This window comes from Malaclemys terrapin, chromosome 2 (assembly GCF_027887155.1).
Source record: "Malaclemys terrapin pileata isolate rMalTer1 chromosome 2, rMalTer1.hap1, whole genome shotgun sequence".
Taxonomy (NCBI): Eukaryota; Metazoa; Chordata; order Testudines; family Emydidae; genus Malaclemys; species Malaclemys terrapin.
Genome location: NC_071506.1, coordinates 128,065,709 through 128,186,886, shown reverse-complemented (window position 1 = coordinate 128,186,886; position 121,178 = coordinate 128,065,709). Strand labels below are relative to the sequence as shown.

The window sequence follows — 121,178 nt, the reverse complement described above, 5'->3', positions numbered from 1 at the left end:
CCATTGCTGGCTTTGAACAAATTTCCTTTCCTTCTGCTGAGGACCATTGGCACGTGGTGCGACACAGCACATTAGTGACTGGGGGTGAGCAGCTCTGCTTCCCTCCCGTCTCTGCTAAGGACCCCACCGCTTTGATCCTCCCTCTCACTTGGCTGCTGCTTGTGGAAAGCCAGGGATTCCTTCACATGGTCTCCCTTCTTCCCAGCCAAGAGAGAAAATCATGGCTTTTCAGTGATATTCATGCTCCCGCAGAGACGGTTCCAAAAGCCCCATTTATGCCTGTCTGGCTCTTCTCAGTTTTCTTGCTGTTTCAGTCCAGCAGGGGTGGCTGTTTCCCCTCTAGTCACTGACCCCTGGCCAGCCCTTTTAGCTCCTACCCTGCCACATGGGCTCTTCATTCACCCTGCACACGGTTGCTAGATAGTAGGAAAAACGCTCAGGCTGGTCCTGCTGACTGGCTGTGAGGATGCTTGGCTGGAAGGTCTCATACCTTCCAGCTTGCGCAAGGATGCTGCAGCAGATTCTTGCTTCCACATAACCTGCTCAGCCAGCCAAGAGTCAAAGTAGTGTTTCCATTTCTGGGAGGTCCCAGGGATGTGTATTGCAAGCCCTGACAGCTTAGCTGACAGGGTGGGCAAATGCTGGATCATTAGCAAAGAAATCCTTTCTCCCAAGTGTTCATCAGGCATTGGAGTAAAACAGGAGTTAACAAAAACAAAACAGAGTCTTAAATGGTGTAATTGTCTAGGGATTTATACATTTCCTGCCTGGAAATCCATCCTGTCATGATTGGACTCTTGTGATGTCATCATCTCACTAATTCTCTAGGCACCACAGACTTTTCCAGGCTAGACACGACCTAACTTTCTAATGTAACAAAACATGCAGCCTTCCTCCTTCAGAGGGGCAAAGCCTTTTCTGGCATTATTTATTTGTCAGAAAGTAGAACACAAGCCTCTTTTTTCCCTTTTGCAGGGCATGGGGTAGCTGTGGGCCACCCCGGCACTAAGCCCTCAGAGGAGAGGAACTAGGCTGAACAGCCAGGATGGGGTTAGGAATCTGAGGTGCAAGATATTCAGGCATGTGTGTGATGTGACCATGAAGTTAAGTGCTGGGCCCAGAACCTCCTGGTTCTGCCAGTACCGGCTTCTCCCTCGGCTCATGCCCAAACTGAGTTTATGCAGCCTGATGGGATCCCGTTATTGGACAGACACAAGAAAAAATAATGTCCACATTTTGGGTACATGACCCACCGAGAGAGAGAAGGAAACTAACTAAATAGAGCCCCAGAAATTATAAGATTTCGTTCTGCAGCAATGGCAAATGAAGCTGTTCAGAAAGCCAAGCCAGTGTGTGCTTTGGCTCCAAGATATCTTTTCCAGCCTGTGAACTCTGGTGCCAAACACCTTCTGGCCTGCTCTTATTTTCAGAGATCCTGCTCTTTTCAGGGTTATCCTTCTCTAGGGGCATCCCTCATGTTATCAGTTCTCGTTTGGTTCGTCTTTGCTTTTCAGTGCAGGGGGAGAGAGGGGGAGAATAGGAACCAGAATTGACAGCAAGCGGGGCCCTGCAAGTCTGTCCTGTGAATCCAAGCTGCAGGCAGGGAAGCCAGGCTGGCTTCTAAAGGAACTGAAACAAATTTACTGACCTCTGCTTTGAAGGGCAAAGGTACCCCATTATAGTCCAATCTCTATTGTTACTCAGCTTTCTGACCCACTTTTCTAAGCTCTTGGTGGGGGTAGGGCAGGGGCATATTATAGTTTTGCACCAATAGGTGGAAAGAGAGAATACTGCAGGATGAGGACATGGTAAAATGCCTCTTCTGGATTTCATCCCCAAATCCCAGAGCCAGATTCTGATCTCAGGCTTTTTCTTGGCTAGGAAGCGTGGTCAAGTTCCGCTCCTGCCTAGGCTAGAACATGCTCAGCTAACATCAAGCTCGGGCGTTCTCCCAGAGCTACACTAAGAAAAGGGTCAAGTTTAGTCAGGGCTTAGCTAGCACTGTTAGCTAAGCCTGACCTAACCGTGACGCCTTAATCCTCGTCACGACAAAGCCTCGGTGTAGAGAGCTACCTGGCTTTACATCAGTGCAACCAAGACCAGAAGAAGCTGGCCCCAGAATGTTTAAACACGGCCTCATCTCAATGCTGGGCCAGAGACAGGGCGATGCTGGAATGACAGATGTCCATGCAGAGAGCCCCTGATGCTCTGGAAAGCAAACGCTGCACAGCTTGTCTTTGGTTTCCTAGTTTATACTGTACACACACACATGCCCACACCTTGCGTTTTGCTCCGAAGGCGAAGCATGTATTTTGTCAGTCAAACTCTAAGCCACCCCTGCTATTTGCCGCTTTCTGTATGCTGCTGTTTCCCACAGTGAGCCATCAGTCCTGGAAGCTGGTTGCAGCTGGAGTGGCTGTCTGGTGATAACAGGGTTGTCTAGGCATGGGCTGTGACTTTAAGAAGCCTATTGTGGGTCTTGCATTGGGGGCCAGTCCCATCAGAGGCACAGTGATGCCCAGCACTCTGAGCCCTTCCCTTGGGAACGTGAGACTCCCATTTCTCTGACACACAAAGGCGCTGGGAAGCTGCCACTGGGCAACAACCTGCTGAGACAGTGATTACCAGAGAATTTTTGCAGCAGCTGTATTAGTCTCCCTCCGTCCCCCATCTCTTTCCCTCCCGGCTAGCTGGGTAGTGGTGTGGAGAAAGCAAAAGCTGTCCGGGAGAAGATGGGACAGGCGGAGGCAGGAAGAATCTACTCGAGTTTGGTCTGTAAGGAAGGAGCTGGTTTGAGCAGGGAGGCGGAGGGGTGTGGGGGAATGCCAGTGACTGACACGCCAGGCCCGGGAGGAGAGGCGTCTCAGACAAGTGGCTGGTCCAGGGAGTTGATAATGGAATTCTCCTTCTTGGCCATGGGTTACAATGCAGCCAAGTTCACTGACCAGAGGTAGTTACCATCCACTGCCTGTTCAGCCCTCTTGGCTGAAATGAGCTGGGTCGGTCTCAGTCCTGTTCCTTGACATCCCCCTTCACACTTCGCAGTGGCTGGCAGGCTCTGCCGAGGATGCAGCCTGGGCCAAGCCATGAGCCTGAGCTCCCCTCTCACCCCTTGCAGCAGACACAGCGTTCACCGGGGAAGCTGCCACTCGTACCTGTCCCATATCTGTTCTGTCCTCCAGCCAGGCAGCCAGTCGGGCCCTTCAGCGTTCCTGAATTCAAACAACAATGCAAGGAGGTGAGTGGCTCTGTATGTCCATGAGCCCTTTGGGGTTAGTTTGCTTGTGTCACTAGCTACAGAGACACATGCAATTGCCTATCATGCATGTGGGGGCCTCATCTTTCAGGCAAGATGACTCTCCCTCCCTCCACATACAACTCCACTATGGCAGCCCTTCTGCTGCTCAGCTGCATCCCCAGCAACAGGGCTCCTCCACTAGGCCACTAGGCATTATTTGCAATGATTCGCTGCGCGTTTGTTAGCCAGTGAAGTTCGCTCTAAATCAGCCCCATTGGTTTGCCTCAAGCCTCCATCCCCTCCTGGATGGGCAGTGGGGATAGTTATGGCTAGCTGCTCCTTTGCAGTGCGAGCCCTGCTTTGGCAGCTCTGTATAAAGCCGTGACTTGCCTGTGCTAATGGCCCTAGCCCGCGTGTTCTGGCTGCTGGGCGGGATGGGGAGGGGATGGATTTTATTGATGTTCTTGCTACAAGGTTGTGCATGATTAACTCACTCTCTTAGCGACTTCATCATCATTCCCAGTGTGTTCATTAGTTATTAGTATGTAGATGGCCGTGTCAGAGCAGCTTCCAGCTGGGATCAACTCATGCAGACTCCTTGGCACTCACCGGAGAGATACTGCATACGGCCCATGAGGGCTTCAGCTCTCATCTGCTCCAGGGGAGCATGCAGGGGGCATGCACCGTGCATCCGCTTGTATGGTACCAGGCTGCTAGCGCTGCTTCAGCTCGCCCGCACCCATGAGTGCACTGCATCTAGCCAGAGAGAACTGGGTTCGTGACACTGTGCTGGCCCTGCCTGCTCACAGCCATGCAAGCAGCAGGCAGAGCAGAGGGAGGGGACAATAGGCTGGTGTCACCAACGTAAATACAGGCTAGTCTCATCTTACACCGGGGTTACGTTCCGCTGTCAGCGCGTAAAGCGAAAATCGCATATAGTCAAAATTACATTGAGTGTAATGGCGGGCGGAATCGCCCGCACTACAGTTACAGTATTTAAATTGTTATTTTTCTCTTTTTTTGTTTTTTTTTGTTTTGTTTTTGCCGACCACACAAAGCTGAATTCGCGCATATTAAATGCGCATAAGATGAGACTCGCCTGTATCACCATCTTGACTAATAGCCATTGATGGACCTATCCTACAGGACCTTATCTAATTCTCTTTTGATCCAACTTATATGTTTGGCCTTTCCAACATCCCCTGGCAACAGGTTCCACAGGTTGACTGTGTTGTGTGAAAAAATACTTCCTTTCATTTGTTTTAAGGCTGCTGCCTGTTAATTTCATTGGGTGTCCCCTGGTTCTTGTGTTATGTGAAGAGGTTAATAACACTTCCCTATTCACTTTCTCCACACCAGTCATGATTTTATAGTCCACTATCGTATCCCCCATTAGTCGTCTCTTTTCCAAGCTGAACAGTCCAAGTCTTTTAAATCTCTCACATATGGAAGCTGTTCCATACCGCGAATCATGTTTGTCATCCTTCTCTGTATCTTTTCCAATTCTAATACATCTTTGTTGAGATGGGGTGACGACACCTGCATGCAGTATTCCAGGGGTGGGTGTACCATATCTTTATATAGTGGCATTGTGATATTTACGGTCTTGTTATCCATCCCTTTCCTAATACTTCCTCACATTCCAATACCATATTCTGGCCACATTCTGATACCCTCCCTCTTACTGAGTAGTACCTTATTCCACAAACAGTCCCAGTTGGGCCACTGGGAATAAGGTGCTGCCCCATCTGAGTAATGGTAGGGACCAGACTCGGGCCCTTTGCCTGCAGTGCCAGTATTGGGGGATGTTAGAGATCTAGCATGTTTTAAAGGTGAGTGATGTTTTACATGGGTCACTATAAGCCCCAGGGGGATGGATAAACACCCTAGCAGATAGGGGGAGTTGCACAGATATCAACTTACCAAGCAGCCCTGCCCATACTGTCCCTCAAGCTGTCCCTTTCTAGCCCTTCACATTTTATATCCCTAGTGCCTTGGCACTTGAGCTCCACCCCATGCAACAGAGATGTCTGTCTCTTCCTAGCCATCTTTCCTTGGCACTCTCCATCCTTCCCTCGTGGTAGTGCATGGGTGTGTTACAAGGGAGTGATCGCCTAGACTATTATAGCTGTGAGTATCCACACCGGAGTTTCTGCAGGTTTTTCTAGAGCTTTGGTAATGTAGGAAAATGTGTTTCATCCATCACCCATCCTTGTTCCTTGCTGGATCAGCATTTTTATAATTGATTAGCATTCTGACAGAAAGGAATTGATTTAGCGAGGCCCACACAAGGTTGGGATTTATAGCTCTTTGTATTAATAAAGCATCACATTCCTAGCAGGCTTTTGTTTCTGTTACGAATTCATAATGACATGATGAAAGAGGGACTGGGGTTTACAGCAGCTTAAAATAAACTCAGAATGAGGGCTCTGTAGCCAAGAAGTTCTGAGAAAAAGAACTGGGAAAGACATACAGAATGAGGAACAGGGGAAAATACAAGAGAATTTGCTTAGCATTCTACAGCAAACCTATGGAACATTCAGTGGAACAGTCCCTTCCCAGCCAAGGAAAGGAGCAGACATCACCGAGCCAAATGTAGCCCATGCACCAGCCAAAAGCCGTGTCTACCTTCTCGTTAGTTGCTATTCATTGCTCCTCTCTGGGGCCCCGACCCAGCAGAGCACTTCGGCATGTGCAAGGGCAGATCCAGTGATTTCAATGGGATTGTACATGTGCTCGAAGTTAAGCACTTGATTCTGTACCGTGCTGGATGGGAGCCTGAGGGATTGTCATAGGATGAGGCTCAGCCCTGCAGACTGGGTGATCTGTGCCAAACAAGTCTTTGTCCTCACGAGCCTGCCATCTACGGACAGGAGTTAGAACAATACATTCCTCAGCCAGCACTGCAACACCACAAACAGGACCCTGCCCTCAGAGGTTGGTGGGGTGCAGAGGGGAGTGGAACTCAACCAATCTTGTTTCCAGTCAAATATCCCTAGGAGAGATGGGCCTGACCTGTAACCGCCTCTCAAATGCGGGGGAATCATAGAATGTCAAGGTTGGAAGGGACCTCAGGAGGTCATCTAGTCTAACCCCCTGCTCAAAGCAGGACCAATCCCCAGACAGATTTTTGCCCCAGATTCCGTAAATGGCCCCCTCAAGGATTGAACTGACAACTCTGGGTTTAGCAGGCCAATGCTCAAACCACTGAGCTATCCCTCCCCCCGTTGGGATCCCAAAGGCCACCCAATGGGTGGGAGGCTGAACAGCAACAGAAGGGCTTGAAACTAAAAAGGAAACGTTCCCCAGAGTCTCTCAGGTGGGGTCGGTGGCTCTTCAATCGCCAAGGTTCTGCGCTGTTCGGCCACCATGTCCCAGGCAGCGAGAGGGCTGGTTCTCATCCCTTAGCATTAAATGAGCTGGGAAAAGACCAGGGAAGGAGCGTTCTGGGCTGTCGGCTCCCTCAGAGGAGGATGAGCCGCAAGCATCATGGGCAGGCAGGTGTTTGGCTGCCCCCTTTGGCTCAGACAGGCTGGAGCATCTTTCAAAATGCCAGAGAGGTACGTTCCAAACTGTTCCCCCCCTGCTTGTCACGGTGTCACGTTCCCTGCTCTGCAGGGTCCGTGAATTCCTGACTATCAGGCTCCTTGGCCGTGCTGTCACCGCCTGGCATCCAAACCTCCTTCGATTGACAGCAATGGTCTCGCTCCTCATGCTGAGATGAGCTCTGCCAGACGAGCAGACCCCATCAGCTGGCAGCACTGCCAAAGAGCATGATCCTGCTGAAATATGAGTTCTGGGGAAACTTCCTCTGCATAACAATTGGTTTCTTGAAATGCTGCTGGCCCCTCTGGGGAGAGTTCTCTCTGCCAGATAGTCCTCCGAAATCTTTGTCCTGCCCTGGCTGTGTTCTCCCCTCAACACTGTCCTGGGGGAGGTTTCCATGGAAACTGGGAGCCTTTGTTACTTATTTCCCCACCTGATTTCATTACCTTCCTCAGAATGACACAGCGGGTAGCCCTGGATACAAATGAAGTCATGGTCTGTCCCCGGGTTTAAGCCCATCCCATAGAAAGACTGGGAGCTAATCTATGCCATTTGGACTAGACTGAAGATTTTGGGGCTTGGGTTACAGACAGAAGAAGCTGTACCAAGTCAGTATAGGTCATTTGTCATCACCGAGTGCCCTGGGAATCTCAGATATCATTGCTGGCAAACACTGGACTGTGATTAGTGGTCACTGTACCTGTGTCTGGAGAGCAAGGGGTTAATTATTTTTGCTCATGGGATAATTTTGCTGTTGCAATCAGTGAGATTGATTTTAATATGCAGGTAGCTCACTGGACCCTATAGGATGTAGCAGGACATGCTAATACAACTCGTCACTGGTGCCTAAGGGGTTGATTCCTAGCTTTTGGTTGAGCCACTTGATACAGGGTCCTAGAGAGGCAATAGAAATGATAGGTACTTGGCACATGGCCATTTTGACACTTACCACTGCACTGATCTGTTCTGGTTATTGGGTATGACTTAGATATGCCCCTCCCGCTCCCACTGCTGACTCCAAAAACACTTAAAAAGAAAGGAGACCAAAAAACCCAAACGAATCTAAACCAAGGCAGGAATGACACTTGGATGAGAAGTCTCTGCACAATGGATTTTGAGTTCTCCCATAACTCATCGGTGGCTCTTTGTGCTTTCGAATGGAAGAGAATGCACCAAGATGATGATGCTTATTGCTCTTTCTATCATCTCACTCCCTCCTCGTCTCTTTCATATAATGCTGCATTTCCTCAGAATCCCAGAGTCCGAGCTCTTCATTGCTTGTTTGTACAGCGCCCTGCACAATGGGGCACTGACCCTGACCAGGTCCCTACGTGCTACCATCACACAGATACTAGATGATTATAATCAGCTCATTTTTGGCCCATCGATTACAGCATCTAACAAACAACTACGAAACTTCCCTGCAGACCAGAGTTAATAGCCCACCCTTAGTCAGACTGGGGATCATTATTATGACAGCACGTAACGGGCCTCCACTGAGATCGGGTCCCATTGTGCTGGGTGCTGCTCAGCGAGAGACGCTATGTGCCCAAAAGAGGGGAAATGACACGTAGGTCACCCAGCACAGCAGCGCTGGGAATAGGATCTAGGTTTCTGGAGTGCCAGTCTTGTGTCCTAGCCACTGGGCCACCCTGCCTCTCTCTCCATCAGCCTATCGTGTTTTGAATTTCTCAGTGGCTGGCGGTTTGCCCTAAGTTTGGTGATCATGTCTCAGCCTGTGAATGGTGCATGTTTGGTCAGCTGTTCGCTCGCCCTGGCTCCGAGTCACAGGCAAGTTACATGCACTGCGTTCCGGTTATTTTAGCCGAACAGAAATCCTTCAAACAACTGCAAGCGCCATATGGGTTAGAAAGACGGGAAGTTTGTATTGTCTTAGCTAAGCTATTTCTGCTACAAAGTCATAAGGACTGGAGCCGGTCAAGACTAGATTTATCCGTAGTAGAGAAAGCAAAGTCCCTCTGTAAGGACATTGCAAGATAACCAGTTCTTGGATATTCTAGCTCACTGACTAAGTCCTGCTTGGAGAGGAGCCAGGGAAATAGTGCCCAATGACTCCAAAGATCGCCTTAAGGGCTGAGCAACCAAAGCTCTCTGTGGCTTCGCTTGGAGTCATAAGGGCTCAGCACCTCTGAAAAACAGCCCCTAAAAAGAGCTTAGTCCCTAATCAGGGCCAGATTCACAGGACAGCTCAGCTCATCGGACACTGAAAATGTAGCTATCAGTGTCACAATGGGAGCTACCAGGTGCTGACACACACTTGTGAAGACCTGGTGGCCCCAGTTCCGAGTGCTGAATTCTGCAGAGACTGGCCCCGAGCTCTTTTGGAAACGTGGCTGTAAATGTTTGCTCCTGAGCTGTAGGTCCAGGAGCCCCATCTTCCCCACCATTAAGGATTCAGACACTGGGCTGGCTTCTAACAGCAGCCTGGCCCTTCCCAAGAGCTCTGACAGACAACAGACATTTCTAGCTACAGGCTGGCATAAAGACTAGCCTTGGTTAACCCCTTTTCACTCTTTTCCCAAGCAGTTTTGATGGCTGCTGCTTGGTGTTTGTAACTGGGGCTTACCCAATCACAGGCTGGTCCATACCAGCAGCAATCACCTTTGTTACCTCACTAGAAAAGGCAACAGAAGCCAAAGGGAAAGGCCTCTGTCTCCTGATCACCCCATAAGGCACCATGCATGTGTGTTGGCAGTGATAAGGAAGTTCATTATTTTCTCTAAAGCTGATCTGCGCCTATCATAGGGACATTGGGAAAGCACTTTGTTATCTACCGCATGGTAGTCTCCCATCCCTTTGTGCAGGAACACAGCATAAAGTAGGCCTCAGTTACTAAGGACAGGGGAGAAAATAAGCTGTAAAACTCACAAAAGTGTAGCAGGAGTAACAATAAAAGATGTGGTGAAAGACAACAAGCAGAGAGGGAAGAAATTAACGAAATCTGTTGTACACAAGCAGCGTGTGAACAAAGTACGGTATGTAGAGAGACCGGTTCTGAAAAGAACTTATCAATCACAGAGCGTGTGACATGACATAGAATGGAAGACGCAGGCATCAGTATACAGTTAATTATGACTATTAAGTAACCAACATTCATATGCTTTGGATCTGTGGTATAACCCTCTATCCACCCCCCTACATTTGAGCCTGATCAACTCACGAGTGATTGTTTGTCAATAAAATAGAACCTGAGTCCTCGGGATCCCTGACACACAGCGATTTATTATCTCCAGCCTCTCTGAGTCTGAGGAAACTGCAATCAAGAAAAAAAACACGAAAGTCCTTTTGTGCCACCAGCCCATGCTTTCACAGCGATGCTCACCGCCCTGCCCAGGGAGTGGTAGCCTGGCGCTCTGCTGGGACAGACCCAGAGGGGACAGAAAAAGAACACGAATCATCAAAACCATTGTGTCCCTAGAGCACTGGCCAATGTATTCCCACGAAGGGTTTTGCCACCCCCATGGTAACTCATCTGCCTTACTATAGATACCCCTGCCAAGATCAGGGGCACAGTGCGCTAGGAGCTGTATTCATTCCTTATATCCATACTGAAAATCAAGATCAAGCGAGCTTTCGCCCTTCTGCTCAACGGGAGGTTTCTGTCCTCCCTGAGCTCGCCTCAGGACACCTGTGTTACGGTTTGACAGGTGTACCACCCCAGTATCCACCTGACACTGTTCCCAGAGCAGGTCACGCCCAGTACATGCCGAATGCTTGGAGCCAGAAGTGAGAGCCCCTCGAGGCTCACCCCCCTGTCTCACCGGGTAAGTGAAAACACACATGTATAGAACAGCCCTAAGCCGCAGAGCTGAGTCTAAGGCCTGGTCTACACTACGGGTTTAGGTCGACTTTAGCAGCGTTAAACCAAATTAAGCCTGGACACGTCCACACAACGAGGCCCTTTCTTTCGACTTAAAGGGCCCTTTAAACCGGTTTCTTTACACCACCTCCGACGAGGGGATTAGCGATAAAACCGGCCTTTGCGGATCGGAATTGGGGTAGTGTGGATGGAATTCGATGTTATTGGCCTCCGGGAGCTATCCCACAGTGCTTCATTGTGACCGCTCTGGACAGCGCTCTCAACTCAGATGCACTGACCAGGTAGACAGGAAAAGACCCGCGAAGGTTTGAATTTCATTTCTTGTTTGCCCAGCGTGGAGAGCACAGGTGACCACGCAGAGCTCATCAGCACAGGTAACCGTCATGGAGTCCTCCCAGGATCGCAAAAGAGCTCCAGCATGGACCGAACGGGAGGTACGGGATCTGCTCGCCATATGGGGAGATGAAGCAGTGATAGCTGAACTCCGTAGCAGTAAAAGAAATGGAAAAGTATTAGAAAAGATCTCCAAGGCCATGAAGGACCGAGGTCATAACAGGGACACACAGCAGTGCCGCGTGAAAATTAAGGAGCTACGGCAAGCCTACCACAAAGCCAGAGAAGCAAACGGAAGGTCCGGGGCAGAGCCGCAAACTTGCCACTACTACGCGGAGCTGCATGCGATCCTAGGCGGTGCAGCCACCACTACCCCAACCGTGTGCTATGACTCTCTCACTGGAGAAACACACAGGGAAGACGGTTCGGGGAACGAGGAAGATGACGATGGAGGTACTGTAGGTAGCTCACAGCAGCAAGGAAGCGGAGAAACCGGTTTCCCCAACAGCCAGGATATGTTTGTGACCCTGGACCTGGAACCAGTAACCCCCGAACTCACCCAAGACCCTCAGGGCACACAGGAGACCTCTGGTGAGTGTAACTTTGTAAATATTTGTAAACATTACAAAAAAAAAAGCAAGCAAGTCTGTTAACGTGTATGGGGATGGAGCGGAAATCCTCCAGGGACATCTCCAGAAAGCTCTCCTGGTTGAAATGGGGTGATTTTATTAAGGGGGACATTCAGAGGCGCCCGTTCCTGCTCTTCTGACCAGAAATGTTCCCCGCTGTTAACCACGCGGTGGGGGGAGGGGTGAAGTGATCATCCCAGAGAATCGTGTGTGTGTGTGGGGGGGGGGGGTGGTTTACTTGTGTTTGTGCCGCATGTTAACCGGGAAACCGCAGCCCCCTCCTTTTACATTGAAACCCCATTTTAAATGGACAACCCAATTCATCCTTGATATGGGAAATGCGCTGCTGTTTGCAACCTTTCCCGCATGTTAAGAAGGTTAAAAAAGCCAAAACACTGTGGCCTACGATGGCTGCCTGCAAGCCGAAATATGCGACCTTGTAATGAAAGAGTGTACCCATTGTTCCCTAAAATGTGTCTTTTTTAACCACCTCTCCCTTCTCCTCCGCCAGCTGCAAATGTTTCTCCTTCGCAGAGGCTCGTGAACATTAGAAAGAGAAAACGTAAGACGAGGGACGAGATGTTCACGGAGCTGCAGATGTCCGCCCAGGCTGATAGAGCACAGCAGAATGCGTGGAGGCAGTCAATGTCGGAGATGAGAAAAGCCCAATATGAACGAGAGGAGAGGTGGCGGGCTGAATCGCGGGAAGAACAGAGCAAGTGGCGGGCTGAAGACGATAGGTGGCGTCAGCTTGCAGACAGACGGCAAGAGGCAATGCTCCGTCTGCTGGAGCATCAAACTGATATGCTCGAGCGTATGGTTGAGTTGCAGGAAAGGCAGCAGGAGCAGAGACCGCCGCTACAGCCCCTGTGTAACCAACAGCCCTCCTCCCCAAGTTCCATAGCCTCCTCACCAAGACGCCCAAGAACACGGTGGGGGGGCCTCCGTCCACCCAGTCACTCCACCCCAGATGATCGCCCAAGCATCAGAAGGCTGGCCTTCAATAAGAGTTAAAGTTTTAAAATGCAGTGTGTCCTTTTCCATCCCTCCTCCCCCACCCATCCCAGGCTACCTTGGCAATTATCCCCCTACCTCTGTAAGGAACTAATAAAGAATGCATGAATGTGAAAAAACAATGACTTTATTGCCTCTGCAAGCGGGAGGGGAGGGGAGGGTGGGGTGGGGTGGTTGGTTTACAGGGAAGTAGAGTGAACCGGGTCGGGGGGGTGGGGGGTTGGAGGGTTCATCAAGGAGAAACAAACAGAAGTTTCACACAGTAGCCTGGCCAGTCACAAAACTCGTTTTCAAAGCTTCTCTGATGCGCACTGCGCCCTGCTGTGCTCCTCTAACCGCCCTGGTGCCTGGCTGCACGTAATCAGCGGCCAGGCGAGTTGCCTCAACCTCCCACCCCGCCATAAAGGTCTCCCCCTTACTCTCACAGATATTGTGGAGCGCACAGCAAGCAGCAATAACAATGGGGATATTCTTTTCGCTGAGGTCTGAGCGAGTCAGTAAGCTGCGCCAGCGCGCTTTTAAACGTCCAAATGCACATTCCACCACCATTCGGCACTTGCTCAGCCTGTAGTTGAACAGGTCCTGATTCCTGTCCAGGCTGCCTGTGTACGGCTTCATGAGCCATGGCATTAAGGGGTAGGCTGGGTCCCCAAGGATCACGATAGGCATTTCAACATCCCCAATGGTCACTTTCTGGTCCGGGAAGAAAGTCCCTTCCTCCAGCTTTCGAAACAGAGCAGAGTTCCTGAAGACGCGAGCATCATGTACCTTTCCTGGCCATCCCACGTTGATGTTGGTGAAACGTCCCTTGTGATCCACCAGGGCTTGCAGCAGCATTGAAAAGTACCCCTTGCGGTTTACGTAGTCGGTGGCTTGGTGCTCCGGTGACAAGATAGGGATATGGGTTCCGTCTATGGCCCCGCCACAGTTTGGGAATCCCATTTCAGCAAAACCATCCACTATTGACTGCACGTTGCCCAGAGTCACTACCCTTGCTATCACCAGGTCTTTCATTGCCCTGGCAAATTGGATCACAGCAGCCTCCACCGTAGATTTGCCCACTCCAAATTGATTCCCGACTGACCGGTAGCTGTCTGGCGTTGCAAGCTTCCACAGGGCTATCGCCACTCGCTTCTCAACTGTGAGGGCTGCTCTCATCTTGGTATCCTGGCGTTTCAGGGCAGGGGAAAGCAAGTCACAAAGTTCCATGAAAGTGGCCTTACGCATGCGAAAGTTTCGCAGCCACTGGGAATCGTCCCATACCTGCAGCACGATGCGATCCCACCAGTCTGTGCTTGTTTCCCGGGCCCAGAATCGGCGTTCCACGGCATCAACCTGCCCCAGTGACACCATGATTTCCACATTGCTGGGGCCTGTGCCTTGTGAGAGGTCTATGTCCATGTCAATTTCCTCATCACTCTCGTCACCGCGCTGCAATCGCCTCCTCGCCTGGTCCGGGTTTCGCCTTGGCATGTTCTGGCTCTGCATATACTCCAGGACAATGCGCGTGGTGTTCATAGTGCTCATAATTGCCGCGGTGATCTGAGCGGGCTCCATGATCCCAGTGCTAGCTATGGCGCCTGGTCAGAAAAAAGGCGCGAAAGTAGTATCTGATGGACCAGGAGAAGGAGGGCGGGAGGGAGGGAGGGCCGAGTGACAACATGGCGTACAGGTACAGGAACAGGGAGAAACACAAACAACTGTCACACAGAATGGTCCCCCCAAAGATTAAATTGGAAACCCTGGGCTTAGCAGGCCGTTGATTTCACGGAGGAAGGGGAAGCAAATGAACACAGAACAAATCTATTTTTTACATCTTAAGGTGGCAGCCGACGGTGCAGCATGAGTGACAGCCATACCAGTATGACGACGATGGGTACCAATCATAATATACCATCATCTGCCAAAAGGCAAGGGGCTGCTGCTGTGTAGCAATGCAGCCCCACGTCTGCCAGCCCCACGTCCGCCAGCACCCAGCATCGCCCTCGGCCTCTTCTGGGTGCTTAGCAGACAATATTGGGCAATTGGCAGAAAATAGTATATTACGACTGGTAACCGTCATCATCAAAACAGTAGCATGTCTGCCCAGGTGGCCATGATTGACAGCCATACCAGTATGACGACGACGGGTACCAGTCATAATATACCATCGCCTGCAAGGGGCTGGTGCAATGCAGCCCTACGGCTGCCAGCCCCACGGCTATCACTCATGCTACACCGTCTACCGCCAAAAGGCAGTTAGCAGCTGCTGCTGTGTAGCAATGCAGTCCCACGTCTGCCGGCACCCAGAGGACATATGGTGACGGTGAGCTCAGCTGAGCTGAGCGGGCTCCATGCTTGCCGTGGTATGTTGTCTGCACAGGTAACCCAGGTAAAAAGGCGCGAATCTATTGTCTGCCGTTGCTGTGACGAGGGGGGAGGGGCCTGACGACATGTACCCAGAACCGCCCGCGACACTGTTTTGCATCATCCGGGCATTGGGATCTCAACCCAGAATTCAAAGAAAAGGCACGAACCGCTTCTCGGCTCTCTGAGCTGTGGCGCAAACGTAGTATCTGACGGACTAGGGGAAGGAGGGAGGGGGGCCGAGTGACGACATGGCGTACAGGCACAGGGAATTAAAATAAAGAACGGTGGCTGTGCATCAGGGAGAGACACAAACAACTGTCACAGACTGGTCCCCCCTAAAGATTAAACTGAAAACCCTGGGTTTAGCAGGCCGTTGATTTGACGGAGGGAGGGGGAAGCAAATGAATACAGAGCAAATCTATTTTTTTACATCTTAAGACGACGGTGCAGCGTGACTGATAGCCCTCGGCATCTTTCTGGGTGCTTGGCAGCAAATACGGGGCGGTGTATGACGATGGTCTTCAGGCCTATTGCACAATCGGCTGCTCAGGGAAGACTCTGCTAACGTACGATGACCCGACTTGTAATAGGATGGCTAACAGTCGTAATACACCATTTACTGCCAAAAGGCAAGCCCCACGGCTGCCAGCACCCAGATCGCCGATGAAGGCTACCAGTCTACTGCACCGTCTACCGCCAAAAGGCAGTTAGCAGCTGCTGCTGTGTAGCAATGCAGTCCCACGTCTGCCGGCACCCAGAGGACATATGGTGACGGTGAGCTCAGCTGAGCTGAGCGGGCTCCATGTTGTCTGCACAGGTAACCCAGGTAACCCAGGTAAAAAGGCGCGAATCTATTGTCTGCCGTTGCTGTGACGGGGGAGGGAGGGGCCTGACGACATGTACCCAGAACCGCCCGCGACACTGTTTTGCATCATCCGGGCATTGGGATCTCAACCCAGAATTCCAAGGGGCGGCAGAGACTGCGGGAACTGTGGGATAGCTGTGGGATAGCTACCCATAGTGCAATGCTCCGGAAGTCGACGCTAGCCTCGTACTGTGGACGCGGTCCGCCGACTAGAGCACCTAGAGCATTTTATTGTGTGGACACACACAATCGGCTGTATACAACCGATTTCAATAAAACCGGCTTCTATAAATTCGAACTAATTTCGTAGTGTAGACATACCCTAAGGAAACCAGGGTGGGAGGGGACCAGGCACAGAGAGGGGGAGTGACTTGCCCTAGGTCAGACAGCAGATGAGTGGCAAACTGGGAATCGAATCTGTCCCCCAGTTCCCAGGCCAGTGCCCTATGCACTAGACCATCCTGGGCTCCCCGCCAGTCTGCATTAGCACCTGACTAATGGGGCTCCCCATAGTCTGGTGCTCGTATGAACAGTCAGGAGTTACCTCCTGGCCTTCTGCCTGCTGCTCCATTCACCTGCCCTGGTGCACGAGTTTCCTTGCCACACAGCAGACAGAAAAGCCAGAGACGGCATTAATGCTGTGAGGCCAGGAGGGCTGGCAAACCCAGGTAATCCCCCCAGCAAAGCTGCCGGGCTGGGGGAGAGGCAGCTCTGCCTCTCGCTGTAGGGGAGCGCAGCCCCAGATGATGCAGTGCTAGGAGCACCTGGCCCACGGTGACCCTGTCCCCTCCTTGGATCTTGTCCAGCTCACTCCTCTTTGCACCTTGCCCTTGGACACAGCTGCCATCACTCATTAGCCCGAGCACAGCCTGGGCCTGCCTCCAGCCTCTGCCAACAAACTCCAGGGTCCATTGCAATGCAGTGTTAAGCCACAGGGCAACCTCCAGAAGCACGGCCAGAGGCTTGCTGCCAGGCAGCACTTCTGGAGCCTCGAGGATGGGCTCTGCTGAAGAGTCTAGGAGCTCCGGTGCTCCCTGTGGTCTGCCTTGCCAGCAGGATCCCAGGGAGTGGGCATGAGTTCCTGCAGCACGACCTTCCCTTCCTGACATAGAGGGAGAGTTGTGAGGCTCTGTGAGTGTGTCTAGGCCCCACTCAGCAACAGAGACTCTCAGCCGGCAGTCAAATAGAGCCCCCCCCCCCCCGGCCTCACACAGGCTCTGGCACCTCACCGCTCAAGGGAGCTGGAGAGCAGCTAAAGAAGGGGCAAAATGGGAGGGGGCACCCCTATGGCTTTGCAAAAGATAACAGCGGGGGGGGGGAACCTGAGAAGAGAAGCAGTGGTAGGTGTGGGAGACAGCCTCACCTAATGGTCAGAGCACAGGCCTGTGAGTCAGGGGCTCAGTCAGCCCTGGATGTTCTGTATAACCTCGGTGCCCGTCTGCCCGTGTTCCCCACCTGCGACGAGGGGAAATGACACTGTCGCACGTCTGGAAAGTGCCCTGAGATCCTCTGGTGACAAGGAGCTGTGAAATGTCAGGAGTGCTGCAATTCTCTCCCCAGCTGGTGTAAACCGGCATCTCTCAATTAACTTAGCTGGCACAGCTCCACTGTTCGAAGGTCAGTGGCACCTCCCTACTCTCCGTGCCAGGGCACATGGCATCCACAATCACCTTCCTTTATCATGTGACCAGCTAATGTTTGGCTAATTAAAATGCTTTAAGAGCACAGCTTTGGGGGAACAGAGCACCCAGTGGGCATTAGAAATACCAACACTAACTGGATTCTGATCAGTTATTCAAGTACCTTTAAGACATTGTTAGTGGAGCTCCTGGGGCAGCGTTGGTATGAATGAGTGCATTGCTGAAGAAGCTGGCATTCCCGGGCCTGGAGCAGCAACTGCACATGGTATGCAGAGTGTCTGCCATTGGGTAGAACCCTGGCCAGAGCTCAAATGCACCCTGGGGCTCCTAAACGCACACTGCCAACCACCTGCTCCTCAATGCTCTTGGCTTCTGCTGAGGTGGTGTGAAGCATTTCCTAAAGCTTTCAGTCCTTGGCATCCTCTATTGATTCTCTCCCACGTTGGCGCCAGGAGCCTTGGGCTGTGATTGGTCCACAGCTACAATTCAGACTGAGGTCCAAACGCATCCCCAAAGGGGCAGAGATGGTTTGTTAAAATAGCATTGCTGAGAACTGGCTATCGCCAGAGTTTGGTGTCCTGCGCAACATCACGCAGGGGCCCCTGCCTGGGACAATAAACTCCAAATTGCAGCTCTACTTCCATTGCAAAGCCTCTGATAACCTGGGGGCCTACAGACCAGGCCAGCACCATCCGATTCCTGCTTGCTGGCCTGTGCAACATGCACAGGGAGTCTCACGCCACTTCCTAATGGATGGTCACTCTGGGACGTGGACTCCCATTGCTATATGGTTGGCAGCCTGAGTACAGAGGCTAAGGACTGCATGGACCATGGAGACTGAAGTCCCCTCTCCCATCCCAGAGAGCAAAGTCAGCACTTGGACTCAGACCCCATGTGAGCAGCATGGGCCTGCTTGACATCATTTAATTTTCCAGGGCTCGATTTGCTTTTGTGTGATATGTTCTCACCTGTGCAAGCTTCATGCCAGCATGTGTGATGGGGCAGCCCAACTGCGGAGTACCCAGGGGAGGGTCAGGCTCCGTTCTGATCTGCCTGGGAAGCAGCTGGGCTTTGGCAGGAGCTGGAATTACCTGCAGCTGTCATGTTTCATAGCTGATGTTTTGTCTGGATGAAATTGAGCTGATAGTTTGCATCTGATGGAGTCCGGTGCTTGAGCTGTCAATCTGAGTGATGTACAGTGGGAGAGCCTCCTGAATAACACTCGCAGTCCCTGCGCTGCCAAGCTCCTGCTTCGAAAGGGCTTGATTGTTCTTTGCATGTGGTGGAGAATCAGGGAGTCCCACAGCCTGGTCACCCAGGCCAGAGTTCTTGCAGCAGCTGGGCTGGATCCATCGGCACTGCTGTCACAAACACAGCGGCACAGCTCCAAAAAGTCACGTTGCCCTTCACTGTGCATGCGCTGAGACAAAGACCTGCACACACAGGCACTCGTACATCCAGGGGCACACGTGCATTGCCCATGTGTGCAGTGCACACACACACACACAGACATGCTAACGTGCATTGTACAGACACACTGACACAGTAACGTGCATTGTACAGACACATTGACATGGTAATGTGCATTGTACACAGACACACTGGCACACTGACACGCTAACGTGCATTATACACAGATACATTGACATGGTAACATGCATTATACACAGACACACCGACATACTAACGTGCATTGTACACAGGCACTTTTTGCCCATGTTATAATCTGTAGCACAGCCAGTTGGAGAAGGTGAAGTGCGCGATGAAGGGGCTTTCACCTCTAAGCAGGAAGCTAAGCTCTCCCCTTTCATTATGCGCTAGCCTGGGGTCAGTTTCACCTTGGAGGCGTGTCGGCAAAGCCTCCCCCGTCCAGGGCAGGCAGCTCTCCGCTCCTGTGGGCTGACTGCCATCCATTAGCCGCAGCCTCACTCCAGCCCAGCTTCCTGCATTATCTGTATCAGCAGCCCTCTGGCTCTCCGGGCCGATTGATTTCCTCTGAGGAAGTAATTTATGGCTGGAACGCTGCCCTGGCTCAGCCTCTGTGATCTCGCTCCGGCCCCGAGTGCAGGGACCTTGGAGCGTTTTCCACGGCGTCATCAGGACTGCTGCGAGGCAGAGGTGATGACCCAAGGCTGGGGGTTGTCATGGGGGCTCTGCAGGCGGAGGCGAGAGCCTGCAGAGTCACACACACGTTTCACTGACTTAGAAAAACACACACACGAGTTGTGGTCACAACTCCGCTGTTGGCCATGTGGCAGCTCGGCCCTTAGAACCCTCAGAGAATTCTTAGGCCCTTTAGTGTGGTGCAGATGTTTATCTGCACACACGTGGCATTTACCATCCATTAACACTTAGCATGCAGCAGTGCCCTGATGGGAGAGCTGTCCTGGCCCAAGCTGCATCTGAGGTGTCCCCTCTGACATGGGATGCAGCTTCCCATCCCACACTTACTGCAATTCCTGGACACTGGAGGTAGATTCTCCTAGTCAGACCTGGCTGCCAGATTACCTGGTTTCACCCCCTTCAGCCTGGTGTGTGGGAAGCAACCCCACACCGACCTTGTATGAATATGCCTGGCCCCTCCACCTTGCAGGAGATACCCGTCCTGCAGTTGCTGCATATGGCTGAGGGGATGGGCAGGGGACACAGGGAGGTTGGCACACCTGCCCCACCCCCCCACAGACTGAGCAAAGTGTTTGGCCAGGTAGAAGCAAACACAGGCTGTTTTGAAGGGCTCTTCCACACTGGAATGAGCCAACGACAAGCACAGCAATCTTTGATCATCAGGCGGTGGCTTGTTTGTAGCCAGGCCTGCGGGGCTCAGTCAGTTAGGGAGAAATGCACGTGGGAGCGCAGCTTGTCATTTCCCCCAGGCAATGCAGGGGGTCACAAACACAGGCTGGAAGGAAGGGGCTGAAATACGCAAAGAACACTCTGTGCACAGGCCCAGCAGGAACAGGCCCATCCCGCACTGCCAGGGACGGGTACGTTGGGTGCACACAGAATGCCAGACCCGTGCACTTGTCTCTGTGCGTGCTCGTGAGCTGAGGGGCTGGGAGGCTGTGTTGGGTGGCTACTCCTGTCCCTCTCATGAGTACCAGGACTGCCCCCTCTTGGTTACTAAGCCAAACAGCAGCTTTTATGAGAAGCACATGCACAGACCTGGCCTAGATTCATAGATTCATAGATTATAGGACTGGAAGGGACCTCGAGAGGTCATCGAGTCCAGTCCCCTGCCCGCATGGCAGGACCAAATACTGTCTAGATCATCCCTGATAGACATTTATCTAACCTACTCTTAAATATCTCCAGAGACGGAGATTCCACAACCTCCCTAGGCAGTTTATTCCAGTGTTTAACCACCCTGACAGTTAGGAACTTTTTCCTAATGTCCAACCTAGACCTCCCTTGCTGCAGTTTAAACCCATTGTTTCTGGTTCTATCCTTAGAGACTAAGGTGAACAAGTTTTCTCCCTCCTCCTTATGACACCCTTTTAGATACCTGAAAAATCAGGAGTGCCAGTACAGGGCCTTTGGGAGGTCACAATTATCAAACAATTTCTGGTGAATTACATGCTCCCATGCTCCCACATCAGCAGGTCATTCCCTCTACCTCCCTGCTCTGCCTCCAGAACAGCTGCTAGGAGCAAGCTCTATATTTGTTTGGGTTACTGCAAACCCTAGAGTTAACTAAACAAACTGGAGTGTGGGTGGCCGGGGCTGCAATGGAGATGGATTGCCTTCTGGGCCCAGCTCCCTCGCTCTGATCTAGTTAGGCTACCCTAGCTCAGATGGCTGGGATGGGAAGCTTAAGTGACTTAGCCGGCTTTAACAGCATCACACAAACGGCAGAGTGACAAGACTTCAGCTCTCTATTGGGCCAAGGGGGCGCACAGGGATGGAAAGGCCCAAGGGATGAATAGCTCGGGCTTTGCTCCTGTCTCGCCAGTTAAATTGTTCTCCTAGAATTAGATTCTGGATCCTGAGTGTCAAGGTAAAATTACAAGCAAGATTTCCTCACGTAATTGGCAGCGAGACAATGTGCAATTCAGAGCTGAGTAAACCAGCAAGACCCTGGGCCAGGGCCAAGAGATTGTCTGGGCCCAGTGCGGACAGAGGGCTTTAAAAGGAGAGAGAGAGAAAATCTGAGATTGAAAGAAAGAAACCAGAACGTACTGTCCTGGGCAGAGTAACCCCTCTCCCCCCACTGAAAAGCACGTCCTGCCATCCGCTCGGATAATCCACCCAGACAGCGACTCCAATTCACTGTTGCAGTCATTTTTCAAAGCAATTATGTCCGACTCCTAAATTCAATTGCAATGACAAAGGCAGGTTAGGCACACTGGCTTCCCGTTCGCAATGCTGAGGGGAGCGGTATGGGCTGCAGCTACCTCACCTGAAACTCAGGGAGAAGCAGGGCTTAAATATCCCAGTACCAAAGTGAGGGCACTGTCAGCCATCAGCCAGTCCTTGGGCACTCATTGTAAGTTCTTGCCCTGCGAAGAGCTGCAGGAGCATGTACCCCGGGCAGCTGGCTCACTGGGGTGCTGCACCCCCATGCCAAAGACATTTAAAACTAGGCAGGACAAAGCCCTGGGGAACAAACTGTAGGGTTAGTCCTGGCCTGGGGCCATGGCTTAGCTGGGGCACAATCGGGTCCTTGCAGCTGAGTCCCAGTTCCTGCTGACTCCATCCTCTGTCCCAGTGCCCAGCATTTCAGCAGGGAGAGCCCATTGCTCAGGACGGAGGCTGCCATTGAGCGGAACGGGGTGCTGAGGCCTGCCGGGAGGTTTCGGAAGGGCTGTCTGCAGGGCCAGCTCTGGCTTTTTGGCCGCCCCAAGCAAAAAAAAACAAACAAAAAAACAGGGAGGCTAGAACGGCAAAGCAAAAAATAAAAAAAATAAAAAAACCTGCGGCGCGGCCGGAGCGCGGGTGCAGGGGGACCGGCTGGGGGGAGGGAGCGGGCGGGAGAGAGAGAGAGAGAGAGAAGGGGGCGGCCAGGGCTACAGCAGGGGCGCTGCCACACGGCCCCTCCTGCTGCGCCGCCTCCGGCTGCCTGCCGCAAGGACTCCGCTCCGGGCGGTGGGGAGGGAAGGAAGAGGACTGCCCTGCAGGGCGCTCTGGTTCTCCGCGCCGCTGCCCCCTACAGGGTGGCCAGAGCGGAACAAGAACAAAAAAAGTGGCCATGCCGCCCTAGGATTGGGCAAAATGCCGCCTCCAACAATCTGCCGCCCCAAGCACCAACTTGCTCAGCTGGTGCCTGGAGCCGGGCCGGGCTGTCTGCAGCCATTAAGTGGTGCGTTCCTGACCTGCACCGTCTGCGTCTCTGAGCACAGTCTGCATAGGCAAGTCCGCTGTGCCAGGAAGATGACTCACTGAGCATGGCAGGACTCTGAGCTCTGACTAACGGTCACCTCCAAAGGGCCCCAGGAGGTAAGTCCTGCTGGCAAGAAAGTGTAACACACAACAGGTTAATTCCACACCTCCCTCGCTCCTTGCCCATCGCCTGGCACTGGGAAGGGGATGGGCCAGGGGTCCTGGGCCTCTCCTAATTCTCTGCTCTTCCATGCCCAATCTAGAGCTAAGTGACCCAGCCAGAGACTGCCTGGGTCCAGTGTGACTGCAGTATTTGCCACACACCATCGCAGTGTAGGGCTCAGATTTGTCATGGAGGGGCTCAGAGGGGCAAGGTGAAGGCCAAGAGAAGCCATCCTGTGACAGGTAGTGTGTGTGCTCTGAGGATGATGTCCGGGGTGCCAAGTGCTCCCAGACCTCTGGTTTTGAGAAATACAGAGGCCGTGGAGGTTAGGTTGCTGCTTGCAGAAACAGGCTCCATTACACGCAGCCTGGGGCTATACTGACACATGTTTAAAGTCTGTGTAAACACAAGCAGCGCTGAGACACTGGCTCCCTGAGAAGACTCTGGTCCCACGTTCACCTGCAGGAGGCTGAGTATTTCCCCTCCGTTCTCTGGAGCAGAGAGCTGCACTCTTGAGGGGCCTCATCCCCTCTCTCCAACAGGGGCTCCGTGGTGCCGCCGGAGCTGCTGGGGTTTGGAACAGGGACTCTTGCCCCTGGAGGGTAAGGCTGAGCTGCCCAAGATTTGGGTTCAGCTCCCTGGGTGACCTCTGCCTCAGGTCCCAGGCCCTACCCGCCAGGGGAGTGGGCAGGTAGGAGGGCTCAGCTAAGATAAAAGCTTGTCACTAAATAAACCCACCAGCCCAAATGTGGGGCGCAGGGAGGGCTCTCGCTGCTCCTGTCCCCTGGCTCAGGTCACTGCACGCAGCTCCCCTGCCCGGGTCCGGCCCCACTGAGCCCAGGGAACCGACTGTTTGCCTGTGGGCATGTGGAAAGCAGGCGGCACGCAGGCTGGGCCCAGCTTCTCACTCATGAAGCGTCTTACCAGTGGCACCTGGAGGTCAGACAGGAGCAGGGTCAGGGATGGGGCGACGGGATGTGGAAGTGCTGCCCATTGATCTTCAGCGACAGACCGGTCAGCTGGGGTCAGGGCTGCTGCCTCCTCCTCCTCCACTTTGGAAGGGAAAATGCAACTGAAGCAGGCCAGCTGCTGTGCTAGACGAGCCGGGGCAGGCAGGCAGGCAGCAGCAGAGCCCCTGCAGCCAGGGCCCGGACGGCAGGGAGCTGCTCTGCAAGCGGGAGTGGACTGCAGCCCTCCCGAGGACGTTGGGCTGGGGGCGGGGGGGAGAGCAAAGAACTTGGACTCGGGGTTCCATTTCCAGTTCTGGCCCCGATTCCACACAGGCTCTAGGGCCAGTCACTTGAAGAGCCTGTGCTTCAGCTTTGCCCTCGCTGCAGTGGCTGGAAGAGTTCATATGTGCCCTGTAGGGGTGTCGTGAGGCTTTATGGCCCTAAAGTGATTGGAGAGCCCGGGGTGAAGGGCCCTGCACAAGGGCAAAGCCTTTTTAATGGAAAAGCTCATCAGCCCCTCGGTGATAACAGCAGGGCTGGTAAGAGTGAGCCACAGCCAGCTGGTTTATCCAGCTGAGGACTGCCAGCACAGGTGGGTTCCCCGAACAGGCTCTCCTGCCCCCCGGGGGAATTAGCTGCAGGGGAGACCCCATTTACACTGTTAGCCTCCAGAGTCCTGGGACTTCATGACAACAGGCACCTGAGTTCTGTTTCCCCATACTCCACTTGTGCCATGGCTTACAAGAAACTAGCCAGCGAGCAATGGGTTGGTCGAGCAGCAGCTAGGTAGAGCTGGTTTTGTCAAAGTAGAATGCATGTAAAAACTGCACTGGGTTGGTTGCATCCATTTCCCCCCAATCTTCACACATCTCTTCTTATTCACAACACAGAGCGGACAAGGGATTTTTAACAGTGAGGGTAATTAGCCAATGCGACAATTTACCAACAGAGTGCAGTAGATTTTCCATCATTTGTCGTCTTTCAATCGAGATTGGATGTCTTTCAACAAATCCCTCTGTAGCTCAACCACCAGATATGGGCTAGATGAGGGGTAGGCAACCTATGGCATGTGTGCCAAAGGCGGCACGTGAGCTGATTTTCAGTGGCACTCACACTGCCCGGGTCCTGGCCACCAGTCCGGGGGGCTCTGCATTTTAATTTAATTTTAAATGAAGCTTCTTAAACATTTTAAAAACCTTATTTACTTTACATACAACAATAGTTTAGTTATATACTATAGACTTCTAGAAAGAGACCTTCTAAAAACATTAAAATGTATGAAGAAGAACAGGAGTACTTGTGGCACCTTAGAGACTAACAAATTTATTAGAGCATAAGCTTTTGTGGACTACAGCCCGAAGAAGTGGGCTGTAGTCCACAAAAGCTTATGCTCTAATAAATTTGTTAGTCTCTAAGGTGCCACAAGTACTCCTGTTCTTCTTTTTGCGGATACAGACTAACACGACTGCTACTCTGAAATCTAAAATGTATGACTGGCACGCGAAACCTTAAATTAGAGTGAATAAATGACGACTCTGGTACACCACTTCTGAAAGGTTGCCGACCCCTGTGCTAGATGCAGAAATCACGGGGTGACATTCTCTGGCCTGTGTGCTGCAGGAGGTCATACTAGATGGTTGCCATGTTCTCCCTCTGGCCTCCCATTTGCTTTTGGAGCTGGAGGCGTGAATTCCAGCTGGAGGAGACATACCTGCACTAGATCTGATCGAGCTAGTGCACTAAAAATAGAGTGTAGCCACGGCAGTGTGAGTCGCAGCAGCAGCTAGCCACCCCCAGTATGTGCTTAGCATCTTGGATGGGAGTGTGTCCCGGTGGCTAGCCCAACTCGCAGTGCTGCCGCTACACTCTGCTTTTAGCACGCTAGCTCCATCAAAGCTAGCATGGGTGTGTCTCCTGCAGCTCCAGCACAGGCTCTAGCTCCAAGCGTAGACGTACCCTGAAAAGCTGCAGCCTTAAAGACCAAACCTCAGGTACCAAGGGCCTGCCAGACAAAAGGAGGGATCAGCACCGCTTCCCCTTTCGCTGTGGTTGTTGAAGCTGGATTAATAGTGAAAACACCATTTTTCAGCCTGGAGAAACAGCCAGCCCTCTCAGATTGATGGGGCAGGGATCAAAGAAGCTATTCAGTCCCTGCAAATCAGGTGGTTATTCCCCCTGCTGAGGTTTTAGTGCAAGCGAGTGACACTGCTGAAGTCAGTCCTCTATTAACATATTTAATTGCCCTCTTGGTAACCTCTGGTGAATGATCTGGTGATGGTGACAGCAGCAGGTTCTGATGATGTAAACACAACTTACATCTCCAAATCGCCTGCCAAGCGGCTCCGATGGAGAACGATGATTTATGCACATCCCCGCCTGCTGTTCTCGTCCCCCTGCAGCTCTGAGAGCTGTACGGTGTAATCTAGCACTGAGCCAGACATAAATCACTTGATTAAAAGCTCTAACTAATTTAAAGGGGGATGGAGCTGATCAATTTAATTTACACAAGGAAATAGCAACAAACGTATGCTTTGAAAGGGGCTAGCGAATCACAAAGGAAACAGAATGGGTTTGAAAAGGGGGTGAGAGAGACAGCTTGGAGCCACCAGGCAGGCCAGGAAAAGTTCAATGAGAGCTGCTCACAAGCCCGTTGGGTCTGGCACCTGATAAAGGGGCTAACACACCTCTTGCATCAGAACTGAAGACTCAAGCTGACAAGCAGCATCCTTGGCCAGAAGGTGAAACCATCCGCATGGAGCAGTACCAGAGTTCAGAGCACCAGCAGGATTCGTTTTCAACATACAGGTCCCTAGGTTTGCTTCGCTGGCAGCACAAACCTGTACTACAGCAAGCACTTCCCGTGGAATGCACCTCGCCCTGGCAGGAGTACACTGCAGTTAGATTTTATGCACAGCCTACCGCTCGGGCAGGTAGTCTAGAGCCAGGGCTGGACTCCACGGTGGAAAGTTCTGCGTGAATATTTGCTAGAGGCAGGCAGCCAACTCAGCCAGTCTGGCCAGTCTCTTCTGGGGGCCTCAGGACGTGACAGCGTGGCCAAAACACCAGGGATTGAACCAGGCCCTCAAGCACTAAACGCATGAGGTGCTACCGCTGGAGTGAAAGAGCCAAGTCCGTATAACTGTGTCCTGTAACAACACCTTCTATGGTCTGTGATCAGCTGGGCCGGAGGGGAAGGAATGCCTCCTTTTGCAGCCCCACACTGGGCATGTGCTGCTGAAGGGCCAGAATTAGCCATGAAGGTGAGGCCACATCTGGAGTTCTGTGTCCAGTTTTGGGCCCCACACTACAGAAAGGATGTGGAAAAATTGGAGAGAGTCCAGCGGAGGGCAACAAAAATGATCAGGGGGCTGGGACACATGACTTATGAGGAGAGGCTGAGGGAACGGGGGTTATTTAGTCTGCAGAAGAGAAGAATGAGGGGGGATTTGATAGCAGCCTTCAACTACCTGAAGGGGGGTTCCAAAGAGGATGGAGCTTGGCTGTTCTCAGTGGTGGCAGATGACAGAACAAGGAGTAATGGTCTCAAGTTGCAGTGGGAGAGGTTTAGGTTGGATATTAGGAAAAACTTTTTCACTAGGAGGGTGCTGAAGCACTGGAATGGGTTACCTAGGGAGGTGGTGGAATCTCCTTCCTTAGAGATTTTTAAGGTCAGGCTTGACAAAGCCCTGGCTGGGATGATTTAGTTGGTGTTGGTCCTGCTTTGAGCAGGTGGTTGGACTAGATGACCTCCTGAGGTCTCTTCCAACCCTAATAGTCTATGATTCTATGAAACAGGCTCTTTTCTCCATCCTCAGCAGGGTGCGGTGGGTTTGGCTTTAGACGGAAAGGATTTTGAAATCTCCTCCAAGACAACCAGTTGGGCCAGGACAGTGGAGCCTCCTTCGACTCCTGTTTGCTGGGGGTTCCTTAGGAATCAGAGCTGAATTCCACAGCCCCGGCCAGCCATTTTAAACATTAAACTGTGATTCATGTAACACTTTGAGACAAACATTGCTAAATAAAGACGCTTTGTGCCCTCCTCCATCCCTGTATCCTGTTCAGCGAGATGGAGACATCTTGCTATTTGTACAGCACCAATGGTTTCCGAGGTGATTTATGGACAAGTATCTGAGTGATGGACCCCGTCCAAGGAGCTTATGGTGGAGACCAAGGGCTGGTCCACACTAATCCCCCAGTTCGAACTAAGATACGCAAATTCAGCTACGTGAATAACGTAGCTGAAGTTGAAGTATCTTAGTTCGAACTACAAGGTACTTACCGTGGGTCCACACGCGGCAGGCAGGCTCCCCCGTCGACTCTGCATACTCCTCTCGCGGAGCAGGAGTACCGGTGTCGACGGTGAGCACTTCCGGGATCGATTTATCGCGTCTAGACAAGACGTGATAAATCGATCCCAGAAGTTCGATTGCTTACCGCCGAACCTGGAGGTAAGTATAGATGTACCCTAAGTGGGGAAGCGTAGGGAGCCCAACCTCTGCTGAGCCCAGTTCTAACCCCCCAGAATGCCAAGACTGTGGTTTCCGTCAGGCTGACACCTTTCACCAGCTCTCAGCCCATGCCCACCCGGGGGCAGCCCCTGCCGCAAAAAGCATCGCCCTTCTGAGCCCAGCTGTCTTATTCTTTCCACCCACCCCAGCAGCCCCTTGTCCTGGGCTCTGTGTGCAAGCGCCTTATTGCATTTCAGCCTTTCAGCTGGGGAGGGTGAGCTCAGCTTTTGAGCTGGAGAAAGCACTCTGAATTTTCCAGCTCTGCGCCATCACCCGCCTGGTCCAAGCTGATGCGGCGAGTGACTCATGACTCAGCAATGCTGCGCTGAACCTGATGACACCAGTTCTGCGGGCGGCCAGATGTGAATGGCAGGCGCTCTGGAAGCCCAGGCCCCATTTTAAGGCCGTTTTCTAGGTTTTATCACCTCAAGACTCTCAACAGCTGAAATGCATTTCTCAGGCGTTGAACAATTTCTCAAGGCAGTGGGGTCAACTTTAAATCCAAACAGGCTGTGGTAATGCTGCGCAAATCAGGGCTGGCACCGTATTCATCCTCACAGGAGAAGGCAAAGCAAGAGGCAGGGAAATCTCAAGAATAGAATCTGCTTGATTATCGAAGCAGCTGGAATTTAAACGAGCGTCACAGGAGAGGTTTGGGCCCCCTCAAGCTGGAATCTAGGCTGGATTTGGAGTGTCTGCCAGCAACTTTTCAGCCTGTGTACAAACACTAGCCCCAATTCTTCCCTCTAGTCCCAGTGGCTTCAGGAGAGCTGGCTATGGAGCAGAGCGACAGGGAGCCCTGAACTCAATCCCCATTCAAATGACTGCCTCAGCATGGAGGAAGGTCATCGTGGATTTCCACAGCCCACCCATGTCCCACCAAACTTGAAAACGTGTCCTCTGCTCCTGGAGAAGTCAGTAGAGTGACGGTGTCTTTCTATCCCCCAACCACGTTGGTTGTGTCACACTCACCACAATCTGCACCCCCCGCAGATAAGCCAGTGAACACACACAGCAATGCGGTAGCCGTTTCCCAGTGCTGACCTAGCCAAAGGTTTTTCTGACTGGCTGGGGGAGGAAGAGCTTACCCCTGCCTGGGACAAAATGGCAGAGGGTGAGGACAACACCTTGGACAGAATGCCAGGACTATCAAGTGGAGCCAGGACTGTAGGATTCTCTGGAGTAACTCCCATCAGGTGTCACACATGCGTACCCCCAAAGGGCAAGTTATTGGGTCCCTCGTTCATCACATGTAGTGCCAGCCTGGTGCTAGCCAGGCCTCCCTCGAAGACTCCATCCTTCCAAGTCTGCCTGGCAAAGCTAGAAAATGCTCCTCTGCTCCTGGCAGAAAACTTGTCTACAGAGGAATATTCAGGAAAAGTGAGGTTTGCCCCCAGCTGCCAGGACACAGCAGCCTCTCCGAGCAGGATACCTGCCAGAGGAGAGCTCCCTTTGGGACATGCTATAGATTCATTCAATCAGTCCCTCTCCGCGCTACGCATAGATGACATGGGCACTGCCCAGGGAGCTACCATGGGAACCCAGATATACTAACTGCATTGCCTAGGAGTTAACTCTCCTCTGCTGTCAGCCCTTCACTCCAGAATCTCTTTCCCTATCACGCTGCCCTTTCCTTTTTGTCCTCTGGTGAACTTCTCCTGCCTTTGCCTCCACCGCTGACCTTCACTTGGCTTATTTGGCTTCTCTTCCAACTTGGCGCATCAGCTCGCTCACAGGGGCAATCCCACCAGGAGGGAGGTTTGGAGGTGGGAGAGAATAGGGTCACTGAGGCGGGAGTAGGGGGAAAGGGTTAGAGGTGGAGAGCAGGTGAGAGCCCTCAACCCAGTCAGGATTTACCCAGGACGATACGAAAGACTCATCCCTGCTGAATGTGACTGCCAAGTTGTGGTTTACCTTGTGGATCTGAACACTCAGCGCCATTAATGGAGTTTATCCTCCCAACACGCCTGTCAGTTAACGTGACTCCTTATTCCTAGGGGAGGAAGACTGGTCCAGTGGCCAGGCCGATTTCCTGGTCTAGAGGACCTCAGAGCGGGAAGGTCATAGATCACCCATCTTCTCTGTGCAAAAGTCAGAAAGGCCTTGAAGAGGAGGGCGGAGGTTGGCAAATACATGCCGGCATTCATGCAGCTGTGCTTGGACAGAAGCGTGACAGAGCACAGATGTGGGGGGAGGGGTGTGTTTCGTCCAACATCAGTGTGTGTTTATTTTCTGTTTCCAATGTCCACACAATACTAAAACCATGCAGGTAAAAGGGAACTGATTTGAGTGACCAGCTGAGGCTGCTTGGAGCCCAATCTGTTGCTCAGTCAGGGGAGGGGCGCACAGAGCTCAGTGAGTCAGAGGCTTGTGCCTGAGGTTCCGGCAGGGACGTAGTTAAAATTCCACACTCAATTGGTCACATTTTAGTATTAAAACTCAAGCCCAGCTGTTCTGAGGATGAAGTTATTTCATAAGAGGAAGGCAGCACACATGGCTGTTGCCAAAACATCTGGTTACAGCCCATGGCTAATTCCTCCATTTGCTGCAGCAAGTCTAGCTCTCTGACGGAGGAAAAACAAAAGGAAATAAAATTAATCCTTTGTAAAGAGCTCAAAGGCCCTGGGATGAAAAGCCCAGGGGGAGTGCAAACATGGACAAAGTCTCTCACTGCTCCTGTAGAGAGACACTGTGTTAGCCCTGTTTTACAAAGGGCAAACTGAGGCAGGGAGAATAAAGGGTCTTGACAGACCCAGGAATGGAACCCAGGAGTTCTGACCCATGTTCTGTTTGGTGTAGATTTGTCAATTGACAGAGATTTTGTTTTGGAATGGTTGGGTGCAAGAGGGGCTTTATAGTTAGAAAATGTGTGTGAATAACGCAGGTCCCCACCCTAACTGGTCAGATTTGGTCTCAATGGCAGGGGTGAGGCTCACCAGAACAACAGAGGGACTCTGCCTCCTTTCTGGTGCACGAGAAGAGCACTGATTTAATCTCCTTGTAAAATGGGGCTATAACCATGTCTCACACTGTGTGGGAGGCCGGGGCAGATGACAGGAGAAGATAGAGCTTTTTTCTGCAGTACCATGGAACCCCGACCCAAGGGGAACTGTCTAGACACAGGTAGGCAATGTTTTCCATCAAAATATTTTTTGGATTAAATGTGTTTTTCTGACCAAGATGAACAATGGCTACCTTGTTATGGTTTTCCAATGAATGAAGCAGTGAAAAAAAATTCTGGGGAAATTTTGAAAAACCAATTTTTTAACAAAAAGTTTCCCCACAAAAAAACAACTAGTAATTTGTGACCCTAGCTAGAATTTTTCCTCCTAAAACTGGCACACAACATGTAAGCCAAAGTATAAAATCACGGACTGTTCCCAATGACCTGGGGAACAATCAAGGGTGAAAGCATCCTAAGCCAATGCCTACCAGTCACCCGCACACAGGCTGGGAGAATGAGGGTCATCTGTCTCCGCCCTGGATTTCTTCAGTTGGTCCAAAGTTAGGTTAACTTTTCGCCCCCGCCCCAAGGGAAAATTGCCTTCTGCAGAGTTGGCTCAGCCAGTCAGGGAGACAGAAAAGAAACCATGCTGAAACTCAAAACACACTACAAAGAGCAAAGCTAGAGGATTCACAATGACCCAGCAAGGGGAAGAGTTAGCAAGAAGATACTTGTTTGTGCAGATAGTCAACGAACACACCAAAACTGGGCAACGGGCTTTTGGCACGAGGTCCTAATGTGAACTCTGCCCCAGGCTGGGCTTGAGTATCTTTGTGGCTTACCTTGTAGCAGTTCGCCCCGTGTCTCCTGCTGACTAGGAGTAACCCAGCCATCTCCTGACAAAGGTTTTATGTGCAGTACTCAGAGTCACCAGGCAGATGTTGATAGTTCTCCAGCAGCCACCAAACCCTCGTCGAGCTGCATTCCAATGGCAGAGCAAGGGGCCACTCCCAGGCCGGCCGCTGCTAGACCAAGCGGAGCCCAAAGCCGAACAGAAGTGCCGTAGAAATCCGTTAGTTATGCTCCCGTAGTGCCCACGGGCCCAATCAGGCTTATGGCTTGGCTGGGTGCTGTACAGACACACGAGGATACATTCCTTGCCCCAAAATACTAATTTTAACCCGCTTACCACAAGTTTTCCTTTAAGACTGACTGCTGTTTTCTGTTGGCTCAGGTCAGAGCTGCCTCTCTGCTGACCCCAGCCAACACCAAAGCAGGAGGCGGCAGCTACCGAGTCCTTGGCTGAGCGATTATGTCACCCAGCAGGCCAGCAGCAGAACCCCGGTGTCCTGTGGCCTAGCCACAAAGCCTTCCCCCAGAGGACCTGATGCAGCATCCTCCATTAGGAGCTTCTGGAGCGCTGAAGTCTTTGCTCCATGCTCTCCTGGCTGTCTGAGAACCAGGGAATGCTGGGAAGGCCCCATATCAGGCTGAAGTGCTCAGAGCAGCCATACAGATTCTCCCCCCCTCCCAATTTAATTTCTCCCAAAGCCAGGTAAAGGAGGTGGCCATATATACTCAAGAGTACTTGAAATCCAAGGAGCAGCCTTTTCACCAGGTCGCAACTTGTGCAATGCCAATAGTAGCTGTGTCTGTACCCATCCCCTTCCCTCCTGCCCCACCTCCCTGCTCACAAGGAATTAGAGAGCACACAAGCCGCCCAGAGAGACGCCTCCCACCGGAGGTGGTATAAACTGCAAGGCTGTATCAAAATCTCTTGGTTAAAGTCTTTAATAATTACAAGAATTCCAGATTCATTACAGAAGAGCTTAGAACAATAATATTTCTCCGTACAAAGGCAAAATAAACTTTTCAAGTAATAGCATCCTGGCTCTGGAATTTGAAATGCCTGTGAGTGGGAGGGAAGGGCTCCTGCTCCTGGGTGTCTGCCACAGCACGAAGGCACCTTTCCCCCGGAGGAACTGCTCCAGGCGGCGAGAGGGTGGGAAATCTGGACTCGGCCTTCAGTGCCCGCAGCTAAGAGGGTGAATTTGCGGGTAATGGGAATTCAATGAAGTGCAAGGTCTGGCACAAGGAGAAGCCAATTAACGATGTGGCTTCGTGTAAAAAAACAACAACAACAAAAATGCACTATTCCCTTCCGCAGCCCAAGCTAAGCGGCCCAGGTTTATCTCCATGCTAACCACAGCTGGGGTTTCCAATACAAGGCAGGGCTGGGGTTTCTAAGAACTGAAAGTGTCACTGGAAAAAGTATGTTCAAAGACACACAAAACCACTGGCCGAACTGTCCTTGCTGAGCCTCTGCAAGGAACCTCCCCCGGAACAAGGACAAGGACACCTCTTATTCTGCTTTGGAAGGGAGCTTCCTTTGGCCTTCCACTGGACAGAAAGAATCTACAGAGCTCCTCCCTGCAGATCTCCTCAGCCACACCGTGTGGATGTACCAGGTGCATTTAAGGCACTCAAGGAGTTCATTCGAGGAAGCAGAGCACCTCACCAGGGTGGAGGAGAGACAGGGGCTCACCAGCCCCTGCACTCCGTGCTCTAGATCAAGGGCTGCAATCAGAGTGCATGGCAGGAGCAACGAGGAGCGGATTCAGAGACAGGGATGGGAAAAGATTGAAGCAGGCTTGGAGCACGGCTGGAATGTATATGGCAAAGCAGGATTGGAGCTGGCTCAGTATTCCCTGCTCTCTCCACGCAAGGCACACAGCAGGGAACCAACTCAGCTATGACAAAGGCCTCCCTGACCTAGGGATGGGGTGTGGGTTATTCACGCTTCCGACAAGATTGCTGGGAAAGGCGCTTTGCCCCTCCCCACATGGGCAGAGTCCCAGCTCGGACACTGCCAGTGTCCTAAGCCCTCTGTTTAAAATACAGATCACAGTGGCTCTCCAGCACGTCGCTATGACACACTCACGCACCAATATGGTGATCCGAGTGCTTCACAAGCTGTGCCCAAGTCCAGAAGGGCCCCTCAGATCCAGAACCCAGCACCAGATGCCAACAGAGGGATTTACATGGGGGTTGAGGAGTGAGAAGGCAGAAAAGGCCATTTATACAATGACAACATATTCCCAAAAGGCAGCAAACATTGTCATTAGTATTATTATTACTGTTTAATACAACCCCATATAAAACTGAAGCAGCAGCAATTTTTATTGAGGGACCTAAACTGAAATAGGTTTAGAACATAATTTAAAAAAATAAAAACAGCAAAAGTAGTAAAATATATGAACTTTTTTTTTTATAGCAACTGATCTCTACCAGCCACTAGTAACTTACTACCAAACTGGTATATCTCTGGTAACAACCCTTTTAAAAAGACATGTAAATATATATTCATATTTATACATATTTGTAGCTATGTACACAAGATTTCTTTTTGTTTGTTTGTTTTTAGCACTGGTATATTTGGCTGCTTCCTCCACTATCAGTACTGAGCCGGGGTATATGCTGCGTCTGGCCAGTTCCAACGTACCATGTGTTTGGTCAGCAAAGCAAATTAGTATTGGAATTAATAAGCCATTGGCCAGTCTTCAAACCATCTCACATAGCAATAACCACCCAGCTAGGGTTCCCGCAGCATCCAAGACAGAGATGCTTCTAACACATTACGATTTCCCAGTCTGCACTTCTTCACTGCTGGTGGAGCTGGACTCAGTACTGGCATTAGCTTATGGAGCTGTCGAAGTTTGGATCGCGTGGGTTTGCAAGTATAAAAGAACACAAGGACAGCCCAGGTTTCCATGTCCTCCTCCTTGGGAATGTCAGTCTGTCAATCCCTTGCAAAGAAGGGAATGCACATTATTGACTGGTTCCAGGAGAAGGAGCCCGCAGCTGGTTCTCTGTCTGGCCACTGGCCAAAGAGTGGGGTTCAGTTTTAGTCCACTGGAACTATTCAAGCACAGATTTCATAGAAGGGAAATAAAAAACAAACCTTTGAGGTGCAGACAGTTCACAGCTAAGGTGGCTGGTGAAGCTGGCATGAGACATCGGTGGATTTGGTGATGGGAGAGGTGTCTTAGAAATCCTTTACGCAATAGCTAAAAGTGATGGATGGCTGCACAGACAGCTTCCTGGCAGCAGCCTGGATAGCAGAGACGCATGCAAACACACACGCACACACACAGAGTTGTCAGTCTGTTGCATGGAAGTCCCAGCCTCAGCGTCGTTTAAGTCCACTGTTGGCGTGCTGATGTGGGTACTTGGGAAGACAAGGTTCGTCTGGAAGGGGATCATGGGAAAAAACTGAGTCCTCCCCTGAGGAACAGGTGGAGCTGCGGGTGTCTGGGAAACTGGGAGAATACTGGTCCAGCGGCATGGAAAGATCCAGGTATTCCTGGAGGGGACAAAATCCCAGGGACACAGCTCAGACCAAGAAACCGGAACCCAGGTTAGAAGAGGCCATGCAGTGAGCACACTACACTAAAGAAACAAGCAGAGCTGCACCAGGAACCTCAGTTCTCCCACACGCGAGGGAACCTTTGCCCTACTGGGCAGGGGAGGCATGGGCATGGAACTCCCAACGATACCCACAGGCACCAGCAACCACGCTGCATGGAGCCAACAACTCCAGCTCGCTCACTTCTGGACTGAGGGTGCCAAGTGGGGGCAAATGATGCAGAGACCGAATTTGAAAGTCTCTTCATAAAGATGGCTATGGGAGAGTTTTATTCTGGAACAGGCATAGAATCATAGCACTGGAAGGGACTTCGTGAGGTCATTTAGTCCAGTCCCCTGCACTCATGGCGGGACTAAGGATTATCTAGACCATCCCTGACAGGTTTTTGTCTAACTTGCTCTTTATTCCAGTGCTTAACCACCCTGACAGTTAGGAAGTTTTTCCTAATGTCCAAACTAAACCTCCCTTGCTGCAATTTAAGCACATTGCTTCTTGTCTTATCCTCAGGGGTTAAGAAGAACAATTTTTCTCCCTCCTCCTTGTAACAACCTTTTATGTACTTGAAAACTGTTATCATGTCCCCTCTCAGTCTTCTCTTCTACAGACTAAACAAACACCATTTTTTCAATCTTCCCTCATAGGTCATGTTTTCTAGACCTTTAATAATTTTTGTTGCTCTTCTCTGGACTTTCTCCGGTTTGTCTACATCTTTCCTGAAATGTGGTGCCCAGAACTGGACACAATACTCCAGCTGAGGCCTAATCAGCACGGAGTAGAGGGGAATAATTACTTCTTGTGTCTTGCTTTCAACATTCCTGCTAATACATCCCAGAATGATGTTTGGTTTTTTTGCAACAGTGTTACACTGTTGACTCATATTTAGCTTGTGGTCCACTATGACCCCCAGATCCCTTTCTGCAGTACTCCTTCCTAGGCAGTCATTTCCCATTTTGTATGTGTGCAATTGATTGTTCCTTCCTAAATGGAGTACTTTGCATTTGTCCTGATTGAATTTTATCCTATTTACTTCAGACCATTTCTCCAGTTTGTCCAGATCATTTTGAATTATAATCCTATCCTCCAAAGAATTTGCAACGCCTTCCAGTTTGGTGTCATCCACAAACTTTAGAAGTGTACTCTCTATGCCATTATCTAAATCATTGATGAAAATATTGAACAGAACCGGACCCAGACCTGTTCCGTGCAGGACCCCACTTGATATGCTATTCTAGCATGACTGTGAACCACCGACAACTACTCTCTGGGAATGGTTTTCCAACCAGTTTTGCACCCACTGTATAGTAGCTCCATCTGGGATGCATTTCCCTAGTTTGTTTATGAGAAGGTAATGTGAGACAGTATCAAAAGCTTTACTAAAGTCAAGATATACCATATCTACTGCTTCCCCCCTATCCACAAGTCTTGTTACCCTGTCAAAGAAATCTATCAGGTTGGTTTGACACAATTTGTTCTTGACAAAGCCATGCTGACTGTTACTTATCACCTTATTATCTTCTAGGCATTTGCAAATTGATTGCTTAATTTTTTGCTCCATGTCTTACCTGGTTGGAGGTCATGGCCACGATCCTATCCAAGTCTTCTACCAGCTGCTTAAAGGTGGGTCTCTGGGATGGGACTGCGTGCCAGCAATCTCGCATCATCATGTATCTGGAAACAGAGGAGTATGAGGAGACTGAACAAGCGTCCTGGGGACAATTCCTAGCTGGCTAGTCTATCTGCTAGAGCCCAGGACACAGGACCTGGCCAGCAGCAGCTCCAAACCTGAGTGAAACGGAGCAGGGTGCAAGCAGCCCACCACAAAGCTGCAGCCCTCGGGGCTTCTGGCTCCTCACACAGATCAAAATGGAGGGCAGCACATGGGGAGCTACTGTCTCCTTGGGGCTGTGCATTGGTGGGAGTGACTCTGTGGGCCACCCAGGCTGCAGTGAGCCAGCGGGCCGCACCTTGGGCCAGGACAGAATCAGAGATGATGTTATTTTTCAGGATTAGCGTTAATCCTTTTCATTAAAAGAAGACGAACCCCCCACCCCAGGCTGGGTACCCTGGGAAGGACACTGTGGCTTGTTCTAAGAGCAGGATATAACTAAAGGCTAAGTTAGTCCCTGCTTTGGGGTCAAGCTGGGATTCTCTCTTGGAAGATGTTGATTATTGCAAACAGATTTAGCTGAGATTTCTGCAGGGCTGGGAACTGCTGGGAAAATAACTCGGAACATCTGCCATTGCCCACAACGTGCCCCTGCCACTCAGCTCTCGGCAGTGCTGCTTGCACTGCTGAGGAGGCTGACTTTTAATATGGTCTCTGCCGATCTCCGCAATAAAACCCTTAGCTGTTTTGCTGAGCTCTGGCTTTGCTGCAGCCCCAGGATCCTGGGCTGGAGGAAGGGACATAAAACAAATGGGTGAAAGTCCAGCAAGGAGCAGTATAGAAAGGACACAGATTAGGAAGAGGAGCTGAAACAAGCCGGGCAGGGGCAGGGCCGAGGAGAGAGCTCCGTCCCCAGATCCATCAACAAACATTGAACAGAGGATGGAAAGAGCCGAAGTGGCAGCAGGAGAAATGTAGGTTTTATAGGAGGAAGTAAAGCAGCGATCTGTGAACAGGCTGGGGATGGCACAGGCTGCCAGACGAGGGGAAGGAATGGCCATCGCTAGAGACATTTGAAGCTGAGACGAGAAGTCAGGGAGGGGACTTCTGCCATCAGCACGTTCCTGGAGGCTCATCTTCTAACTCTGAGTTCTGGAAAAGATTCCCCTCCTCTCCTCGTTTTTCCAAGGCAGTTTATTTTAAGGACATGTCCAGCTAACGAACCACCAGCCGATGTGACTAGCAATAAGGATGCTGGGCCGAAAGCTGCTTCTGCGCTGGGGCAGCCAGGGGAACCAAGTTAATCTAAATCAAAACCCTGCAGCAGCCCAGAGCCTCTCCTTCCTCAGAACCACACAGCTCAGAGTTCTGGTCTGAATCAAGAACCCAAGGCTTGCCAGTGGGCTCTAAGGGCTTATCTACACACGGGGAGTTAGTCCCAATTAACTCCATGTGTAGATGCCCTTATTCTGGAATAATAATATTCCAAATTAGCTTAATCCAATTCCCCAGCTTTAAATTCACACCCTACTTTATTCTGGATTAACTGTCATGTGCTGACAATCCCTAAATCAATTTCACCTGACACACATCTGTCAGTGAGGGTCCTGACACAAAGCAGGGGGAGGGGACAGGTAACATCAGTCAGGACTCTGCATCTCCTTCCCCACCCCAGCTTTGCTCCCTGGCAGAGAGCTGCACTTACAGCTCATTGGTGCAGTTGCTGGGTTTGTCCATTCTGTGGCCTTCTTTCAACAACTTGAAGAGCTCCTCAACGGGCACCCCGGGGTACGGCGAACCACCCAGCGTGAAGATCTCCCACAGCAGCACGCCGAAGGACCATCTGCTCCAGAAACAAAAACACAGTATCAAAAAGGCACAGCTCCCACCACAACACCGCCTTGCAACCCATCCCTTTGCCTGACACACAGCTCCTCTGGGCAGCTGCAGACACAGAGAGGGGAGAACGCCTGTGCCACCAGTGTGCATCACTAGCTCACAAGAACAACACCAGTGCTACCCACTGAGAACACAACACCCTGGGTCCATCTGGCGCAGCGGAAGTAAGTCACAGTCCTAGTGCACTACGCCTTGCCCCTTGGTAGGACACCAAGGCCACGGTTTGCATAAGTGATTAGTGATTTTGGGTGTCCAACTTGACATATCTTAAAGGGGCCTGTTCTTCAGAAAATGCTGAGCACCCATGCTGTGAAAATCAGGCCCCTGCAAGATGTCTCAGGCTGGGCATCCAAAAATCGCTGGACTCTTGTGAAAAACCTTTGCCCAAGTGCCAAATTCAGCTTCCAGTTCCACTAGCGCAAGCGGGCCGGCTTCGACAGCCTCACAGGAGGCAGCTGAGAGCAGAATGTAGCCTCCAAATGTTCGGCGTCAGAAGGCATCTGACAGGAGAGAGTTTAAAAGCTTTCGATGACTTAAAAGATCTTCGCAGGAAAGTGAAGAGCTGGGATTAGCAGCTCTAATTCAGTGGCATTTGGAAGACAAACAAGCCGTGCTCATGACAATTATTGTTTCATTCGATTAAGATGAATCACATCTGGGGCTTTTCACCTTTGGGAAAATACTCAACACAAAGGAGGCTTATGGAGAGGCTGCTTGGCAGGCCGATGGCTAAATATGAAGGGGAGACATGCAGACAGGGTCCCACCACGATGTGATACAGCAGGTGTGCTGGGAGAGCAATGTGGATGGGTCAGCGATATGGAGCTTCCTTCGGAGTCCAGCTGCACATCTGTGTTTGCAGTGGAGAACGCTCAGCACATTGGAAAGAGGCGGGTGTTATCCATGAGAGAGGGGAGAGGAAAAACAGTTCCCTGGAACAATGATTTTGGTACAGACCCTCCCACAACCCAGATGGCCCTAATCTAGTCTATCATTTGAATTGTGCCTAGGCACGCATAGCCATGCAAGGACCATGCTGCGACACAGAGACCTCCTCATGGCTGGCAGGAGCAGTGGGGTACTCACACGTCGCTCTGATGGGTGTATATTCGGTCGAACAAGGCCTCCGGTGCCATCCACTTCACTGGTAAGCGACCCTGGAATGCAGGAAAGCCCCCACCTGAATTCAGCCTCCAGAGCAAAAGCAGGCATGATGCAGTTACAGAGGGGAGGCTAACATACCTTCCACAGACACCCAGCCTCGGTACATGGCACCCTGGGCAATGCCAGCAAGGGCGTCATGACACTGATGCTGGGCAAGTCTCTTTGGCAAAGAGGGACCTTCGTCACGGGTAAAAGGGACAGACGATGTCTAGTGCTCCATCCCCGAGGGCTTTACAGACGATCACCCACCACCAAAATGCAGCCTCCCCCGGGGGGAAAATGGCAGCGTCTAACGTCTTTCTCCTAACTAGTTAGTGCCGCCACTCTTGTGAGAAAGGCCAGGGAGCGTTCCATGATCGCACGTGTTCGGGACCTTGGCACCAGGAGGAGAAACTCGGGGCCTTCTCTCTCCCAGCCCCGAGACTTCATCCGCCTTGGGAACATAGAACGGCCTTCTCATTGCCATGGCAACTGAGCGGTGTGGGAGGCAGAGGGCGAGGAGAGAGGGCAGACTGGGGGGAGAACAAAGGGAGCAGAGGGCACGCTGCCCACCAGGCAGATGTCATTCTGCTGTTACAGTACCGAGGAGAATCTCTATGTATATGGCAACCCATGCTCAGAGAGCTCGGGACTCTGGTACAGAAACCACCCTAGAAAGTCTCCAGCCAAGCTATAAATATTGGCAGCAGCCTCAGGAAAAACCTGCTAGCTCTAAAGCGGAGCTTCAGCACGTTTCCCTTCCCCCACTGCACCACTCACATTAGTCGTCTTCTTGTAGTAATCTATGTGGTGGATGTCCCGGGCCAGGCCGAAGTCTGCGATCTTCATCACGTTGTCTTCCGTCACCAGGACGTTCCTGGCAGCCAGGTCTCTGTGGATGCACTGAAGAGAATGGAGATCCCGTTAGGCCGGGGGGTTCCTCTGCTGCATTGGCTGGAGTGGTAGCAAAGACACTGAACTACCCGCCAGCCTTCAAAGGGCCACAGCCACGATCCCAGAGCACAAACCACGGTCAGCAAGGGGGGAGCCAGGTGCCAAGCCCTAATCCCTTCCTGGCCAAGGCAAGGTGGGAATCTCTAGAGCCCCTTTCTCTTACTGCTGATGTACGTGCAGCGGGCGGGGCTCCTCCAGCATTGTTAGAGTGATCTTTCAAGCATTATAAACGTGTCCTGATTCCAGAGAGAATGCAGGTAACGGGTTTCATTTCAGTAATTACCTCCTTCGCTCCAGCCTCACTTCCGCTTCAGCTAGGGGTGTGCGGAGATGGACTCAGTGCCATTGTATTGCTTGGCTTTTAATTTTCAACATGCTGGGGAAAGAGGCCAGATCTGCAGCCCTGAACAGCTAAGATTGCCGCTTGTCCGCAGAGCCCGGACAGATGGTACAGTGGCATTCACAGGCCCCAGGCAAAGTCCTCGGCTCTGTTCGGGGACAGGCCTCTAGAGGGAGAAGGAGTTCGGTCTTCACAGCTCCCTTGGCCTTTCAGTGGCAAAGGGGCCAGTTAGTGACAGCTGCAGGGGTGGATTTGGGGATCCTGGGATCGAGAACCCCAAACTCATTTGACTCAGACCAGCCAAGCACCAACTGAATTTTCAGTCACAGTGGCTGTTTTCATCACTTCGTGTGGATTCAGACTAGGAACCCAGGGCCTCCATTGACTGGGTCAGGCCCGTAGAGGTGCCCGATCACCACTCCTCTGCGTTCCCCAGGCCCTGAGAGGGACAGGGGTTCTGCGAGTGCTCCCCCAGGGATGGAGCTCGCAACCATTGCTCACCTTTTTGGATGCCAGGTATTCCATTCCCCTGGCCACCTGGTACGCGCAGGACACCAGGTCCTTAAAGGAGAGCTGCTCCTCAGGGAGGTGGGTCGGGTTGTAGCAGTATTCCATGCCGGGGGGCCGCCGGGCCTGCAGATACTCCCGCAGGTTGCCTTTGGACGCATACTCCACGATCACATAGAGTGGACCTAAAGCAAACGGGAGGGGACAAAGCCGAGCGTCTCAGGCTTTGGGCTTGGATGCACAGGACACATGGCTGCATGGGCAATTAAGCTGTGTATTGTGCACATGCACAAGCCCTTCAGAACCCCATGACTGCGAAGTGTCTGTCTGAGGGGCACCTGTGGGCTTGGGCAGGGGTTTCAAACAGGGGAACCCTGCAGCAGCTGACCCACAGCAAGGAATCAAGGTCTCTGCTCAGAACAGAGCTCAGGCATCTTGCGTGCGTATGTACACACCCCCATGTCCCCAGCACACTCTCACACACATACACATACCACTTCTTTGGCAAATCAGAAGCTGCTCCTCTGATGTGTGAGGGGAAGAACTGGCCCTGCTCCTGCTCTGTGGTGAGCCAGCCGCACTCCAAGCCAGAAAATCACATAACAAAAACAAACCCAGGCCCACATACAGGCTGGGTGTGACGTGACTCTTCCAACCCCAGGGCTCTGTGAACAGCTCCAGCCATGTGAAAAAAACCCACTCTGCTCCACTCTTCCCCACCGCCGATATCAAGTGAGCTGTGTGCGTGCACATATGCACAACCGTGCCTGCATAAATACCTCACAGAGGCTTTCAGGCACGGCGTGCCTTCCGTTCCTTCAGGCCCAAACACATAGAGACTCTAGAAATGGCCAGACAACTCTAACCCCATTAGCGTTTGCCAGGAGAGGTGCCTCCTTGCCAGCCACACATGCCCCCCCATCCCCCGATCTTCATATGAAGAGTCATACTGGGTCAGACCAAAGGTCCATCTAGCCCAGTAGTCTGTCTTCCAATAGTGGCCAATGCCAGGTGCCCCAGAGGGAATGAACAGAGCAGGGAATCATCAAGTGATCCATCCCCTGTCACCCATTCCCAGCTTCTGGCAAACAGGCTAGGGACACCACACCATCCCTGCCATTCACCGGGCACTGGCCCATTCAGACAGCTCTGGGATGGCCAACTATTTTCAAAACTCATCTGGATTAAAGTCCCTGTATCTTTCCACCTCTACAACCTCACCCTGGAGGCCCACGCTACCCCCAGCATTCTTGCTGTCCTAGCAGAGAAGCAGTTTGCTGGAGTTTCAGCCATGCACAGATAACTTACCATCCTGAGTGCAGGCTCCCAGGAGGTTGATGATGTTCTTGTGCTTGCCAATCATTTTCATCATCTCCATCTCAGATATCAGGTCAGATAAATCCTTCTCCGTAGCATCAGCTTAAAGCACAAAGAAAGGCACAGGTCATGTTAGTTCAGGCTGGGTTAAGCTAAAGCAAGGCCTAGAACTAAGTCTGCAGCAGCATCCGTTAGGGTAGCTTTAGATTTACAGACTTGGTTTTCTCTGTCCTCCTCCTTGGCAGAGATGCAGAGCACTCGCACAGTGTACGTACAGGCATATCTCGCGGTAGCCCCATCAGAATGATTTCACCTCCGAAGTGCTGCAGTATTCACAGCTAAACCAGCATTCTCAGGTTCATCTCCCTTCCCAGGACTGGGAGGGTTAGGGTAGTTGGGTATTTCTCCCCAGCCACCTCCCAGGTGGAGCAACAGAGACCGAGCTCAAGTGAGAAAGGCGCTCAGATAGCAGTGACAAGCATGGCATAGATTAACGAGGTAGCTCAGAGACAGTGAAATCTGTACAAGAGACTTTCCTTACAGGCATTCTCCGGCCTTAAGGGACCACCCACAGCATCCCCATACATGCAGTATAAATCTTCTCTACCTTTATTTGCAGGCCCCTTCCACGAAGCAACCAGTTTTTATTGCCCTTTTTGTCACTCAAAACCAGGGCCGGCTCCAGGCACCAGCTTGGCAAGCAGGTGCTTGGGGCAGCCACTCCGGAGAGGGGCGGCCCGTCCAGCTATTCGGCGGACAGTCCCTCACTCCCACTTGGAGCGAAGGACCTTCCGCCGAATTGCCGCCGCAGATCGCGGCTTTTTTTTTTTTTGGCTGCTTGGGGCGGCAAAAACCTTGGAGCCGGCCCTGTTCAAAACAGAGATTGCTGGAGAAGCTATTACATTGTGCAGGGTGATTCCATCAGAGCAGCCGCTGGGAAGTGCCCAGCTCTCCCTGGGCAGCATGTGCTGCTGCAGGGCTGAACTGCAGAGAGTCTGGATAAGCGAATGCTGGCTCGAGGGGAGAGCAAACTGGGTGTGAAAGGCTATTCCTTGGCTGTACAGGGAGGGTGCTGTGCAGCCTTTGGCCATGGCTACGCTCCGGGCCTCAAGCTATCGCTCTGGGACAGCTGCTGGGAACACAGAGTCAGAAGCTCGTCTTGAAAAAAACCCAACCAATAAACCTAACGATAAACTTGCTCAGTTGGGTCCCAATCCAACAACTCCCATTGGTTTCAGTGGGAGAGAGACGAGGCCCTTCTGGAACACAGGGCTGGACCAGGCCAGGCCTCCAGCAAACATGCACAGTCCACCTGTCTCCCCGCCGCAAGGTACATTTCCCAAAGTCAGCAGGATTGATGCTAGCCTGAACTGAGACCGACTCAGAGAGGCAGCTGCAAAGCTGGGAAAAACCCTGCGGTGCCTATAGCCGCTACTTACACTTCAGCATCTTGACTGCCACTTTAGTCACTCGGTTTGGCTTGTCCTTGTCCAAGCCGATGGCTTCAGCGAGAACCACCTGCCCAAAGCAGCCTTCACCCAGAGGCTTACCCAGGATGAGCCTAGATGAAAGGAGAGAAGAAGGTAAAACAGAGGAGGAAGGATGCAGCTCGTGTCTGCAGAGTGAGATACACTCACACAGAACGGGACTCAAGAGGTAACTCTGCAGAAAAAATGCAACTCCTGTCTGCAGGCAGACAGACTCAGAGGGTGTCTTGCCATTTCTGTGGCCACTTGCTTATGATGGCATCGCTCCCCAACTAGCAACATTCAGCATAAAGTCTCCCCTGCCTGTTTCCCTTTGGATCACACTGGTTATTTGAAACAATACGCCCTGGGTACGGGCAGGACATCGAGACATACCCCAAGTGCAGCACAGAGCCAGCTGGTAACATGCTTGGGGAAGAGGGTTGTCTGAGAGACAGCTACTAGCATAATATACAATGCTATGTCAGACTGGCCAGTGTGGCATCCAATCCCGCTGCAAAGAGGAAGTTCCCGACAGTCTCATGGCACAGAGCTAGGCCTGAGTCTCCAGGACTGTTGGGCAGTTCTGAAGCATCATGCTCTGCTTGGTTCCAAGCTAACGGGACCCTGGTGAATTCCAGGCACTGGGCCTGTTTGGAGCCCCATGCCAAGTTGTCCTGGTAGGGCTCAAAGACGCTGCCTCCCATCCAGGAGCAGACACCTCACAGCCCTGGCCAAACATTCACTTTTTGTTCAAAGTGCCAAAAATCTAGAGATTTAACTGCTCCCAACTGTGGTTTTCCTTCCTCAGACATCATCCCAGGCACTTTCCAAGGTGTCAGCTTCCAACGGGGAGCAGTTAGACAGCAACCTCCAGATCCACGCCACGCCCCCCAGCAGCCTCCCCCCTCCCGGTGGCAGAGTTGCAGGCGTAAGACAGAGTGCCTTTGGAAAACCGAGGTTGCACTGAGGCAAACGGGAAAGTCCCACCCTGGAGGCAAGTTCCTGATGGGAATGCGTGCTCCCCTGGGAAAGGCAGGGCCAACGTCATGGGTATGCCTGGGACTGGGAGAGGACATTGTGTGGGTGACACTGCCCCAGTGACTTCAGCACAGACTCCAGCAAGGCCGTAAGCAGGAACACACATAATGCCCTTTGCAGGCTGGAGGAGTCTATCTGCGGGCTAAGGAGCCCAGCACAGCTCAGGACACATTTTTTTTGCATATCAGGATGCGTTCTAATGGAGAGTTATACAATTAGAAAACAGCAACTTCAGGAGAAGGTTGTAATCAATGCAGTGCAGCTAAGGCTGCTGGAGAGAGATCGATTCAGGTTCCAGGAAGCCCTCACCTTCCGTAGATTTGAGTGTGGGGGTTGATCTCTCCGCAGGGCTGGGAATATTCTGAGCACCTGCAGCGGCTGGGGGAGCGAGAGGGGCGGAGGTTTCATGGAGGGAGTTATCACACAGGAAGGCGCAAACCTAGCAGTCATTTCTCTTAGCTATTTGAAACCAATTTCAGACGTGACACAGCAGAACAGGCACACGGAGATGCGCAATGCTCCCTGCTGCTGGTCTGGAAGCAGCAAGGGTAGGAGGGAGATGCACATCGGTCCCTGGGAGCATATGCTCACCCTGAGGGCAACACTCCCAAATGGCTGTTTCAGGGAGGAACACACCAGCCAGGAGTCCTCCTCCCCATTAGCATAATTAAGGGACATGATGTGCTAAGGGCCTGATCCAGCAGGAGCCTTTCCTTTGACTTCAGTAGCATTTGGATCAGGCTGTGGAGGAACTGCGATCAGATGTAGGAGCCAGCTAGATACAGAAAGGCCGGGGTCGCCCCTCTGTGGAGCCCAGTGTGAGAGAGTGCATCACCTGTCCCTGGGGAGCTCCCACCGAGGATCTTCGGGAAGCTCATATTCCGAGACGCCTGCCAGCATTGGGGTACCGCTGGAGGAGAGCCGCGAGGGCCTGACAAGCATCACCCCTGAGTTCATGGAGGAGCTGGAGTCTGCTGACACCTGCAATGGGAGAGCCAAGGGACAGTGGGTTACCTTCAGGAAGCACCTGGGGTGCAGACATGCTTGGTTCTAGTAAGGAGAGGAGCTGCCGACCAAAGTGCTTTAGTTACCTGCTGGAGGCGGAGAGCCCCCTCTCTCCCGGATACTGAATCTGCTGCAGCATGCAGTCGCCTGGCCCTTCTCTAGGCACTTCAAAGGGCTTTACAAACACCAGTTATGCCTCACAGCCCCCATGGGAGGAGGTTGGAATCATTATCCCCAAGTTACAGGTGCTGTGACTTGCCTAAGGTGGCAGAGCCAGGGACACAGGGCCGGCTCCAGGGCACCAGCCCTCCAAGCATATGCTTGGGGTGGCACCTGGAGGGGGGCGGCGCTCACCCCAGGAGAGCGGAGCCGCGGCCGGGCTCGCTGCCCTCCTCCCAGCGCTCCGGCCGGTCGGGGAGAGCGGAGCCACGGCCGGGCTCGCCGCCCTCCCCGCGGCGCTCTGGCCGGCTGGGGAGAGTGGGGCTGCGGCTGGGCTCTCCGCCCTCCTCCCGGCGCTGCAGCTGCCGGGGAGAGCAGAGCCGTGGCGGGCTCGGCGCCGTCCTCTGGCGCTCCAGCCGGCCGGGGAGAGTGGGGCCGCGGCCGGGCTCGGCGCCCTCCCATGCTGCGCTCCCCGCCGGGGGGCGGCGGGAGGCTTTTTTGCCTGGGGCGGCAAAAAAGCCATAGCCGGCCCTGCAGGGACAGAAGCCAGGAGTCCTGGTTCCCACTTCCCTGCTCTACCCAACTACTCCTTTTGCCGTAGAATGGACATGGACACAGCTGCAGACCCTTTTCCCCTCTTCCCCAGATGCAGCAGAAGGGACAGGAACATCAGCTCTCAGATCGACTGAGTCACCCCTGATCTTGTGCCCTATACTGCACCATCCGATCTGGTCTGATTCCTGGGCTTGGTCGCTCATTCCCTAGTGCTGGAGGAGCAGCATGCTCAGCCCCTGGAGGTAACTGCTCTGCAGCAAACCCCTTCAGCTCTCCCTGCTCTGCAGCAAACCCCTTCAGCTGATCTAGGTGAGGGCTTAGCAGGGAGCTTCAACTTGATTACAAGCCGTTTGCTTGTGACACGGGACTGAGGAAAAGACCAAGGACACCCTCAAAAAGCTAACCCAGTATAGAACCCCCCCAGTTTGCATGCCAGAGGAAGAACACGGCGTTCTGCACAGATCTAGCTGCAATCCTGGCCCCATTGGCATTACTCCAACACGGAGTGGGACTAAATTATTTCTAATTAACTTCCTCTAGGCTGTGCTGATATCGTAAAATCTACGGCCCATGGAGCCCTTCCAGCCACTCAGTGTATAGGCCACGCTCCCCCCGTCAAATATTAAATTGCCACAAACCCTTCCAGATCCCCCCCATGACCCTTACTGACCCGCCGTAAATGCCAAGAGAAGAGGGGAAGATTCACAGAGGTGCCTGCTCAGGGTTGCTCCCACCCACCATATACAGAGAAGGGCCCCTCCCGCCCCACTCCCAGATCCTAGGACCTCCTTGATTGTAGCAAGGGCCAAAGGAATAAGCACAGAAGTACAGGAACAAGAGGCATTTTGAAGTGCAGCTGCCCATGCCTTTGTGGCTGGGCCCTCACGGGGGCCTCGGGATGGGCAGCCCCAAGTCACTGTTTCTAACAGGACAGGAATTATTCTTATTTGGTGCAGTGCAAAAGGGCCTGTTAGCTCGAGAGGTGAGGGCTTGTCTGTGCCAGGGGGCCCCAGGTTCAAGCCCCGTAGGTGAGCCAGCTCCAGAGGCAGGTTGCACATGCTCTAGTGAAGTGGAACCAGATCTGACGTGGCAGGTCTGGACAGCCACATTTAAACAGCCTGCTGAAAACAACCCTTCTACACCCTTTCCATCCACAGACCTCTATGTGCCAAGCACCATGATCCTCAGATTGCAGGTAAGGAAACTGAAGCAGAGGGCGGCAGGGGACTTGCCCAAGGTCACAGAGCAGGTTAATGACCAAGCTGGAAATAAAAGCCCTGGCTCTTCATCCTGTGCCTTTTCCACTAGCCCATGTTGTGGCAAAGATGTGACACAACGTTAGGGGAGAACAGATATTTTTGGGCTGGGGGAATTTTTTTTTTTTAAAACCATCATTACAGTCTGCCCACTTGCCCCCACCCCTGTGCCCATCTCATGTCGCCCCTCCCCACACTGGCTTTTCTGACTCATTCTTCGTCCCTCTCTGGCCCAAGCTAAGAAATTCCACACTGCTGATCGACACACTTTCCCCAGGGACCATAATCAACCAAGCCCCGGAGATCCTGCTCAGGTGCGGCACTGGGAATGGCAGCTCTCTGGATCGTAGCAGTCTGGCTGGACCAGGGGAAGATCTGTCATCCGGCCACACCACCCAGGCTTACCCCTGGGGAAGGGAGAACTGGGCCCAAGCAGAGGCATGGCTGGGAGATTCGGACATGGGTCAAGTGAAGACGTCAAGTGGACATCTGATGGAGAGCTATGGGATATGAAAATGTGTCTCTCACCCACAGAAGCAGAGCCAGTAAAAGATACTACCCCATGCGCCTTGTCTCTCTAGTGAACGGCATGCATGTGAGTGTATATGAGGGGTGGTTGTCTGTTGACTTAGAAAATCGGGGGGGTTAAAGAGGTTTTGTAGCTTAGAAACATGGCAAGAGATCAGCTTGGCGTTTAACCCAATCCACCTGCAACTCTCTTACCAAGCCTACCCACACCCCCTACTCTGCGGCTTTGCTTTGCAAGCAATCCAGATTGCACTTCGGTCCCCGCCACTCAAATAACATGTTCCCCTCCCTTCGTTCCTCCTCCTGACCCCCAGAGAGAGGATCCTCCCCTGGCTGTTTGTGCCGCTGGCCTGTGCTAGCTCAGACAGGACTGGCGGTCAGGGCAGCGTTGCTGGGCAGGCAGCAGGGGCTCTGAGGACAGGCAATACGTGCAGTCAAACCCCCTATCTACTTTCTGTTACCTGTCTGCGCAGCGGGATGCTCTTGGCCAGCTTGTGCACGGCCAGCTGGCTGTTGAAGTCGGTCTTCTTGGTGGTGCTCTTCATCTTGTAGATAATGACGGTCACCACCATGCAGGAGATGAGAAAGGCCCCTGTGCAGTAAATGATGATCTCCAGGTACAGCGACGAGGTCATCATGGCCGGCCTGTCTTCAATAGCTGGGTCAGCGTGAACAAGGCATTAGTACTGCAAATCCTTCACGGGGCGGAGTGTTAGAACGGGGGGAGCGACGCCCACCCGCAGAGATTGTGATGGGCCATTCCTCCCCTCCTGGCCCACAGAGGCTCCAAGCACCAGGCAAACAGCTGAGTCCAAGCCAGGCAAACCTCCTGGCTCCAGCTATCTCGGGGTCTGAACCCTGTCTAAACAGAACAGGACACACAACCCAACGTACAGCAGGGACCAGCCGAGGCCAGCCACCTCCTCGCTGCCCCAGCATTCCTGTGCGCACGAGTGACCGTGTGGTGTTCTCGAGCTGCCTCGCCACGCTGGTCCTCAGCCAACCAGAGCTTGGAGAGACACGAGGAACGAGCACAAAGCTTTATGTAAAAGGGCATGTATCCCCCCCAGCCCCACCCCACCATAAGCAGATGTTGGCTGGTAGGAAAGAAGCAGCTGAGGGAACTTGAGACCAAATGGCCAGGCAATGCAGCCCAGAGAGGTCACAAATGCACGTGTCTGAGAGTGGAGTAGCGAGAGGAGGCACGGCTGTAACCTCCTCTAAGGAGCCGGGATTAAATGAGAATTACAAACATACATAAAAGTGGGTAGATATATTGAGCTGAGAACTTCTGGGACTTCCCATGGGTCCCTGGCTAGTGGCAGGAGACGATCAGGGGCAGTCAGGGCAGGAGTCAGAATCAGAGTCTGAATGCCAGAGCCATGGGTCGAGGCAGGTCAGGAATCAGAACCAGATGATCTGGAATCAGGGAAGGCAGGAGCAGGGCTACGAGTGAGGCTGGGACAGGCCTGGAACAAGGCCAGGTGCAGGGCACAATATAGGCTGGAGCAGGGCTTGGAGCATGGCAAGCACAGAAAGGCAGAGAATCCACAGGCATCTGCATTGAGCAGCCTGCTGCTGAGCTTAGAAAGAGGCCTGCTAGCTTCCTAGGCCCTGTGGCCGGCCCCTGCCCCGTGTGGCCCAGCTGTGCTCGTTAGGCCATCACAAGATTGAGCAAGCGCAGCTGCAGAGCCTCCCCCCGGTAGCTAGAGGAGCAAGAGGCTGTGCTGGGCATCCAGGGATCCTTCTGGGATGGTATTGACTTCATTTTAACCCATGCAGGCGTTGCAAAGCAGCATGTACAGAGGGGCCTGGCCCAGGCCTGGCTTGGGGACGCCCCCTTTCCGTTCATGGTGGGTAAGAGCAGGAGGGGATTCGGGGACATGCACCTTTGAGGATTTTCCTACCCAGCCTGAGCTGGGACTGTAGATTTCTAGGGGACGTTACCAGGAACAACGCTGGAACAGGCCAAAATAAAACGCTGTCTTTGTGAGACTGCAAACAGTTTGAACAGGAGTCACAGGCATTAAAAAAAAATGACTATGGGGGCTTTTTTGTTTTGTTTTTTAAATGGTCCCTAGCAGCCCCTTAAATAGGGTTACCATACGTCTGGATTTTCCCGGACATGTCCGGCTTTTTGGGCCTCAAATCCCCGTCCGGGGAGAAATCCCCAAAAGCCGGACATGTCCGGGAAATAGGAAGGGAGGGCCCGGTGGTGCTCGGCCGGGGCCGCTGGGGCTGGGGCGGGCGGTGCTGGGCTGGGGCCGGGGGCACGGGCACTCAGCCAGGGGCCGGCACCCCAGGGCCCGAGCCGAGCTGGGCGGGAGACGCTGAGGCCAGAGCCTCTTGGCCTGGGCCGGCCGGCCACCGGAGGGAGCCACTCGGCCAGGGGGGCCGGATTGGGCCGCGCCGCACCCCACCCGAGCACCAGCTTACCTCTGCCTCCCTGTTTCAGGCTTCCCGCAAACATTTGATTTGTGGGAAGCAGGGGAGGGCGAGGAGCAGGGGGCGGAGCGTTCAGGGGAGGGGGCAGAGTTGGGGCAGGCCGGGAAAGGGGCGGAGTTGGGGCGGGGCCAGGGCCCCATGGAGTGTCCTCCTTTTTAAAAATTAAAATATGGTAACCCTACCTTAAAGAGAGTTTCATTTCATCATGAGACAAAACCTGCCCCCTCCCCCAGGGACTGAACTGCAGCAGAACCCCCCCAGCTGAGTCGCAGCGAGAGCGATGGAAGTTCAGGAACAGTTTCAGCGCAGTCACAGCCAGGGACTGCGGTGTATTACGCACGGCACCACAGCCGGGGCAGTGAGGACACTGGAGTTGCAGTTCATTAAGACACAAGTCCCCCCAGCCCAGCCCAGCCCTCCCCCCAGAAAAGCAGAGAGCCTCAGAGAAGGCATTAGAGGGAGTCCAAGTCTTTCGTGCTATACCCCACTGGAGAGAAGCAGCCACCATCTCCTGTTCAGATCCCAGAGCTCTGAACGGGGCAGGTCTGACAAGGGAGAAGTGGCTGATAACGGAGAAAGTTTTTGTATGAAAAGCACCACCAGGCGTACCCCAAAAACTTCCTGCAGCTGCCAGTTATCAGGCCTTGTCAGGGAAAGGGAAGCAGCATGCACAGGGCATGGCTGAGCCAGACCCATGCCAGGGCAGGAGCACAACCTGCCCACAGAGGGCTCATGCAGAGGAAGTAGCACCTGTCACTGCAACCCCAGCACCCAGGGGCCAGGTTCCTCCTCAGGGCAAGGCCAGGGCTACTGATGCTCAAACCACCACAGGGGGTCGGTGTGGGGGGCAGGAAAGGGGGAGACAGCAGCATGAGGCATGCGGGCTGCAGCTGACCCATCACTTTCCCCAATTTATTATTGGTTAACTTAGTTCTATTTGTGAGGGCTCGGGGGACCAAGGGGACCAGGAACCTCCTCCACGGTCCTCTTCTTTCACCCTACTATCAAAGGCCCGGTGTCAGACTGAGCAGCGCTTCCACTCATGATGGCTTCAGAACCAGTCTGTGCTGCCCCCGGGCTGGCAAGAAGGGTCTGAGAACTCCTCTGCCTCCATAGGCTGCAATCCCCGCTCCCAAACTCCCTCCAGGTGCTGCCATGTGGCACTGTGACACCCACTGCATCCCCTCTTCCGCTGAAACCAAGGGGCAGCCGCTTGGGAGCCAGAGGCCTGGGTGGTTCCTAAAAACACTGTTATCGCCCTGGGCTAATGCATCGGCGCTTTGGTCAGCCGGGTTGGGGGCACAGGGAATGGGAAACACTGGCATTGCCTGAGAGGACAGAACCAGCCTGTTCTAGTCGGACTGAACCACCGGTTACACGTAAATCAGAGATATGCATTGCCTCGGCCAGGGAGAGAGCGGGTGGGCATGGCCACCAATTCTGAACTGTCCCCAAGGTGGGGAGAGGCAGGGCCCTGGCACCAAGCGGAGAGGGTACACACTCCTGCCAGCTCCAGCATGGGAGACAGCATTAAATTACCCCCTTGCTTTGGATTCTCACCAGCAGGAGCTGTACAGGGAGATGCAGCATGAGACCCCCTGGGGATGGGTTGAGTCCTAACTTGTCACCAAGGCAGAGTGGCTGAGAGCACTGCCCTTGCTGGGGAAGCCGGGTGTCTAGGTGTGGAAGAATTGACTGGCAGGCTCTGTGCTTTCCCCAGGGCGGGGAGGAAAGGGAAAGCCCAGGCTCTCTCCCAGGCTGCAATGCATAGTTCATCAGACATGGAAATGAGGTGGGGAAAGGACAGCAGAAGGAGGAGTATGTACCTTCGAGAACTGTCAACCATGCAGAGTGATGGGAGATCCCAATAGAATTACCCGCCAAACATGTATACTCCCCAGCATCCTCAAATGAGACATTCCTTAAGTGAAGGACTTCCATTTCTTTGTCTGTTGTGTTAACTCCAGCCGTCTAGAAGAAAACAAATGGAAGCAAAAAACGGACAAGCAAACGACATGAGATCTTCTAGGAACCAAGGTGGAGGAGGGGGGAGGAACGTGCCCTGGTGTCTCATTTGCAAGACCCCCGGGTAGCAGAGAGAGACCACTGTAGACCTGTTAAAGAGACCCTTAGGACGACCTTTGATCCAGGCTGACCTAAGGAGATGTTTGTTAAAACCCTTCACCAAACTGAATTTCCTGCCCATCTGAACATGCTGGTGATGGGCTGCATGGAAAAATGGACCTCAGGAAGAAGGGGCCGGCTTAGTTTCATGCGACACAACTGCACAAGGGGAAGCGATGAGATTGCGGAGAAACATGATGGAAGACAACATAGCTGAAGGAGTGGGGTTTGGGTAGGGAGATGACAGACTGTGAGATGGAGGGGAGAACACAACACTGTATTGTCACAGTCAGATCTGGTGCATAGATCGAGGTTTGAAAGCGAGGAGACATGAGCAAAATATGGCTGAATCACGTCTTTATTTTGGAGGGGATCTAACTCAGCAAAGATCCCAAGCCCAGATGCGCTGAAAAAGACGCAGCTGGAACAAGAAGTAACAGCTTGTGTTTCACCAGGAAGATGCTGAGATGGTTTAGATGCACCTATCCAATGTGTTTTGCTAATACAGTGAGAGCGCGCAGGGGAGAAACATCCAGGAGGGGAAGGCGGGCAAGCAACACAGAGCACAAAACTAAACTGGCCACTGCGAGTATTTTTCCATGGCTTGTGGCACCAGAAATATAGCAGAAACAAGAGAGCCCAGAGTTTTGTTTTCCACCGCTAGGGACTGACTGTCCAAGTAAGATCCCAGTTGGTGTTCTTCAGTTTACCTTTTGCCATGGGTCTGGTGACAGTGAGCCACGCAGACTGGTTAGCCTCGCCAATATAATTGGAAACCTTACAAATATACTCCCCGCTCTCGGCCTCTGTCACATTATACAGGGTCAGCACCTCCGCATCAGAGCTATTAATTCCTGAGTGCTAGAACAAACCAACAACACAGGAGTCACATTGACACAGTCGGACATTGCAGCCCCAAGATCAACATCAATCACATCATCAGTGCCTTGCCCAGACGCTGAATCAAGGGGTGACTAGCGCAAGTCCTCTGTGCCCCATCCCCCATATCAAGCAGTGGTGGTGTCTGTTTGCAGAAGTACAAGGGTCTGATAACAAGCCAGACACACACAGCCCCGAGGTGCCTATAGGTTTAACGAAGAAGGGCTTGTGCATTGAAACAGCTGACCGATGCACTGGCTTATGACAATTTGGTGATCAGTGCAGGAAGTCAGCAACAGCACAACCTTTCTCCCCTCCCTTTGAATTAACACATGGGCACTCCCAGAGCTCCCAGATGAATGAACATGCCCTGCTTGACAAGGAACAGATTCGGGGTGGGGTACCAAGGTGGCCATGAAACCACTGGATAAAGGGCACAGTGGGTTGCTTTAAGTGGCACAGACTGGTGTTAAGTACAACACAGCAGAGAGCCATGTGCAAGGCAGGGTTACATCAGCTGCTTCTGCTCTCTGCTGTGCAGCAACTTGGCTCTCTTGAAGTGGAATTCCAGGCTTGTGGTGGGGGCTAAGGGAGCCGGGCTCACCTGAGCTATTATCTTGCTTTCTACATTCGCTATTTTAAAAATAACAATTCACAGAATAGGACTGACCCTGCCCCAGCCCGCTGCATCTCTGAGCATGCAGATCCAAGGGCCACTGAATGCTTCACTGACAGTCTGTTCCTGGGCCAGTTAAGACAACCCCACTCTCTGCTTCCCAAGTCACTCTACACCAGTGTATTTAGTTTAACTTGGTGCTTCGGGGAGGGCATCTCTCATCCACATTCTGCTGAAAAGACTAGCACCTTCCTGACCTACCCACCCACTATCCTCTGCTCCAGGCTTTGGAGGGAGGAGAGAACAGAAGAAGGCTCTGCATGTCCCATCGTCTTGGCTCAGCTGGTCAGGAGACTGATACCTAACCCAGTCTGAATGGTAGCAAACATCATCCCTCTGCCCCGTTCCTGATACGCCAGTTCCATCCCAAATGGCTTCCTCCCCCAATTCATCTCCACCTCACCAGCTCCATTCCCGGCTCGTCCTGTGAAGGAAACTAAACGGGCTCACCCAGAATGGGACGTTACCTTCAGGATCTGCACGTAGGGTAAGTTATCGGGTCCGATCTTGCTGCCATTGACCTCTATGTGCTTCAGCCACTGGATGTGGGGCTGTGGGTCGCTGTAAACTTTGCACACAAACTCCACATTGCTGCCCAGGGCCACGGTCTTGTTAGCGGGCAGCCCAGCTTGGAGGATGGGCCGGTGAGGTGATCTCTCTGCAAGACATGGCAAGAGAGGGGATGGTCTCACAAAACCAGGGCGCCAAGTCCAGCAGGCCACTAAAGAGCAGCTCTGGGTGACCCGGACATTGTTCTCAATCTCACGCACATACACTTTGCTAGAGAAATGATCTTTTCTTGTCTATATTTTTTACGATGCTTCTTGCAGCCCTGTAGACTCTATTACTTGATGAGGACTCGTGGCTGGGATTCTACATAAAAAGACTAGTCTTAGCACATCATTGGCTACGTCTCCGTCCATCCCGTCCCAAACTTGTATCCCGCCCCCACCCCCAAGCAACGCACTTCTACCAGAGCCTGCTTGAGAGCTTAGATACAGGAGGGCACCTCCTGAGTGACAGCACAGCAGTGGGGGCATAGAGTATTATCATCACTCCCTCTTTCGCTTCCTCTCCCGCCGCCTGGGAAGAGCATGCTGCCAACTGGACTGGGCCCATAGGGATCTAGTTAATTATCAGGCGGGTTTGACCTGGTGTCTGGCTATTGGTGGAAGCAGGCCATTTAAATCTACCTAGGTAGATACTTCTTGACACCTCTTCTGTGTGTGCAAAGTGAGAGAAGGCTGGCTAACCTAATTGCCTTCTATGATGAGATAACTGGCTCTGTGGATGACGGGAAAGCAGTGGACATGTTATTCCTTGACTTTAGCAAAGCTTTTGATACAGTCTCCCACAGTATTCTTGCCACCAAGTTAAAGAAGTAGGGGCTGGATGAATGGACTGTAAGGTGGATAGAAAGCTGGCTAGATCGTCCGGCTCAACGGGTAGTGATCAATGGCTCCATGTCTAGTTGGCAGCGGTTTCAAGTGGAGTGCCCCAAGGGTCGGTCCTGGGGCCGGTTTTGTTTAATATCTTTATTAATGATCTGGAGGATGGTGTGGACTGCACTCTCAGCAAGTCTGCAGATGACACTAAACTGGGAGGCGTGGTAGATACACAGAGGGACCTAGACAAATTAGAGGATTGGGCCAAAAAAAACCTGATGAGGTTCAACAAGGACAAGTGCAGAGTCCTGCACTTAGGACGGTAGAATCCTAGGCACTGCTACAGACTAGGGACCGAATGGCTAGGTAGCAGTTCTGCAGAAAAGGACCTAGGGGTCACAGTGGACGAGAAGCTGGATATGAGTCAACAGTGTGCTCTTGGTGCCAAGAAGGCTAACGGCATTTTGGGCTGTATAAGTAGGGGCATTGCCAGCAGATCGAGGAACGTGGTCGTTCCCCTTTATTCGACATTGGTGAGGCCTCATCTGGAGTACTGTGTCCAGTTTTGGGCCCCACACTACAAGAAGGATGTGGAAAATTCGGAAAGAGTCCAGCGGAGGGCAACAAAAATGATTAGGGGTCTGGAGCACATGACTTATGAGGAGAGGCCAAGGGAACTGGGATTGTTTAGTCTCCAGAAGAGAAGAATGAGGGGGGATTCAACTACCTGAAGGGGGTTCCAAAGAGGATGGAGCTCGGCTGTTCTCAGTGGTGGTAGATGACAGAACAAGGAGCAATGGTCTCAAGTTGCAGTGGGAGAGGTCTAGATTGGATATTAGGAAACACTATTTCACTAGGAGGGTGGTGAAACACTGGAATGCGTTACCTAGGGAGGTGGTAGAATCTCCTTCCTTGGAGGTTTTTAAGGCCTGGCTTGACAAAGCCCTGGCTGGGATGATTTAGTTGGGAATTGGTCCTGCTTTGAGCAGGGGGTTGGACTAGATGACCTCCTGAGGTCCCTTCCAACCCTGATATTCGATGATTCTATGATTCTAAGGCAGAAATAGAAGTGCCAGAGATCCCTGAAGTCCACTCGACTTTGCTATTGATTTTACATGAAAGGTGGTCAGATGCCCAGGTGATGGATAGCAGTATAAAACCGTTAGACAGACAGACAGAACACAATAACAGGACAAGAGACCAGCCCAAAGCCCTGGGAGCAACCTCACTCAATGGGACAACAATACAAGTGAGGCAACATAGAGCTACTGAAAACACAGGCCTGTCCCCAGCCTCCAGAACAAAACTGCCACGCTCGGCCAGAGCACAAAGTAGGCCCTAACCCAAGCCCGTATGCGGGCAGGGACGCAGTCCCAGCCCCTCGCTCTCTCTCGTGCTGCTCGGGGTCAGAAAGCAAGCAAGCATGAACAAGACAGACGTGGATTCAAAGCGAATGTAGCTTCCCAGAAACAAAGAGAGTTAGGCCCATGGCAGCAGCAGGGAAAGGCCCTGCCGCCAGCCACTGCCTTCGCATCTTCACTTGGGAGGTGACAACACAGGGATTAAGGGGTTATTTTTTCATGGCGAGCGGCCGGAGCCAAGATCTTTTTCATCCCAGCCAGTCACTTATTAAAAATACGAAGGGAAAGCTTCACCGGCTGCCTTCCCCTCTAATCCCTCTCACTAAGGAACCTTGACGAGCGGCCCCCTATATCCTAAAATCACACTCCAGTTCCCGAAGTAAGTATCACAGGACCGGCACAGCCCCTGCCAAGAGCTCCCCTCTGCTCGCACTCACATCCGCCTTGAATTACACAGCACGCTTTCTGCGGTGCCTCAGCACTCCCCCCTCTGATGATGCAGGCAGGCCTCAGCCTGCTTCCTGTCCCGAGCGCCGCTTGAGGCCTAGCTAGAGGGCTACAGCCAGGGCTGATCACTGAGGAGGGAGTTAGGAAGAGGCCAAGCGACAGCTGGTTTCTCTGACAAGGGGGGAAAGAAAGGACAAAGCTGATGATTTAGAGCCCCAGCTCTGGTCGGAGCTGTCAAGGCCTGTGCCTCTAACCAATGCAGCAGGTGCCTAGAGATGCTGCAGGTAGCACCTGGAAGCCAGCCTGGCTCACTGGAGCTCGCTCCACACTTGAATTTCCACCTGGGAAAGGGTGAAAAGGGAAGAGTTGTTTTAATTCATAGTGAACTCCCATCCTGCCCTCTGATCTCTTGCAGTTGCCACTCTGCCTGGTGCCAGAGAGGAGGGGAGGCGGGCGTGGCTTCCTAAGGGCAGGAGAATGTAGCTGGCAGGGAATACAGATGTATCTCGGAAGGAGATACATGCCACATACGGATACTGTGCGGAGGCAATGGTGGCCTCTGTTCAGTGAAGCTTCTTGGAGGAAAGGGGATGGAGGAGACTCTGGGCCTGATTGCAATGGGATACAAGGTAAATGCTGGTAAACCAGTGCAGCAAGTGGGAGTGCGGACACTGGAAGGATTCGAGGCCTGCTCTCCTATGCATACTCTGCTTTCACCACCCATCCTCTAGCGCGCACACCACACTCACTAACATGCAGCTCCTACTACCACGGATATTCCCTCTGACTCTGTCCCTTTGCCTGCAAACCAAGTCTGCATCAGAGCCCAGGCTTTGCCTTTCCTCCAGCAAGGGAACAGCAGCACAGAGGAGATGAAATACATCCAGCACTAGCAGTTCTGAGCAGCAAGAGCTGTGGTGGCTGATTTTATGATTCCGTGTCCGCTCATTGCCTTGATAGCCAGGCCCGCAAGGAACAGTCCCTCCAATGGAGCGGCACTGGCAGTGCCATCAGATGTGTCCCCTTGAAAGCAGAAAGTGGGCAAAGGATTAGCTTTGGACCAGACCGGAGTGAGAAGATGACAGGATCTGCCTGGAGTCTGGCTGGCGATATTCTAGCTGAGATCTCACTGCACTCAGCGCTGGGTGTCTGGGATTTCCTGCCACTTGCCACGTGACTGGAATCGGGTCCCTTTTCCCATACGTAGCCAGGATGAAATGGAAGCGCCACTATGCTGCATTGTAGGTGTCAGTGCATGGGGCCGGGCCTGGATACTTGGTGACCAAGCCTTCCTGAGCTGGGGCATTGCACGGAAGGATTCACATGGGGCTCCTAGGGGCAGGGCTAGCCACTAACCTCCAAAGGGATTTCCAACAACAGGGGCCCCAAAAGCCCCTTATGAAACCAAACTAAACAAGCCACCCAACCAGTTCTGATTAGTGACTTTCACCGCAGAGGGCAGTTCCATTCCAACAGTCTTACAACAAAAGGGCAAAGGGAAATCAAGCAGGGGGGAGACCTTTCCTTCCCAAGGATGGACAAGGGCATCGCGGCCCCACACAGATGACTCTCCCCCCAATGCCTTTCTGGGCCTGAAGTCAAGCAAGGGATCAGGTGAAAGGCCAGACCGAGAGAACCCCTGGTTTGCTCCTGGGGCCAGCAGAAGCTGGAGGAAATGCCGCTGCTCCAGAGAACAGCCACCGGTGCACTGTGTGGTGAATGGGGCGGATCACCCTCCCCAGCACAAACAGAAACCGAGTGTTTGCAAAGTGGAAAGGGGGCACGGACAGGTGAAATTCTTGTCAGGGAATGTGGGGGAGGGGGATAAACATGGCTACCTATTCATCCGAGGTCAAAGGTCAAACAAACCCAATGAGGACCTAGCTGATTAACAAAGAGCCTGCCACTGCGGTGAGTGAGCATTAAGAAACCCCTTTGTTCCCCCTGCTGACTATTCCCTTCAGTTTGCTCAGTGTAATCAAATTAAATCACATTTTTAATGGTTCATTTACTGGCATTTAGAGCAGCTCCACATGTGCAATTGCACAGACTAGCCTTCCCAGCTGGGAATTAAGGCTCATAAGATGATAAAAAAAAAAAAAAAAGGGTTCTGTCTGGACAACAAAATTATTTTAACTAAAATTTAAAAAAACAAAACTAAAAACCAAACAACCAGCTCTGAGGCCAGGCCACCCCTCCCATCCCCCAAGGGAGACAAGCTGAGCTCTCGGGAGACAGAAGAGATGAGTCTGATTATAGTTGGGGCAAGTGACAATTAAAGGGGGGAAGCAGAGTCCATCCAGATGCCTAGGTGCTTATGTAGCTCCTGGCAGTGCAGTATCCGAGTGCCACCCAGTAACAATTCCAGAAACAAGCTCTCTTGCCCACCTGCAGGTGTAGAAACTGGGGGAGGTCACTGATTGAATTGTAATGCGAGGGAGCGGACCTATGCAGGCAAGGAGCTTGTGGAGGGGAAGCTGAGCTGACGGAAAGGGTTTTGCATTTGGCTCAAAGTACTGCGAGGCCCGCGGGTTCTTCTTCACCCTGATGGGAGCCCCCACTGGAGGCGTCTGGGCGTCTTCCTGGATTAGCCAGAGTGGGGTTTGCGTTCCCCTCCCAGAGGTGAGACAGCCACTGGGAGCTCGCTGACTGTGACGTTGTGCTCGGGTATAACACCCCGGCCTTCTTTGGGGAAGTGAACATAAGAACGACCATACTGGGTCAGACCAAAGGTTCATCCAGCCCAGTATCCTGTCTACCGACAGTGGCCAATACCAGGTGCGCCAGAGGGAGTGAACCTAACAGGTAATGATCAAGTAATCTCTCTCCTGCTGTCCATCTCCACCCTCTGACAAACAGGGGGTGGGGACACCTTTCCTTACCCATCCTGGCTAATAGCCATTAATGGACTTGACCTCCATGAATTTATCTAGTTCTATTTTAAACCCTGTTATAGTCTTAGCCTTCACAACCTCCGCAGGCAAGGAGTTCCACAGGTTGACTATGCGCTGTGTGAAGAAGAATTTCCTTTTATTTGTTTTAAACCTGCTGCCTATTAATTTCATTTGGTGGCCCCTAGTTCTTATATTATGGGAACAAGTAAATAACTTTTCCTTATTCACTTTCTCCACATCACTCATGATTTTATAGACTTCTATCATATCCCCCCTTAGTCTCCTCTTTTCCAAGCTGAAAAGTCCTAGCCTCTTTAATCTCTCCTCATATGGGACCCGTTCCAAACCCCTAATCATTTAGCCCTTCTCTGAACCTTTTCTAATGCCAGTATATCTTTTTTGAGATGAGGAGACCACATCTGTACGCAGTATTCAAAATGTGGGCGTACCATGGATTTATATAAGGGCAATAAGATATTCTCCATCCCTTTTTTAATGATTCCTAACATCCTGTTTGCTTTTTTGACCGCTGCTGCACACTGTGTGGATGTCTTCGGAGAACTATCCACGATGACTCCAAGATCTCTTTCCTGATTAGCTGTAGCTAAATTAGCCCCCCATCATATTGTATGTATAGTTGGGGTTATTTTTTCCAATGTGCATTACTTTACATTTATCCACATTAAATTTCATTTGCCATTTTGTTGCCCAATCACTTAGTTTTGTGAGATCTTTTTGAAGTTCTTCACAGTCTGCTTTGGTCTTAACTATCTTGAGCAGTTTAGTATCATCTGCAAACTTTGCCACCTCACTGTTTACCCTTTTCTCCAGATCATTTATGAATAAGTTGAATAGGATTGGTCCTAGGACTGACCCTTGGGGAACACCACTAATTACCTCTCCATTCTGAGAATTTACCATTAATTCCTACCCTTTGTTCCCTGTCTTTTAGCCAGTTCTCAATCCATGAAAGGATCTTCCCTCTTATCCCATGACAACTTAATTTACGTAAGAGCCTTTGGTGAGGGACCTTGTCAAAGGCTTTCTGGAAATCTAAGTACACTATGTCCACTGGATCTCCCTTGTCCACATGTTTGTTGACCCACAAGATCCAACCTCTTCTTGGCCTGCAGCCGACAGGAAGGGACTCACTACAGTGCCTCAGGCTAGCAGCAGTGCAGAACTTCACCCCACCCCAGGACTGCCCTCCACTGTCCAGTTGGGATATCAGCTCAAGTCCTGATATGGGCCCAAAGAGGAGACAGCAACCAGCTGACACCTCACCTGAGAGGTGGGCTGAAATCTGACAACGGTCACCGATTCCAAACGCCACATACAGCGAGGTGCCTAGAGCTAATTATAGAGCTTTGAGCAATTCCTTTCCACAGGGATGTGCTAAGGTTTCTCTGGTCCTTGACCCAGAACACCTTTCTCCCAACTGGGGCCTCAGTCCCAGAGCTCAGGTTCCCAGCATCGCCACGGTTTCCCCTGTCTTCGAGTCAGCCTCCACAATCCCCATCTAGAGCCCTACAAGAGCATCCCCGGGCTGCAGAACATCATGTGCACGGCTACAGCTGAACAGAACAGGACCTCAGGGGAGCCCCCTCCTCTGCACAACCATGACCCCTTGTGCTACATTTATGGTTTGCATCACTGGTTTCCCAGGGACATACTTTTCCAATTTTCCTTCTTAACCCTCTGCCCAGCTCAGCCTTTCTCACCCACTACGTCGAGCTGGTAGGTGTGGTTGATGCTCCCATATTTGTTCTCCACAATGCAGGTGTAGTTGCCTTTATCGGACGGCACCACTGAGTCCATGATGATGCTCCAGGTTGCGTAGCGGACCTAAGGAGGCAGGAGAGACGACAAAGACAGTTCAATGTGGTTATTGGCATACAGCTTTATCATCTGCGTACTCCAAATGGTATGGTGAGGAATTAGCAGCCCCAGACCATGCCAGGGCTGCGTTTGATAGAACAAATGCCCTTGAATTCCAGAGCACGTCAAAGCCATCTCTGACCCCTGGGCCTCATGTTCTAGGCAGGCCATAAATCTCGGCTCAAGGTCACCTTTACCCGTTGCTACAGGGGGATGGTAATCACTCCCAGCTGTCCCAGGACAGACGCGACACAGAGCCATCTGCATCTGGAAACATGATGTCAATGGAGTTTGATGGGCTGGCACTGACTGCAGGAAACCCCTCTCCAGGTAGTCCCAGCCTGCCCTCCCGCCCGCAGCATCACAGGAGCAGAATCTCACCACTCCAAACTGTCTCGCGTCTCTCAAAAGAGACTGCCCCGGCCTCTGCTACTCCCATGTCACTCAGATAAGCACTCCTCCCTAGCCAGTCCCCACTCCCACGCAGGAATCAATTCCCAGTTCAGCAGACAGGACAGAGCCTGGGTATCGGGGCACATCCCTGAGTCACCCCCCGCAACTCCCTGACTTTTTCCCCTTTTATGGGCAGTCCTCTTCCCACCCTCGCCCCCAGGGCCAGCACCTCCACACCCGACTGCAGGGGGCTCTCTGTCACATGAGCCCCTGAGTGGAAACAGGGATTAAAAAGCATGCAGGTGAGCAAGGGTTCTCCTGCTGATGTTCCCAGGGGGCTTCATGAAACTGTAGGCCAGACTCCACCCCATGCATTTCACAACACCGCAGCAAGCTCTGAACAGCTCAGCATGCTCCAGGCAGGGTAGCTGAGACATGCACCATTGCAATTGCAGCATCTTGGAGCAGCAAAACTGTTTCCTGCCCTCCCAGCCCCAAAGCATCCCAGATCTCGGCTGTTTGGCTTGGAGAGGGTGAGGGGTTTTTACTGTGGATGTCCCATGCTGGACTAGCGTCTCCACTATAGTTTCCTGGGCCCTGGAAGCTGAGCTCCTTCTTCTCAACACGGCCATGTTCACTCCTGAATAAAACTACCTTTGTCACTGCTGGATGAAAGCAGGATCCCAAGAAGCAGCTTCTCCTATCGAGACCTTCTCTGATACCAGCTTCATGCTGGTGCTGTTGCATTCCTGGCTCCCAGCTGGATTCCAGCCCCATTATCCCACCTCCCCATCCGGGCATTGCATTGTGTGCCCAGGCCTTCACCTTCCAATTACAGCCAGTGTGCCACTGTCAGAGTCAGCTCACAGCAACAGGCAGGGGCAGCAGGAGCTTCCCACAGCACAAGGACACAATGCAGACACTGAGCCCTAGGCGCCTCTGTAGCCTCTCCAGGCACTGTCACTGCAGAAATGCCATACGGTAGCAGGGTGATTTAGGGTGGCATTTGGGGAATGGAGAAGCATTTTCTTCCTGTGCTTACTGAAAAACTGGCTTGCCCTGGGAGAAGGTGCTGGCCGGCCTCGGTTCTGTCCTGAAACTTTTCTCAACAACTGTTGTGAGTCACAATTTATACAGTTGTGTCTTTTGCCCCCAGGTACATCACGGACTTCATGTGAACAGCACCACTGAAAGGCAGCCAGCACTAGCCTAGGAGGGTAGGGTCCAGGGAGACCAGCCAGGAGATGAAGCACCACCCCATTGCTATGGAAAGTGCCCAGGCATCTAGCACTCAAAGTCGTTTACAAGAGACACTCCCCTCCTCTGCACCATGAACAACCCAGGGATCAAAACCTCCTGGCACGATGGGGCTCTTTCCAAAAGGTGCAAGGTTGAGTCGGCCCTGCTGGGATTTGAACTTTGGAAGCCCAGTTGCTTCAACAGTGATGCATGAGAGGAAGACTGCCCTTGGGTTAAGGACACTGGAGGGGAGCTCAGAAAGCTAGGGTTCTTATTCCTGGCTCTGGGTGATCTTGGGCTACCCTATGCCTCAGTTTTCCATCTGTAAAAAGGGCTACGAGTACTTTCTTTCTCCTACCCTGTGTCTCGTCTATTTAAATGGTCGGGAAGGGCAGGAGCACTCTTACTATGTGCATGTATGGGCAGCAAGTGGCACAGTGGGGCCCCGATCTCAGAAATAATAATAATGACAAACCTAATATAGGAGGAGCAGGTAGGGAAAGGTGGTGTCATTGATGAAGGTGTTTTCCTCGGAGTCCCATGAGCACCAGGCGGGTCGGATTGAAAGCGTACAATTCCAGGGTGTTACAAGGATGAAATATTACTAACATACGCCAAGGAGACTCTCCTGGTGTCCATGCCACACCCGTTCCCTGCCTGAAAGGCCAGTCTCCCTCTCACCTTTGATTCCTTAGGACCAGCCAGGGGAATCTTTGAGCAGATAGCTCTGCTCCAGCATGTAATAAAGTGAGCTTAGCAGAGTCATGATGTGGCTGATTTCCTGGGGTTTGTGCCAGCACCTTGCTGTACCCTAATGGGACATGGGCCAAATTTCATTTGCACAATCAAATGCATGAGTCAGTGGCCAGTGAATAATCAAACTGCTAGCTGGAGGGGAGCGCAGAGCAGAGGGCTGACTCAGAGAGTCTCTCTCGCAGGAGAGGGCAAGATCTTCTGGGAGACCTGAGGCTCCTATCCTAAGCATAAGGAAACACACTACTCGAGGTAGCAGCCGCTGCCACCAGGTTACCATACTGGCCACACAACGTTCCTTACTTGCGTCTCTGTGGCTGGGAAACCACCTCCCACAACAGATCTATGGCTTATCTGTTTCCTTCCCTGCAGCCCTGAACGGGGAGCTCCCACTGTGCTCCGGAGGAGCTGACACAGGTGGGAATCCTTGTCTCCAGCAGAGAAAGGCTAATTCAATAGCACACAAAGCCATCCAGCTGTTCTAGAAGTTTTTCAAGGCCCAATACACGGGCCAACTCAGCCAGGCAAAACCAAAATGTAGTTGCTACAAATGACTAAGAAAAACAAGAGTGCATCAATGGAGCTCGATTTCACTTTCGATAAAGAGTAATTATCATCTGAAAATGGCACAGACCCTTCTTCAAATTGGTTTGATTCAGGAGAAATGAGGATAATTATTTGATGCATGAATCATGGATTGTGTCTCATTAAAGCCATTATTGATTCCTCCTGAGAGACCTTGACCAACACTTCAGTTTTAAAAAGAGAAGGAAAAAAGGACAGTTCTTCCCTCTGGCTACTTCGGGAGGAGTTTTATGGATGCAGGAGTCTATGCAGTGGAGCTGTGGTGGCAGCACTGAATCGTTCAGCACTGAAACACGTTGTTCTCCGGGCAACCAAAGGAGGAGTGTCAAAACCAGACAGCAGAACGCCCACACCCACTGCCAGAACGCCTTTCGCTTCTCCAGAGGTGCAACCACACCACTCACAGTAGCTTTAAAGATGACAGGGAAATGCTCCCCTAGCAATCACAGGGTAAGCTGTGCCCTCCAATATTGTACAATAGCGACTGCTAGAAAGAAACAGAGCAGCAAGTGCTCTCTCTCTCTTTTGGCTGTCGGACTCCAGCGCTGGCCGTCCAGGGAGCCTGCATAGTGTTCCCAGGTCCTCTCCTGCTTTGATTTGAACTCAGAGCCCCGAACAACAGCTTTGTTACAAGAGAAAGGAAACAGTGAGATACCAGCCCCACACTCCTTGGAGAGCTCCAGAGTCTAAGGCTCCATTCGCCTGCTTCAGTTCACTCCCAGACAGCACATCCCTGGCAAACAACAGACCCGCATTGGAGCCAAGTGGCCTGTCCTGCTCTTCCTAAGGGAGACAAATATCAGGGAGTGAATTATGGCCCGAGAGCTGGGCCTGGGAGACTTTCCCAAGAAACCTGTCAGCGTGGGCCCCCTACTGCTTCTGCTGGCCATATTGTTGCCCTGTAATAAAATCATCCCCCATCCCCTGCAGTAACTGGGCTTGTCCTATAACAGCCCCGCTGTGGGAAGAACCCAGAGAGTTCCCCGGAGTATCACAAATGAGGAGGGGAATCTGATGCAATTTGTGTGCAGATCAATACAGAAGGGGAACAAAAAAACCCAATGTCAAAGCTGGGCAAGAGAAACTCATTTCAGCCTTTCTTCCATCCCCTCTCCGATAACGCATACTAGCGCAAGCTTGACCCATCAGCAGGTCACCCTCACAGGTCTGTTTTGTAACCTGAATGTTACAGGGGCCCATCTGTCCCTGCTGGGAGACTGCAGCCCAAATGAGCAGCCTTCCTGGTGCATGCTAATCTGCAACACCCATTCACTTTCCCCCCCAAAGCAATGGTTTCAGTTCAGGTTCTTATCTGACTCCTCTTTCTGTAGCTTGGGAGGTGCCAAGATACATTTAGAGATGCAGCCTCACCATACCCCTGGGAGATGGAGAAGGTTTGTTACCCCCATTTCACAGGTGGGGGAACTGAGGAACAGAGAGGTTAAGTGACTTGCCCAAGGTCACAGAGGGAGTCTGTACCAGAGACAGGGAGTTGAACCCAGAACTCCAGAGGCCCAATCCAGTGCTTCCACCACATGTCCATCTTTCCTCCTCCTCAATGCACTTTTCAATAAGAATTATTTGTACCAGAAGCCCAGAGCTCACAACCCAACCAGCACCACTCCAGTATCACTCCCACAGTGCTCCACCCTGCAACAACAACCCAGCACGCACATATACTCCCCCCTGCAGTGACAGCTCCAGTGCACAGACAGCCCCGTGCTCACAAAGTATTCTACATCACCACCACCCTGTGCAAAGCTCATTCACAAGCAATCCTACAATAACAAACCTATGCACACGTATCCAGTGGGGATAGAATCCAATACATTTTCAAGAAGGAGGCGTTTTATATTCAGGTTCTCAAGGGATTATTATAAACAGCAAAGGGGAAACAAATCATTTTAGAAAGTTAGAGAAATGTCTCCCTGGGACTCTCCCCCCACTTTATAATCCTGCAGGCTGTTGGGCGACCAGCATTGAGAGAACTTCCCCTTCCAACCTACCTGGACACACAAGAGAGATGCTGCTGCTTTTTCCAGAACAGGATACTTGGGCCCAATCCTCAGCGGGTGTAGGCTGGCAGAGCTCCATTGCAGGGAATGGAGCTGTGTGGCAGGCAGTGAAATAAGGCCAGTTTACCCCAGCTGAGAACCTGGCCCTAAAGAGAAAGGCTGACCCTAGAAGAACAAGAGCCCCCAGGGGGGCATTCAGGACTGCTCACTTTATGCAGCTCCTTGCACCATGATACTGGGAGCCTGGGGTTGGAACTTGGTGCCTATTCACTGCAGTGTTGGGTGCACAAAGAATGCCAAAGACCCTGCCTGGCAGAGCCCGTTAGCTTCAGACAGAGAAAATCCCACAGCCTCTGTGCTCCAGACCAATCCATACCCTCTATCTGCATAGCACCCCCATTCCTGCTCACCTTGTATCCACCGATGCGGTGGTCGGGCTTGAACTCCTTGCCGTTTTTCAGCCAGCGCAGCGTGGGGCTGGGTGTCCCGCTCGACGGGCACTTGAACTTCACCGTTTTGGCAGCTGGGACAGCATGGAGCTTCTTCTCCATCTTCTCGGGGTATGTCCAGTAGGGAGCCACAGCCACTGAGCAGAGAGAGGCGAGTCAGCACGGGGGAGGACGCAGACAGGAGGGACCCGCGGCTCAGTCGCTGGCACTGGGACCTCACAGCGGGCCATGTGCGCTTGGAACTTCCCCTGCAGGCTGCCCAATGCCCCCAGTGCAAATGGGGCACACTGAGTTGGACGCCATCCCTCTGCCCCAGCCCCCGCTCCTGGCTTAGGGGAAGAACAGAGTCTGATGGCTGCAAAGAGGTTCGTTGTAAAAATAGCTGTGAAGGAGAGGAAGGGCCAACATAGCCAAAGGGAGAGCCCGAGACAAACCCAGGGAGGTCCAAAAGCTGCCACCTGCACTAGTATCAGTTCTTTCTAGAGCCCCTCTCAGCTGGATGAGCACCCAGGCCCTGTTAACAGGCCACCGGCTGCCTGCAGTGCAACCCGAACCCCAGCCTGTCGCCGGGCAAGATCGTGGCTCCAGTAGCCTAGAAAGTCTTTGATCACTTGTGTCACACGGTCACTGGAGATGCCTGTCCTGCACCCGGGGATACACTCCCTTCCAGCCCCAATTATGCTTTTCAGCTGGGACCAGGACTCCTCCGTGGCTGGATTTGCCTTGCGAGCTTGGAAGCAGCATCTGCAGCTGCTAATCTGAGTGTGATTGCAGTAGGAGGGCTTGGGGGACAGGGAAGGGGCAGGACTTTTAAAAATACTGAAGAGTATCCTCTCTGGTTTAACCCTGCAGTCAGGTGGGCCAGGAACCTGGAGCTACAGTGGATTGTAGACAAGACATCCTACCCCAACCAGACAGATCATGAACACGTTTCAGGCAAGGGAAGGACACACACAGTATTTTAGCAGCACCCTCATTCAGACTAAGGGCTTGTCTATCTGGAGAAATTTACTGGCATAATTATACTGGGATAATTAGACCACTATAGTTAGGGCACTATAACTCCCTGGGTGGACACTCATTCTGGAAAATTATACCGGTGAGTTATACCAGAATAACTCCAGCAGGATCCTTCTCCCAGTATAATTATGCCAGTAAATTTCCCCAGGTAGACACACCCCAACTGGGATATTGGCAACACCAGGAAGCTAGAGGTTTACCTGGCCTGCCCAGTTGGTGGGTGCTCTGCCCTCCCCCCAGCCCTTGCGTTCTCCAGGTGGGACTGGCTGGAGTAGGAGTCACTTCCCAGAGCAAGCTGCTGGCCTTTTGTCAGGCTCTGAGTGTTATTTAGATGTATGCGCATGGCTCCAAGCCAGCCGCTCATGCGCACATGGCCAACTCCTTCAGAGGCATTCACACGCTGACACTGCAGCAGCCCAGGTGACCTTGACATTTCCAAAGCGGATAATGGTCTGGGTGAATGAATGACAAGCTGAAGCCTGGAGGCAGGAGCATTTCCTCCCAGCCCACTACATCTGCAGGCAGGCGCAGTGAGGGCACTGTGGGAAATTCACAGGTGAGCAGAGGATAACAGCATGCAGCTCACAGCTGTTTGCTATGGCTGCTGGCAGCCTGGGCCATCACCTGCTAGGCCCTAGCAGTGCTGGGCAAGGCCCTGCCAATGGGCGAGGCCTCTCATAAAAACTCTTTTTAGTGAATGACAAAAAATAAAAAGGAGACACCACCCCATGAAATGCGGCGCCCGAGGTTTTGGGGCCAAGACCCTTCCCCCCCGAAGAGGTAGCAGCCGGGGGAGAGCAGTGTCTGCATGAGGCTGCGTTAGATATCAAATCGTGTCTCATGCGTACGGTTTGGTTTGGTGTTATCTGCCTCCTTCTCCTCCGAGGAGGAGTCGTCATCGTCGTCGTCATCCTCAGCGGATGGAAGAGCATCTGCAAGAGAAGAGAAGAGAAGAGAAGAGAAGAGAAGAGAAGAGAGGGCCGGGTTTCAGTTTTGCTTCCAGCTGCCTCACTTACCATCCTGCAGGAAGAAGAACCAAGCAGAGCTGCACAGGGCCACTCCCTTCCCAGGTGTGGCTTTTACCCTTCCTCCCCCTTGTCCTGCACATTCATTGGGCTGCCTAGGAGCCATTCACCCCCCTTGTCTAAGTAGCAAAGGGGGTTCCCACTAATACAAACACAGCCCCAGAGCAACTTGCAGAATAGCTCCGATGGGCAAAATTAAAAGGAAGAGTTTAGGAACTGTATGTAACAGTTCCCCATTCCCCTTTGCCCGGGGACAATGGGAAGGGAGGGCTTCCCGGCATGCCCCTCCCAGACAGATGCTCACTGGTACATTCCACACGCTGGGGACCAGCAAGTCATGGCAACGCGATTTGCTGCCCGCACTGTGTCATCACACGAAGGGGGCAGAGCATGCAGGTACCAGAGCTCACGCGAGGAGAGCTCTGCAGTCACCAGAGGTGGGTCAGACTGGTCAGGCTTCTTGCTGGTCCATGCCATTTTGCAGGCTTTCACCTCACATAACAGTGGGGTTCCAACACCAGGCACTGAGGAGCGTGGAGTGGGACGCTCATGTGGATGGGAAGCCAGGAGGGTCAAAACAAGCACTCCCTTTGGTCCTGGGAGGGACCTGAGTACATGGGTTCTGGAGCCAGGGGAGAGGGAGCAGAGAACTCTGGGCAGTCAGGGAGAAATGGAGGAAGTCTGGCCCCCACCTGGCCCCTCCATCTCTCTCCTTGGCCTTGCAACCGCAGCTCAGAACAGCCCTGTCCGAGACAGGACCAGAGGCTAAGAGTTCTCACCCGCCCACACACAACCAACGGCCCAAGGATTTGGCAGCAAACATGTCCTAACTCCCTGGCGCAGGCCCTAGATGCCGTGGTGCGTACCACCATGCAGGAGTGCCGGTGCACCCCAGCAGCCGCATTTCAGTTAGAACACGGGATTTTACATCCACTAAGGAGGCCAGGAAGTGGCGCGATCAGTGCTAGGAGCCTGGTCCTGCCGATTTTCATACTGAATTCAATGTAATGTCCACATTTCTGCTTTCAGTGTGCCACGCCTTGTGGCATTGGCAATACAGCACTATATAGGCAGAAAGGGAGCTGGGGGACGAAGCAGAAGAGTGGGGATTAGCTGGGGGTTCAGCCCCCAGGGAGGGGGGTTGAGGTAGTGGCATAAGCACTAGCTGGATGTGTCTGCTATATCGATCAGCAGGGAAATGGTTAATAGCATTGACATTTAAATTGACACTGAGATGCACGGCAGCTCACCCCCATTGGAGCTATCAGTTCAGTCTGTCTGCAGGTTCAGGCAGATAATGCTATAGCAGTTATGGTCAGGTCACGTTTCTAAGCATTTCTCTGAACACAACGGCTGGAGACACAATGCACCTTTGCGTGAGAGCTGAGGTTCTGCAGGCGCGTAAGTACCGACTGCCTGGGCCCCTCCCTCTATGGCAGCTCAGCTTCCTAACCACCATCAGGCATTCCGATTCCAACACCACGAGACATGCTAATTCTAGCCACTCTGACACCAGTTCCCAACCAGCTCCTTTTCACTGGCTATCGTATTTACCTGGCACCATGGTACCTCGACACTGCTCAGTCCGTCTAATAATTAATCTAGATCTGAGCCTGGCTAATGTTTGTAAGCATGTCTGAAGCTGTTTTCCAAACAGGGTGATGGGCAGGCATGGCTGTGACACTGCATCCATATCCAACATGGAGACAGGCTAAGAAAGCACAATACAGATTCTCTAGTGGGGGTAAATTGATAGGGAGTTTTTAGTTTGTGAAGTTGTTAGTAAACCATCTGCCTCCCTTGACAGTCACTGAAATCAGCCCAAAGTGGGGCTAGCTACCCCCCTGCTGGAAAATGCTGTGCCGGACCATGGCTACCGCTAGCATGGCTGGGTGCCCAGGATGGATGGGGCCAAAACAGCTCAGAGAGCTTTAATGAAAGGCTCTGCAGGGCCAGGCCGCCTGCGCCCAATTCTCTGGATGATGAAAAGGCTGTGATCTAGTCACCTATCCGACAGGTTAAACAAACAGTTCTGCCCCCCCTCCCTTTGTACTGGAGACACCTGCCAGAAGGAAGCAGCAAACTGGGCCAGAATAGAACTCTCAGGGAGTCAAAGACTGAGCCCAGGTCACTCTGTAGGCAGGTCCCAGCATTGCTGAGAAATTCTCATTCGATTCCGAAATGCCCAGTTACCCACCTCCTCCCTTCTCTCCCGCACCTTCCCTGCTCTGCTCGCTGACTGCTTGGGAACAGCTGCTAATGCTCCCAGCCTTCCTCTTCAGAACACCGCCCGATTGTTCCAGGGTCGGCAATAAAACCCAACGGCTGTTGGTCGTCTGGAGGATGAGCTCCCATTTGCCTCCCTGGCGTTCCCCTCCGCAAGCGGTGTCCTGATGAACCCTGCGCACCAGACCCCATAGTGACCCCGCGAGACATGACAGAGCGCTCAGAGCAGCCAGCAAAACATGCAGCTGGCCCAGTAAAACCTAGCTGGCTTTTCCTGCCCCTGGCCTGAGACAACCCCATGGCAGCTTTCTCCCACACCTTCCAGGGCCCAGAACAGCTACGTGACCAGGCTACAGGTCATGAGACAGACGCACAGGTGCACAATGCCCTCTCGGCCTGCAAGACGGGGTTTGCAAACCCACTCACCACTCCCCAGACATTTCTTAGCAGCTAACCTGCCCCTAGGGCCTCTCCTCCCATGGCCAGCTAGCCCAGCAACTGCTCTGAATCCCCTGCATATACACCCTGCTGTGCAACACCTTTGCTCCAAACCATTCCAGGCAGCCTCCTGCAGCCAGCACTGAAGAGAGTCCTTGGGTGGGTGTAACACATTTCCATTACCCTGGTACTTGTATCCCCAATCATACCACTCCTGGATCAGCCCCAGGGGAACAGCTGCTGCAGCATGAGTCAAAGAACCTGCCACATTCTACATCTGCCCATCCCTGCTGAGGCAGCCTGCACAGCCAGTGAAAGGAGGGGGACGAGAAGTCCAACACGCTACGAATGTGCATCCAGGATGTATGGGTGTGCGGTGCCACGGCACAGAGAACACATCAGCTTATTCCTAGAACTTGGCAGGAAGGGTGCACAGGGATGCTCTGATGCTGGCTGCAGACCAAGCCATTGTAAAGCTTTGGGGTTCCCTGACCAGTGCCCCACAGACCACAACAGCCCACCAGCTACCAGAAGAAAGATAAGACCATCTGCAGGTGTGTGCACACAAGGTTTGCACCCTGTTCCCACACAGGTAATCTGCTTCCTGCCCTACAGCCTGGCCCCCCTTCCCTTTGTGCCCAGCCCCAGGGCTGCTACGAACCTGAGACATTAACGGAGAAGTAGGTGGTCTCGCTCCCTGAGGGGCTGTTGGTCATGCAGGCATAGAGCCCTGAGTCCTCAGGCACAGCGTCCCTGACCTCTACCTCCTCCCCAGTGATGCGCGTCCGGTTGTTCTCTGATAGCTGGACCCCGTCTCGCACCCAGTTGATGCTCTGGACATCGTCCCGTAGCCGGCAGCGCAATTGGAGGAGGTCGCCAGGGTGAGCCGAATGCGACTCCACTTCAATTTTCGCTTTGGGCAGAACTGGAAGAGTTAGGAGAGAGAGAAAGAAAATAGAGACAAAAGGAAACCACGCTGTGAACGGACGTTTATTGGGGTTTGCGCGTCCCGCGGGGAGTCTCCTGCGCCACCCTCCTGCAGCGACTCTGCAGGCCAAACCCTGCTCCGGGACGCAGGTCTCAGCTTTCCACATGTGGCAGTTTGGAGAAGCAGTGTCAGGGCGCAGTGTGACGGGCTGTTGTCTTTTAATCCAGCTGCGATGATGGGCACGGGAAGCAGCTAACGACAGCTGCAACAGGGTGCCATGCTTGCCAGGCAGATGGCTGCATCCGGTGGAGACGTGCCGGTGACTTGAAGACGGCCTGGTGCGAAGGACAATTCAGCTCACCTACCTGTCAGCCTGAAAAGCACAGCAGCTAGCAGGCCTGCCACGCAGCCCACAGAGCGGGGGGAGAGGGGAAGAAGAGGCAGAGGTTAAAAGCAACTGCAGCAGGATTAAGCATTTCACCTTCATTTTATAACCCAGACATTAGCAAGGAAATTGAGGCTGTTCATGCGCCCTTTGACCTTTTACCAAGCATCACTCAGCCCAGCCCCTTAGGGTAAGAAAATACTTTGGCCAAGGTTTTCAGAAGGGAATTTTGGGGGCTCAACTTGAGACGTCTCAAAGGGGCCTGGTTTTCAGAGGATGGGTGCTGGGCACTTTCTGAAAATCAGGCCCCTTTAAGGGGGTCTTCAGTTGGGCACTCCAAATTGCAACTCACTTCTGAAAATCTTGGCTTATTCATGACTCTCTCCCCTGCCCCCCTCCTCCCTCCAGTAGCTGAACCCCACCAGAGAGAGAGCACATGCAGAGGCTGCCCTTGGGAGCACCACGCTCTGCCCAATCTCTCCCTTCCTGCAAAGCTCAGGGAAGGCAGCCAGCAAAGCAGGCCAGGTTTCATGCTGCCTGATTATCACTTCGCTTAAAGCATTTTAAGGAAGGGGGAGAAGGTGGAGGGTCAATTGAGGGAACTGCATTAAGGCAGAGGCTAAGTGGTAAATGCTTTCGTAACAGCAGTGTCCTGGCTGGGCCGGGTCAGCTCAGGTGAGCCTCCAGTTGAACAGGTGCTGGCTGGAGTATTCCAAGTTTCCAACTCTATTAAGATGGGAGAATTGCAGCTGCCATCAAATGCAACATTTGGTTTAGCAGCACAAAGATCCTTTCTCTTCACTCCAAGACGCTCCGACTCTACTTGATCTGTTGTCTCCCAACTACATTAGAGCCAGTCTGAGCATGTGTGGGCTGGGAGGCTGGGCCTCAGGCACTGCCTTTTAAACCGCTGTCTTGCAGGGTCACTGTTCCAGGATTCCTCTCTGGTTCCTGCTTTAGAGAACACCCGATACAAAGGTGTAGCTGAGGAGCAAGGCTGCAACCTCCGAGTGTGTGAGAACAAACAGAGCCCTCCAGAGGTTTCACATGCAAACCAACTACTCTGCACCTCCTGGCTCCAAGCAAAGCCACTTGAGATGAGTCCAATCTGGAAGCAGCTCATGTGAGGCTCCCTGAATTCTACCTACCTATCACTTGAGAGCAGTGTCAGCTGAAATACACAGAGACCCACTCGTGCACTCTCCCAGACCCCGAACTCTGCCTCGGGGAGCAGAGTCTCAAGGGGAGACATTGCTTCTAAAGACACTAGTTGCCTACAGGGCGAAATGTCACCATGGTCTCCCGCAGAGAAGTCTTTACCCCTGCAGAGGTTCAATCCCTCTCCCCACACCTGCTCAAGGCATCATGGCTGGAAGGACTTGGGAGTTGCAGGGCCAGGAACAAAGGGGGAAGGAGGCAGGGTACCATAGGAGATACCCACCCTCCGATGCCAAACAAATCACTGCTTTAGCTTGGTGCAATACCTGGCACTGCCAGGGAGAGCAGGACACTGCGAAAGCCAGGGTGTCTCTCTGGGGCATGGCCTAGGTGTCCATGGCTCCATAGGCTTGGTTCAGCTCACACCCAATATCGGAAAGGACGAGAGCACGACCCTCCCACCTGCTCCCATCCCCATCAGCCCTGTTTGGACTCCAATTCAATTTGGAGGCTTTCTCCACCAGCATGATATTGAATCCAAGAGCAAAACGTCAATTGGATTTCCTCCGTGTGTGTCAGACTTCCCACAGCCTCCCCAATGCCTGAGTGGCATTACATACCCCCAACCCCTGTGCTAAGCTAATTTATCAGTGCACTCATCCATCAAACAGACAAGAGCTTTCTGGTGGATACTGCTAGAAACACACGGCAGTGCCCCTTCCCCTCCCCCAGAGAGGAACTCATAAAGAGATACCAGTGGGAGCGCTCTGCGCATTGGCATTATCCCAGCATCATGCTCAGAAAGTCACTTGTTCACAGAGCTGCAGACTCGGGCTACAGCGTGTGACCCCTACAAGCATGACTCCGTCTGCTCCACACAGGTAAGTCGTTTACAACAGATGACTTACCTGCCCAGAACCCCTGGGGCTGAGCACTTCATACCCTGCAGCCATCAAACACACACACACACACAACCTGTGCAAACAACTCCAGCAATGTAAGCACAAAACAACATTGAAAGAAGCTTGCTGAGGCATTGATTGCTAAGTGCATTTTTCTTCCCATGCTGCCCTGGGGAGTTATCCTGAAATGCAACATGGTTTTGCCCCATCCACAAAGTTACACAACTTTAACTTAAATAAGTTTTTAAACTATAAAGCCGGTGTCACTCTTTGTGTGGACACTTATTTTAGTTTGGCTTAAATGAATTTATAATTACTTTAGCTAACACCCTTGCCCCCACAAAGAGGCTTGCATTGGTTTAAAAATCACACCTTTAAACAGTGCAACTTCGGGCACAGACTATATTTATGTACAGCACCTTGGACAACAAGGACCTAGTCTCTTAAGCGCAACTGTAATACAAATAATATTTTAGTATTAAAAAAATGAAAGATCCATTTAGAGGAACTTTGCTTTTTTCTGCTATAGATCCTGTCTTGTTTTTGTTGTTGCTGTTGTTTTTTTAGGCATTTCTTTATTTCTTACACATGAGATGCTTTGGGGGAAAATGTTTAAGAGAAAACAGCCAAAATGTTTTCGTGATTAAAAAAAAAAAATTGACTGGTTAGTTGGGAGGAAAATTCACGGTCCGCCCTGCAGTGCTGTCAACCCAAACCACCAAGGGCAGGGTGCCAAATGCCTCAGAAGTTTATCAATAACATAAATAAAAAGTTTTGTAATATGGGAGTTTTAGACTGACAGCAGCCCTTTAAGTAATCAGGGAAAGCAGTCTCGCTTTCCTTGATCTTGTACAACCTCATGAAATGTGCATTTCTCGTAGCTCTGGCATTTTGTGTTTCAAATTATTAGTCACAGGCACCTTACAAAGCAGATTTCCATCCCATCTATGTACTCAGACACCAAAGGACTCTGCAGTGTAATGTTGTTCTGTTCCCTTCTTTCCAACAATAACAAACAACAAAAGAAATCACTCCAGAAAATGATACCATCTCACGAAAATCCCTCACTCCATCGCATCAAACAAACTGCTTGTCCTCACTTTCAAGGTCATTTACAGTCATCCCCCCACCTGTCCTCTCTCACTCTCTACTGAGAGGTCTACTCCTGCCTCTGATCAGCCCATGATTCCAGCCTCCATCGCCCACTTGCTAAACTTTCAAACAAGCAGTCTTGTGCTCTCTTCCACTCTGCCCCAGATGCTTATAAGTTGCTCCCCAAAGCTACCTCATGATCCACCTTCAAATGCCTCCTTGAAACCTCCTTTCCCGGAATGTCTATAAAAAAACTTGACAAGCCAAGGCTGCGGGTGAGCTGAGACCACAGTCCATCACATGGACCAACATTGTCTCCTGTACTCCCCTGTTGGTCCATGTGATTGGTCATCTCTTGTCTCAGATTGTAAACTCTTTGGGGCAGGGACTGTCCTTTTGTTCTGTGTTTGTACAGCGCCCAGCACAGTGCGTCCATGGCCAGGGCTCCTACATGCGACAGTAACACTAATAAGAAGCAGACACTTTCCCGTTATCTTTTTTGCCCCGAAACTGTGTTAGCAACTGTTCTCCAAGTGGGGTAAGCAGGGTACAGTTTAAATCATATCCATCTCATGCAGTTATTTTGTATAGAAACAGATCACCTGGGGAAGGCTTGTGGCCTGTTTTTTATGTCTCCCACCGAAGCCATAGAGGAGCTGTAAGCACTCATCCCCTCTGCAAGCCAGGCCACCTTGCTTTGGTTTGGTGCCTTGCTTATTGCTGATATTTACTTAGACTGTGAGGTTTTGCTTTGTCTGTGAAAGTCCTGCTAGCACTTCAGTCTAAGCCCAGCCACTGCTCTGTGCATCCAGGGGTATGAGGGAGTCAAAAGCTTTGATAGGAATCAGACTTTGAAGTTTGGAGTCACACCCAGAAGTGCCATGGACTGCTCCAATATTGCCAACTGCAGTTATTGTGCAATTATCTGATCGCTGAACGTGCTGGGAGATTTAGAACAGGGATTATTAGACCCTTCAGATTCCCAGTTCATGTTGGAGGTGTCCTCTTCCATTAAACAAACTCTGGGCCCGTAAAAAGTGACTTTAGCCAGGAAAAAAATATTCCTGTTCAACAGGCCAAAGCTAGTACAAATCCTCTGCACTGTTTGTGCTGGGGACCAGGGCAAGGCATTGCCTATAAAACTGGCCTGGAAAGAATTTCAAGAAAGCTTGCCAGCAATTCTATGATGGTCTACGATAGTCTGCAAATCCTTACACATCTCAGCTGGACCTACAGAACTGGTGAGAAGATTGCTCGGGGTGTGGTGGGAGGAATTTGGGAGAGAACAAAACGTCAGGACAATTTACAATCAATCAGCTTTATCGAATATCCTGGGGCATTTGCACGCAGAACCCGGGTATGTTATTTTTCACATGGGGGTTTGATGCATGAACATGGACACAGGGCTGACGAGGGACCCATTCTCTCCAGGCAGGGATCCCTATGGTGAGTTCAAGGGGCAGAGGCTGCTTTTTTATTTTCAGGCTCTTGTTTTTCTTTTTCTCTGGGAGGGGCTAAAACCGGGGTGGGGGTGGGGGGAGGTTAGCCATTAGCATGGGAGTGGGGGCTAGATCTTGTTTCTAAATCAACAAAGCCCCTCCCCCCCATCTCCTTAAAGTCAAAGGCTGTTTTACATTAACTGCATGACCACGCAGGCTCAAAGTGCAGAGGTGCTGGATGGGATGGGCAGGGGTTCTCTCTGAGCTGGAGCTGATGAGCGCAGTGAGTCAGGAGGCAAGGCAGGCGGCTGGTAACCCAGAGCACATCTCTGCACTTAGGAGCAGAGCTGAACAGGAGGCCCGGTGGGAACGCTTGGAAAATGAATTCACAGGCTAATGAGCATGTCCAGGGTAGCTAACCCCAATGGAAGGAGAGGAGCTGGGTTAGAGACCCAGCATCCAGATAATCCAGCAAGGTCATGCGCTTTCACTGAAGGTACAAGGGGGGGTGGGGGTAAGAGTTCTGGCATCAGGGTAGCTTAATTTTGATGGCAGCTTATTCACTCATGTCCCCGTCTCTGGCTCTGGAAGCGCAGTCTGGGTGCAGCAGCTAATCCGAGAGGTGGATGCAACTGCTTTGGACAAGCCTGTGGCATCCCAGCAGATTGCCTGCCATGCTGAAAACAACAGCAGGTTGGCCCTTCAGGGGCAGACAGATGGAGTGCCTTTAAAAGGAGGTGGGCACTGGTGGCTTAGGAACTGCCGGCCTGCGCTTTGTGTATGCTCTAGAGAGCAAGAGGCACTCTACAGCCTCCAGGCCAGGGTGAGGGAGTGGTCGGGCTACGGGAGGACAGCCTTTCAAACTGGGAATCGTTGGAGTATGTCATATGGGGACGTCTGGCTGCCTGGCGCTCAGAAGCTTTGGACGACCCCGCAGCCCCATGAAGGGGGCATGGAGCAGCAGCAGACCAGGGTCCAACTCAGGGGACAGACAGATGCTTTTGGCACTGGGTGACAGAAAGTTGGAAACACATTTGATTGGGCTTCTGCTCTGTCCCTTGCAGTCCCACCCCTGCTGTAGGCTGGGCAAAAAACAACCCCCTAAAGCTTTCCCTGACTAGGAACCATTCCTCTAAGAGGCTGCTGATTGGGCCCTAGGCAGCAAGCAATCAGCAGGAGCTGAATGACAGGAGCAGGCAGCCCATGAGAACATTTGGCTCACAATTCCCACAGAAGTCTCTGAGCCCACAGTTCCCCATCCCCTCCCCTTGGGAGAGGCCTGCCTGCTATGTGAGCTGTGATGCTGATACTGGTTTGTCCTTGGTGCCTGTTAATTAAGGTGAGCCTGTTTGATCACTGGGCTCTGTCGGGCTGAAACGTCTCTTTCATACATACTACTACTTTGTAACTTAAAACAAGCCAACAGGTGCAGCTCCTCCAGAGGGGGACAAAGCCACCGGCTGCTAAACTGCACTGCGCGCTGTTCAGCTTCTCCCAGAACAAGCAGCCCACTCTAGCAAGGGCTTAATAAGCCAGATAAACTCCCCGCTATTCTTCCCAGACCTTTGTCTTTCTCCCTTTGTGCAGGGAGGCACTGAACAGGCAACCTGGGCAGCTCCCAGCAGCAGAGAAGGAGTCCCCCTATAACAGACCCAACGGTAGTCACTCACGCACCACAACTCAGGGCGAGAGGCAGGGCTCCCCCGTCCCAGATGTTTGGGAAGAGCTGGGGGGAACAGAAGGAATATCAGAGTTAAAAAACATTTTAAACTACATAGGGCTGCAGAGTGGCATTCCTCCCCCTCTTTGCCTAGGTGGGGGCAGGAAAGGTGGGGAGTCATTGCCCTCAGGAGAGTGGGGAGACCTGGAGGTACTATTGTGAAACACTAGTCAGAGAAAAGCTACCCACCCCCCATTCATCAGGTCTCTCTGAGCCGGGCAGTGCAACACGTGAACTCAGGGGCACTGCATGGGCCTCAGCTCTCAAGCACCAGCTGCTTGCCACAACTCCACTTAGAGCTGACACTTCCTAGTCTGAGGTCTGGGAGTCCAGGGATTTGTCAAGACACTTCCTGAGCATCAATGCCCCTTCGGGAAAGAAACGCCTCACCCAGGCCACCTGTGTCCCAGAAGACCCACAGCCTGCAACCCCCACACCATGACTGCATGGTTAAGACACAGCCAGCCATGTCCCTTTTAGCTCTCCCACAAGCTAAGCAAAGACTGGCTTGGTCACAGACCTTGGATGGGAGATGGCCTAGGAGCTGCAGGAAGTGATGCTGGCAATTTGGTAAGTAAGAGTAAGTCCTCATTGACACAATGCCCCTCCATGGTGTTAGTGGGCACGGCGCTGCTGCTATTCAAAGGAGATGCCAAGCCACAGTCCTCCTGGCGGATGGAGCTTTCTGTAAGCGAGGGCGTTACCCCTGCTCTCCTAGCCAAACTCTGTGATTGGCAAATAAATTCTGCCTCCTTAAATTGCCCTGTAGTTTCAGTCAGATGCAGTGCTTTGCACTTCCTGTCCTACAATCCCTGCACAGGGTTAATGTGCACTGGTAGGCTGCTGATACCTTATGTCTCAGAGGGGAATCAACCAGGTCCTTCCCCATCTCATAGGCTCAGCTAACTCCTTTAGAAGTGCTTGGAGAGCCTTGGCTGAAAAGGCACGAACTAGAAGACTCCAAATGTATTGTCACCCAAACTGCTACCTGAAGTACCCAGCTTTGAGCTGCATTTCCTAGATTCCAAAGCCAGAAGGGACCACTGTGATCACCTAGTCTGACCAGGTCATAGAACTTCCCCCAAATAATTCCTAGGAGAGAGCTTTTAGAAAAAAGCATCCAATTGCCAGGGATGGAGAATCCGCCACTGCCCCTGGTAAATTGTTCCACTGGTTCATTACTCTGCCCATTAAAAATGTGCACTTTATTTACAGTCTAAATTTGTCCAGCTTCGGCTTCCAGCTATTGGATCATGTTCTATGTTTCTAGACTGAAGAGAACACTTTATTAAATGTTTGTTCCCCAGGTAGCTACTCTCAGGCTGTGATCAAGTCACCCCTTAACCTTCTCTTTGTTAAACTAAAATGATTGAGCTCCTTGAGACTATCACTAGAAGGCGGGTTTTCCAATCTTTTAATCATTCTCGTGGCTCTTCTCTGAACCCTCTCCGATTTATCAACATCCTCCTCAAATTGTGGGCACTAGGACTGGACACAGGATTCCAGGAGTGGTCACACCAGGGCTAAATATAAAGGTAAAATTTAAAATAAGTTTTTTCATGAAAAAGCTGCACGCTGTGAGATTATTGACTGTAACGGTATAAATCCAACCACATAGCAGCCCTTCAGTGGGCTAAACCAAAAGAGAGAAAAACGCCAGATCCTTTACATTAAACTTTTTCTTTTTTGAATTCCAAGTCTGAGAATGTAACTTGAGTTTCTGGAGGGAGGGTGCCTCATTCCTGGGCTAGGGGCTGCGAGTGAGGGAGGGACAGCCTGTGGGGAAACCTGACATCCCTGGCTGGAGGAGGGGCAATTCTGGCCCAGGTGGAATGTGTAATTGCTTTGAAACAAGTTTGAAAAGTATACGCATGATGTAACGTCCCTTGCTCTCCGCAGCTTTTATTACTTTGAATGGGAACTAAGAACTGAGTTTAGTCTGGCAAGTTCAAGCCAGATGGTAAATGTCACTAAGTTCATATAGCTGTCATTAGCTTTCCAAAGAGCTGGCCTCTTTCAGGGGGGAGGGTGAAGGGGAGGAGAGAGAAATAATTTCATAGCAAGTAAAATGTTCATTGCCCCCAATCTTAAAAAGAGCAAGAGGAGAAAACTCTTCAGCAGGTTAAAGAGGCCAGAGCCGGGGGAGAGACACAGGGTAGGAGAGTTGACGGAAGGGAGCAGCGCAGATTAACCTTTAGCCCTTCAGTATTCAGCCAGACTCTCAATCCAGCTCTTTTTCTTCTTATTAAGGATTTTGCATGCAAATGGCCCTGGGCCAGACTAGGCCATCGGAATGGAGAAGTTCTGCATTCAGCCCTCACAAACCGGTGCAAACTGCTGTGTTTGCCAGAGTGATTGCAATAAAGCAGCCAACAAAGAGATGCAGGGAACAATAAAGAACTGAATGGCTTAGATCAGCAGGTCCTCTTGCCGGTTGCCATGGAGACCCCCACCAGGGCTTACTAAAGGTATTTCCTGAAGAAAAAGTGCACACATGCCCAACAGCTCTGCTAATCCCAACAGGAAGTGCTTACCAGGGGAGGTGGGGATTGGCTTCTCTCTGATTTCAAAAGTTTCTCTCTATTTATTTATTTATTTTTTTGCAGTTACTTAAGGCTGCCTGTGGGCATGCTGGGGGGGGGGGGAGAGGGTGTCCAAGCACAGATTCACTACACACTTCCCAAACAACCCCCCCCCGCCCACACACACACACACCCTGCAAGTTTCTGTTGTTATGATTGCCAATAGATCCCTGGCTGCAATACTGCAGCGGGGGGGATGGCTGCCATTCTCCCATCCCCCTCTACACACAGACATCTTTCAATTCCAGACTCTCGGGCCATCACCTAGGCCCCGGCCCCTGCCAAAGTGTGATGAGGAGAAACAGCTTCCGTTGTGCACAGCACAACCACAGGAGCTATTGTCGCTCACAAGAGGAGAAGCCACCTGTAGCTTGAAAGCTGAGGCCTGTTCTCATAGGGGTGGGGGAGGGAAATACACAGGCCCCATTGGCAGCAGCCCTGCTCTGTGCAAAGCAATGGCTCTGTGTGGGATGCACATGTGGCTCAAATGTAATACGGAAGCGGAGGAGCATGTACCTCAAGTCACGGCTCTGTGGTGCTGCACCCTGCAGTGATGCGACTAGCATCCCTTGACTCTGGTGGTGTCAGAGAGGTGGTTGGCAAAGCTGTGAGAAGCTGGCAGTGGGGAAGCTTGTCACTTGTGGCAGTGCGCAGGCGGAGTTACACCTTTAGAGTTATCTACACTGACCCCCCCCCTTCCCCTGGCAAATGCACTGGCAATGCCAGCATGGGGCTTTATGGCAGCGCAGACCCCAGCAAGCCTGGCAGTGCCTCCCCGGCTCTGCTGCTCAGCAAAGGCAGAGTCAGGCTGGCGCCCAGAGGTCTCTGGCTCAGCTGACGCAAGCTGGTGAGACTCCACTGACTGCACCTGGGATCCCGCAGCAGTGCCAGGTGCTAGGGGTTTGGAGTCTGTGTGAACCCAGGCAGGCTGAGGGGTCTGGCAGCAAACCACTTTCCAGTGGGACGCTGGTAGGGTTACCATTCGTCCGGATTTACCCGGACATGTCCTCCTTTTCGCGCTAAAAATAGCGTCCGGGGGGAATTTGTAAAGCACTCACAATGTCCGGGATTTCCCCCTCCCCCGGCAGAGCGAGCGGCTGGGAGGGCTGCAGAAAAATCCCGGGCTGGACTCCTGAGCAGCTGTAGAGGAGCCGGAGCCGCCCTGCATTCTGAGTTGGCCTCTCCTGCAACCCGGTCCGGCAGCACTGTGCAGGGCCAGGGACCGGGTTTTGTTGTGCAGGGCCAGGGACCGGGTTTTGTTGTGCTGGGGAGCGCAGCCACGTGTCCGGCTCGGCTCGCACAGAGCCCAACACCCTGTTCTGAGCAGCAGGGTAAGGGGGACCGGGGGCAGGAAGGTTCTGGAGGGGGCAGTCAAGAAACGGGGGGGGGGGGGCCTTTTGGGGGGGGGGGTGGAGAAAGTTTTGGGCAGTCAGGGTACAGGTAGGGGGTAGGGTCCTGGGGGGCAGTTGGGGGGGGTCTTAGGAGGGGGCAGTTAGGGGACAAGGAACAGGGGGGTGGGGAGCTGGGAGTTCTGGGGGGGGGCTGTCAGGGGGCAGGAGTGGGGAGAGGGATCGGAGCAGTCTGGGGACAGGGAGCAGAGAGGTTTAGATGGGTTGGGAGTTCTGGGGGGGGCTGTCAGGGGGCAGGAGTGCGGAGAGGGATCGGAGCAGTCAGGGGACAGGGAGCAGAGGGGTTTAGATGGGTTGGGAGTTCGGGGGGGGCTGTCAGGGGGTGGGGAGTGGTTGGATGGGGCGTGGGAGTCCCAGGGGTCTGTCTGGGGGTGGGGGTGTGGATAAGGGTTGGGGCAGTCAGGGGACAAGAGGCAGGGAGGCTTAGATAGGGAGTGGAGTCCTGGGGGGCAGTTAGGGGCAGGGGTCCCAGGAGGGGGCAGTCAGGGGACAAGGAACGGGGGGAGGGTTGGGGGTTCTGGGGGGGTGGGAAGTGGGAGGGGCAGGGGCGGGGCTAGGGCGGGGCTCCTCCCGTCCTCTTTTTTGCTTGCTGAAATATGGTAACCCTAGACGCTGGTCCCCAGCGTTTGGTCAGGCTGAACGGCCTCCCTGCGTCCTGGCAACACGGCGAGGGGAGGTGCAATCTGAGCTGGTATTCAGCACACCTCCCAGGTCTCCTGATGCCTTGGATGGGAGCCGCCCCTCTGCACCTTCTCACCCCCGCTCCAGAGACGATCCCTTTGCTGAGACTCTCCAGCCCTGCTCAGCCCGACACCAGCACAGCCTTAGCTGCTCACTGAATTCCCAAATCTCCCCCAGCTTTGGGGGTAGGGGAGGGAAACGTGTTGGTCTCCCGTGCCCCCAAAATCACAGGGCAACACCCAGTGCCCCCTTCTGTAACCAGCCGGGTCATGCACGGAACTAGCGGAGGGTGGAATAGCTGAGATCCCTCCTGACGCCTCTCTGCAGCCCCAGCCCTGCCAGGTGCCATGCTGCCTTGCTCGCCCTCACATGGCCTCCCTGCTTCCCACACTGCAGTGTGAACCCAAAGGACTGCTGCCTGGCCAGGTTGGAAGGAAGGAATGCAGCCCCTCCCCCATCAGTCTCCACCTCCCTTGGACAACACCGCTGGGGAGAGGCGCTGCGGCCCCCTGAGCCCACCAGGGAGCCTTTGGTTTACCCAGGCTGATGCTGAGCTGGACTGGGATACTTCAGCCATCACTCTTCCTGACGTGAGGGCTCCATTCATCACCTGGAGCTTCTGTCTCTTGGGGATCAGGAGCCCCTGGGTCCCAGGGATGGAGCCTCACGAGGAACCAAAACCAAAGTGGCTCCCTCTTGAGAGGAGGAGAGACACATGCCCAGTGTGGAGAGGGTAATTGGTAACCAGGGCGGGAGGATAGTCAACCCTGAACACATTTAACTCTGGTGCCATGGCAGCTTGTTCCTCTCCACAGCAGGGGAAAGCCCTCTGCGATGTATCCATTATCTCTGGAAACCAGTTGAAGTATGAAAAGATCCCGTCTATGCAGCACCAAACAGCAGAAACAACTTCCCACCTTTTCCTGTTGCAGCATCCTCCCCACCCACAGCCTCACAGCAATTCATGGATGCTCATTCACTCAGCCTGGTGATGTCCCAGGCAAGGATTGGTCTCACCCACCACTGAAATGTTGCCACCTCTGGGGAGGAATGTGGCAGCTGTTCGCACATTAGGCCCAGAAGAAGAGAGTTTGATGGACGTTTATAAACATTCATAAAATCAACGTGCCTCATAACAGTGGTGCCTCCACAATCCCTGGGGGAAGGAAGTTAATACTCTTGTCCTCCTGGGATTCCTACATTTTGTATGAGATGAAGCAGCATTTAATTAACAGGCATCTCAGTGTCTTTGCAAAGCCAGCCGGAATAAACCTGTACCATTCCCCTGGGATGCGAGCATCCTCCTCCAGATCCCTCTAGCCGCTGGGACCCTTTTGAGAAGGAAGCTACTCAAAATAAAAGCTTGCACTGAGCTCTGAGACTGACACAGCAATCCCCGGCTGCGCCGCTTTCATTCCTCTCCCCTTTGTGCACTTGCTATGGTCCTGGCAAGCAGGAGCAGCATTAAAGATCCCTGAGATGGATCCTTTTAGGGCAATAATTCATGGCTTTTCTGTGAAACATTAACTCCGGACCTAGAGCTTTACCTGGTGGGAACTGGAAATGTGCAGCACTGGAGGGGGTGTCCCAGTGAGGCCTTTGTTCTCCTGATGTTTATATTGGGCAAAGGGCTGCAGCAACGTGTCCCACCTGCACTGCACGGGTAGGTGGGGATCTGGTGTCAGGAATGTGGCTGAAGGAGGGATGCCAGCCCTCCTGAGACACTGCAGTGACCTTGAAGACCTGCCTGTTCCCAGCAACCCAGTGTCCCAGAAAGGCCCCAGCTATCCCTTCCTCAGTAGGGTGCGAATGCAGAAGTCACCCAGCCTGCTGACACCTGAGGGACATTCAGAAGGGAAGGAACCATGCAACTGGCACTTGCAAATGGTGGGACTTTACATAACAAACAGACAGGAGCAGTTTCCCAAAGCCCCTGGACAGGCTTAAAAAGGGAGTAATTGAAGGCTGATCCTTAAGCCAAGAGGCCTGTGGAAGGGAGATGGGCAGGGGGAAAATTTTACCATGTGGAGCCCATGCAACCAAGGCAGAGATGGGTTTCATCCAGGCTTCAGAATCTAGCAAACCCACCCCAAATCCCTGGGTCCCATCACCAGCTGAACAATGGAATTAGCCCAAAGGAACAGGCCAAGCAGTAACCAAGGAAGGGGAGGGAGGTGGAAATCAGTGATTAAAAACCCTTGAGGCAATTCCACTCCACTTCCAAAGGCAGGCACCCTCTCCACTTACAGCTCCATCCCTGGGCTTTGCTCAGACTGCAGGGAAAGCAGGGAACTGGGACTTCTTTCCAGGCTCTCCTGGGAGCGGGGAGAATGCTCTGCTAGTTGCTGTTACAATTTATAATGGTTTAAAATTAATTGCTCATAGCAGGTGCCTTTTGGTCCATGACACACACCATGAATCTCCTCCCTTGCATCTCTGACTCACTGCACCTTGTGGGCAGAGAGGGGCTGCGGCACTGACTCAGCCACAGGCGCCCGGTTGCAAAGCACTAAGAGTCTGGGAGGAGGAGCTGAGTGAACTCCCTGGAAACCCTCCAGCTCAACACAGCTTATGTTTTATATTCTCAGTTCCTTGGGAGCACAAAAGAAGCTACCTGCACTAAGTTCATTAACAAGCTTGCCCAGGCTTCCCCTCTCACCAGCTCTGGCCAGGCCAGGCTGCATTGGGACGGGGCACTGAAAGGCAGAGTGTCTTCAGCAGCACTGCTCTGCGATCCAGGATGGGTTTGCTAGGAGAGCAGGACCCTTTATCTTTTATCAGGACTCTCCGTTCCTTCTTTCTCAGTGAAGTGTTGGAATGGCAGAGAAGAGAGGGTGGGGTCCAGGCTGCAGGTAGGGAGGGGAGAGTCCAGGACAGGAGCTGGGGAAGCTGTTTCCCAGGGTCTGTCTCCTGGGTGCTCATTATCCTTGTATTTCTCTACCTGTTTCAACGTGGTGAGCAGAGGGGTTAGACGCAGCCCAGATACTAACTGGATTTCACTGTCCCTTAAATGCTTTGGTTTCAGGCAAACCCCATAAGATGCTAGTTGTCACCCCATTAAAATTGGAGAGGGGGGGCACAGTTCGACCCCAGAGCGGAGAACGTGGTGAGCTGTGTGCCCTGGAGGGAGCAGGCCTTCTCTGGGATGCCGGTAGCTGCTGAGATAGCTGGGGGTGTCCCTACCCAATAAATCTTCTCCTGTTCATTTCCAGTGCACTAAAGCGCTTCCCCTGTCTCTGTGCAGCCTACAGAGCGGGTGGCTGCGGTACCCCAGCCCCTCCGAGGGGTCCACTGCCATCAGTCCAAGCGCAGGAGGCTTTGCTGCAAGGCGGAGGAACTTTTTCTGTTGTTTGTAAGACTCCAGTGAGGAGCTGCTGGGATAAACCTGATCCCTCTGCCTCCCTCGGGGGAACTGAGCGTTGTAAAAACAGTGCCCCAGCTGCTAAATATGATCTCTGACCTCGGGCCGTGCACTGCGCAATAATAGCTCCCCCCACTCATCTTCTTCTCCCGGAGCTCAGCAATTAATCACAGCACCAGACACAAACCATCACTCGCTACATCCTGCCTTGACTGGCCTCCTGGACCTGCTGGCTGAGCTGGGCTGGGCTCAGAGACACCTCCCCGCCCAGGCCTTGAGGCTAAGGGGAACCCAACTAGCTACCACAGTCAGAAAGAGCAGCCAGGAGAGCTAGAGCTGGGAGTCACTGTTCTCTGTCCCAGGGCGTATCTAGGGCAACTCCAAAAAGTCCCTGGTGCTCCCTGGAATTTACACCAGTGTGAGAGAGAGCGTGACTCACAGCCCCGCGAAGATGCTCCTGCCGGGTTGTAGGGCAATTCTGCACCAACAGAAACATCCCCAACTGCTCTGGAGCAACTCACCAGCCCCTAAAGGAAGACCGCTCTGGACAGGCCCATAAGCCACCCTGCAGGAGTCTCAGTTGACTCCAGCCGGTCAGTGCCAGCCACTCCCTCTGTGAACATCCACTGTCCTGTGAAATTCCTTCCAGCTTGTTGACTTTAGGGCTCTGGCTGGCAGGGTGGGAGTGGAGCTAATGGGAAAGAAATGCAGAGGGAGCACAACATGGAGAGCCAAAACCCCACCCAGAAAGCACTGCAGGCAGACGGGGGCAGACGAACTCCACTGGCACCATCCCAGAACATGCGAGGTCACAGCCTCTGCGGGGAGGGGGCTTGCTGGTACTGGTTACGGTTCCCATTGCATGCGCTGTGGAGCTGAACCATCACGCTGCAGACAGCCAGGTGACTACGGTTCCCATTGGCGCTGGCTTGCCCCAGAGCTGTCCCTCACCTAAGCCCCAATACATCCTGCCATCCTGCCGCTCCAGGTCACTCACTGACGGAGCTAGAACTGCAGAGTTAAGGAACAGGGATTATGGGAAACATATCTGTGGAGGCGCCACCACCCACAGCAAGGGCTTCATCAGCCTCACTGCCTGGAGATTATCCGTGGCCTCTCTGCTCTGAGCTGGGGGGTTGAAGATGAACTTTCCCCCTCACCCCCACCCCTTGCCAAAAACACCCCCTGGCAGGGCGTGGGGAAGAGCGAAGGAGCTGTAACTCTGTACTCAGGCAGCTTTCCAGGGAAGAGCCAGACAATGAGGCTGGAAGATTGGCTTCCTCTCCCACTGCCCGACACCAGCGAGATAATGCTCCCCGCCCTGCTTCAAGAGAGCCCTTGCAGGTGGAGCTTAGCCTTTTAGCCAGCTGGGCTAGTGTCTGCGGAAGAAAGTGGACACGCCTTCCCTCCTTGCTGCCAAGGGGAGAGGGGATACAATGGAAGTGCTGGCCACGGGGCACTCGTGCTGCCCCAGTTCTAGTGACGGACACGATGCCCTGCAAAGCCCACAGCATTGGTCCAGCTGGATTTAAAGTGACCGGCCAGCTGGACACTGAGAGCCAACGCTGCAGCGAGCCAGCAGCACTCAGCGCTTTGCACAGTCAGCTCTCTCAGCAGCGGGTGGCCCAGGTATCCAGCGCTTATGGGGGAGCTGAGGCCCATCGCTGAACTCCTCGACATGGGCCGGCATGCGGGGCAATGCACAGGGCCTCAGGGGGTGAGGGGAATAGGGTGACCAGACAGCAAGTGTGAAAAATCAGGACGGGGGGGGGAGGGGGAAAATAGGAGCCTATATAAGAAAAAGACCCAAAAATCAGGACTGTCCCTATAAAATCAGGACATCTGGGCACCCTAGAGGGGAAAGGGCAGCGTGATTCTTTGCAAAGCTCAGCTCACATGCTACTAGCAGAATCTCCGCCCTAAGGAAAGCACAAACCCCGAGAGGGAGGGAGGGAGGAGTCGGAGAAGAAAAGAGGATTAAAATACGAAGGGAAAAAACACCCCAAAATATCCCCGGGGAAAGGCAAAACAATAGCCCCCTGCAGGCATGCTCAAGAGAGGATGGATGGGCAGGAGGATCAGGCACTGAACTGGGACTCTGGAGATCTGGGTCCTGTTCCTGGGTCTGTGCTTCTGAATTGGACAGTGCTTGATACCACAGTGACAGGCACAGCACAAAACCCCTGGGAGCGAGAGAGGCGCTTTCGGCATACGCTGGACCCACGGATTAGACAGACTTCAGACCGGGAGTGTAAATGGTGGAGGACGACACTAACACGTTGGGGAAAATAAACCTCTGTGAGTTTCTGCAGGTTTTCATTTAACCTGAAGACAAAGACAGGCTTTGTGAGGGAGACCGAGCCTGCTCATGGAAATACCTGGACTTTCCCCTTTAACTAGATGTTTTACCACCGCCAAATTTAGGGAACTATAAAAGGCAGTAAGTGCCCATTAAGATTTTATTTGCTGCAGATTTTTCAGTAACTGGCGGGAGCCCTGACAAAGGCAGAATTTCACCAGACTCAACGAGGAGGAGGGCTGGAGACTTAAAAACCTTTCTCTCCTGCTATAGCAGAAGCTGCTCTCCCAGCACCAACCCTGGGGATTATTACATCTCCGAGAAGGGAGTGTCGATGCCTCTAAAACAGATGTAAACTGAAACCCTATAAACATAAAAAACAGAGTCCAGAAAAGCTGCTGCCTTTGCAATGAATGGGACCCAAGTGCAGTCACTCGCTGCTCCCCAGGTGGCACCTCCCAGGCCCGCAAAACACCGCACTAGTTAAAAAATAAACAATTCAGTTGCCTGCCTGTTGCCCATTTTCTCACCATGAACACTCGCCGTTTGCCATGGGCCTGGCACACCCTGGCCTGCCCAGCTGCTTCCTGCAGGGTGAGAGGACAGTGGCTGTGGGGCTGGCAACCTGGCACATGGCCTGTGGGCCCAGGAAGGAAACGAGAGTGGAAGAGTCTCCTCCCGCAGCAGGCCCAGCCAGCTCCACCCACCAGCGCCCACAGCCTGGGCAGCTGCTTCAAAAACACAAACTAAAAAGGGAGAAAATGATCGGGACCCATCTCCTTCCTGGCCTGTTAGCGGAGAACCGGGTAGCTGCCACTGCGGCCTTGCACAGGACAGCAGCAGTGAGACCCCGCTGGATCCAAAGCGTTCCACAGACTTACCGAGCTCAGCCTCGGCTCCGCTGGGCGCTAGGCAGGGATCCAGACACACAGAGGGGAGGGGACCTGCTCAGCACTAAGCACTGACCCAGGGAAGGAGCTGAGGATAGAACCCAGAGACCTGCTGTTGTTGTTCAAATGGGTGCCTAAAGTTAGGTTCCCAAGTCCTCCTTTGGCACCTAAATAAGCGGCCTGGTTATCTATAACACTGAGCACTCAGCAGCTCCCACTGCAGCCACAATTTGCCTACCTGTGTCTTTAGCACAGGGCCCTCCCTCCGCCCGAGAGCTATCCTACACTGCCTGAATGCACCTCTCTGGTTAGACCCTGGAAGTGACGCCAGCCTGGAGGAAAGCGGGCTTTCCAAACAATCTACTCAGGCTGTACAAACCCCCTCCTGGCAGAGAGCAGTGCAAAAGGCAGGTAAAATGTATGTACATGTGAATCTTACGGACCCTCTCCTACTGGATATTTGAGGGTCCATCCGCACTGGGAGCAGGACCAGGCTAGGTACAACCAATTCCCAACATGGAGTCCACATGGACAGAGAATGGTTTTCTCTGTGAACAGCCTCCGAGTGGGTGCCAAATGACAGATTCTGCCCCCAGCAGGGCTCCTTACCATGGCTGTGTCAACGTAGCTGTGCAGGTGGTACCGGGAAAGGCTAAAGCTCGGTGCCCATTTGCTAGTTGCTTGCTCTGACTAAACTGCAGCTCAAGAGCATCTGAAGACAACGGAGCAGACTGGGGCAGGGGAAGGGGAAGGGGAGTCTGCCCTGGAATCCTCATTAAGCTCTCAGAAGTTAAGAAGCCCATCTCCCAGCCTCCCGCCGTACCCTCATAATGCAACAGCCAGTCTGATTCCCAGTACAGCCCGGTCACTCCAAACCCAGCAAGCTACATCCCATGTACTGTCACAGTCTCCATGCCCCATGGAGTCAGGCGCCTGGCTTGTCTCTGGGACTAAGGAGAGCCAGTCCTGGCCACCCCTCACACGCCTGGGGGAGTTTCAATCATATTCCAAAGCTCTCTAGGAAACGTCTCAGGGGACGGGCGGCTTTCTAAGCAGAACCCTGTTTATTCAAGACAAGTGCATATTGGTGAGAAAAAAAAAAGCAAAGGACGTTAAAATGCCAAGAGGAGAGCTCAAAGTTTGCCATAGTTTATGGCACCTCTGGGCTCTGTGCTGAGGCAGCAAGGGTGGCCTCTGGCTCCAGAGCCAGTTACTACTGTCTGGAAGGCAGTACGGGGATGGGAGTGCCAGGATGCCAGCTCCTTGGCTTGCATCACCCTGTAGGGAAAGGTTGAGGCCATTACCATGCACAACTGTTGTCAGTGTCTCTCTCTGTAGCATTCTAGAGCTCCCATCACTGGGACACATTGGTGCCGAAATCGGTATGCTAGCCAGTGCACCACGGCTGTTCATGCTAGGCTGGGATTTGCAAAGCAGCCAAAGGGGGTTAGGCACCCAAATCCTATTGAAATTCAGTGAGAAAATCCCAGCCTTATTCACCAACACAGCTCACTTGCGGGTACCATACACTTCATGTCGTCCTGACCATTCCAGCATTGCTGTGTTCCCCTAGGGAGCGGGAGGGCTGGATACTCTCCCGCAAACAACAGCCACCATCTGGTTACAGCCCTATTCCTCCCCTCCCGGCCATCAGCCACAGACAGACAAACCCACCAATCACTGCAGAGAAACATCAGCACTGGGAGTTCTGCTCTTTATCCTGGGGCATGGTAGGCACATGAAATGGATGCCAAGCACACAATACCTTGGGGTTTTGGGGGAGGAAGAGGACTAGTGGGGAGGAGGAACAATGAGTCCTAAACACAGAAATGCCCCACAGAACATTCTTGTGTAGTTCACGCCAAGACGCAGTAAGTCAGAAAGCCTGTGCGTTGGTGACTGGTCTGTTTATTCTCTGCCTCACCGTGGGGAAAACCGAGGCTTTGAAATGCTATAGCGTTACTCGATGTTTGGGGGCTGCCTGCAGTGCCCAGGCTGGCATTGGGCCAGGCCCATTAATACGTGGCCATTACACCTCAACATGCCACCGGGTTACAGAAAATTACAGGGGTAGAAGGGAAACAAAAGCCTCCCAGCCTAGCCAGGGAGAGGCAGGTTCCCATGGGTCTCGTTCGCAGCTCCTGGCAAAGAGCAGGGGAAGGGTTGTGACTGGTCACAGCAGAGTTGCCTGTGAGCCAAACCCATTAGATGCCCTTTAGTAACAAATAGTGATTAAAGACAAGTGGGAAGCTCTAGTTTGGGGGACCTGGTCTCTAGCCCCAGGAAAATGCCACTTCGGTTGTGGGAAGCCCGTGCTGCAGCAGCCGGCCGAGTCAACGCTCGCTCTGCTATCACCCAGTGAGAGTGCTGGCAAAGCTTGGGAGCACTGAACCACCACCAGAGCCTGGGCCCTTCTGCAAAAGCCAGGAACTCAGCCAACCCAGCTGACACATGACACACAAACAAGCGACGGGCAATGTTCCCCAGTTCCCCAACATCTGCTTCTTTTCGGAACGGTGCTTTCATCACACACACTAATGGCCAGTAGAGACCAGACCGAGCACCAGGACCCAGACCAGAGCTCTAACGCAGTTCTCAGGTGAGGGCAGGCTAGCGCATTCCCCTGCTGAACCCAGCGGGGCCATGACCACGAGTCAGTGAGATGTTTACCACGAGTTATTCCAACACCACAACACAGACTCCCTGACATTCAATGAGGACTCCCCACCATCCTTCAAAATAACTAGCCAAGGCAAGGCCGGTACCTGTCTCGTTCGATAATGGGGGAGGTCACCACACTGATCTCAACTACAGCTCATCAGAATGAGGGAAATGCTTGCCATGAAACAGAATCAGCTCTCCCGTCCCACAGACAAGGGGGAACCCCTATCAGCTTTGACACAACCCGGTCAATGTTTTTCATTGCACACATTTTTTTCCAGATGAAAAATGGCCTTTTTTTTTTTTTCAAAAAGTTTCTTTTGAATTTTTCTCCTTTTTAAGAAATGTTCCCTTATTTTGTTTGTTCTGAATGGCGACGTTCCTTTGGCAATACTTCCCGTTTCCCAGCCAGCACCAGCTGGCGGCTGGTGAGACGTTTTTGCAGCTTCTCGGCTCAGGTAAGCTTGTCTTCCCTTAGCACAAGCACAAACCGTTCACTGCAACAGCCAACATACTTGCTGATCATGTTCCTACTGCGGGACTTCAAAACAGGCTGTGCTTGTTTCATAAGAAAGTCAGAGACACCCAATATCTTATAACCATTCAGGAGCAGCAACTCAAAGAAAGAGGGCTGCGAACAGACGTGCCTCTTATCCCAGCAACCTGCCCTTAAAAGGGCTCTTTCTGTCACATTTCTATTCACTAGCAGCAGGAGCTCTTGACTCCAGCCAGAGAGACTCTAGACATGAGAGGAGCAGAAGGGTATGGTTCGTCTTACCTTGGTCTGGCAGGGTTGGTGCTGGCCTTGCAGTGCACAGCGTGGCTGTGACCAGCACAGCCCAAAAGAGGAGGCACCTCCAGGTAAACATCCCAGTTCTACAGCTACTGGTTGGCAACTGGGCTCCAGAACTCCATGGGGACTCCCGTCTAGACTGCCGGCTTGCTAGCTGGGGCTCGCTTAATCTTCTCTTCCAAACTTCCAGTCCCTTCAAACTGCCAACCAGGAAACAAGAAGAGTTAGATCAGAAGTAACTCCGGCCCCTGCGCAGTGACAAACAGAGAACATGGGAAATCCTCTCTCAAATTAAACTGCCTCAGACGTGGATTTAAAAAAAAAAATGTTTGTGTTAAAATCGATGGGGATAAGTCGCTGCTATTTCTAGCCCTCTCTTTCATTTAAAATATAAGTGTTTGCAGCTCTTTTTGTCAGTGGGTGACATATGCTACAAAAGAGAACAGCTCCACCGTGCAGTAATAAAGTCACTCTGCGTGTGTGACCTTCACAGCTAATCTATAAACAGTGACGTTTCAGTCTGGACTCCCCTGGGAACCTAGGGGCTGGCTGCACTTCCAAATTTGGGTGCCTAAAGCGAAGCACCCAAAGCTATGTTTCAGCACCTCAAAGCAGCCACCCAGTTCTCAGAAGTGCATTTCCCCTGGGCTGCAATAAGGCTGCAGGGGCTCCACACCAGAGCTCCTCAGGAATTTTTCAACGAAAAATGCCAGTTTGCCAAAACCAAAACTGTTTGCAGAAAGGGTGGGTCTGGACAAACCTCCAGACTCAAACAAACATTGGAAAAAGGTCCGAAAAACCTGTCAAAATATCCAGTTTCAGCATTTGCTAACTGAAAAGTTTTGGTTTTTCATTGCTTATTTTGAAGCACACGAGTTTTAAAAGGGCCTGCCTATGTCAAAGTCTCACCAGATCTTTTGCTTCTATAGCATCTCTCATCTCAAAGCAATTCAGGAGCTTCAAAAACTTACCCAAATATATCTGCACCCACCACTGAGGTGCAAGACAAGTGACCCCACCAGCACCACCCAGCAGTAACGTAACGAAAGCAGATATTCCCAAGAATTGCATGTGTGCTGGAGCAGGGCTTGAAGAAAAACAGAATAGGAACTGTCCTTCAATAGTCTCCAGCTCCAATCAGGGACATAACCGGGGGGGGGAGAGGAGGGGTGGGATGTGTGCGCAAGCGCACAAACACACGTAACACAACAGAACCAAATTTATCTGAACTCCTCTTATCCAAAGCTTCCCATTAGCCAAAACCAAACAAACTTTGCATCCCCGCTTCTATTCAGGCGAAAGAGATTCTGCTGCGTACAGCTCTGTGAACACAGGTTTTGCAGGACGACCCATCAAGGCCCTTCAATTCGCCCCCGACCAATGTGCACTCTCCCAATAAACGGCATTTGATCTCCACTGAGTGACATGCCTAGCTTGTTGTGAAGAAGCAGAGAGCTTCAGGATCTGACTTCCATGGTCTAGTCTTCAGCTCACTGGAATTGGAAAACCCAGATTTCTGGAACCAGTGGGTTAATTTGCATCCATTAGCATTTTTGCTCCTAACCGAAGGTTACCACGTGGAGAAGATCTCTCCATCTCTCACCTAGCACCACGGAGATGGGCAGGACAGTCTGGACAGATAAGGGCTAAAAAACACGTTTTGATTCTAAAAATGAAACACACACATAAACCCACCAAACTGAAACCAACAGTTGGGGCCAAGACTGAAGACACCAGGGGAAGTGGAAATTTGCCTAGATAAAGCTGAGCGCAGCCGTGCTGCATCTGGGCAGCTGGGAAGCTGTGCGGCTCGACACAGGTTCAGCCCCTGTATTCAAACAAGACCCGGTTCAGCCCTCCCATGAACGAGAGCAGCTCCTGGTGAGGTCAGTGAGGGCTGGGCCAAGGGCTGCGTTTGGCCACAGATTGTATCCCCTGTGACTGAGAGTGAATTGAGAGCATTCAATGGCTGAGTCCACTCCCCCCACCCCCCTTAAGCGAGTGGAGGCTGAGAGCCCCACAGCCACCACCTCTGCTCAGTTGAGAATTAGCCAGTAGCTGGTGGTGTCAACAGCTTTCCAAGAGGTGGCTCACTAAGGGGGACTAGCCAAAGGCAGCTCACGGAGCTCCCCAACAGCCCTCATCCTTAATGCATGGAGGCTGATCATTCCCAGCTTGCGAAGCCCCATCCTGAGACAGGGTGACCATATAGAAGTGTAAAAAAATCAGGACAAGGGATTGGGGAGGTGGGGGTAATAGGAGCCTATATAAGAAAAAGCCCCCAAAATCGGGACTGTCCCTATAAAATCGGGACATCTGGTCACCCTATCCTGGGATGAACAGCCTGGCTGCAGTGCATTCTGGGACCTGTAGTCTCCATGGGCTGCACCACGCCAGTTTAAGCGTTTGGGGTGACAACACTCAGGTTCCTGGCCCATTGCCAGGCCCTCTACTCAGCCCTGCCCCGCAGTGCCAAGTCTTCCCACAGGCAGCTCAGAGACTCATGACTGGGTCCCATCCTAGCCTCCAAAGCACAGACGCACTCAGCCATCCCTGGCCAACCCCCTCCACAATGGGGTTAAAACAGAGGGCTAAGCCCTGCTTTCTAAGCGCCACCCTTGACTTTGCAATGGCATAAAAGACAACGTCCCCTCACCACTCAGTCATTAATAGTCCCTGGGGCACTGTGACAGAACCAGCATGTTAGAGACCTACCCAGCTAATTTACATTCTGCCTCCAGAACCGCCCCGCTGCATTTTAGTTGTCCATAAGATTCTTCACTTCCTGTCCTAAAACATCAGGTCATTCTACTGTGCTTGATTAAACAGCAACTGTGTTCTGGGCCCGGATGCGGCTGCCATTCAGTAGTGGGTCAAGTTGCCTCTCTGTATCTTACCTACCATCGTGGTGGATGGGAATGTGAGACTTCATTCATGATTGCAAAGTGACACGAGATCTGGGGCTGGGATGTGCTGTCGATGTAGAACGCTGCGTTTGTTATCAGGATGATGATATCGATGCTCTTCTGAAGGCAGTGGAAAATAACCTGAATGGAAGCTGATGTTTACCTAGCTGAACTTTAAAAGGATTCTTCCACCCAGGGCTCTCTGCTTTTGTGCCACCCAAACCCTCAGAGCGGCTCCCAAAGGCAGTCCTGCTTTGCAAAGTGGCTAAGGTTTGGGGGCAGTGTATCGATACAGGCGCTTGGATGGCAAACACCAGCTTTATCTCCATGCACCGGTGCATGCTCAGGCGCCAGGCAGCAAGTCTTAAAATAGTTTATTGAATGTTAACAATTTACCCGGGGTTGGGAGAGGGAGGGGATTCTTTGTGGAAAAAGACGTCTTTGGTATTTTTGGAAATTATTTTCCGTCTCCAAGTGGTTTTGTTTATCGAGTGCACATGCTGCCCGGAACATGTCCTAATGTGGAATGTCCTTGCGAAGGCCTCTTCTGAGCACAGTGCTTTGCCAGGGCCCTCGCAGGGAGAAGGTAGCACAGCTTGAAGCAGCAGCTCATGCAAAGTGAGTCAGTGCTGGCACAAAGCCCCACAAAATTCTTTCCCTAATATACCTCAGAGATGGCTCATTTCAGCTGAGTCAAGGGGAGCTGCTTCCTGCTCAGCTAACCAGGACCGAATACTTCCATGGAGAATCACAAGGATCAGTCACTAGCAGTGATCTGTCCCCTGGCTGATGCTGGAAAAAGTGACAGGCAAAAAGTAAAAATGCGGATCAGAGAATGGGAAGGGAAGTGCCCCACTGACGCTCCATTTCCACTGAGTAGAAAAGCATTGGACAGAAGCAGTGCCTCAGTAGAGCAGAGGCAGGAAAGCAGGGAGATAGAAGAAGAGGAACCTCTTCCACTGGGGCTTAACCAAACACCCCATCTAGTGCAATCAAAATCAGCACTGAAAAGCAATTAGGCAGCCAGAGCTGAGGAGTTTACAGGGAGGGGCAAGACTGGGACTTACCGGCCTGGCACTTTCCTTTTTAAAGCGAAAACTCCCACTATTGGAAGGGCTTGTCCTGAGTTGCCAGGCCCATCACCAGCAGGAACAGAGCTTTGCAACAGAAGTGTCTCTATTCTATTGACAGGTCCCTCCATGTCTGAATGGCTCTTCTGCCTTGCCCCACCCTCCTGTCCCCGATGTCTGTTTTGTACCAAGGCCCTGGGCACATGAGGTGAGGAAGCCGGGAGAGCATTTGTACCTATACAAACAAAGATGTGACTCTTCTCGGTGTTTGCGCAGCTTTTCTATAAATCTGAACAGAAAATGGTTCATTCCCAAGGGCTGGAACGCTAACAGGGCTGCCCGTCAGCTCCTTCCAGCGTGCAAAACCTAGTGCTCCCCACGGTTCTATGCCCCTATCCTCCCCGGGGTATGCTGCAGAGTTTTTATTTTTCAGGGGAAGATTTCAACAACTAAAAATGGAAATGCTAAGAGAGAAACTATACCTAAGTGCCCTTTAGAGACCTGGCTGCAGAGGCTACAATTATAACTAGCCCAATTACACCCACACTTATATTTAAAACGGTGGACAGATCGCGTGTGCATTCATGTGTCCTCCCACACCAGGGTGCCCACACAAAGGCAGAATCAGACACTGAGCATGCACCCAGTTACCTGTGCACACCCTCCCCAGCAGAATCACACACAATGCACATTCACACACGCACAAGTCCACTCAGAGTCACACGCTGGTAATGCAGCTCAGACATCCTCTCACTGCTTGGAGGCCCCACAAAGGCATGATCTACTCCCACACCCTTTGCTCACATATACACAACAGATGGGCAAACTTCAAAAGGTTCCCAGCTTAGACCTAGCTCTCTAGTTTTCTACAATGCTGCCTCTCACCATGGTACCTGAGAAAGCATCCAAGCACCCAGAGTTTTATCCAACCGCCTCGAATCATCCAAATGGAGCTGGGAATCCCAAGCGAGCGGGCTCAGCACACAAAGGGCACTTCAATCCCTGGCTGCAAACCCAGAGCAAATGTGCATTTTTTTTTTTTTTGACATTTCAGGGCTATGGAGGATTCTGACTTTACCCAATCCTGTTTGCTCACCGTTAGGGCATGTGCCCATGGCTCCAAAGGAAAGAGTCAGAGGGTATCCAATCAAGGCCAGCACTCTGCTCACAGCCCCTCTAGCTGTGTACTATTTGCTATAAGGGAATCAAGCGGTATTTTACCCACGCATACGCTAACAGTCACCATGTCCCATTGTCCCCCAGAGACACGCTGGTTTCCAGGCCTTTCAGTCAGGGAATCTAGTGATCAAAATTGAATGTAGCAGATAAAACCCAAGGCTGCTTCAGGACTCGACAGGGATGCAACTTATAACTCAACTCCCAGGTCAGTGTGTCATCAAACTCCCGTGGGCTGGGCTCAACCCAGCCACTACGGTAGGGTTGCGTTTGGTCTGACCAAACCTGGAACTTGCCCACTGGGGGCCTAAAAAGGACAATCGAATTGTCACTGGAAGAGACAAATCCAAGAACACATGTGCTGGGACCAGGCTGAGCTGGAAGGGTCACCAAGCACCAGAGAGGGGCCTGAGCATGTGCCTGCTGCTGACCAGCACAAGGGTGGCATGGGAGGATCCTCTCCAAAGGGCTGTGGCCAGCTCCCTTCTCTGCTCGCTGTGGTTTTTCAGTCATTGCTCCTACCAGTGGCTTTAAAGCCACATGCTCTTTGTAAAGCAGCGTGGAGGGGCTGTGGGGGGAGCAACTTAGGGTTGCCAACTTTCTAATTGCAGAAAACCAAACACCCTTGCCCCACCCTCATCTCCGAGGCCCCACCCCTGCTCACTCCATCCCCCCTCCCTCTGTTGCTCGCTCTCCCCCACCCTCACTCGCTCATTTTCACCGGGTTGGGATTGCAGGAGGGGGTGAGGGCTCCAACTGGGGGTGTGGGCTCTGGGATGAGGCCAGGGAGGAGTTTGAGGTGGAGGAGGGGGCTCCGGGCTGTGGCCGAGGGGTTCAGAGTGTGGGAGGGAGCTCTGGGCTGGGGCAGGGGGTTGGGGCATAGGAGGGAGTGCGGGGTGAAGGGTCCAGGAGAGAATTTGGGTATGGGAGGAGGCTCAGGGCTGGCGGTTGAGGTGCAGGCAGGGGTTTGGGGTGCAGGCTCCGGGTGGCACTTACTTCAGGCAGCTCCCAGCAAGAGTCCGGCATGTCCCTCCAGTTCCTAGGTGGAAGCATGGCCAGGGGGTTCTGCTCTGCGCTGGTCCACAGGCACCGCCCCTGCAGCTCCCATTGGCCTGCACTCAGGGCAGCGCTTGGAGCCCCCGTGGCCACCCGTATGGCTATGAGCCAGAGGGACATGCCGGCCGCTTCCCGGGAGCCGCAGAGAGCCGGGAAGGGAGTCTGCCAGCCCCACCAACTGGACTTTTAACGGCCTGGTCAGTGGTGCTGACCGGAGCCACCAGGCTTCCTTTTCTACCAGGTGTTGTGGTCAAAAACTGGATACCTGGCAACCGTAGGGCGCATGGGGTAATAACGGGTTGCTGGATATTTCAATATCTGACATGTGGGATTCTCTATTGTGTCAGTACCTGAAACCAAGCCGGTTTGGAGGGGCGAGCGGATGCTGGGGAAGGAAATGCTCAGCAGTAGAAAGGGAAGGCTGAAGGGATGGCGTGGGTGGGTTCTGCTCTCACTGCGGCTTTAATGGAATCCGTCCCCAGTTCAGGTCACAACACACAGCTGGTCATAAGGGGAAAGCCACAGGGCTAGTCGTTTTACACCCAGCCGCTCCCTTTGAAAGCAATGGGGACTCCTCCTTCCCCAGCTAGAACCATGGGAGCTGCTGGGTGCTGACCCATACTGAAAACTGGGCCCATAATGTGGGCATGAATCAAAACCAGAAGCTTCACTCAAAGACTATGACAGGCCAGCAGCTCAGCGCTGAGCACCACCACGGCAGCTACCTTTGGTCAGAGTCCTGGCTCCAGAATCGCCCTCCACAGGCCAGCAGGAACTAGCAGTGGTGTAAAGAGCTCTGGGCAATATCTTAATTCACCTAACAGTGACCCCAACACCCAGCTGAAGATCAGGGGCCAGTGCCTCCGAAGTGAATCCCCTCCCATCTCCTTCCAGCTGCAAAGGGGAGACCTCGCAACAGAAGATAGAAAGCACGGACCAACAGGCTGTGATGGGGAAGCGGGGTCTCCCATCCCCAGAACAGTGTGGCAGGGACATGGTTGAGGTACCGGGTGCAAAGTTCACCCCCCCCCCCCCCAAGGCAAGCAGGTGACTGGATAATCACTTACCAAACACTGGAAGTAAGCATGTAACCCAGCTTGAAAATATGCATGGCCTTAGGGGAAACTGCATATTTTTCACTTGAGTCTCAAGATAAATAAAGCCTCAACCTCACTGCAAACTAAGGAAGCGCCACAAAGTGCTGGGACCGAATTAATCCCCCGCCCGCATCCCTCCTCGCCCCGGACTGCACTCAGGACAGGAACCGAGTATTTGCCGAAATAAAGAGCAAATAATTCTAATAGTGTCTAGGGGAGAAAACAGTAATGTTTAAAGCAGACACAGACTTGGAAAAATACATGCCTGAGTGTGCAGAATACAGCACTTAACCCTTCCATGCAGTAACCTTCTCCCAAGTCACATGTACATTTCTAGGAGCACATTGCAATGGCCCACAGCTTAGGGGCTTCAGCAATATGGAAGGGATTATAAAAAGCATATTCCTAATGAGTAAACTAAGATCTCAGTCAGAAGCCTCTTTAAGACTTTCCTGAATTTGCTCCAGGCACGAAGTCTGATGCAGCCATCTAGCAAAAATCTAACTGATTGCCTTTCATCACCTCGGTGGAAATATGGGATCAGGACGGAGTAGGGAGCGAACAGTTTCACAACACTGGGATACCTTTAACATTTCAGAAGTGACCCCAAACAGGGGTGCTGTCTAATGGACAGGAGAGGGGACTGAGAGTCAGGATGCCTGCCTAGCTGGCCCCCGGCGTCTGTTCCCAGTTCTGCTACCAACTTGCTCACAGCAAAACCTGAAGCCAACATTTTCAGAAGTAGCCTCAGTTTTGGGAGCTCAGTGAGAGATGTCTGGGGCCTGGTTTCCAGAGTTGTGCAGAGCTGTGGGTTCTCAGTGACCTCAGCTGGGCTTGTGGGTCTGAAGAGAATCAGGCCCCGGGGATCTCAAGTTGGGTACTCAAAATCAAAGGGCTCTTTAGAAGATATGGGCTGTAATCTCTCTAGGCCCCATTCGGTGAAACAGGTATGATCATATTTACCTGCTTGACAAGAGAGTCGAATGATTGCAAAAAGCATGCAGCTCCCCAGATGAAAGGTTGCTAGAGAAGGGGAAAGGATGAACTCACTCTATTCCAGCAAATATTTTCCTACTAGAGATAAAGACAAACACCCACAAAAGAGAAGGAAAAAGACCTCCAAGGCCTGGAAAGCATAGGAGGAAGTTGAATTACCAAGGACTAGAGCCTTTGTGAGCTGATCAAACCCCAACTGTCCTTTTCAGCAGGCTGGAAGCTATAATGCTATGAGAACATGCATCATGAATGCAGCACACTGGGACTGCAAGCAAAACGGGTTCTACTTCAGGTTAAATTTTTAAACAGCTAAATACACAAGGTTCTGGAGGGAACAATAAAGTCACCAGCTCTCCTGAAAGCATGAAGGGTTCCCTTCCCAGCTTGGACAGAGCAGCCTGGTTCCTTATTTTAAAGTGGAATCAGAGTCATAAATACGGTGGAGTCAGACGCTGACAGATTTGTAGTTCCCGTGGACAAGAGCTGGTGGTGCAGAGCACTGGAAGAACCTCGCTCTGTCCTTTACCATTCCAGGGCAGAGACTATCTTGATTTATTTTAATCCTCTCCAAGCAAGACAATGGGAAGGCACCAGTGCATGCCAGCCACCCCTGAGATTAAGGGAGGAAGTGCTCATGTGTGGGGGAAATGGCCATTAGCCAAAGAACTATGTGAGGACCTGTTCTCCTGATCCCGCACCAAAGCCAAGACTAGGCAGGATACCGTCTCCCTCTTCTCCCCCAGCCCCACCACCCCCACACTATGTGATTTGCATAGAGAACTTGTTAGAGCTGCAAGAATAGTGAGGGAGAAAGAAACTCCACAGCTGCCTGACTAGGAAAGCGAATTTTGACTGTCCTATATATTCAGGACTCTGAAAAACAACCCCCTTCCACGCACACACATGTTAGTAGTGCAAACAGTCCAATTGAGTACATTTTAAGGTTCAAGTCACCAAAAGGAAACCGTATATTCAACTGTAAAATTGCAGCTTCCCAGTACCAATTTGTGGCATGCTAGTTACCTAACTCATACAATCAGAGAACAGAAACACTGCTATGTGACTTCAGTACCTAACATAGTACAAACTGCACCCATCACGATTGAATATAAAATTCAGATTTTGAGCTGCGTTGATTTGATACATAAGTCAAGTGGTTTTGTTCGCATTCCTTGATTGGATGATTTATACAACTAACTGACACAGTATAAATTGCAAGCATCACAATTGACTATAACATTCAAATTTTGCACGGTGTTGGTTAATTATATAGGTCGTCCAATCAGAGAACGCAAACAAGATCACAGAAGCAAACCAGCCACCACAATGCAAATAGGGAGCATTTACAACCTAAATTATTTTCTGAAGAAATTTGTGAATAACTTGGAATGAAGAATAATTATAGAATCTCATCATCCACTCATCATGAATTTATGAATCAAAAGTCAAAATTTGTTGAATATAATATCTGCAGTATTCCCAACTCAAGCATTTAAAAATTATGAGTCAAAATCATGAGATTTTTAAAAAAAATAAACTTTGGGTTCTTCTGATTTTCCTTGGTTATGAAGCCTTTAGGGCTTCTATTTATAAAATATTCTAGGTAACCAGTAAGGCTAGACACTTACTTAAAAAAAACCCCAAAGCAGATATTCCCATGCAATTGAATGTGTGCTGGAGCAGGGCTTGAAGAAAACACCAAATATCATGAACCATGCTGAAATGGTGAGAGTTGGCAGCATTATTTTAATTTGTTAAGAGTTATTCACTCAGCTCCAGAAATGTTCAAAGATCTTAAAAGGTGGTTTCAAAAATGCCAAACAGTTTGTTCATACTCTCACAGGAAAGGCAAGTGCAAAGCTTTCCCATGGGGCGAGTTCTCTGTATGAAAGGCCTGTCTATATCAGGGATTTTTACACCAGCATAGCTACTCTGGTTTGGTACATCTCACTGCAGGGCTCAAACCTCACTTTACCCCGGCACCTCTTCACTGGAGGTTTGCACCAGCATGACGATCCTTTCTACAGACATACAGACAAACCCCTTGTCAGAAGCTACGGGAAAGGCCCCTATCATTCAGGAGTGCTGAGAGCCATTGAACCAAACTGTAAATCCTGTGTGTGATGGAAACCAATTCAAGCCAGGGGGTGCAGCAGCACCCCCAGCACCCCTAGTTCCAGCAGCTATCATTTTATAAATATATTTTAAAATGAAATGTCACCCATTTGGAGCAGACAGAAAAGTAGCAGCACTATCAAGGGAACGTCCAAGAATTCCTTGTCATTTTGTTTCTGAAAGAGAGACTGACTGTGTTGGTAGTTGAGGGATGGAAACTGCAGATTCAGTGTCCCAACCTGGGGCACATAGAATCCATTAAATAAGGCCAGGCCTCGAGAAAACAAGTTCACTCAAGATCAGCCCCCAGATACAGCTGCATGCAGAGCTTGGAGAGTCTCAATGAAGAGTTTACTTCTGGCCATTTCTCATTCATGACCAAGGATAAACAGAGGGCCTCATTTAGCTTTGTGCAGCTCAGTGCGTTACAGGAAGGAGGACAGAGCACAACCAACATCTTTTTAGACTCGCTAACAAACGGTCTAACATAAGGGGCGATATCTACAGCAGGACCACCCTAATGAGATACTCCAGCCAGTGCCTCCTCATAAGGCCAATACAGGCTCCAACAAACTTCCGCTTTAGCAAGGAGAACTATGTCAATAAGACATTAATAGGCATGAGGAGCCCGGGCGGGCATCTGCAATACAGGGCATTAGTACACTGCATGCCTGCAAAAATAATTCAGATAGGAGGGATATCGCTGGGGTGTCAAATGATTAGCAGGGCTGGAAAACTACACAGCAGTGTTTTATGGGGATGCTTTTATATCATCCCCAAATACGGAATAGTAAAGCAAGGTTGGGGAAGCTTTCGGCTAAATTGTCTAGATGTGCCAGGTATTAAAAAAAACTTTCCTCAGACATTCAACTATGCAGAGTACATCTGCTAAGGAAGAGTAAGGAAACATTTAGCTTAATGGCCATGTCTAGAGAAAGTGCTATTCCATTACAGAGACAAAATCAACAGGCTTGAAACCAGAGGGAATATTTTCAATGCAAAAGAGATTCCCCCCCACCCCTCACTAAACTTTGTACCTTAAGAAGCTTTTTTGGCTCAGAAAACCCTCCTCTTTTAAAAGGCAGGCCTCATTTTATGTGTTAAGGCAGCTCTCTTAAGGTCCCAGCGAGAAAACAGTTCCTTAAATCCCAAGAATCTTGCAGCAAGCCGAACCCCTAAAACTGGCCTCACTCGCTCTCCTCAGACCGCAAGTTTATAATGGGAGAATGGAAAAAAGCAACGCATGACTGCCGGGTAGTAATACAATGCAGGCTCCTTCGGGGAGCATGTGGGGAGCAGCAGCCCATCTAGCGAAGGTCTAGGAGAATGCCTGGTTGCAATGCTCTGAATCTGCCTACACGATCCCAGGAGGCTGTTGCTGGGTTTTGTTCAATTCAGACAGGAATGTCTTAGCCCCTTGCCTGTGCTCTCTGAACTAGCCAGGCAGCCGCATGCCTGCCATTAAGCTCCCAATAATCAATATGAGAAACATTTACCAAGTGCCAACTATCCAGAGAGTTTACACAAGTTCAAGAAACAACTCCCCGCCCCTCCCCGCCTTCATTTCCAGTCACAGGGATCCTCAAAAAACAGCCAGTGGCCTGACCCCGGTGGCACCTGCCCTACAAGAACTCTGAAGCCACCTTTCCCCGTGGCCTAGAGGGGAGTAAATCCCTCCATGCAAACTCCAGCCCGGGGCAGTCTCTAAAGCCCTGCTGCAGAAATGGAGAATTCAGCCCCATGCGCTGGGTGTCCCTAACCTCTGACTGCCAGAAGCTGGGACTGGATGGCAGGGGGTGGATCACGCCATAAATTGCCCTGTTCTGTTCATCCCCTCTGAAGCCCCTGGCCCCAGCCACTGTTGGCAGACAGGATCCTGAGCTAGATGGACCCTTGGCCTGCCCTAGCATGGCTGCTCTTCTGTTCCTCCCCTTACCCCAGTACAGTGACTTCAGTGGCTCTCCTGTTCCATCACGAAGGAGAGCGGGTCCCCGGGGTGTGCTCTGCCCACGGGACTAAGCAGTTCGCTCTCCTTTGGGGAGGTCTCGTCTGGTAGCCAGGCCAGGCACAGCACCAAGAAGTGCCCCCAACTCCCCCCGGTGGGTCCTACCAGGACCCATCCACGCCGGGGCTCCCTGCGGCCGGTGCATCGCTGGGGGATACACAAGGAAGCGCAGGGCCCGATCCTGCAGGCGCCCGCGCGCACCGGTAACTTTGCTCAGGGATGGGGCTGGCTTGCTCCCAGAATCGGGCCCTGCGAGGGACGCGGCGAACTCTGCCCAGCACAGAGCGAGAGGTTGCTGCGGGCTCCCAGCGCCCTGCTCCCCGGGCACCTGGCACCGCAGGCCGGGAGGGGCCGGAATCAGCTCTGCCCCAGCCACTGCTGAGCAAGGTCCGGCCGCCCCCATCGGGGCCCCAGGCTGGCGCGGGGACGGGAAGCAGTGGGGTGCATTCCAGCCTCCATCACAGCCCCCCGGCGGACACTGACCCTCCCGCGGGCCAAGCTCAGGCTGCCCTGGGCGTTCTCCGCAGCGTTTCACCGCCAGGCCCCCAGCCCCGAGCTGGGGCGCCCCCTCTGACTCACTCCGGCCTCACTCAGCAGCCCCGCCCCCATGGAGACAGACCCCGGAGGCGCCCCCCCTTCCCCCTCCCCCCAGGAGCGAGTCCCAAAGTTTGGGGAAAGTTTGCCCGCAGCTGCGATGGCGCCTCCCGGGCAAGGGGGGCGGGTGGGGGGCCGCGTGGAACGCCCCCTCCCCCAGCTACTCACCGGTCCGGCAGGGCACAGTCCGCGGGGTCCAGTGGGGGAGCGGCCGCCCCAGGCGGGGCCGGTCCCGCTCGGTGCCCCCGGAGCTGCCGCAGAGACACAATCCCCCGGCGGCGCCGGCTGCTGGGAACAATAGGCGCAGAGCCCTGGCCGGGGCTGGAGGCGCGCAGACCTCCCGATCCGCCCCAGCTCACAGCCCCGGCTCCATCTCACCAAGGGGGCCCCCGCGCGCTGTAGATCCGGGAAGGGGTCGGCCCCCGGGGAAGACACAAGTGGCCCCGACGCCCCCTAGACTCCGCCGATCCTGGGGGCTGGAAGCCCAGGTGCCCGGACGAGCTGCGGTGGATGCGCTGCGCTCCCCGGGTTCCCTCCGTGCGCTCCGGAGCAATGCACCTCCCTCCTCCGGCTGCTGCCCGGTGCCCAGTCCCACACTACGCGCTGCAGAGCAGGGCTGAGTCCCTCCCTCCTGGCCAGCCCCTCCTCCGTCCTCCACACACCCCTCCTTCCCAGCTCCTCCTCCTCGCTTCGCTCAGCCCCTCCCGCTCCGCCTCGTCCCCAGTCCTGTCTCTTCTCCATCCCACTGCCCCCTCTCCGTGTTCCCACGCCTCCCTCCTCCTCTCACTCGCCAGCAACCTGCCGGGCTCACCCCCCCTGGGCTAGCCTGTCCCGGGTGGGGAAGCGTCCCTGCCTCTGCCGGGAGAAGGAATCTCAGGCTCCGGCTTCTCGGGATAGACAGAAGCGGGAAGGGCTCGGGACTTTGTCCGGGAGGCTCTTCCAAGTGCGCTGGATGGGCGAACAAACCCCTCGGTATTTGGATCGTGCAGTGAGCTCTGAGCCCCCGAAATGCGGCTCCTCCTTCCGCACGGAGCTCATGGCAAAATCTTGGCTGTGGGGCGCAGGTGGCTGGGGAACGTCCCTTCTTCCCCAGCAGAGCTGGGCCTTTGGCCACCTCTCTGGTTTACATTTGATTTGCCTGTTCCCTTCCAAATAAACCCACGTGGTTTCTAAAGACTGATTCCAAACAGTGCAGTTTATTGTGTAGGGTGTGTTTCATATCCTGATGATTTCTGTGTGTTATGGTAGCTCTCAGAGTCCCCGAGATCAGGATCCGGGACCCCACTGTTCTAGGTTGTAGTACAGATATGTAGTAACAATAGCTAGTCTTACAATCTAAGCCCCCGATCCTGCAATGAGCTTCATGGAGCTAGGGTGACCAGACAGCAAATGTGACAAACTGGGACGGGGGTGGTGGGTAATAGGAGCCTATATAAGAAAAAAAAACCAAAAATCGGGACATCTGGTCACCCTACATGGAGCAGCCAAGACTCAGTCAATGAGCGCTGCCAGATACAGGCTGCCGGACATACAACAAATAAAATAACCAAGCAACAGACATGACATGCAACATGTCAGAAGAGCAGAACTGGTCAGGAATCAGTGTTGCCAACTCTTGTCGCATGATAATCTCCTGATATTTGGTGTGATTGTTAAAGCCCCACCTGCCAGGATCAAGTAAGAATCTCAGATTTCTTTCTTTCTTATTTTAGGTAAATTTCTAGCCCTCATGGTTGCAGAGTAAATCTGAACTAAGTGTGAGATAAAGGCTCAGGGAAACCAGGTGGCAAAACCACAAAACCCAGCATTGCTGATTTTACTTTTGAAATCTTGGGATTTTTAAGACAATTTATGATTATTTAGGGCTTGACTCACAATTTTTGAACAGTTGGGGTTGTTGATATTGTCTCTCCCCTCCAACACACATGCTCGCTTCCCCACTATTTGTTAATTCATGCAAAGTGCCTAAAGCTTTCTGGAGTTAAGAAACAAATGATAACAAAAAGAGAGAGCATTCAGAGGCAAAGACTAGGGAATTTTTTTTATTGTGAATTGTTTGTTTTCCAGTAGGAAGACCTGAATTAAAATCTTGCCCCCCTGTCTTTTCTGGGAGAAATGGGCTGGCAGAGTTCCTCTTTCCTATGTTTGATACTTCCAGCTCACAAACATCTTAGTATGCTTTTATTATGTACCACCTAAGACCAGGATCCTGTCATTATGTTTGTGTGGTCAGATCGTTATGCCCTGAGTGTTCTGCATGGATCTGACCACAGGATCAGGACCTAAATCCTCAAATTTCAGAATTTGCTTTGATTTGCAAGAGTTGCCTGATGGCTTCCATTCACATTTTTCTCCCTTTTGCTCCTTATAGACAAAAATATACCAAACTGCTATTATCTGGGGGTTCTGGTGATTTGAACAAACTATTTGAGGTTTGCTCTCTTGGCATATTTGTTTCCATCAAAAGCTATAGGCAAATGTCTTTCTTAGTTATTGCACAGATAGCTAACATTTATTCCCTGTATGCATATGTGGCCTGGCTTGTGGAAGTGATGAGCACCCACGGCTCTTTCTGAAAATCAAGCCTGTATCTTCCACTCTGATGGACTTGGAAAGGATTGTCAGATCCAAATCATCTGTGCCACAAATCACTGAACAGTCCAAAAAAACAACTGACAGCTGAAATCATTCACCCCATCTGTCTCATGTCAACACTTCAGCGAGGTCTAGAGGAGAAACATGGTGAAAGTTCTAAGCTGTGAAGCACTTGGGAAAATCTCTGCAGGCACAGGCAACAGTCCAACCTTTGGATTTTCTGGGAGGCCTCAGTCACCAGCTCTGCTAGGAGGTAACTGTAGCTGGAGTAGCATGCTGGGTCTATTGTCATGCAAATTAATCTGCCAAAAACCCTACTTGGCTTCAGAATTCTCAGGCCCAGTAACCCCCCACTAAGCAGCTTCTAAAAAGAGAGAGAGCTGTCCCCAGGCTAGGTTCACCTAGGATAACGCAGACTACACAAGGAGGTTTGATTTAGGATTCAGGGAGCCTAAACAGTGAGGTAGTCCTGGATGAGACTCTAGTGCAGTATAGGCCAGAATAAAGACATCTCCTGGCTCACTGTGGAAGAGACAATGTGTAAATGATTAAGTTATAAAGTGGAACAAGACTGGCTGAATTAGACCCATCAATCACCACAGCTATATCTGAACCAAATGCTAGGTGTCCATCTTTGGAACGAGAGCAGCCCATTGCCAGCTCAGGCAACTGCTTACTTTTGATGCCAATGGCTATTTAATAGGTTTTTCCAGGGGCGATCAATAAATATTGGTTGATGCCTGGAGTGGAGAGAAGGTAACATTCCTCCCAAGTCTGTCCTATCCATGCGAAGTGTTGCAACTGATCGCTTTCATTAGGGAGGAGGGCTTGTGCAGGGAATAGTTTATAAAAAATATGATCTAGCTCAGTCACAAGATATGGGCTAGATACAGGAATCACTGGGCGAGGTTCTTTGCCCAGTGTTCTGCAGAAAGTCAGATTAGATAATCACAATCGTCCCATCTGGCTTTAAATTCGGTGACTCCATGAAAGGGTTATGGTGGGGGAGCTCTGACTCCGTTCCCCCTTCTGATCCCAATGTAGTTGTGATTCGGTCTCTCTGGCTTGCTGCCTTTTGAAGAGCTCCATACTACGTCTCAGCTCACGGTTCCTCTCTGATCTCAGTGAAATACACACCCAGGCAGTGAGCCTGGTTATAAACAGGCTGGCGAGCTGGAGGGATTTGTTGTTTGTTTTGGTTTCAAAGCTGCATTTTGTTATCCTCATTTTGTCTGTTTCTATTTGGCTCCAGATGTATTCTTTTAAGGCAGATAATTGTGAAGAATGCAGTCCAGGTTAGCCGCCAAAGCAGCAGCACTGAAGGAAGAAAATATATTAGAGCAGGGAGACGGCTAGCCAAGCAGGGAAGATGAGAGCTCTTTACAACAAGAAGGGAGGAGTGTGAAGGCCCAGGGCCCTCCTGCAGTTTGGTTCTGCAGCACAGGACTGCCGGACCGTAACGGATGAAAGAGTTTGGGTAAGTTAGGGTAAGTCCACTCTGCAGTAAAAACCCAGTGGCATGGAGTCTCAGAGCCTGGGGTCAGTTGACTGGGGCTGCAGGGCTAAGAACAGCATTGTAGACATTTGGGCTTGGGCTGGAGCCCGGGATTCTGAGACCTTCCCTCTCACAGGGTTTCAGAACAGCTAGACTGCAATTTGAGCCCCACTGCGTTAGCTGACACAGGCCAGCCAGGGGTGTTTTCTTGCAGTGTAGACATACCCTTACAGCCAACATCCTTCCTCCTGCAGCCTCTGCCCCCCAAATCCCTAGGAATTAAATACCTCATCCGTTCTGGCATGGCAGCTGTGTTAAAGTGCCCTCCTAGCTAGACTGGTGACGAGGGCCATGACAGGCTCAGTGCAGGTAGCCAAAGAGCCTCAGTGCAGGGTGTAGCCCAGGGGGCCAGCTTACCTCTATTATAGTCACTGCTTTGCATTATATTCTACTTTATTATAGTCAGAGGTAATGCAAGGAACCTACAGACTTGTATCCTGTAAGACATTGGCTTCAGCAGTTAGCATGAGGCTTGAGGCCTATGAACTTGGCATAGATAAACTTAGGTAACCCATACTTTTGGGGATCTGGAAGTAGAGTGTAGAGGGGAATTTTGTCCATAATGACATCAGCCAACCACAGAAACATAAACTGATACCAGCTTCTGGAAGGTTTTGGATGGATCATCCGACTGCAAGAGCTCCATGGCAACGAATTAACGTATATGATAATGAGTTAAAATCATAAATATACTAATCTATAGAAGAAGGGCACCTTAACATTGGTAAGGGGAGGAAATACAAATAAGGACAAGGGGAGAAGCCTCTGTTGAAATTGCATTAGATATGGTAACATCAGCGTAAACCCCTGAGTGCCGCGCCGGGCTGCCCAAACCCCCGAGTTCCACGCCGCCGAACCCCCCCCGAGCTGTTGAAACTCCCGCCCCCCCAACCCCCGAGCGCCGCGCTGGGCCACCCAAACCCCTGAGCGCCGCAACGGGCCGGGCCGGCCAAACCCCCGCCCCGAGCGCCGTGCTGGGCCGCCCAAACCCCCGAGTGCCGCACTGGGCAGCTCAACCGCCTGCCCCCCCAGCGTCCCGCTGCGCCGCCGAAACAAAAACTCTGCAAACACCCCCCGCCACCCCAACATTGGCCTCCCCTTCTAAGTTGCCGCCCCAAGCACGTGCTTGGTTGGCTGGTGCCTGGAGCCGGCCCTGAACGTGGGGCAGTAGGAAAGAGAGATGTAGCCCTTGGGAGGGGCCAGAATGATAGCCCCTGTTGAAGATGAGGAGGGTGACGGTGATGAGGAAGATGATGGCTAACATTTCAGGTTGTTCTGCAAGGGATGGTGTGAGTACAGATGTTCAGATGTACGTTCTGAATTACGTTCAGGATCTCTATCCACCTTACTGAGTGAGAGTGTGCGTGACTTTGCTAAATGCATAATACATTATTTATTTGTCAATATAAAAGAGTTCCTATAGTGTTTGTTGCACCTGTGCACATCGGGGTTCCCAACTATAGAATAATTTTATCAATACTGGGCCTGATCTTGGGACAAGAACCTGTCAACCCATCAAAGGGATGATTTAGTTGGGGATTGGTCCTGCTTTGAACAGGGGGTTGGACTAGATACCTCCTGAGGTCCCTTCCAACCCTGATATTCTATGAGAGTGATAACTGGGGATTTTTATTCATAATCTATAGCTCAGGCTACAAGGGAGTGCTCCTCCAGGTCTCCAAGGCTCAGCCACCTGGAGGCCTGCCCCAGAGAGCGGGTGGTCAGGACCCCAGTGGTGGGGGTGCCAACGGAGTACATTGTCCCAGGCAGGGGGTTCTGACTTGTATTTTACTGTTGTCTTTTTGCAGCAGTAGCTCCAGTGGCCTGCCAAGTCAAGGGTTCTGCTGAGCTTTTGTCCTGTCTCTAATAATGTCAGCCCTGGCACGGCTCTGCCTGCATTTCAGCCTTAACACTTCCCTGTGACGGGGAGAGAGCGGGGGAGGGCTCACACCTCTGTTGCTATTGTTTCTCTGGAAGGAGATGGTTTTCTGCCTGGCTGGATTAACGAGGCAGCAGCCTGGGGGGGATGACGAGGAAATTTGGGGGGTTCAGTTAAAGACTTTTGGAACCTGCTGAAAACTGGAACAAGATTCTGACCCTCCTGGGCAGCTCCAGGCCAGGGGTTTGCTCCCAGTGCTGGCACCAGGCGGGATGGAGTCCCTCACCCAGCATCCCCTGCTCAAAAGCAGGAGATAGATAGAGCTGTTACCATCTGCTGGCCTGGGGGTGAAGTGAGCTGGCCTCCCTGTGGATAAGGGAACAGATGTCCCGATTTTATAGGGACAGCCCTGATAGGGGCTTTGTCTTATATAGGTGCCCATCACCCCCCACCTCCGTCCTGCTTTTCACACACTGGCTGTCTGGTCACCCTATCCAGGAAGCACGGACGTTGCTCAGTCCTGGCCCTTGTTGGCAGCCTCTGCTGGGCGTGAGCAGGCCGTGGAGCCTAAGCCCCCCTCTGGCCCCAGGGCTAGGTTGAGTTGTGCTGGTGGAGGCTGCTGCCCAGGCCTCTCCTGCTGTGGGCAGGAGAAGCTGGGCTGGCGCCTTCCAGCCCCAGAGCACCTATGGAGTTGGCACCTATGCCTGCAGCCTCTGACATGGCAGAGATGTTGGGGTTTATACAAATCTTCACACACCCTCTGCCAATAAAATAAAAATTAAAAAAAAATAATTCTTCATTGTTTGCACCTGCACTTCCCATTAAAATCAGTGTGCTTGGGCACCTGGGTGTGTTTGAAAATCCCACTTGGTGCCTCTCTGCATCCTTAAGTGCCTTTGAAAATGTGTCCCTAGGTGTCTAAGTCAGTTTTGAAAATAGGACTTAGGCTCCTAAATCATGTGGGCGCTTTGGAAAATGGAAGCCTTTAGGCCTGAACCAAAGTCAGCTGGGGTCCGCTGGAGTCTTTCCATTGGCTCCACTGGGCTTTGGGTCAAGTCCTTGTCGGGGTTTGACGCGGGATCAGGTCAGGTGCACATGGCCAGATGAGATGGGAAGGTGATTTGCTTTAGTAGCTACTACACAAGATGGACCACTACTCTGATACAGGATAGCCCTTCCCAAGGCCGGCTTTAGGCCGATTCCCCCGATTCGGGACCAGCGCCCAGCCAGAGCGCGGCAATCCCCGCGGCCCCGCAACCCCTGCCGGAGTGCGGCAAATCCCGTGGCCCCGATCCCCCGCAACCCCAGCCGGAGCGCGGCAAATCCCGTGGCCCCGATCCCCCGCAACCCCAGCCGGAGCGCGGCAAGTCCCGCAGCCCCGATCCCCCTCTACCCAGGCCGGAGCGCGGCAACCCCGCAACCCCGATCCTCCGGCCGGAGCGTGGCAAGTCCCGCGGCCCCGATCCCCCGGCCGGAGCGCGGCGAGTCCCGCGGTCCCGCTACCCAGTCCGGAGCGCCGCAACCCCGATCCCCCGGCCGGAGCGCGGCAATCCGAAGTGCAGCTGAAGACCCGGAGCGCCGCCCGGTGAATACAAGCCCCACGAATCGGGGAGGGAAATTAACCGCCTAGCTGCACGGACCTCAAGAGACATGGTGAAACTGGTGAAGTCAGGGCTTTGTTTCCATTTGGGAGGCTAAAGATCAACCAATTCTAGTGTGTCTGGCCCCCTAGAGAAACCTGTTAGGTTGTGCAGGAGCCGTTTGCACGGCAGAGAGGGAAGAGGTGCTACCTGTCATATCACCATTTCTGCATACAGTGATGGAAGCAGGCTTTGGGGGGGGGGGGAGCCCAGGTCGAAGGGGTCCTGACGAATAACGCAGAGCATATGCCCATGAGGCACTGTGAACTCCCTTGGCCAGGGTAACTAGCATCTTCAATGCAGTGCAATGTTAGTGCACTCAGGGCAACTTCAGAAACCCTTGTCAGCTTCCCTACTATTTGCACATGGGGGCGGGGGAGGAGGAGCTGCTTTTGGAGTTGCTTTCGTCCCAGTCGAAGTCTCCAGAATGCTGCTTCTGCTGATGATGAATTCCTTGGCTCCCTTGTCCGGGGCTGCCCTGAAAGTGCCCGCTCCATCCTAGCTGTGTGGGGCTGCGACAGGCACGGACTGCTGTGCTGGGTTATCAGGAGCTCGCTGGCTAATAGGGCTGCTTAGGAAAGTGGCAGGGAGGTGCATGAAGAGACATTCCTTTGGCCTGTCGGGAGGAGGGAGGGACACCATGGAGCTGCCTTGAAAGGAGAAAAGAGGCAGAGAAAGAGAGAGGCTGGCACTTTGCAGGGTTTTGTTTTGCCTGCAGAAGGAACAATGGAGTTTAGGAGCCCATCTGGGAATGGGCTTTACAGACAAAGGCCTGCCTCTCTTCCCCACTCCTGCGGGGATGCCTCTCAGCAATCATTTTTCCATTATACAGTGTGAAAGATTCTGAAGCTCAGGGCTGAAACGCTGCTAAACCTCACCCAGTATGCATGGGCAAACACACACTCACACACACAAGCACAAACATGCACACTCACACAGACACACACAGCTAGTATATTTTGTCCTTCGTTTTGCAGTGTAAAATGGGCTCGAGGAAAAGTTATTCTTCGCATTTCAAAATTAGCATCTCCCTCCCTTGAAATTGTTCCCTGGGGATCCTGGAAATGAACATCTTAGCAGACTACTGTGCCTCTCCCCTACTCCTCCCTCTGTCCTCCATTGTACCTGGGCATATTGGTTTGTTATTGTAGGGTTGCTTGTGAGTGCAATGAATGAGCAGTAAGGAAGGAGGGGACTGACAGGGTGGGGGCAGATGATCTGTATGATTGCTGTCATTCTAGCCAGTGTAGAGATTACAGCAAGGAAATCCTGAGGGGTTCAGCCTCTACCTGGGGTCAAAACCCCCATAGGCAGAACTCTCCACCCCTGCAGCAGAGCACAAAGGATTTGGTTAAAGCACTGGCTTCTGGAATAGGTAGTTACATGAGAATCGCAGCGTTCTTCTCCTTTTCAGAGTAAATGTCTAGCCATCCTGACTGCAAAGAAAAGCCTGAAAATGTGAAGTCTAGAGGTAATTAAAAAGAATGCAACATGTACTATTATGTAAAACGTTCCTAATTTCAATCTCATGATTATTGGGGCCTGACTCATTAGTTTGGAATGCTCAGGACTGGCAACACAGACACCGAGGCTTCTTGCAGGGTTCTCTGCAGGTGGAGGCTGCTGATTGGTATATTTTGAGCTAGGTCCTTGTCTGACTCTATCTTCTGTAAAGCATCCAGCACATTTTGGAGCACTCACTAAATAATAACAATAACTATCAATAATGTAGGTCTGGATCCCTGCCAGATTTAACTGTGTGCACTGTGACTACTCCCATCAGCGGCTATGGGGCGACTCACCGCGTGTGGAGTTTCAGCAAGTGTGTAAATCTTGGCAGGATTGAGGCCTCGGATTGCATACTCGTCAGGGCAGGGACCACCTTTATATTGTGTGGGTACAGACAGCACCTAGCAATAATTATTTACATTATTTAACTGCCTACTCATTATTAATCATGTCCTTTATTAAATTAATCAGACTAATTGATTATTATTACCTCACCAACGTACTCAGTGCTGTGTGAGACACAGAGTGAGCTAGCCCCAGGCTGGAAGATTTCATACCCTAATCCTGCACTAGCCAGCAGCCCAGTACAGCTCCTCCTCCTTCCCAGCTTCCTTATATTAGGAACCCACAGCTCTGAAGGTGGAGAGCCATAAAAGATTCAGTCTGCAGCTGGGTGAGGATGAGAACTGCAGGACAATAGAACTGTTTTTTCCTGACCTTAAGTTGCCTAGTTAAAGATCTGCAGCCCCCTCAAAGGGGCTCTCTTCAGTCCCTAATTCAGAATTTAAAAAACAAAAGCCAGCGACTCTCGTTTAGGTTTGAAGAGGGGGTGGCAGGGAATAAAAGCTGAAGGACAAAGAGCTGTCCCTGAAAGTTCTGACTGACAAAGATGTTGTCAGCTTCTGCTCTCCCTGAAAAGGCCAGAGCACATCAGGGTGCGGAGCTGTCCAGAGACATCTGGCCAGCTTGGGGAATTGCAAGCTCCTTGCAGCCAGGGAAAGGCAAGGATGCCCTGCAGCCCTCCAGTGTGTGTGTGTGTGTGTGAGTGCAAGTGTGTGTGTGCATGTTTGTCTCTGTGCATGTGCATATGTGTGGCTGCGTGTGCAGCGTTTGGCGTGTGTCCTTGGAAGTGTACAAATGTATCTGTATCTGAATACACATGTGGCTCTCTCTGTGTGAACATAAACTAATAAACAAAAGTAGGGAAAGGGAGACACTAACTAGTGGACATCTCAGCAGTGTGGGGGAGAGTCTGATTTCATACTGAGGCAGGAGACTGGCCATCGGAGTCCCGATTCCTCACTGACTCACTGTGTGACTATAACCAAGTCAGATAACCTCTCTGTGCCTCAGTTTCTCCATCTGTAAAATGGGGCTCGGACGTCTCTCCATCACCAGTTTTGCCAATGGACATTTGTAAAGTGCTCAGAGACTGCCCCTTCCCCCCCGGTGCCCTGTATCCTTATAACTTGGTGATTTGCCATGTCTCCTTGAGCTAGAACGTCTGAGTCACTAGCATGTGACTGAGCGAAGCTGTCCCAAGGTTAACGGATTTTAGAGCCAAGTTCCCTGGCAGAGCCGGGAGTTTAGAGCAAGGCAGGATTTTGTATAAACCAACAGCAAGTCAAACACATTTTGAAAGAAGAATGCTGGGTCCCTAAGCCAGCAATGAATGAGAACAGAACCCTAACCCCTCCTTCCCCGGGGGAACAGAGAAGCTGCAGAGACTGACAAGGAGAAGCACAAGCCACTGGCTTCCCTCGGGAGACGTGGCATTTGATAGTCAGCAACACCAAGAATAAAACATTAGCTGCCGGGCATGATTTAGAAACTAATGGCAGCGGTTTCCAGAAAGAGCCCTCTGCTGCCTCTCCGCTCTAACTCAATAAAGCAATATGAGTGGGTCTGGAGAGCTGAGCTCCAGGCACTCCTGCAATCATCTGCACTTCAGGGGCTGCTGGAAGCCCACTGGCTAAGTGGCCCCTTCTGGGATCTCCAAGACCCAGAGCCATGCGCTGAACAGGAGGCTGCAGTACTCTACAGCTATGATCCCTGATACAGCCACTTGCCCGAGTGTTAGAGTGCGGGTGCAGTGACAGAGTTACGTAAAGCCTTTGAAAGAAAAGCAGCTATCTCCAGACAAGTCACCTCCAAGCAGCACTGACCCCTACGTCATAGGGCTCCTGGTCAGGCATGCTGCAGGGGCGGGTACTCCCAGCTTTGAGCTATCTATTGGAATTAGTGCTGATACTTTGCCTGTTTTGGGCACCATGGTCCTGGGCAGGTACCTGGAGCACTGGGTGGCTGTATTTGAAAGCACGCTGTACTCTTCTGGAGCATGGCATTTCCTTCTTACTCTGCCAAGCTTTCAGGGGAACGCAGCAGGTGTCTGAGGCAGCGGCACGTCTGCGTTGTACATCATGTCACTGGTACGTTACGCAGCAGGAGGGAGTGGCAGCCTGGCACGTGATGTAGCTGTACCAGGGCAAACCCTTTGTGTTGGCAAGACCTAGGCTCTGAATTCCTGATTTGTGCCGCTGCTGCGTTGCTTCCAAACCCACAACCTCACACCGACATTTGCTCTGTGTTGAGCATCAACCAAAACCCATTCTTTTCCCCTTGGCTGCATCTCAAAAGCATAACAACATCCCCCAGCTGCTGCCACTTAGCTGTTTATCTGCTGGTAATTAAGGGAAACCGATCCATCAGATGCCATCTCCACTGAGCAGCGAGGGCATCATTTTGCCTGCCCATGGGAGAAGAGATGGAGAAGCCCAGCCACGGTACCCACATGGTTCACTGTGGTTAACCCACAGACCCAGCATTGAGAGGACTGGCCATTTTGGCAGCTGGGAGACTAGGAAACGGATTTAATAGGCCCTGTCAATGATACCAAACCCTGGAAACAGAAACGG

General features: G+C 52.2%; 1 protein-coding gene across 4 annotated transcripts; it reads right to left on the bottom strand.

The window, feature by feature from the left end:
- Positions 1-33,111: 33,111 nt before the first annotated feature.
- Positions 33,112-109,688, bottom strand: FGFR1 (fibroblast growth factor receptor 1). Of its 4 annotated transcripts, none has more exons than XM_054017382.1 (18): positions 109,254-109,688; positions 96,056-96,270; positions 74,432-74,695; positions 70,930-71,013; positions 69,023-69,198; positions 63,471-63,594; positions 56,130-56,320; positions 53,810-53,954; positions 49,994-50,196; positions 46,871-47,016; positions 44,968-45,089; positions 43,520-43,630; positions 42,206-42,396; positions 41,191-41,313; positions 40,354-40,424; positions 39,074-39,211; positions 37,325-37,430; positions 33,112-35,699 (listed from the first exon to the last, which is right to left on the bottom strand). In XM_054017382.1, exons 2-18 carry the CDS (start codon positions 96,144-96,146, stop codon positions 35,523-35,525), a joined length of 2,463 nt encoding a protein of 820 aa, XP_053873357.1. In that variant the 5' UTR covers positions 96,147-96,270; positions 109,254-109,688; the 3' UTR covers positions 33,112-35,522. The 4 variants fall into 4 exon arrangements, with proteins under 4 accessions (XP_053873357.1, XP_053873358.1, XP_053873359.1 ...); XM_054017383.1 differs by having other exon boundaries at positions 50,000-50,196; XM_054017384.1 differs by lacking the exon at positions 74,432-74,695 and having other exon boundaries at positions 109,254-109,687.
- Positions 109,689-121,178: the final 11,490 nt, after the last annotated feature.

Coding starts and splice junctions, on each gene's coding strand:
- FGFR1 (XM_054017382.1), bottom strand. CDS start 96,146: ATGTTTACCTGGAGGTGCCTCCTCTTTTGGGCTGTGCTGGTCACAGCC. Junction 69,199..70,929: donor AGATAACACCAAACCAAACC/GTACGCATGAGA, acceptor CTCTCTGCTCAG/TGGCTGTGGCTCCCTACTGG. Junction 63,595..69,022: donor ACCGCATCGGTGGATACAAG/GTGAGCAGGAAT, acceptor CTGCCTCCTTAG/GTCCGCTACGCAACCTGGAG.